The 144,179-nt window shown below is 39.3% G+C and overlaps 1 protein-coding gene and 1 long non-coding RNA gene across 4 annotated transcripts; one reads left to right on the top strand and one right to left on the bottom strand.

Moving 5' to 3' along the window:
- Positions 1-40,656: 40,656 nt before the first annotated feature.
- On the bottom strand, positions 40,657-113,976 carry NUP210 (nucleoporin 210). 2 transcript variants are annotated; one of them, XM_064454303.1, is made up of 40 exons: positions 113,720-113,976; positions 100,138-100,274; positions 98,809-98,940; positions 94,669-94,765; positions 92,386-92,536; positions 90,483-90,615; positions 89,504-89,662; positions 88,957-89,025; positions 88,547-88,653; positions 87,593-87,733; positions 86,199-86,336; positions 82,346-82,501; positions 79,108-79,306; positions 77,674-77,819; positions 75,230-75,451; positions 73,761-73,934; positions 72,337-72,529; positions 71,913-72,019; positions 69,506-69,610; positions 69,276-69,377; positions 66,337-66,465; positions 65,505-65,632; positions 64,577-64,712; positions 64,185-64,247; positions 63,267-63,446; positions 61,807-61,887; positions 60,771-60,902; positions 60,408-60,566; positions 59,421-59,512; positions 57,735-57,909; positions 54,115-54,290; positions 52,437-52,654; positions 51,763-51,899; positions 50,854-50,977; positions 49,785-49,931; positions 47,601-47,851; positions 46,823-47,042; positions 46,135-46,230; positions 45,915-45,998; positions 40,657-42,605 (listed from the first exon to the last, which is right to left on the bottom strand). In XM_064454303.1, exons 1-40 carry the CDS (start codon positions 113,875-113,877, stop codon positions 42,505-42,507), a joined length of 5,655 nt encoding a protein of 1,884 aa, XP_064310373.1. In that variant the 5' UTR covers positions 113,878-113,976; the 3' UTR covers positions 40,657-42,504. The 2 variants fall into 2 exon arrangements, with proteins under 2 accessions (XP_064310373.1, XP_064310372.1); XM_064454302.1 differs by lacking the exon at positions 69,506-69,610.
- Positions 113,977-114,094: 118 nt separating this feature from the next.
- On the top strand, positions 114,095-122,127 carry LOC135313882 (uncharacterized). Of its 2 annotated transcripts, XR_010373375.1 has the most exons (4): positions 114,095-114,197; positions 114,305-114,480; positions 114,760-114,899; positions 120,743-122,127. It is a non-coding gene; the product is annotated as an uncharacterized LOC135313882 (long non-coding RNA). The 2 variants fall into 2 exon arrangements; XR_010373374.1 differs by lacking the exon at positions 114,760-114,899.
- Positions 122,128-144,179: the final 22,052 nt, after the last annotated feature.

Genomic DNA, 144,179 nt, shown 5'->3' with positions numbered 1-144,179 from the left:
ACCATCGATGCATGGGAACTCATTGGCAGCGATGTCCTGGAAAGATGACGAGACACCAACGGTGGCAGAGTTGATTGATAAACTCCTGGAGTATGAAGCAAATCTCTCTTCCTTGCTCATTGCTGTTGAGAAACTGTCCTGGGAGTTCCAGCAACTCAAAGGAGATATGTCCTACTCCCCACCATTACAGACCAGTATCTCGGCCATTAGGAGTAAGCATCCCTTTGCTCAAGAGAAAGGATACACATGACAGGGCACCCTATGGTTTTACCTGTGTGACCATGGAGAGGACATGAAGAAGTGGGATGGAAAACCTACCTTGACCCTAGAGGCACAGGTATGTGAGCTGCAAGAGAAAACAACCACTCAGGGGAGTTTCACCAGGAGAGCTGCTGCTCCAGTTTCCAGTAAGCAGTTCCCCAGACAGAGGAGCAGAAGTGCTGATTTTCTTTCTGATCTTAATAGAGATACTTGTGATTCATATTTACAGGAAGTGAGTGACGAATACTGTGATCACGAATAGAGGGGCCCCGCCTCCAGTCAGGTGGAGGAAAGGGATAACCAGGTTTACTGGACTGTGTGGATCCGATGGCCTGGCACATCTGACCCACAGGAGTATAAAGCTTTAGTGGACACCGGTGCACAGTGCACCCTAATACCATTAAACTATATAGGGTAGGGGCAGAACCCATCAGCATTGCTGGAGTGACAGGGGGATCCCACGAGCTAACTGTACTGGAGGCCGAAGTGAGCCTAACTGAGAATGAGTGGCAAAAGCACCCCATTGTGACTGGCCCAGAGGCTCCATGCATCCTTGGCATAGACTGTCTCAGGAGAGGGTATTTTAAGGATCCGAAAGGGTACAAGTGGGCTTTTGGAGGAGCTGCCTTGGAGACGGAGGAAATTAAACAGCTGTCTACCGTGCCTGGCCTCTTGAAGGACTCTTCTGTTGTGGGGTTGATGAAGGTCAAAGATTTACAGGTGCTGATTGCCCACAACAGTGGCCCAGCGGCAATATTGTACCAACCAAGACTCTCTGATTCCCATTCATGATCTCATTCATTGACTGGAGAGCCAAGGAGTGATCAGTAAGACCCACTCACCCTTTAACAGTCCCATATGGCCAGCGTGGAAATCTAATGGAGAGTGGAGGCTAACAGTAGACTGTTGTGGCCTGAATGAAGTCACTCCACTGTTGAGTGCTGCTGTGCCAGACATGCTAGAACTTCAATACGAACTGGAGTCAAAGGCGGCCAAGTGGTATGACACAACTGATACTGCTAATGCATTCTTCTCAATCCCTTTGGCGGCAGAGTGCAGGCCACAGTTTGCTTTTACTTGGAGGGGCGCCCAGTATACCTGGAATCGACTGCCCCAGGGGTGGAAACACAGTCCTACCATTTGCCATGGACTGATACATAATGCTTTGGAACAGGGTGGAGCTCCCAAACACCTACAATACATTGATGACATCATCATGTGGGGCAATACAGCAGAAGAAATTTTTGAGAAAGGGAAGAAAATAGTCCAAATCCTTCTGAAGGCTGGTTTTGCCATAAAACAAAGTAAAGTTAAGGGACCTGCAGAAGAGATCCAGTTCTTAGGAACAAAATGGCAAGATGGTCGTCATCAGATTCCAATGGATGTGATCAACAAAATAACAGCCATGTCTCCACCAACTAGCAAAAAGGAAACACAAGCTTTCTTGGGCGTTGTGGGTTTTTGGAGAATGCATATTCCACACTACAGTCTGATCGTAAGCCCTCTCTATCAAGTCACCTGGAAGAAGAATGATTTCAAATGGGGCCCTGAGCAACAACAGGCGTTTGAACAAATTAAACAGGAGATAGTTCATGCCCTCGGGCCCTTGGGCCAGTTTGGGCAGGACAAGATGTAAAAAATGTGCTCTATACCGCCGCTGGGGAGAATGGCCCTACCTGGAGCCTCTGGCAGAAAGTGCCAGGGGAGACCCGAGGTCAACCCCTAGGGTTTTGGAGTCAGGGATACAAAGGGTCTGAAGCCTGCTATACTCCAACTGAAAAAGAGATATTGGCACCTATGAAGGGGTTTGAACTGCTTCACAAGTGGTTGGTACTGAAGCACAGCTGCTTCTGGCACCCTGACTGCCGATGCTGGGCTGGATGTTCAAAGGAAACATCCCATCTACTCACCATGCAACTGATGCTACTTGGAGTAAATGGGTTGCACTGATCACCCAGCGGGCTCGAGTAGGAAACCCCAGTCGCCCAGAAATCTTGGAAGTGATTATGGACTGGCCAGAAGGCAAAGGCTTTGTATTATCACCAGAGGAGGAGGTGACACGTGCTAAAGAAGCCCCACTGTATAACAAACTGCCAGAAAATGAGAAGCAATATGCCCCATTCACTGATGGATCCTGTTGTCTTGTGGGGAAGCAGCGGAGGTAGAAGGCTGCTGTATGAACTCCTATATGACAAGTCGCAGAAACTGCTGAAGGAGAAGGTGAATCGAGCCAGTTTGCAGAGGTGAAGGCCATCCAACATTTATTTATTACATTATTTAATGAATTACAGTAGAAAAGCAAGAAGATGGCTCAGAATACATTTTTACCACCAGTTACTTATGTTATCCAATCTTTATTCATGTAAGAATGCAAATAAAAAAATTCACTTAGTCAAATACATCATTCTTATTAGCCTCCACATAGGCTAATCTCCCTGCTTTTGCAGACAAGGAGAACCTCCTCAAGAACATATTGATTTAAAAAAAAAAGGTTTTAATTATCCAGTGTGCTTAGCCTGCTGTTAATGATTCTATTATGGTTTTTTAATTCATGATTCCTGACCACTTGTGGTACGAGTCCACTATAGTTTGCTTCAGATATTTTGAATTTTAATTCCTCTTGAACAGAATACAGTGAACAGTTAAATTAGGACTTGAAAATAAGCAATAGTGAAAGAAGTGGAAGTAAATAATATTATCATTGTATTGCAATGGGCTGAGGCAAGTATGGTATAAAACCTACTATCATTATACACTGGTTACAGTTTGTCATCAAACTGAATGCAAAGCAAAAAAATCACCCCACTCAAACTGGGGTCAGGAAGGGCAGAGCAAGTCTTCATATTTTGAGATTTACAGTGGTAAAACGATTCAACATGCCTCTCTTTAGAAAAATTTTTATAATGGATTATGACATTAACAAGCATGATCCATGCTAAAGGATGGATCCTAATAGTAGTACATCAGCCCATTTCCTTTGGTAAAAATGCCAGGTGTCACTATCTGCAACTTTTAGGACTGAAACTTTAATTCTTCATTCTTTGTGCACCAAACAATCATAGAACACTTATCAAAAGCTTTGCATATACAAGAATAGTGTAATATTTTTATCACAAAGGTAATGAAGAGCAAAATAACCTTGGCAGATCACAGTAAAAGTGATGATGCCCCATGGAGAACAGAAAACAGACTGGGAAAGGATGTGGTTTGATGAGGACATGAAGACCTTTTTTCTCATACCATTAATCTTTGCACTTTTTATGGCCTCTAGTGGCAAAATCCTGTTAAATTATTTTCTCTTTTAAATTCTAAATTCCCTTATATACCTGAAGTTATTAAATGCATTTCAGTTTAACATAAAACACTTGACTAGAAAGTCTGTGTAAAATCAAATCTGTGTAAAATCAAATCTGTATTTACACTGTTGTCCTCCCACCTCATGAAATAAAAACTCCAAAGAGAGGGGGGACTTTCTTTTTCCTCTTTTTAACAACATCCTGAATTTTAAAATAGTTAGGCTATCCTCCGTTTCCTATATAATCATTGATACTAAATTAATCTATGCTTATACATCCTGAACAGAACAGATTCCTATACTGTTATTAAAATAAAGACTTGAAGGTATTTTTCTATGGAATTGCAACAGCTATGACTTATTGTTGTATAAGTTGATTAATTGCTGATAGGACTTATGAGGGTTCTCTGTTCGCTGTTTCATAGTTGCATATTTAAGAACTGTGAAGCAGTTACCAGAGAAAAGAATAGGCAGAGCACTTTACATGGTAGTGTGAAGACTGTATTAAAGCTAGGTAAAAATTAGAAATTAACTAATTAGAATTGAACATTAACAAGTAGCCATAAGGCCACATGACAAGGTAGCTTGTTTTTCATTTGTAATATATTGTGTTAGACAACGCAAGCAGAGCTGCTACCCGATCAAAACTCAGTGTGGAAAAAGAGAACAGATATCAGTGCTCAAAGGTGTGCTTAAGGTCAACGTTGGAAGTGTCAGGCAAGGCTTTTTGGTCTCTCATTTCCATCCTGCTCTCTTTCTTTTTCCATGAGTCAAAACACAAGACAGCAGAGTTTCTGCCTATATTCTCTTAATACAGCTTAATTTTCTGTAGGCTCCACTAGGCAATATACAATTACACAGCTCCTATAGATCCAGATTCTCCACTGTAATTTCTTGTCAAGGTTCTGCTTTTTCTCCCATCCCTGGGAAAAGTCCAAGCAAATGACAGCTGCAGGAATAAAAAAACAAAACAAAACAAAACAAACAAAAAAAGACAAACAACAAAAAAAAAAGAGTTTAGGCTTCATTTAAATGCCTAATTCCAAGACCATGATTCTCAAACTTTGCCTTGCCCAGGCAACTATTCTTTCGCTTTTTGACAGTAACAGTCTGTCAAAATTCTTGCTTCCACTGCAGACCCAGGAATATCTTAATCTGACAGTACTGTAGAACTCAAATGTGTATTGGACAAGTCACAAAAACTGAGTATTGCATTATATCCAATAGCTGTTTAAATTGGTCCTTGAAGCAGAGACCAGAATCCAAGTCACTGGCCTGATCCTAACACCAGTGATTCAACATCATCCTCTTCTTCAGCTCATTGAACTTGTTGAGTTGCTTTATGGAAGAGTGATATTTCTATGAACAGATGATAGAGCAAAAAAACAAAGTTTGTCTCAAAATAGACTTCCTGCCTCTCAGAATCTCTCTAATCAAGTCCTAAGTGTGAGCTTTGTGGCAGTATTACTCATGCTATGGTTCATAATATTCTAAATTATCATCTTTGAAATTACTCCCTTTTTTTTTCTATTGACTTTCTCCCTTTCTTTGGTTGGTGCCCACTGACAAATGTAGCCAAAACCTGCTTGTCAGGAGCTGTCAGTGATTCATTGAAATATCTGTAATTACAAACAATAAAATTAAAATTCTGTAAAATCATTACCATTTTTTAATTTAATAAGTATTTAATGGACAAGAGAAGAACAGTAGATGTCATTTACCTTGACTTTAGCAAGGCTTTCCACACTGTCACCCACAATATTCTTGTTTCCAAGTTGGGATAACAAGGACCGGATGGGCAGACAACTAGGTGAATAAGAAACTGTTTGTATGATCAGGCTAAGACAGTGGTTAACCAGTCATATGCTACCTGGAGATGTATCACAAGTGGAGTTCCTCAGGGGTCTGTGTTAACATCTGTCATGTTTAACATTTTTATCAAGATGTGAGAGAATTGATGGGGTGCTTTCCCATCAGGTTTGCAGATGACACCAAATAGGGGAAAACCTACTGATATGCTCAAGGACAGGATTATCATTCATAAGAATCTAGACAGGCTGAAATAATGAGCTTTAGGAACTTTACAAAATTCATTCATTAAAAATATGAAGTCCTGCATCAGGGAAGGAAGAACCCCCTGAAAAATACAGGTTGGGGACCAACTGGCTGGGGAACAGCTCTGCAGAAAAGGCCCTAGATGTTCAGTTGAACAGCTGAATGGGGGGCAGCAACATGCCCTGGCAGCAGAGGACAGCATCCTGGGCTGTACTGACAGGAGCAAACCCAGTAGACAGAAGGAAGTGATTATTCACCTCTACTCATCATTCATTAGACCATATCTAGAACAATGCCTCCAGTCTGGGGCTTCACAATACAGAAAAGACATTCAAAATGGGAGTGAGTTAAGCAGGGGGCCAAATCAGGAGGGTGGGAGTTGAGGCACTTCCCCTTATAATGAGAGGCCGAGTGAAGTGGACTTGGTCAGCCTGAAGGAGATTGGATTTGGGGAATTTAAGAGCAGTTTTCCAATACCTGTGAGGAGGTTATCAAGAAGATGGAGCCAGACTCTTCACAGCAGTGCTCGGTGAGAAGACAACAGGCAACAGGCATGAGCTAAAGCAAGAGAGGCTCAGACTAGACATAAGAAAAAACCTCCTCACCATGAGGACAATCAAGGATTGGAAGAGGTTGTCCAGAAAGGTTATGTTTTCTCTATCTTCGACTAGATGGCCTGCTGAGGCCCTTTTCAGCCTGAATTTTCCTATCAATTTCCTAGCTCTCTACTGCCTATTGCATTATAATTAGGCCTATAATTATAATTTCTTTTTTGAGAGGGGAAGGCCTGTGAAACCTGGATAGACAGAAAATTTTGACACTAAATCCTAGTGATAGGCAGGATTTTACATCATTGCCATGTTCTGTTGTTTAGCTGAGACATCCCCCACTCACCATGCTATTTACTGAGGCACAGCTGTCCCCATACCAGAAAGAGAACTGCTAACATTTTGGTTTGTGAAGACGAATAGGAGTTTGACAGGGCAACACTGAGTATCACAATGCCTCGATCCATTTGTAGTTCCAGTTGTTATTTACAGCATTTTTTAAAAAAACATTTTTTCCCCTGACACCACTCTATCAAAACTAACAATCTCATCAGTGCAATGCAGACTGGTTATAGGCATTGTAGCCTCAGCAAAAACTAAATTTGAAAGATGAAGCAACATTGTTTGAAATCACTGTTTCATATCTTCCACTTCTACAATCACTTGATATAGTACTATATCAACAGTATGAACAGTTCTAAAAAATTCTTAAGGCTGTAGTGGTTGGAGAGGTAATTCTCAGTATAGCTCTGGAAAAATATTTCTGCAGTTTGACCCCCAAAATACTAAGTCTCTGTCTACCTTGCCACAACTTCCACAAAGGGCCAATACATAGCATATACATAGAATGTATATTTTCCTCTACAGCACTTCAATATTTGTCTCAAATCTGAACTAGTATCGGCATATGAATCACAGAATGGTAGGGATTGGAAGGGACCTCTGGAGAACATCTTGTCCAACCCCCCTGCTTGAGCAGGCACACCTAGAGCAGCGGGTACAGGACTGCATCCAGATGGGTTTTGAATGTCTCCAGGGAAGGAGACCACACAACGTCTGGACAGCCTGTTCCACTGCTCTGTCACCCTCACAGTAAAGAGGTTTTTTCTCATGTTTAGGTGGAACTTCCTCTGTTCCAACTTGTGCTCATTGCCTGTTGTCCTGTCATTGGGCACCACTGAAAAGAGTCTGGCCTCATCATCCTGACACCCATCCTTCAGATATTTGTAAGCATTGATGTAATCCCCCCTCAGTCTTGTCTTCTCCAGGCTGAACAAACCCAGGTGTCTCAGCCTTTCTCCATAAGCGAGATGCTCCAGTCCCCTGATCACCTTGGTAGCTCTCCGCTGGACTTGCTCAAGCAGTTCCCTGGCCTTCTTGAACTGGGGGTCCCAGAAGTGGATGCAGTGTACTCCTGATGTGGTCTCACTAGGGCAGAGGAGAGGGGGAGGATAACCTCCCTCGATCTGCTGGCCACACTCCTTTGAATGCACCCCAGGATACCGTTGGCCTTCTTGGCCACAAGGACACAGTGCTAGCTCAGGATTAGCTTGCTGTCCACCAGCACTCCCAGGTCCTTCTCAGCACAGCTGCTTTCCAGCAGGTCAACCCCCAACCTGTACTGGTGCATGGAGTTTTTCCTCCTCAGGGGCAGGAGCCTACACTTGCTCCTATTGAATTTCATGAGGTTCCCCTTGCCTAGATCTCCAGCCTATCCAGGTCTTGTTGGATGGCAGCACAGCCACTCCTCCCAGCTTAGTATCACCAGCAAACTTGCTGAGGTTACACTCTATCCCAACATCCAGGTCATTGATGAATATGTTGAACAGGACTGGACCCCTGGGGAACGCCACTAGTGACATGCCTCCATCCAGACTCTGCTGTGTTGATCACAACCCTCCGAGCTCTTCCATTCAGTGAGTTCTCAATGCACATCACTGTCCTTTCATCTAACCCATGCTTCCTTAGCTTGCTTATTGAGGATGTTATGGGAGACAGTGTCAAACGCCTTGCTGAAGTAGAGGTAGACAGCATCCACTGCTCTCCCTTTGTCGACCCAGCCAGTCACACTGCCATAGAAGGCTATCAGGTTGGTCAAGCATGATCTTCCCTTGCTGAATCTATGTTAACTACTGGTAACCTTCTTGTCCTCTACGTGTCTGGAGATGACCTCCAGGATGAACTGCTCCATCGCCTTTCTGGGGATGGAGGTGAGGCTGACTGGCCTATAGTTTCCCAGGTCCTCTTTCTTGCCCTTTTTGAATATTGGAGTGACGTTTGCTTTCCTCCAGTCCTCAGGCACCTCTCCTGTCCTCCATGACCTTTCAAAGATGATGGAGAGTGGCTTGGCAAGAACATCAGCTATCTCCCTCAACACTCTCGGGTGCATTCTGTCAGGCCCATGGATTTGCAAGGATCTAGTTTGCCTAAATGATCTCTAACCCAATCCTCCTCAACCAAGGGAAAGTCCTCCTTTCTCCAGATTTTCTCTCTCTCCTCTGGAGGCTGAGATTCCTGAAGGCCAGCCTTAGCAGTAAAGACTGAAGCAAAGAAGGCATTCAGTAAATCCACCACCTCTGCATCCTTTGTCACCAGGGCCCCCACCTCATTCAGCAGCAGGCCCACAGTTTCCCCAGTCTTCCTTTTACTGCTGATGTATTTGAAGAAGCCCTTCTTGTTATCCTTGACACCCCTTGCTAAACTTAGTTCCAAGTGGGTCTTGGCCTTCCTCGTTGCATCTCTACATACCCTGATAATGTTCCTATATTCCTCCCAAGTGGCCAGTCCCTTTTTCCACATACTGTAAGCCTCCCTTTTCTATCTGAGTTTCTCTAGAAGCTCTTTGCTCATCCTTGTGGGTCTCCTGGCTCCTTTGCTTGACTTCTTCCTCATAGGAATGCACCGATATGCAGCTGTTTGAAAGCAGAGCAGTGTTATTTGCACAGAAGCAGCATAAAAAACCAGGGGCAAACTCTCTGAAACTGACAGTTTTCTACTTGGCCCACAATAATAGGAAGGTACTGAATCATTCCGTGGTTGAAAATCTCACTCTGAGGCAAGCCAAGTAGCATAAAGATGGCATCTTTTAAATACAGTTTAATTTTCTTATAGGGTATAAGTACATCCTTCGTGAACACGTTTGTTCTCATTCAATACAAACAGAAACTTCAGCCCAACTTAATCTCCTTTCTCTGTCAAATCCACAGTCTCATGAATTAGCCTGCAGTGCAGCTGGCTTTCCTCTGTACTGTAGATAGTTTTTGTTAGGCATAGTGAAGGGATTCCTTTGAAGGAAGACGTGCCCTAGCAAGTGTGCCACACAGCGCAAGTCTCAGGGAATAGAGAAGAGCAGGTTCCACACCGAATGCTCATGTGATTGAGGATTTGGGGCCAGCTTCCCGGTTTGTAAAATGCTTTGGATCTTTTCTACATAAAACATGACTATACTGAATTCTGGTGCTCAGAAGCAGGTATTTAGGATAATCTCCATAATGCCGTCATATTTTTAATACAATACAAAAGATAGCTTAAAATGAGCTTAGTACAGCACTCGCAGGGGGGGAAAAAACTAACAGAAAACAAAAAGAGGAACTGGCATAATTTCATCTTTCAGTCTTGGCTTTTTACAATAACAGAGCAGCACGGCCAACTGTCAGTTGTATCAGCAGAGAACAACATATGAAAAATTCTGAACTCTTCCTCATTACAGGCAGACTTTTGTCATCATGGCAAAGTTCCTAAACTGCAAATCAGGTGTCATAGTCACAGACATGAAAAAACAGAGACAATGGTTGTTAATATTTAGGTCCCTGTTTTGTCTTCCTTTTACAATTTGCTTCTACCCTTTTCGGGATGTTTTTTGGCAAGTGACTGGTGTTTGCTACTGACTCCTATTTTCTGAAGCAACTAGCACTTGAGCAGCCCAGGACAGGAATTATAGTGTTAGAATACTCAGTGAAGCAGGTAGAATATTTATAGTTTATACTATCATTGTCAAGTGTCTTTGGACCTTCTGATGTTAGCAGGACTGCAGAGCAGGTCAGAAAGGCTATATGCTCTACTTCCCTCTAATATAGCCTTCTCTGTATTTTCTCCTTTTTAACACAAATCTTTTCTTCAATTTGCTCTTGAAGACTCAGTGCCTAAAGAACTAGAGTGTCTCACAGTAAACTTGTTTTGTTAAAACTTTTACAAAAACTCCCATTTGAAGGCAGAACAATTTAACCCTTCTTAGTTATTCTATTTCTGCTTACAGTAGTTTGAAAGAATCCTGCTTGCCACCTTGGTTTCAATGCCATGAACCTACACTCACTGATGGTTTCTCTTTGGGATTGGTTACTTCTGGTAGGAGTAAGTAATTTGAAAAAACTGACCATTGGCTCAAGATCCTGTTCGGTACTTTTGGAAAGCATATCTTCTATTCTTCTGTGCTATAGGGCTATATTAAAGGCCTCACTGAATTTAGGAAGGATGCAAAGCAAATATGGAAATTTCCTAGTACAGTTTGTTAATCAGCATGAACATTAAGCTCACTCTGTATGTGAAGTCAGTCTGCTGTGAAAGGAAACAGATTATGCGCTAGCAAGAGGCACAGCTTCATTGAAAGAGTTTGAAGACATTTGCAACACCTGTGGATTTTGGCCCTTGCTTTTGAAATACTACTTGACCATTTCCTTACCTTTTCTTCAGTGTATGACTGATTCTCATTTGAGATCCAATACTCAAAATGACCTTTTTTTTTGGTGGGTGTGGGATGGGGTGATGCCCTCTCTCTTTACTTCTGCTTCTAAAGAAAACTAAGAAATATGGAATTAAATAAAAAAGTAGTAAGTAAGAGTCTCCATGGAGTGCTGTGTTGAATTTTAAGCCCAAAATAAATTAAATAGCCAAAGAACACAGAAGCTCCCTTCTGGCATCCAGCATTGATTTTCAACTTATTTATAGCAAGGGTGGAAGTGAAAAATAATGTGCACTTGCCACTTGTGTGGCATCCCCAGCTCCCCATGGGAGTGAGGATGGCAGAACACCACCAGTCTTGGGGCTGCAGCCCCAGCCTCCCAGTTTAGACATAGTCACTTTCATTTAAAAAAAAAAGCCAATCCAGAAATCAGTTTTAACTGATATTGCTGCAACACTTTAAGGTACTACTGAGCCCTGCTCTTTTGCTAGTGCTGATTTCTCCCAACATATTAGAAGGCACACTCATCTACATACCAAATATTCATTCAACCACTGACAACAGTTAATCTGCTTGAAGAGTTCAACCTGCAAGTTTCTGAAGCCAAGGCACGTACTATATTTTGCCAGCCTTATCTACTCCACAGGCAATGAGTGCCAGCTGAAGGGTGATTAACAGCTGGTAAGATTTAATGTCTTAAATATTCGCAGCTGTCTACTTGCTGAATGTGAATTGGCAATTTTCATTAAGGAGGATTCTACCAGTCAGAATGGATTTCCCTTCCTCTCAATCCTTTCTGTCTTAACTGCTGTATTGAACAATTTTATTTAAATTACTTTTGGCTATTCATTTCATAGTAAGTTGTTTGATATGCAAAAGAACAGTGTGGTAATTTTTATATTCTTGACATTCTTTGACATACTGCTATTGAGGCAAGCCATACCTTTCAAAAGATATAGTGCTGTTTTGATTTCCTTCCAATGTTTATCATTAGGAAGGTGAGATCAGTAAGAAACTTCCACAGCTCTGACACCCACAAAAAATGTAATCAAAACCTAAGAATGCAACATTTACACCCAAAATCAAAACACAGGAAATATAAGACTCCACAGAGCTATGTTAAGGAAATGTCTGGGTAAACATCTGCAAATGAGCATGGACAGGATTATCCTTCCATTTAAAATAACTAGATCTGAATCAATGAAAGCATTTCTATTGATTTCTGTGAGAATGGAATTAGAAGTCCAGCAACTATGGACAGGACTACAGATAATTCAGGCCAATTGGTTAATGTTCTTTACTGAAACATACATAAGTATGGATTACAAAATATTTTTGTATGTATATGCAATATATATATTATTCTATATAAATATATATTCAATATCAGAGTGCATATCAGAACATGAAACCCACTTCTAGCTCAGAAAAACTGTTTTATTTTACTTACAGAGGGCACAGTGAGCAAGAAAGTATGGCTTTTTAATTTTGAAATCTCAACTATAAAAACAAATTCCAGGCCCTTGGTTACAAAGCTCACAAAAAGTCTGCTCTAAAAACAGAAAGGTAAGAGCCATGAAGGTTTAATAATTTATATGAAATGTCTCGGTATATGACCAGTGTTTATGCTTATTGTACCTGAAAGAAGGGGGCATCCAGGGTTTTCGGTCATTGTTTTTTTTATGTGACAAGTCAAGACGTTGCTGTTAAGAAAATGTCAGTAATACACTGTTATTAACTACAGTAAAATTATAATATAAAGGGAGATTTCTGAAGGGTGGAAGTTAGAACTGTGAACAAAGCGCTTCAGTGGCAACAGAAAACAGAAGGGATGCACTGCAAGAATAGAAAAAAAAAGAAATCCAACACAATGGAAATTCTGAGAAGGCAACAACATTAATAACAGGACATTAAAAGAAGCAATTCAGAACTCAGCTCTCCTTGGTTTTCTTACTGTTGAGACGATTCCTTTTACCTTTACCAAATCTCAGAAACAAAGAAGAAAAGGGAAAGGAAAAAAAAGGGAAGGGAGAAGAGAAAAAAGAAAAGGAATATGTAACTGAAAACTTTAATTCCTATTCTAAATACTGCCAAAATCTTAACCATTTTGCAGCTGGCCACATATCGTTCTGGAAGTTCATGGAAAAAAGGAGCAGATCTGGGATTTGGCTCTCAGTTCCATATTTAATATGTAAACATGTCTTCTTCTAGATCCCCCCAGAAATTTCATTTTCCTCCTCAAATAAGAGAAGAAAAATCAGATAGCATTGCTATCTTTGAGATTACATTATAAAACGTGTTTTTTTAAGCCTGTGGAAATAAAAGTCATCCAACAGACTGCTGATTACTTTAAGCACCCAAGCAATGTCACTTAGCTATTTTTCTTTTTCATATCAATAGAAGTAGACAGTATCTGTAGCCCTGTATTATCTTCTAGAGTTTTTCTATCCCAGAAAGATCCCTTAGCATTAACACTGTTGTTTCTAGACTTGCTATGATTTCATGACTTACGTGATTAGAGAACTTTAAAGAAATAAAAATATGTACATACATGCAGTAAGAATTATTACTGTTATTGTCTTGATATAAAGAAACACTCAAACCCTAAGAAGTAGTATTTTATAGTTAATTAAGTTACGGGAATAATATCTCTTTGTTACGACAACTGGCAATTCCTTTCTTACAGTCCTTACATTTGCTTTATGTTCCCTTCTGAAAAGGTACTATATGGAATATTGTTGGTTCAGTGACCCCAGGGGTACCTTCTAGCCCTAGACCACAAGAGATGTGACAAACATGTATATGTTTATACATATAATCATATATATGTATATACATTCATATCCTACATATATATTGTCTATTAATATTGAAAAACAGACATGGAAAACTTGTGTGTCACAGTTTTGGGCCAGGTTTGCAGTTGTTCTTCTCTTTGTTTCCCATCTTCCTGCAGCTTTTCTAACAAGGCCTTTAGCTCTCTTTGTTCTGTTTTTATTTGGTTGTTTGGTTGTTTGTTTTTTGCTTAGTTTTATTTTGATTATGCGTCCAAATACAAAGCAGAAAAGAATTCCTGTGTTTGGGTCTTGTATCTCAGAGCTGTAACTCCAGAGTTATAGTGCTATAAAGGAAGCAAATTACTCTGTGTTTCCAGGTCACACTGAAGAAATAGGCTGCTGAAATAACAGCAGAGTGTTATAAAGTAAGCATCTCCAGCTCTACTCATTAGCTTTGTTTCCAATCTATGGCTGTTTTAAACTGAACAAAAGGGAAACTACAGGGACAGATAAGAACAAACTGTTAGGAGACTGGCTCTCAGCTAAATAAATTTATTTCCTTCACTCTTTTCACTAATATAGCAGGGGACACATTCTGCAAGAATTTGAATATGTGGAGGGTTTATCATTGTTGTAGCGCTTTGAACTGCAGTCTGCAGGGAAAGAAGAAACTCACTGAAACAAACCCACAGTTCTGTTTTCTAATCAAAGCAGGTACTAGTTCCAGGTTAATAAATGTACTGCCATTTAATTAACAAAATTAGAGCAAAGAATGAGGGTGGTACACAGAAAGAAGAAGCAGCTCTTTAAGCCTCTACCTGAGCTGTGTGAGCATAGTGGTAGAACAGAGCACAGGAACAAGGCTCAGGGATTGGCAGTTCCACATTGCTGAGGAATTCTCCACAGAAGAATGGAAAATATTGCAAATGGGAAATACCAGATTATGAGTAAATGTTCACAGACTACTGTGGGGAAAAATATATATGGAGTTTCTGGCAGCTCAGAGTAAAGCATCTGATGGTAGACTGTGTTAAGAGAAGATCCATACAAAAGAAATAGGAAGTAATTATTCAGTGTTTACTTTGTGGAGGTAAGACATCATTTGGAGTGCTATATATGTTTTTTGGCTGCATGCTTTGAAAGTAAGTAAAGATTAGAGAGGGAGAGATAAATGTGGTAGAAAACATGCATTGCTTAGAATCTTAACCAAAGGAAATAAGTTTGTTTATGCTAGAAGAGAGAAGAACAAAAAAGTCAGTCTTCCAGGCATTGTAGTAAAGACAATATTGGTTGTTCTACATGACAAGAAGTCAGCTTTAAATCGTAGAAGAGAAAATGGAAGTGGAATACTAGGCAACCCACCCCTAAACCAGAAAACCCCACCACTCTTCCCCACCTGTCTAACCATGACATAAGCAGAGGTAGGGATACTTTAAGATTCAAGAGAATCTGGGACATATGTGCTACTACCTACTTGAGCTCATAGCATGCCCAGTGAATTCTGACTCACTGCATGCACTACATGGTGTCTTATGCCTGAGCAAGCAAGAGCACCACTTGTGAAGCAACATCTGGGAGTCACCCTTCAAACTAAAGGCTATGATTTAAGCCATTAGCAGCATCTAGATATGCTGCCTTCAGAGTTCTCTAGCAAATGGGTAAGCAACAGAGACTGCAGACACTCCTTCTCTGGAGATTTTAAGAATAAGTTGAAATAAAACATCTATCAAGAACAGTCTAACGTAGATTATCTAAAATTATCATTCTGGAACCCCTAGCAGAAATTCTTCGTTCATGAAAAGGAAGATAAATGCAAATCAACGCAGAAAAATAATGAAGGTTATATTAGTTTAAACCTAAATAAGCAGAGGAAAGGCCATTCAAAATAAGAACTTGATGTAGCAGCACTGTGAAGATCAGGGACTGCTGACACATACTTTGGCTTTAACATTCTGAAGAGGACTCAAATCCTTCCTCAAATGTAATGAAAAGATATCATATAAATAGAGCCCTTGATTCAGGGAATAAATAGTTAAATGTTACTAATGCAATCTAGTGTAGCTCAACAAATGTTGGGGCCTGAGCCAAAACTTAGCCAGGATAATGAGGTAGCCATGGGCTGTAAGATAACAGGAACAGCCTGCATGATGACTGAAACTTGTTGCTTTGGGGGAGTCAGAGGGGCTTCAGGACAAGAAGTGCCTAAACAAAGTTACAAGGACACTGCAGAACTACCAAACTCCTGTCTGGAAACCACCCCATGATCCCTGAGATTCTACTCAGAAGCACCCAGGACAAACAGGCAACAGCCTCAGACTGCCACTGTTGTAAGGGATCTCAGGCAAGAATGCACTCAAGGATGTAATCTTCCCAAGCCTGATGGGGAACATCCTGGGGGGATGCAAACAACCTAGCAGCAGGCACCAGTTGCTATTGAAACCAAGACCAAAGGAACTAAGGATATCTCCATCTAGATAAGGGTCAGAACACCAGCTGAAACCAACACATCTTGCAATACACTGGACAAGATTACTGGATGGGCCAACTCATGACCATATGTGGAAGAAGGGACTTAAATGCATGGGTAATTAAGATGCAAGTATTATAAATAGTTCCAGGAGATCTAATGCATCTGTATATAACTAAGCAATATAAGCTTTGTCCATCATGACTTGCAGTGTGCAAGTTAAGAGGAGCGATCCCCCTTGCACCCAGCACTGCAATAAACATACCTGCTTTATAACTCTCCATGAGTTATAGAGTTTGTTTCCGTGCCTCACCCTCATGCAATAAACACCACCTGGTTCTTTTATAGTGCTCTTCACTAGGCTTCAAAGCATTTAGTAGAGTACACCAAGTCTCACTAAGGGCGCTGGCACTATGTGGGCTAGGTATTGCACTTCAGATGCATCTGCAGAGTCTCAACTTTCTCTAACCTTAAAAAAGACACAATATACTGATTATCAGAATAATTCTAAAGTTCAAAAAACAACAAATACCAATCTTACTAGCTTTCTAAATACCTTGTAATTAGGATGATTTGTTTCTTGTGTGTTTATACAGCTGATCTGAACACTAATCAGGAAGAAGCAAGGGATACTTTCTGCGTAATATGCAAGGCTGATTAACACAAGCACCAGATTTTTGTTGTCATGGGTCACACCACAGCAACAATGAATGCTTCCTTACACTGGTGATTGTCATTGTGTGTTTGAATGGCATGCAGGGAAATGTCCTTATTACAAATAACTTGCCAAAAAGCTAAAGCAAGTTATCCCCATCGGGCTTGTAAATTTGCCAGCAGAGCAAAAAATGATGAAGTTAAATTACAGTTCAACAACTCTGCAGGTAATATTATTTACAAAATATTAATTTGGTTGCTATCTTGCTAACCTAACTGAAGAGGCAGGGAGGGGGCAGGAAATCTTCTTGTAGATTGCCAAAAGGTTGTGCCACCTAAAGAAAAGTTATCTCTAGCTATTATTCAGATGATGCCTGTGAATAAAGCTGGTTAACACCAGTGCTTCCCTCTTTCTAATGAGGACCCCAGCTACCCTATCACCATATGGGGGAACAGGGTAGAATCATCAGACATCTATGCTTTACAGTCTAAGATTTTGTTGCAATACCTCCATCAACACGTACAAGGATTCAGTTCTTTACTTGCTATGATGTAGTCTTACATCTCATCAATTTGCCAAATCCCATACACAGTAATACCATGCCTTCTAGAATAGAGGACATGGCCTATATTCCTACAGTCTAGGACTGACTTCTAAAAACACTTATAGAAATGGGATATTTAACTATTTCATATCTCAGGGTTCAGCATTTATTTTACAACACTTTTCATCAACTGCTCCAGAATTTTAAAAATATTTTTTGAACGTTTTCTTCATAATATAATTTCTACACAATGCTCTAAAGGCTTATTTTGTGAAATTCCAACCTGCAAGTTTTATCACTGACTTACAATAAGCCAGAATTTTACCCTTCATTTAAGGTTACTTTATCTGTGCACATGTATTTACAATGTCCATGTAGGAAGAAAATAATTTCTGCCAGGGTCTTTTTCAGCACCTCTCCCCACTGTCGGAATTATTTTCAAGGTTAACAATGGAAACAATTCCAGGTTAGAACTGTTCACAGTGTCTACAGGGAAAAATCCTACTTTAGAGCTCATAGTTTTACTCATATGTTTCCACAATGTTCTCTGCTGCCTGCAAATTGCTTTATATGACACAGATTTATATGTGAGTAGGATAATAAGAAATCGGATGTGTCACACTGTGTCACACTTGACGCATGTATGCTGCCCAATCAGACATCCAGATTTCTGTTAGGTATTTGTCATCAAGAATTACAAGAGTTCTAAGGATATAATTTTGTGTCACATTGGGTCAGATCCAGGTGTCCCACAGACATATATGTATCAGTTATTGGAACATAATACTGACACCCAAGTTGATAAATTCATGTAGGCCAGTGTGGGACAGTACAGATACACCTTTCCACAACATCACATCCAAGAAAGTAGCATGATGTGGAGGGGATGCTGCGTTTTGTAAGGGGAACATATAATCAAGCAGCTTTTACTTCTTTTACTTATTTGGCAGATAGTTCAGATGGAATATCAATAACCGATCTTGAATAATGCTACACGTTTGCCCTGTTCTGAGAAGAATGTCTTCATTTCCATTCAGATTAACCCCCACAAGAATTTTACTGAAGGATAACTAACATGGGATCATTGTCCGATAGTAAACACTGTCTTTGTCAGCAGTAAATTCACAGCCAAACTTCTGTAACCCTTCTTCCTACTCCTTCCTGCTGTCACCTTCACTCTGATGGGAAATCTGTGCACTTCCAGCACCAGCCTGCGCACTTAACTTGTGAAACAGGCTGGACATAGAGTCATCCTGACTACTTCATTTTAAATACCTAAATAAACATAGGAGTTTACCTATATCTCCTCTTTTTAATAAACTAAATTGGGGAAAACACTCCAATTACATCCTCATTAGATTTATTAATAGCATTAAATGTAACCGACCAGATAGTTTGGATTCATTTTAATTCCTTTTCTCCCCTCTGGGCAGACACTTTATTCTGCAGAAAGTGCAGCTGAAGTCTTTATGTTGTTACCATTCTTAGAAATTTTCTATCGCTTTTTACTGCTCTAGTGTTGTCCTTTCATCCAAAAGGGGAAAAAAAATCCACAGTGAAAACATAAAAATCCACACACCTCATCCTTTCTAGATCACTGCAACAATGAAACAATGTTAGGTCAAAAAACTCTTATGTAACTGTAAGTGCTTGTTTTGATTTTTTGGGCCATACAGTGGCCTGAAGTAATCTCCATCTGGAAGGCTCCCTCACTCTCCTGATGCATGTGTATACACAGACACACACGCACAACCTGAATGCATTATGGTACAAACAATAATATTAAACTGGGAGGGAATACTCTTGCAGAGTCTGCACTAGAATCTTTACTGTCTAGATGGCATATTCCAGGACCATTAGAGAGACAGCACTAGCGGCAAACTCTTGCATATACTGTGCAAGTCCAGGAAACTGCTACAGACCCACTTTGCAGATCACTGCCAACTTTAGGAACTTGACCACCACCTCATAACCAAGCAGTGCCACTTCATTGACTGCTTACAGTAAGAATAAAATGATAAAAAGACTACCATTTAAATAAATTTTTACTGCCTAAATCTAACAGAACAAATACTATGTTTTCGATAATGACATTAGTACTAGCTACACACCAAGCTTTGAGTAGGTCTGTTCCTCTCATTACTTAATTATATTGCTTTATTCCTGTCTAGTTATAATTGCCTACATTTCAAAAAATAACAATAGTAAAATTTCATCATGCTTTCCCCCTTTTGTCCACCAGATAGCAATTTTCCGCTCTTTTAAACATCTCAAAGTCCTTCAGGAATATGTACATACCAAGTAATTATTTGAAAAAAAGAAATTGTTGTTTGGGCTTTGAACATAGCAGGAGGCTTTTGAATTACAGGCTGAAATTTTATGCAGTTAAATAATTTCTATATGGATATATCTTTCTTCTCAAAGCCCCGATCTAATATATAACTGCAGTATGCTAAAAAGTTTATGCATTTGAGTAGAAAAACTTTAAATGGAGCTAATTAACTAGGCATAATTTTAGACACACATTTAAGTTCTTTGATGAATTGGGCACAAGATTTTCAGTTTCTCTTTTTTTTTTTTTCCCCTCCTCACTGGAAAAATCTAAGTAAATGGAGAAGAAGAAAGCAGAAAGTAAACACACATACAAGGAGTTTATCTCATATAACAAATTTTGATATTTAAATAGCTCAATATTTAAATATCATTGGGCAAGACTGTCATACATCAGATCAAGAAACATATTTTCATTTGAAATACATAATGCTGCTGATGCAATGTACACAGTGGAATCAGATTCCCATTTACGTGGGTAATGAACTGTATTATATTAAAAGTAAAATACTTCTAAATGCAATGCAAATAAGAACATCCTTTTGTATAAAGCACCAACTTCCACATTCAACTCCAAAAAGTCAGTTTCAGAAACACCAGCGTTGGACTTACGGCATTGCCCTACTAAGTGTGCCTGGCTGAGCCACGGTAAATAATTCTTGATCTGCAAGACTCTTAGCAGTGATACACTCACATGCTTGTCAGTGCAGATTTTCAAAACTCAGCATGTTTCTTCTCTTTCTGAGCCCTACATTGCTCATCTCACACACAACTAATCATTAGGAAAGGGGAATTTTGACTGATTCTTGGAAGTGTACTCAAATGTTCAGATGTTCTAGAAAGAAGCAGTCGTTATTTTAAAGTTTAAAACAGATGCTGGTTTATTGACCATTGACTTGCAACAAGTTTCCTTAATAACTTTAGTCTTTTAACATTGTAGGCAAACTATATTCTATGGAAAGCTAGCAATGTATCTCTGGGAGTTGAAAAGAGCTGTGCATCACAGACTACATCACGGTATGACTACTAACTCTATGTTAGTATTTTCCATTTACGCTCTTTCTCTTCAGTGTGGTAGTGTCGTAGACTGAGCAATGAACTCAGCTCAAACACAGGTTTTATTTTTAGCTCTGCCACTGGTCTGAAAGGATCCTTGGGAAAATCATTTCTCTGTGTACTTCAACCTTCCCAATGATGAGATGAGGTTAACAATTCTAATCACACATGAATTCTCAACAAGAGAGCTCAAAATACATTACAGTTCTATATTGAGCACTAAAATAGTGTTGTGGGCTCTGGAAACAACCACTCTTTCCCTCCTTTCTTCTTCTTTTTTCTCCATACAAAAATCCAAACAAAAGTCCTCAGCTGAAAAGTTTTATAGGTTTTAATGCTTCATACAATGTAATATACAGAATATAAAAATGTTAAAGTTTACATTATGGGGAGGGCAAATAATAATGTAAAAGAGTAGTGAAATGATGGTCTGTAAGGGTAACATACTGATAAAGAAGGGAAAAAGAATGAGTTCCATGATGGAACATGGGTTAAATCTAGTTGTTCCTCTTGGGGACACCGTTCTGCAAACTTCATCAAAGGAATACTTCAACATATACTCTTTTACAAGCTTGGTAAGCCAAGTGAAGACAAGTCAATAGCTCACAGAGGCAAACGAAACATGCTTAATGTCTAAGACATGGGTCTTAGCCTGCTTTGGACACTTGTTAAATGAGTTCTCATGGTTTCATGTTCAAATAATTTTCCATTAAATGGAAAATTAGAAACTATTTATGAACTTTGAAGAAATGCTTCTGCATTTTCACAAGTGACCACGATCCAAGGCACATGCAAATTCAGCAGCTGCAGGCAATCAAGGCACCACTCACTATGCCAGGAACGAACTTGTCTTTTTGCACATGTAAATCCATACAATGAAACTTTAGTCACCAAATGTATCCACAGATTTGCATAGTCATACTAATCAAGACATGCTGATTATAAAAAGATTAAAACTGTTATTCAGCAGTGTTTGTGTATGAGCAGTTGTAGAGTCGCAAAACCACAGGATCCAGTCTCTGTGGGAGCGGCATACTCCTTCTGTTGGAGCCACAAGTTTATCAGCTACTCTAGACATGACACTTCCCATAATTCCATCATTTACAAAGAAATTACACATTTCTAGATGTGGTTTGTTAGTTCTGGACTGTAACATTCAAATTCCAAAATGCAAAAGAAACACTGGAAAATTGCTGCTAAAAGTTTAGAAGTGTGACCAAAAAATACATGCCAAGAGCTTATCTGGAAGTACAGACATTAAGGCAACTGAAAAGTATGTTGAAATAGAAGCCTGAGCAACAGGCTAATCAAGATGACGAATGAATTAATATAAATAGCTGATTATTTAGTCACTCAGAAGAGATACAAGTACACCTTTACAATATTAACACAGAAGCTGAAGTATTCAAAGAACAGCGACTTAGAAATTATCTGTTTTCAGAGAACAACAAAATTCCTAAAGCTCATCGGCACTGAAAATATTTTAAATTAGCAATTCTTATTGCTTGAATTCAGCTGCATATACTGTGTTTCTGAGCAGCTGCAGGTGCTGGAAAAAAATTCACTTTAAATATTTTATTTATCTGGAATGAAACAACCTAAAAAATTAATAGCAGACTTAGTACACTCCTATCTATTCATGCAGATAGAATGAGAGAAATGTATAATGATAACTTAAGAGAACTCCTGAAGCACACCTAAATAGTGCCATACATGTGACTTTGTGTCAAAGAAACTTTATGGTCAAATTCCATCAGCAAAACAAATGCTCTTGGCTCACACAAAGATACACCATGTTCACCTGAATGGAAGATGACCCAGAATTTAAGACGAGTTCCAATTTTTATGTTAAACTACTTAGAGGAAACGTTCTTTTCCCTCTTTGCTGTATCATTCCAGAGTTTTATTCCACACATCCCGGCTCTCATAGAAATGGAAGATGAAGACTGTTAACATTATTTCCTTTGCTAGTCTCACTATGTTATGCAAACCTACTTATGAGGTAAAAGCTGTCTTCTACTTTTCTATATTTAATTTGAATGCATCGCTCAATACCTCCTCTACTGTGCCTATGAGGCTGTTTCTAAGAAGCTGTGAATTTATTTTAATTTCAAAGGTTTTTGCTTTCTTATATACTACTTTTACCTAAACAACAGTTCTTTAAGAACTCTCTTTAAGAGAATGTTTCTTCCCCCGCTCATCAAAGATTAATTCCAACCATTTCTAAATTTTGGCTTGTTAGTCTTTAACTGGAACTATTCCAAGTCTTCATATGGTAAGCAAAAAGCTTTGCTTTCTCTTGCTGAATTTCATTTGCAAAAATATGAACTGTACAACTAGACATTCAAGTTTTATATAAAGGTTTACCAAATCCTACAAAGAAACTGGTTTTTTTTCTGAGTGGTCTACCAATACCAAAACTTCAAAGTTGCGACTACTGTTTTTAAAAATGCCAAAACTGAAACTTATGTGAAAACACAGCAGGTGGTGCATTTGTAACACATCAAATAGAGCTACTTACTATGGAGTTTCCAAGTAGCCTGAAATAGTGGTTTATGCTGGTTGCCACTGGGATCACCACAAAGCTCATAACGGTAAGACACAGTTACATAATTCTGAACTCACGGTATTTTAATGACATTTTATTTAGATGAGTAACATTAATAGCTTACTTTCTGTTGCTGACTTCTGTTTCTAAAACCATGGCTGCCTGAAGACCTGGCCTTTACTGCTGGAATTATTTCATTAGAAGAAAAGCTTCACCTTGATGATTGTTTGGCAAGAAGAGTGGGAAACAAATATTTAAGGTCCTGTTCAACAGTGGGTTCTATATATAAACTGGTTTATTTTATTGCTGAAACCAAAGAGATTTTATTCACAATAGCAATTGCTAATCATAACAGCAGGATGCTATTCAAAGACAAGCCTACATGAAAAAGCAAGAATGAATTCTGACACATTTACAATAGTGTTCTCAAAAGGCATCCTGCTCTATAATTCTGTCTGCTTTGTCGCAGAGCACATTTAATGACTTTGAGATTATATTTGACAGATTCCATGAAAATATGTGTACTTTGCAGTACTCGGTCTAACTATATAAAAATAACTACACTTACACTCACTGGGTGAATCAGCAGAAAGACAACAGCTGAATCATACAGAAAGTTTCATTTAGCAAAATGTTAAGCTCATTTATTGGTATCTATATGACAAGATGTAGTTGTTGAACAAGGTTGCAGAGATATTTGAAAAAGTCTGAAGAATGTGAAGCCATCATTCTTGGTCTGTAAGAGTATTATTATGCAAATGAAATGTTATTTGCCAGGAAGTCCCGAACTTACACAATTGGGAATCAAGTGTTCGTATATCATTAGATCAGCTCACAGGCTAAGTTAGAGGGAAGAGTGCTGCTGACAGACATATTAAGAGCAATGCACAAATGGATGTGTATTTGCATATACAAAGATGTTGATTTCAGGTAGGAGGCCAGACACAGGTATAACAGGTAAAAAAACCCTGCACAGTTTAGTTTTGAAGGGAAATAATTCATGTTAAAGGTTTCCTGAAATAGCAAAATTTTTATCTAAGTTATATATCTAAAGTTCATAGATTCCAAATATACGATATTCCAAAGTTACATTCAAAATTCTGGCTTAGTGTATTTTCCAAATACCCAAACACACTGCCTCTCCTTGCCCCTCCACTTCCCACATGCCTGATTTAGGAGGAAAATTTATCTGTCCAGTGCTTTCTACACATACCTACTTCTGTGACTCACCACTGGAACTAGGATTCTTCTGCTTCTAATGCACCATGGGAAATACTAATTGGAAGACACGTGATATATTTTCACCGTATACTTTTAATGTGTCTTGAGGAACAATAGTTTCTCTTATGTCAACCCTATTTCTTGGTAAGTTGTTGCATTGCAGCTATATTTATACTTTCTGCCAGCTCAGGAAAAAAGGATCGCTCTAAGTACTGTGTTAAGGATGGCTGTTACCAGCACATACCCAAATGTGTATGTTGGGTAATTCACTGATTCAAGGACACAAATAAGGTAAGTAAGACCTGTTCCTAAATAGCAACTGAAAATAATTAGGCTGAAAGTGAAGAATATTATGAACCAGAGGGAGTGATTTACACCATCACTACCTAGAAAACGAAACCATGATTTGCCAAGTCAGATAATGAAAAAAAAGTGAGGAACAGCTACGCAACACTTGCACCACAGTTTGTGGTGACCATTGCCCAGAGTGGATATGGTCTGGAATGGTGACGACAGCAGTACCAGCTGAGTGAGGGTGAAGACCTCAGACTGACAGGGAACTCACCAGCTTTGTGCCAGGGAGACAAAGACTGATTTGTACAGATTGTACACTATTAACATTACTTGGAGAGGAACTGGAGACAACATACAGGATTTTATTCTACATAACTGGCAGGTGTAAGTAGTTTGAAATAATATTTTAGATAAAAGCAATGTAGTAGACAAGATGTACTTAACAATATAAATGAGAACACAGACATTTTAACTGATTTCAGAATGAAGGTGTAAACTTATTTTAATACCAGGAAGTAGCTTGTTTAATCTCATCTGACCTTATTAGTGGAGAATATATTCCTTCTTGGCACATGGTCTTTCCCTTGAACCCAGGAGAGAAACATTATCAGAGACTTCATTACATAGTAATAATCAACTCAGAATTATAACAAGCTTGGATAATTTTATGACAAAGTAAAATAGTTTTATGGCAATGTTATGGTAGGGTCTTCTTTTACCTGATGCATGAAATAAGATTAGATGACACAGAACATGAAATTCATCTTCTTGGCTAGGATTGTTATTTTAACAATGTTGAAAATCAAATTTAAGAAATTAAGGAAAATGTTGTACTTCAAATTATGTGCTATAAATTAATCTCATTTATTAGGGACCTAATTATGGCTCATATGAGCTATAATTACATATAAGCCATAAGCCTCAGCATTGATTTTAAGTATGTATATTGCTAACAATTGTTCCAAAAAACATTTAGCATTATACAACCTTAAAAAAAAAAAAAAAAAGAGGCTTTCTGTCTTTCTGTTTTCAATGCACAACTTTCACACTAAAATTGAAGGATTGATTTGCAGGAAAGGATTAAACCTCTATTACTAATGACATCTAATATAAATGTTTTGATATTAAAAAATAAAAACCCAGCAGCAAACCTCACTGCCCATTGCTGTTAGCATGAGACAGAACAGTTCTTTCGGAGAGGCTCACTGTGGAATGGTAAGAGGAAAGGCAAACTGTAGTGAAACACTTAATTCCAAGTAAGGCCAGAAAAAACCCACCTTACTTGTCTAATGTAATGTTTCAAAACAGATTGACTGATGCAGAATACCATGGGAAACAGGACCTTCAGTAAGAAGGGGCAGAAGATACGCCAAATTACTTCAGAGTAGATTGCATCTCCAAAGGAGTACTCCATGTGATTTCACACATATTTTTCACTGTTGTTTCCTTCACTGTTTTAATCACAATAATGCTATTGTGAAATACCTTCCTATGTTTTCACCATGCACCTCAACCATATAAACATTAAACAACATACCTGCCTTGGATGGTAAATCTCTAAGCCTTCTATTTCCCCTCCCCATCTCAAAACAGGTCTTATTCTTAACAGGGTTTAGTTGTGCTTAATTACTTCAGCAGGCATAAGAAATGAAACGCCTGTCTGTTTATTAGAACTTTTTCCTAGGTGCAAAATATATTGTATTAAGGAGGACTGAAAGTGCTGCGTGCTTTTCACAGGAATATTACTTGCAAATGCACGTTCCACTAAAAAATAAAGTGCTGAAAAAAATTCCAGAGAGACAATATTGGAAGGACAAATCTTAAGATGGAGATCATATTCCTACAATTACAAAAAGATCTGAATCTTAAAAAATGAGAACACACAATTCCAAGAAGATATTTTTTTAATAGTCAGTAAATGTAAGTCATCAATCATTTTCATACAGAAATGGCATTTCTGTTCATTTTAATATAGAGGATATTGTAATTTAATACCTATTTATTACCACCACCACCACTAACTTCTGGAGCCTACATAGATGCAATAAAGTGAGTGGTATTAAATTCCACTTCCTGCGTAACAACAGAATTGTTAACTACATTTGAACTATATAATACTTAAACATTATTTTTAAACATCAAGTAACCTTGTTAATTATAATGTTAATGTTCAATGTGATATCATTCTTTAGTCTTTGTCCTTAAACAATATATATATTCTGTATACATTCTGTATATTCTGTATATACATTCTGTAAGGAACTCAAACTAGGAAACATTTGATTTATAGTTATTTGATTTATAGTACCACTTACACATTACAAAAAAGCCCCAAGAAGATCAAGCAAGTTGCACAGGCCAGTTTTCCTATTTTCATGATCTAAGTTGGATTGCTACGTGTTACTCCTAAGAACCCACCATGCAGAAAAACAACTTCTTTTGGTGAGAAATCATGGAATTTGATCAGGGCAACACCAACACCATGCTACATGCTAATCTGGCTACAACCAAATAAAATAATTTCTATTGCAGAATATGCTGTACATGTGTAATGAATGACACTTTGGAATGGGAAGCAATCAAAAGTTCTTTGTACCCTGTCAGTAAGTTGATGACATTCAATCTGTTCCGTACAAACTGCTTAGTCAGGTTGCATGAGGTGCGTTGGTAATAGGGAAAGACCGATGCTATACCAAAATCTACTTAAAATGCTTGCCTCATACTAGTTTAACAAAAACTAGACGTAAAAATATCAGTAAACTGTCATTTCTCAGCCCACGAAGCAATGTAGTACTCTCAACAGAATGAGCACTAGGAGAGCACAGGCTCTTTTATGGACTCTGAACTTTGAGATTTGTACACCACATTTACTTATTGCTGTTCTCATAACCAAAATGAAAAGGCAGAGGAAGAATTTTATTTTTATATAGTTTGCACTTACTGAGATTTGCAGGTGCAAATGTGAGCAGCATTATTCCACAGGCTAAGTGTAGTTCCTTTGCCAGTGCTCCCATGAATGGATACTAGATTGACGTCTCTAGGTATATTACTAATTTGCTACTGAGAGGATTCTCTCCACATTAAGTTGTGCAGAAATAGACCAGCTAATAAATAAATCAATAAATGCAAGAAATTTGATCAAAAGAAAAGAAATTGCAAAATTTATGTTTGAAAACAGAAATAAATAAATCTTAATGCTTTTCAATTGTCAACATTTAAAAAAACCCACCAATTCTGCATGTGGCAGGCAAAGCGAAGTGCTGCAACATTTGCGGGCACAAGGAAACCAGTGGCTTAGGTGATGGGATTCCTGCACTCAGCAATAGAACCATTACTAAGACAAATAAAATGTGAGCTTTATGTCCATGGAACTCTGGTATTTTCTTGGAGGGGGAAAAAAAAAAAGAAAAATTTGCATTCATATATAGATCTTGGTGGCTTGTGATACAGGGGGAATATTTGAGCCTAGCAGAAAAAAAATCCTAAGTTTTGCATGACTATTTTCCGCTTTGAATAGTATCTGTATCTGCCACATTTTCAACTGAAGAATGTGAGGAAAATGTTTGGATATGCAAGGCATTGTTTTGCACAGTGGAGGGCACAAAGACTATTTGTTTTAATCTAGAGTGTTCTGCAACCTTAGAACTCAGCACCATGCATGATGCTACATTTACCTTGTTCTTAATGCTGGCATTTTGTACTATGCTACTGCAATCCTAAATTCAAAAATCAAACAAAAGCATGACCTATACCTGGCTGCTTTTAAGAGCATACTCAGTAAGGCTGGAAGAAAAATGAAATTGCTGTATCGTGTTTTATGCCTAAACTACATCTCCCTCCCACCACACCCCCAGCTCTGTGTAAATTATTAATAATACAATTAAGTCATTTTAGAGTGGTATCAACTACTATCTACTTCTTCAATATCTCCATTCGTCAATCTCTTCATGATGAAGAAGGAGGTGGAATCTCTTATCAGAGAAGCAAAAAAACCAAACAAACCACACATTCACATTTTTGTAGTAGGGGAGGAATATGGAAACTATAGTAATGATAATAACTGGTGTAACATACAGATTATGAGAGTTCCAGCATGTTATAGCGCGTGCTTTATGAAGGCGGCATGCCCAGAACTAAATATCAACCAAAAAACCCCCAACCCAAAACAAACAAACAAAAAAACAACCCACAAAACACTCTAGTTGACCTTTAAACATCTCCAGTAGACCAATATTTGTACAATGCTATCAAAATAATCCTTCAGTTCAGCTGCTTATTTGGAATCAAATCCTGGCATTCCAAGGAGGATATTTAGCCTTAAATGTTTGGGTGCTTGCTGAAAGTATTTCTTTGTTTGATAACTTTATTAATTTTCCTCTCATGCAAGAAACAGTGAGAATAAACTAGCTGGGTTATATAAATCAGATGCTCAGGACTGAGATTTCTTTTTTCTCCCTAAGAGATACTTACTGTGCTAGAATGGAAGGCTATTTATTTCTATTGGCCAATCTTAAACCAGCATAAAATAAAATATTAATCTAGCAAATGAACGAAACCCCAAATGACCACCAGGATCTGGCCATGAGCTTCAAATCCAAAGATGACCAGTAAAGTCACATCGAAAGACAGAGAGTTGTGAAGAGAAAATTATGTGGAGATAATAATGTACATTCAGTCCTTCACATCACTATATTATATAGTGATTATATATTATCACTATATTATAAATATCACTATATAGAATTCTAGTACTATACATAGATGGCGATCTTTTTTGCAGCTGAAAGGTAAGGAGGTTTGTACACATACCCATCTACAATGACAACAGTCAGTATTTGCTAGGGAACTTACCTAGTCAGTCACAGCTTAAACTGTTAACTTTTACCTCACTGTGGTCAGACGCACATCCTAGCTCCTTTGTTTATGGGGGCTGACAGCCATTTCCAAATTTTCTGCTGTCATCCAGAATGCAAAGAAAAGAAAAATCACACCTTGCCTGTGATAATTCCCCTGGTTCAGCCAAAATAGCTGGATCTAAAGCTCTTTAGAATGCATCATTAGTCATTTAGCTGGTACACAAGTGTTTTACACATTAAGGTCAACCTGCTGTTGCTGCACAGTATGTAATGATGAAAGAAAACCAATAGAACTGTACCATTTCCCTAATGTCTTTGACAAATAATTTTTCTATATACATGCAATATAAAGAGACACTGAATAACGAACCAAAACATAATCCAACTTAATTATTTCAAAACATTCTTCAGAAGAGAATACAAAATCAAATGTTTACAATCAAATGGAAGTTAGATGAATGTGTGAATTTTGAAGGACACTGAGAATATCAGAAGCAACCAATGAAATTATAAGGCCACTGGTATCATGAGAGCAAATGCAGGCCTTGTCAGGGACCAGCCCATTTGCCCTCCTTCCTTCTGCATTGCTAGGTAGTGTGCAAACACAGAAACAGGAAACATCCGTCAAGTGGTGGACTAAAAGAATAGCACGAAATTGAGCGATGGGATATGCTCTAGCCTGGAAATCTGTAATAAAGGTTGATATAGTACTCGAATCTCTTGGTTTCTTAAAAAGTTTATCGATCACAGCCATGCAGCTTCCACCATGCAAAATCCTTAGGAGAGAGCTTGCAAATGACTTTTCTTCAAGTGCAGCATGAGGGGAGTGTACTGATTTACTGTTTTAGTAATAGAAAACCAAAGAAATTTCATTGAATAAATGTGTGTGTATGAGAGGATATACAAAAACTATGGAGCTCAAAAGCTCACAAGTTCAGAAATGCAGGATAAGTGCTATCTTGTGTTATTCATTGCTAAGTAGCAAGACCAATTCAAAATATTTTTTCCGTGTAACGTCATGTTAGTTTCCACAAAGAATTGCTCTTTTTCTCCTCTAGCCTAAACTTGCTTTCAATTTACTTCATTCCTTTTTGTTCTCCAACTTCTTTTGTTCAAGTTGATTCTTTTCCACTTGATATTTGTTTTGTCCCTGCCATTCTTGCAGATTTCATTGTTAATAATCAGTAAACACTCCAAGTAACAATGAAGTCCATTCAGTGATGCAGAACAATTGTAAGATATAAATTACTGGCTTTATTCTTTACTTACTTAACTTGTACCATTTATGAAGCTTTGTCTCATTAAATCTCCAGTTTTCCACAACTGAGGCTATTTATAAGTTGCATGGTAGCCATTGCTACTAAGTTCCACTGTCTTTTTCTGTTCACAGGCTAGATTATAATCAAATCCTATCTTCTCTATTTGGGATGAAGAGAAACTCTGTTGGTACCTGCTTTCCTATAGATTTGGTCCTCATGGAGGACTGCAAACTCTCACTAAAGATTTTCATAGAAAACAGGCATTTGTACAGGCCTGTGTCTTTGTGGGTTATCTAGAAGCTAACAAAAGATGAGCTTACACAACACTAAAAATAGAACTGTAAAATTTTCTTTCCACAGGGATTAAGTTTTGCAAAACCCATGTCAACTTAATTATCTTTTAGATACCCATTCTATTATCTAAATTAGTTGGGATCAGGCTCAAAATTAAAACAGTGAGTGGAAGCACAGGCACAGGGACAGTGTAGCTGAGAATGCCTCTTCTACTTAGGGAACTGGGCTAGAAATATCACTACTGTTATTCTGAAGTTCCCTCAGATTCAATTTATCCCCACATCAGGGTAAAGATCAAATATGTGTAGGAACAATCACGAAGTAATGAGACTGAATTATCTTTAATAGCTATGTTTACACTCACAGTGACTTGAATCAAACTCTGCATGTGTCAGGGACTAGAAACTTGTCTCAACATTGTTGGCAGGCAAGTTTCGCTACTACTCACTTCACTACGTCAGCTGAATGGAACAGTTTAATCACCAAGGTCAACCCGGCAGGAATGTGTGCCCAGTTATCTCGGAGTACTCGTCCTCCACGCATACGCCTGGGCCCAAGGCCGACTGGCAACATATGGGGGGGCCCATGGACCCTCCAGAACTTTCAAGCACCTTCTAGCGACAGTACCGGGCATGCGCCCCACCGTCAAGTGGGAGGCAGGGGTATGTAGAACAGTTACTGACTATGCAAGAGAGCAACCTTATAAACGAGGAAACCAGCAGACGATGGGGGGCATGTTCTGGAACATCTCCCCCTCCACCGGCTTCAAAGATGCATTGGACACCCAGACTCCCCTCCCGGACCAGATGGATTGCCGCAGATCTGTGGTGATAGCTATTACAACGGTCCCACTCTCTCCCTCCTTCTCATTCCCTTTTTCATCTTTTTTTTTTTTTTTCTCTCTTCGCTTTTCTCTCCTATATCTATTTCTGGCCAAATAAAGAGAGTTGGCACTTGACTCCGTTTTGAATCTTAATTCTGTTTCTGAGAAGGTAAAAAGAACCTAGTCATGATAACACATTGGAGTTAATCAGAAGTTAAGCCCAGCCGCCCCCAACCTCCCAGAATTATCTGAGGTCGGTTGGAAAGCAAGGGGGTTTAATCTCTGCCAAACTGTTCAACCCAACAGTGGATCATGACAACACAGCAGAAAAGTTCAAGTGTGGATCTCTGTTAGTAGAAGCAGGATTGTAATACTGAAACTCAAGGCTTCTTAGTATTTTTCTGATTATAGGTTTGATCCAATGTCCAGCAGGCTAACTGGCTTTTACAGAAAAAAGATTGAAAACATCCTTTACCACCAATTTTTAAAATAGTAAATAAAGTTCATAAAAATAGCACTTCTAATGAGTAAATTTGTTAAATAACTCAAATAAACTTTGCCCCAGACTGTCCAATGGATTGTTGCCTTATTAGCAACATTTTGTGAGAGGTAGTTTCTTTGTCACCTTAATACGTTTCGAAAAATAACTGTTTTAGTGCCTTTCCTACTTATGATTCACTCATAAAAACACAAGTGACTCATGCTGTCAAATTACAGGCTACTACTTTAGAAAATGAGTTTTTCCCCTTCCTTTTGGGTAAACTATGACAATTTTCATTATTTTGTTACTAAGGGCAGTTTCTTACTACTTAACAGGTTCTCAGAATTCTATTTTTTAAGTAAAGCATATGCCACAAGAGATAAAAGCATCTCCCACCTCTTGTCTCTTTCAAAGATAAATACATTTGATACAGAACAATTATTTTAAATTCGTCCAGAACTTCAGAGGCTGTTTATCAGTAAAGTGTATTTCAGTCATCAGATTTTTATCTAGACAATTCTGCTTATTATTTTTTTAAAGGTGGTCACTGAAAGCTTTTAACAAGTGTTGGCCTAAAATTAATTACTAGGGATATTGTTACAGCCAAAGACTTAAGTCCTCTGTTTGCAGTGATTTCTGGTCTGCCTCTCCAGTAAGGTTATATGGTACTTTCACATCCAAAATGTGAAAGGATGTCCCTAGGTGGGAATTAGCTTCCACAACTGGGAACAGAATATTTCCTGGATCAGAGAACGCTGTGAAGCTTTTTGTTTCCTGATAGCTTAGGCAGTCCCTCTGGCCTTTCTCTTCCCTGCCCTCCTCCCCCCGTTTTTTCTTCCCCGTGATGAAAGCAGAACATTCCACACACAAAAAGATATAAATTTCTGTACTACTGTATATACTACAGCATTTAATTGTTTTGTTATTGCAGATATGCCTAGTGATTCTAGAAGTCCTGTAAGTACAGTTCCTGAAAGCCCAGCTGACTTGCTTTCATGTAAAGAAGCTGTTGCATCCTGATGATTTCCTCTGATTACTATCCCAGACAGGCCTCAGTGTTGTCTGGCTAGTGCCCATTTACCTTCAGTGCTGTCATCATCACTGGAGCATCCTTTTATTAAACGGTATTTCCCTCTGCTCAAAAATTCTATACTATTCTACCTCCCTTTTGCCTCCTCCCTTCCCCCTCAGTGGATCACTCTGGAGGACTAATTATCTGCTGTTAAGAGTCATTAAAGTTTCAAAAAACAAAAACCAACAAAACTCTCTGGAAGCTCTTTCTTATGTACCCTTGTCCTTATCTATCAGAACATCCATGATGACAAGATCCAAAAGATGCCGAAACAGGGGCTCCCTAACATTAGAGAAGAATGTTTGCAACTCAGGTTAATATTACCTGTTCCTAGAAGATTCTGACTCTGTACGTATCTCTTACAGATGAACAGCCATCATTCCCTAGGAGAGGCACATCACTTCTGAAGGATGAAAAAACACAAGTCAGCATCATCTTTATTCTTTGATCTTCAGGAATGCAGATGGAGTGATCCTGACCTTTCCTGGGTAAAGGGGAAAGATAGATCCTAGTAGGATTCATTGCCACATGTTTTCTAGGCATTGTCAGTTGATCCTATGTTGCCATTGATCAGAGGCTTTAGAAAGCAAATGAACTGCTCCTTGGCTCAAACATCTTCCACATTGTGATGTTCCTTGTGAAACTGCTGCAGTTCAGACCTCACCACTGAACTCTACATCGAGGCCACATGCTATGTTTTTTCATATGGATTCTCTACCAAAAGCAACATTCAGAGAATTATTTTCCTTCTTGCTGTACCCTTTTCTCCTTTAAATCCATCAAACTTATTGCTTCTGATCTATTCTTATGTTCAGGGAGAATAATTTCCTTAATTTGATAGTTCATTACATTTCCTCTTAATGTGTTTTAATGTTTCTTAACTCGCCCCTCCTTCCCTTCATAGGCCAAAATTCAGCCTTGAAGGAAAGAAATAACAGAATTCAAGCAGCTATGCTAACTTTATAGATTTTTTTTGTCTGTATTGTTTCTGCTACTTTCAACCCATTTGATATTTCCTTTATTCCTTCTGCCGCTTTCCCTAGAAAATCCAAAGCACTGTACAGTATCAGTGAAATTAAAAGTCATAGTGCTGTCCATAATCCCATTCCACACATGGATATTCCAGGTCAGGTTTCAAAACAGACTCAGTCCGAGTGCACTGTAGCAGAAGCTGAACACCAGCTGAACTACAAGGGTTGGGTGAGCTCCCTTGTACAAATGAAAACAAAATTTCCAGTGACTCTGTTGAGGTCTCTCTTTTCCTTTGTGAAGGACGGTGCAGAAGAAATGCATCTTACAATACCTGGCCTTTCTTTGGATTAATATCAAGATACCTGGTGTGTGCAAAGCAGCCACTTACTCGGAGGCTTGCCATGAAAAGACAACCGGCAAAAGCAAATCAGCCTCTCCCTCATTCAATATTGAAGTTTGCCATTAAAATGTTCTGAATGCAGAGATACATACAGGTACCGTGCAACTACTGTAGCCACTGGAACATCTGGATTGGTGCAGTTTATATTTAGAAATAAGGCTATGTAAAATTAAGATGCTTAAGATTTTTTTCGCTGTCTGCACTGGAAGATGGTTGTCAGAATGTGAATAAATCCTGGCAGTAATAGAGTTCTAACACAAAAGGTGAATGTTTGGGACTACAGCTTCACATTGCCTCATATTTGCTCACTAAGTAACCATTCCCTTATGAAAAATGGGATTAAAAATATGAATAAAAGGTCACAACAATGACACTGACATATCCATAAGCACAATGGCTTGAAAATAAACTTATTTATGCTAAATGCAAAAGTAAGAGGCATAAGAGAGTCCTTTGGACTAAGCAGAAGGGAAACAGCACTTTAAAACAACATGGCAACTAAGAAGAGAGAACTCAGGAAAAAAAAAAAAGATTGGCTGAATTACAAACATGTGCACAATGCCCGCTAAATGGAAAAAAGCAACTGCATCTTGCAATCTGTTTAGTAATTACGGCAAAACAGACCCCAAAGCTTTGGTATGGAGACAGCATGCCAAACAGAGAGACTAGATGCTGTGCTGAATTGTGAAGACATTATAAATTGCAGGAAATAGTTTATTAATACAAAATACTCTGGAGCAGGCCACCTGCAGTGGTAAACACAGTACCTGTGATAAAAATAGCTCTGAAGACAGAAAGGACAAGTGGTATGAAGGACAATATGGAACATGGCTTACTGTTGTTAAATTCACAGCCCAAATACAATTATGATAAATATGAATCAAGAAGAATAATTAGTTTCCCATTCTTGTTTTAATTTTGCAAGCTTCAAGAGAACTTGAGAAACTCTATCACTGAATCTTGTGCCTAATTTACACAGAAGTTGTTTCATTGAAGTTAACAGCTGAAAAGTGAACACAGATTCATTAAAACTAACAGCATAAGTTTTTTAATTTTACCAATAAAACAACATATAGAAGATTTAATGTCACCTGAAGACCTTAAATCAGATAACTATTACTTAAGCTGGAAAAAAAGGCATTTAGTAAAAGTTGATGCATTTCTTATGAGAGGAAATTAGAGGGCCTGTGTTGTAGAGATCAGACTGCATTTTAAGGCCAGCTATGACCTTAAGCTTGTAACTGAGACAACGAAGAAAGAGCTGAAAAGGAATGGTTTTAACCATATCACCAATACTATACAGATTAAGGTACATAAAGCTAAATACAGGAATAAAAATTCTACTTGCCTTACCAGGAAGAAACATTTTAAAAAAGGAATTAATTTCAGAGCACATACCTTGCCTGTCAACCAAACCCTATATCCGGGACTTCTTCAAGAGATTTCCTACATCAGGGTGTTTCATCACAATTACAGGGAAATGATGAGGCACGGCATAATGTAGGTGCAAGCAGCATGTTACAGAAATGGCCAGGAAAAATGTTGTTGAACAAAGTTTCAAAGTCTCTCTTGAATAGACAATTATACACAGAAGGTATACCGCTGGCAGCAGGTCTCTGGAGACATCCTGCAAGGAAAGGTGAAGGTGTTTAGGAAAAACAGAGGTACAAGTGCTCTGCTACACAGCCCTTCCTGTTTCTGTAGAAGTGAATTGTTGGGTGCCCTCTGGCAGCACAAGCTGCAGGCCATACCTATGTACTAGTGTCATGCAGATGTAAGCCAGCAGCCTAGACCCAGCGGGCAGGGGTTTACACGCAAGTATGTAGCAACAATTTATTCACTCAGAGACATAGTTCTCCAAACACTATATCAATGTGCAACCGGCTCACTTAATGTTACAGTTGACAATTAAACTTCTAGGGGTAAGTGCCTATGGGTAGCTACTAACACCTGGCTGTTGCACTGGTATTGTAGAAGGCAGCCTGTACTCCTGTGCTGTTACTGCTTCCTCAAAACAACACAAAGCAAGACTTTACCTTCAAGATTTACTTTCAATTTTTTTTTTCCCTGAAGACTCTTTCCCTGGTGTTCATTCGTGAACCCCATTTGTGCTGGGCTTCTTACAAATACAGTGGTAGGCCAGAGTTTTCTGATAAATGTGTATATATATTAACAAAACTGGCTATGGAAATTGCCAAAACATATCTGTATACGCTGATTTTACCTACGGCACTAAAGACAATTTCAGTGGATACTACCTGGCTGCTTTCTCTTACGAGACCCCCCTGCCTGAGACGAGAGCAACATGCCTTGACTGGACTTTTCTCTCCTCCAGCTCTAACTCTAACTAGGGAAACTGGAAGGAGAAGGCCCCATACTTCTTGGAAAGTCCTGTACTAAGAAATCCTCAGACAATGTTCATGAATGACTGCCATGTAGTTACCTTATGAATGCATATCTCAGCAACCAAATAGGGAAAAGAAGGATGCTTTATCTTGTAAATGCAGTGATTAGCAAAGAGGCTGGATTAACACATGTAAAATTTATATTCTTTGTATAAAGAACAAAAAAATCAGCAAACATGTCACAAGTAAAACCTCCTTAAGCACCACACAATAATCCTGGCTCCTAATCAGAAAGAACTCTTAACTGAAAAGGTTGGTTCAATGTTTTATTCATTATCTGCCTTGCTTTTTGAGGGGGAAGATGGGGAGATAATGATTATGCTGTTAGAGATGTTAGAGAGTAGTTTGCCTTGAAGACTAACATTAACCTAGTCTGGCTAATCTAATTAAATAATTCCTTGCAACGTGGCTGTTAAACAACTGTTGTGGATTTTTCTGGATGCAGCAAGACAACCTAGAACAGAAAACAGGCTCTTTAGCCCTTACCCCACAGAGGTACCATCCGTGCCTTGTGTTGTCGCAGCACTCAGCCCTTGTGCGTAGATCCGTGCACCCACACTCAGTTTCTGGAGACGGCTTCCACAAAACTTCTGTTCACACTTGTGGAAGACGCCACTTTCCCCCTTGCCCCCCCACCCCCAACAGTTCACAGTAACCACACCAGGGAACTAGGCAGGTTATAACTAATTCCATTTTCATGAGGACTTTATGTCCACTGCCACAAGTCAGCATCCTCCCATTAATTCTGATCTGATGACAGCAACTAGGGGAGCAATCTAAGCCACTTTACCAACAAGCATGAGATTGACACAGATTTTCATTCAATAGTTTTGCCTCAGAGACACACAGGAGACCTGGGGCTAACTTTAATTAGTAGAGAAAGTTATTTCAGAAACAGTAATAGGACCCTGTAGTTCTAATGAGTACTTTTATTTTTTCTGTTACATTTCAGATAATATATTGTTATTCGGTATTTTGTATGCTTCAGTTAATAATAAAAATAAAAATGTTTCCCTAATGCTTCCCTCCTTCCAAGTACCTGAACATCTGCCAGCCATATTCAGCCAACGCTGCCTGTTTTGTTAGCATGACACCTCCTTACCATTCAGGGATGAACCCCCTCCTTCCACGCAGGTGCCACAACTTGACTGGAATTTCACAATATTTTATTTTAAAGATAAAATTTCCTCCTCTTTACTAATCCTTGTGGATGCTTATTACTGAACACGACCATACCCTTTAGATGCGTTTCAAGTTTGCAACACTCCAAGTTCACATAGCTCACATGGATTAAAAAAAGTACATGGTAAGATTTCCACAGCACCCAAACTTTTAAAAAAAGAAACAGAAGTTAAAATGCAGTGGGGGAATGTTCTATACAACTAATATTATTTTGCCCTGTCAGCCCTGTTGCCACCCAGGCTCTGCGGCTGACTCTTCTCAGCGTAGGCCACGCCCCAGCAGGTCGTGACTAGCTGTAACCAGATGCAAATGACCCAGAGCCGCACCTTGGTGGGAGCGCACTCTGGTGGCAGCGAAAAGGCTCTCAGCGGCTTTTAAACCACTTAACTGAATAGACAATTTGCTGCTCAGGAGGAGGATGAGAGGATGCGGGGCTGAGTGCCTGGAGGCCCGCTACAGAGGGTGGCCTGGGCTGCCATGCTGCATCTGGCCCAGCCCTCGTCTTGACACAGCGGTGGCCCAATGCAAGCAACATATAAACTATTCTATTACAGAAAACCCATTTATACAGAAGTACATAAAATACAAAGTAAAGTCTAAACTTTGTTATAAATTACAGCAGTGATTATTTGATAAACTAAAGCAAAGCAATGCATGGAGTAAAGCTGTTATCCCCACAGCCATCCTTGGGGCCTACTGAGCTCCTGCCCTCTCTGCAGCAGGAGCAGCTGTGCCAAGTGACCACCTCATTTTCAGTGTTTGCTTCCATTTTGAGGGAAAAAAGTCTTGGAATTGGACTTCCCACATAAGTATTTGCAGTTGTGAAAGGGAAGCCTCTTTCCTCAGCAGATCCCACAGTATCTAACACAGGCACTTTAAGTAACATGCAGTTTCTGCTACAGAATCCTCTTGGCTGAGTATTTGGAGACAGGAAACCCAAGGCTGCAAGGACAGTCTAAGCCATTTGCTCAGTGATTTCACTACTCAGATTGGGTTTGCTTCTTTCATAGCTTATGAAACTCCAGTCAGCCCATTAAAAAGAAAACCTTTTTGTCCAAGAACCAACATGATGTGATGAACTTGCCACTGGTGGCATGCACTAAATCCTGCTTCTACCGAGGAGGAAAGGCAAAGCTCCTGCTGAATGTGAAGGGACCAAGGTTTGGGTCTGAGGGAAGCACTGATTGTTTTGTTACCTGATAAACTTAAAGACAATTCAACTCACAGAAGACACGTAACACACATACATTCCCAGCAGCCCTTCTCCCACTCAGGGGAGCAACCACTCAGGAACAAGTAGTAAGTGAACAGAGGAAAAACTCAGCGTTAAACGCAAAACCCCCAAACCTCATTTTAGTAATTTTTAAATAAATAAAAAACCCTGATCTTTACATTGGCAGCAACATGCTCAGAAAAGTGTATATCCCCAAATCCCACCCACACAGCAGTCACCCAACAGACCACTCAAGGTCCTAAAGGCAAAAGCCTCATTACTGCTTGCAGCAAGTTGGCACCTGAACCTTACTGGCTTCTTATTTCATACTTTTTTTTTTTTTTTCCCTTTTAACTCCCCTCTAGCTCTAGCTTGTGGCAAATCACAGTTCATGAAGATGCACGCCAGGAGACTGTAACTACTTGCCTAAAGAGGTGCAATAAACAGTGCGGACTTGCCAAAGTACTCCCACCACATGGAGCAGTTAATTTTTCAGGACATTCAGTGCCAGACTGCTAGGCTGAATAGAAAAGAAAAGGAATAAAAGAATAAAACCTTTCCTGTAAGTATTTCTGAAATGTTTATCACAGTGGCACTGAGATACTCCTAACCCTTTCATTTCTCTCTGAAAGGAAGTGGAGAAAGATGAAGTCTTTCCTTAAAAACCGAAATGAAGAAAGTGGGAAGTTTGAAAAAAACCCTGGAAAATAAAGAGCTGCTTCTTCAACCACCACTGACTTTAGCAGCAATTCAAGATGCTTTGTGAAAACTGGGAAAAGGCCCTGACAACAAATACTAGATGGAAAATTGTCAAAATATTAAAAAAACATTACATTGGCAACAAAAGTAAAAATTATGAGTGTAAAATCGTGACTGTAAATACTGAGGGGCTGTAGGAGAAGTACTAATAATATAGTCTAGTGCTAAATTCTGAATAGCCAAATACAAGAAAGTTCATCAACAGTGTAATAAAGGAATCTTACAAAGCTTTATTAAATAATACTGATACAAATGATTATTTACATCCAAATTATCAATTTTAAGTAGTACTAGTAAGGCACAACTTCTACAATTTATTGGCTAGTTTTGGAGAAGACTCAATGTAATAACATGTAACAATGTTGCTTTTTTGTAATACTGTGCGAAACCAAAAGTGTATGCCATAAACCTTGCCTGCATTCCATTCCTCTATTTGCCTGCATATTTCTGCACACAATATATTTTGCATTGAATATTTTGCTCTTTGAATTAAAACAATAGTGATCACTTTCATTATGGTCCTTAGGAGAGTTCAGACATCCAGAATATTATTCACAATTGTAACTGTGATACTTGTTATATTAAACAAAGCCCTTATTGGATAGCTATAAAACACTGCTTATGGATGATAAATTACTGTGCTTATGATTATAATCCTCAAAATAAAGGATTCCAACTGAGATACTTTTTTTTCTGTTCTCAGGGAAGTATTTTAGGACTAAGAATTGGAAACAAGTTTTTCTTCTCATCTGTTATTGTGGAAAAAAGTTAATGTCAGCTTACCTCACTGCCATCTTTTTTAGAAAGCAAAATACGTCTGAGCACACAGTAATCAACCACCTGGTTTAGCAGACTACTTTCTGATGTACCTGGAATTGTGCATTTTACATCTGTGTGTCTTAGCCAGTTAAGAGAAAAAAAAAAACAAAAAAAGTCAGCCAAAAAAACCCTACATTAATACTTATGGAATTAAATGCTAGATTGCATTTTACAGACTTAAAAATGAGCACTTACTATAGAATGTTATGGTACAAGTATTCTGAAGTCTGGTCATACCAGTAATATCTTACTGTATAGTTTAAATGAAGATTCTGGGTGTGGCTATATCAGTTTGTACATGAATACATCTGAAAAGGTCACTCACTGTAAGCGTGAAATGAGCCACTTACTTTCCAGTGCATCAGGTGCCTAGTGGTAATAAAAGGAGGCTCAGTTTCTATTGAGGTACTTCTATTTGTGAGATAATCTATGTAAATATTATTATATTTATATCAGAACACAGGTAAGAGAATTGCCTTCAATTAAAAATATTTACTACCAGAAGAAAGGTCCTCTTAGAAGGCACATGCTTTCACATTCCCAGTCCAAAAAAGGTGCTTACAGTAACAAGAAAGGAATACTGCATTTGTATCCAGAGGAAGCCACATGAAGATAGTTTTGTTTTTCTGGCTTTTTGTTGTAAAAAACCCTCAAATTATTCACAGTTGTTCCAGCATTCCTAATGTTAAAACAGCAAATTATGGTGATGAATCACATTGTAAGGCTAAATATAAGAACACTTATCAGTGCAGTACATTCCTGAGTCTTTGGAACTCAAAGTAAGAAATCTGTTCTTTGAAATATACAATCCTTCATATTTTTGGCTCATATTTGACCTGTTTTTTTTCTATTTCCCTTTTTAAAAAAAGTTATTTGAAAAGAAAGTTAATTTTTACAAAAAGTAAATAAAAAACTTTTATCACTATCACTTCGACATAACTTCTAGTTGCTTGAAGAGTGCAAGAAAGCTAGCTTAGCATAAACACTCCTGTTTGTCTAGTCATCCTTATCAAATAAGCATAAAACAGCAGATAAAATAAGTTTTAGAGAACTGAAGTACTGACATAAAAAAATTTCAGAGCTCTACATATATAAAAAAAATTGAAGCTAGTTATATTCAAGAGATGAATTGTACCAAAACTGTGAGAGTTCTTAAATTTGCTATTTTTAGAGGCACCAATTATTGGTTTTTAAAATTTATTTTCCAGCCCTAGGGCATGAAGATGAGTCCTGCTGTCTCTAACGTGAACCATAATCAGTGCTCCAGAGCATCGATGATGGGCTTGTTTTCCTGCTTGAGGACTGAGGAGTGAAGGAAAGTGCAGGTGATACAGAGAAACCTGAAACACAGGGGAAAAGGAGAAAAAAACTCAGTCATACTCAGGAATGGTAGGAGAAAAAAGAAACAAATAACTGCTCTTTATCATCTGCTGGAACACCTGGCAAGCAAATCTAATGATGCATTCAAAGTGAAATAACCCCTTTAGCTTATTGCCAGTTGAAAAGACGTAAGTATCAAAATTTTCCAGGTCTTCCTATTAAGGACTTTAATTAAAGAACTGATTACGTCTTCTGAGGGGGGCACAACACATTTAACCTCAGCCAATAACTTTCAGTTTGATTTTGCCTTATTTTATCTGAAGCATCAGGCATGTGTTTTTACAAACAGGACTGCAGCTCACCATAATTTAAATATGTCTATAATAATGTGAATTTTGTTTCAATAGCGACTGTTGATTACAAGTCCCCCAAGTGAATGAGTATTCTTTGCATATTTCTGAAAGAGTTTGATTCTGCAACACTGAAAATAGGTGAAGTAGGGAATAAGTATGATGTCAGAAAATACAGATAAAACACGACTGCGATATCAAAAGCCGTGAAGGAAAAAACTGTTCACTGTGCCACACAACTAAGTCTTCTATAGACTTGTGTGCTTTGCCCCCTAACAGTTGTCCTTCCCTGTCTCTTACAGTAGTCCCAGCTCACGTTACTCACAGCACGGGACAGCACAAGAGATGCAGCACAGGCTGCAGCTAAGCAATGTCGCATGAACTGACTAACCAGCCAGCTGGTGCCAAGCACATTGTATCAGCATCTGAGCTCTGCTTTACTTTCCCTCAGCAGGAGCAAAATTGTGCATCTCTCTCCTCTACCCTTCTGGTGATTTGCATGAATTCTTGCACTCTTAACCCATTCCCTGTGACCAATGTGGCTGAAGCTGGCCAAGAGTTTCAAAAGAACTAGCAATGGGTAAAGGGAAGGTTGGGGACTGGAGCAAGAGGATGGGCAACAAATTTCCTAGGAACTGGCACAATGCTTGTTGTAATGTAATTCAGTATGCAGGATCTCTCATAGTCATACCTCTCTACATTGAATTCAAACACAAGAAAACCTGCTTTGTAATATCTGGGTTAGTGATAGCCTTGGCTGCAGTGATCACAATTATTGTGGAGTTTGGGATCCTGCTGAGCATGCTGAAGCTTAGTATTAAGACAAAGGTTTTAGATTTTAGAAAACATCAGTTGGGAGGGATTCCGCGGGAAGATTACATGGAGGATAAAGGAGCTAGTGAGTGCTGGCAGTTTTTCAAGAACACCCTCCTGGAAACACAAAAACAGTTCATCCCCTTTAAAGTAAGGGAAGTAGGCTGGGCAAGAGACCCCCTTGGCTTAACTGCAAGCTTCTGAGTCTGCTCAAAACCAAAAGAGAAGCGTACCAGAGTAAAAGCAGACAAATACCCACTGAGAACTACAATGGCATTACCAGGATGTGCAGAGAGGATGCTAGAACAGCAAAAGCTCAGCTCAAATTGAAACTGGCCAGAGATGTCAAAAACTACAAGAAAGAATTCTTCAGGTATGTAAATAATAAGCAGAAACAGAAGGAAAATATTGGCCCACTGTTAAACAGGAGAGGTGAATTAGTCACCAACAATGTTGGAAAGGCAGAGGTTCTCAACACTTTCTTCACCTCTGTCTGTACCAGCACTGTTGGCCCCCAGGCCTTGGGAACAAAAATCCAGACTGATACAAACACAGACCCATTGTCAGTGAAGGAAGAGTTAGTATGTGAACTGTTACAGAAGCCTGACCCCTACAAATTGATGGGCCTTGACAATACCCACCTGAGGGTATTAAGAGAGCTCACTGACACCATTGGGAGGCCACTCCCCATAATCTTTAAGAAGTTGTAGAGACTGGGGGATGTCCCAGAAGACTGGAAGAAGGCTAACATCACCCCCATCTACAAGAAGGGCTTAAAGGAGGATCCAGGACATTATAGGCCCATCAGCCTTACTTCAGTCCCTGTGAAAGTTATGGAACAAATCCTCCTGGGAGCTTTCACAAGTCAAATAAAGCACATGATTGGGAAAAGCCAGCACAGATTCACCAAGGGTAAATTGTGCTTAACAAACCTGATCACTTTCTACAACAAAGTAGTAACCTAATCAGTTGATGTGGGGCAAGAGGTGGACAGTGTCTACCTGGATTTCTCCAAGGCTTTTCATACGCATTTCATTCCCACAGCCTCCTCCTAGAGAAACTGCTGCATTACGGTCTAGACAAGTGGTCTGTGTGGTGGGTGGGGAACTGTCTGATGGGCCACACCCAGAGACTGGTGGTAAATAGCTCCTTTTCAAATTGGCAGCCTGTCACAAATGCGCTCCCCAGGGATTGATACTGGGCCCAACACTGTTTAATACCTTCATAAGCTATCTGGATGATGGAATCAAGTGTACTCTGATGAAGGTTGCTGATGATAGCAATCTCAGTGGGGAAGTGGACACTTTGGAAGGGGGAGCCACTCTGCAGGAAAAGCTGGATAGGCTAGAATAGTGGGCTAACAAGAACCTTGTGAAATTCAACAAGGTCTATAAGGTCTTGCACCTGGGAAAACATAACCCAGGAGTGCAGCACAGGCTGGGATCTACCTGGCTGGGGAGCAGCTCTGTGGAAAGGGACCCAGGGGTCCTGGTGGACAACAAGCTCTGTATGAGTGAACAGCGTGCTGCGACAGTGAAGAAAGCCAACAGGATGCTCGGTTGCATCAACAAGGGCATCACCAACAGAGGTAAAGAAGTCATTATCCCACTCTACTCAGTGCTTGTCAGGCCACACCTGGAATGCTGTGTTCAGTTTTGGTCCCTGGAGAGGCCTGAGAGGGTCCAGAGAAGGGCCACCAAGATGATCAAAGAACTTGGAAGCCTGACGTATGAGGAAAGGCTGAGAGAACTGGGTTTGTTCAGCCTTGAGAAAAGTAGGCTTAGGGGAGACCTTATTGCTGTGTTCCAGTATTTAAAGGGTGGCTCCGAAGATGAAGACTCCCTTTTTACAAGGAGTCACATGGAAAATACGAGGGGTAAGAGATACAAGTTACCCTTGGGGAGATTCCAGTTGGACACAGAGGAGTATTTTTCACAATGAGAACAACCAGCCATTGGAATAATATCCCCAGGGAAGTGGTGGATTGCCCAACATGGGATGCTTTTAAGATGCAGCTGGAGAGGGTGCTGGCCCATCCTGTCTAGACCATGCTTTTGCCAAGAAAGGTTGGACCAGATGATCCTGAGGTCCCTTCAAACTTGGTATTCTATGGTTCTAGCTAGACTAATCAATTAATTCATCAATAACTGGGTAACAGCTGCTTACTGTTATGGCTGTGTTGAGGAGTTGTCCTTGGGGTAAATGCTGGATGACTGTGCTGTTCTTTTGGCGAGAAAACTGCATGATAGGCTGTAAGACAATGTAAAAAACAAACAAAACCAAAAAACATCACCATCATTTCACACGGAAATTATTCCTTTATATCTGACAGCTAATGTATTGTAAGAAGTTATGGAAAAAATACTGCAATCTTTCATTCTCTTACCTATAATCATAACAGCTGTCCCTGCTAATAGTGCAAAAAGCGTGAAGAACATCACTTGATAAGAATCAAGAAAGTGCTGGAATAGACTGGTTCCATCTGCAGAGTTGATTAAGAGGAGAGAATATTGAGTTAAAAGAGCATCTTCTCTGATCTCCTTTAAGAGTTAACAGTTCTTAACTCAAACTGAAATTGCTTAAGTGAAATGAACTGAGTTTTTTATTTATAGCAAATAAGTGTAATCCACTTAGATAATAGGACTTTGATTCTAATGACTATTTCCAATGCAGTCTTCAAAATTCGCCAATAACAGCTTAAGACATTGATATACATCTTAAGCAATGTTCTTTACTTTCTCAGCCCTAAAAATGCTAATCTGTTTTCAAAATAACAAAACAAACTTGAGAGTAAATAAAAGCAGAGCAAAAAAATTACTTTCAGACACTTTAGCACTGGGATATTTATGCTAACTTCAACAGAGTATCTTGGGCTGACCCAAAAGCAAAATACATTCAGCTTCAGTCATAATGAGCAGCTGTATTCAAATCTTCTGGTCACAGCGAGCAGCTTACATGTCACTGATAACATTAGCTGCCAGCTCAGATTTTAACACACCAAGTTTTATAACCTCATGAGCATTAATGGAAGTCTGAGGTTTATTCTGGCATATGAAGTCTAGAGATAAACTTACGTCTCACTGGTGCACTGGTTTTGTCAGTCAAGTAAATCACTGTCACTGGGATAGTGATAGACTGGTCAGTCATGGGACTAGAGATGGTTAGAGTGGTCGATACGATTCCCTGGCTTGAAACTCTTGGATCAGACAGACTAACGGTGTAGACTATGTAACTAGGCAGCCCATAGGATTTCTCTTTCTCAAACGCCTTCACTGTTGGTGACCCACATTTCACCTGCCGAGGGAAAAAACAACTTGAAATAGACTGTTAGAGAAAGCACAGCATATATCCATCTTCCAAACCATGTCAGAAATATGTTATTGCACAGAAAGAGAGAGCAATTCACCCCTCAGCAGGAGTTGGACTTGGTTTTAACTTTACAGTGACACCTGCCTCACTTCAGCCTTCTTAACTGTTAAGGTTCCCCTATTAACTGCTGTTTCTGTGAGTCTGGGCTAACCCCATGCAGGCAAGTCAAATCATTGACTGTGCTACATGAATCATGGGCAGTCAAACAAGTAAGTTAGCAATCAGGCAGATTCTCTGCTTCCCCACCTGTGAGCTGGTTAACTCATCCCAGCTAGCACACAGGTAAGCCTGACATATTTCTACTACCTCAAAACAAAAGCAAAAACTGAGGAGCAATACATTCCAAGATGAGTATTTCCAAATCATCTCAGGAACAATCTTGACATGGAAAAGGTGGCACAAAGTGCCTTTGGTTAGAAAGTTGCATGTAACAGTTCAAAATGCTTTCAACTGTGTTGTGATACTTTCTGGCAATAGACTTACCTCCAGGGTATCAAGAATTTCAGTGGCACCAAATATTTTCACATCAGAGCTTGTGTAATGGTTACTTAAAAGCATTTCCGTTTGGTCAGCATAAAAGCCAGGATTGAATGGCACCTCAGTGCTGATCTGCTCCCCAGAGAAGTGGCTGCCTTGGATTGAAGCTGTAACTCTGAGTGCAGTTTTACTCATACTGAGGTGCTTCAGCTGCTTGTCAGTAAGCCTGTGCATTGTGATGGAACAGGTGTAATGTCCTATAGAAACACAAGCAGTTTGTCTGTTAATTGCTTATCTTTATGTTTTTTTCCTCCATGCAGAGTGAGATTTCTGTGACATATTTAGAGAAGAAATATAAAAGGTGGTACAATTCAACAAACAGCAAGATTGGGAGTGTGTATGTGAATGGGATAGCGTGTCCGCTGGTCCAAGCATCACAATCCCAGTACTGAAACAACAAAAATATTTCTTGTCCCAAACTAAACATCGTGATAAAACCACTAACATGGCAGTTTCTAGTCACATTTTATTTTAATGTGCCAGTGAGACTCAATTCCACTTTGAATATAACATGCTAATATTGATAGACAGGTTTTACTGAAAACAAAATTTAACATCTTATTTCATATTCTCTTCACCTAATGTTAAATTTTAATCTATTACCATCATCACCATCAATTCTATGGAGATATGGTTTATTATTTATAAAAGCTTCTTTAAAGGTTAGATATTCACCGTGTTTCTAATCTCTTATGGGACCTATTTGTCTAATATTAGTGATAAAGGTAGTAAAAAATTCCCACAGTGTGGAAGACACAAAGCATAAGTAACAAGCAGAACTTGGTAGGTACATGTTTTCCCCTTATTTTCTTTCTCTAACAAAGTAACAGAGGCAGCCACTATTATGCAAGGTACGATAGTGATTTACACAATGGGTACAGGGACTAATCTAACAGATATTTTATTTCCATGGTCTTTTCGTTCCCTCCAAAGTAATGTTATAGTTATGAAACTAACACATGTTGTAGACTTTCACAATTTTATTTTCGTTTTCACAGTATCTAGTAATTTCCCCTCCTTTTAAGTCCCAATTCGTGTTTTTCTGGGAATACATATGAATTCTACCTTTCAAAAGAAATTACAGCACTCAGACTGTGGAAGAAAGTTTGAAAGCATGATAAATTCCAGAAATGCTTAAATTGCAGACTACAAAGAATACAAAATGTATTCCTTTCACCAGATTTTCACATTTACACTATTTTCCTCATTTTAATCACTGAGATTAGTTATCCTACAATAAATACAGTGGCAGGGCTTTTAAAAGGCCAACATCAAACACAAAGAATATTTGACTCTGTAGAACATAATCAGGTGAAATCTAAAGATCCTTAGTACACAGACATTAAAACTCATGATTGCTTCTCTTATCCCTAGTCTTAATTTCCACTGCATTTAAGTATACGTTAAAGGCACTGAGGTATGGCAAGTAAACACCTAAAAGAGCCACTGGATGTTTACAGCTGCAGATACACCCCATTTTGGAATATCTGTTACCTGAGTGCTCATTTGTAGCAGCTGAAGAAGGAAGTGTTTTGCTTCCATAGTTTAACAAATACAGGATCTGATATTCTTTTCTAAATGAAGTTACACACACGTCGATCTCCTTTTTGTACAGTTCAGCTGGAGTAAAAGATGGCAGCTATTACCTCTATAAAGTGTGTGACACCAGTGTATTATGCCTACATTTTGCAATACCATCACTTCTGTCTCAAGATACTGTTGGACCATCTACATACCTACAAATATATGAGTAGTAATTTGCAAAATTAGGACCTAAATTTGTGGTCAAAAAACATAACTAAAGTTTGGTTCCATACCCTCCCCTGCCCCAAGTAAAATAATGCTTCTGAGTTTCTTCCTGACTTAGTACTGCAATTCTGAAAACCACATGAAATGGGCTGCCACTGATTACTGGATTTCTCTGAAAACAAATAAATGTCTTTGTCACATGCAGAAAACCCTAGAGTTAAAACAAGGAGAGTATGTGTTAACAACTCACTGATGCCCGAGATCCTACACAGCCAAGCTCAGAGGCTTCGGAAGGAAATCTGCTAGGTCAAAGGGCTTTTGGACTAAACCACAGCAGAATTCAAAGTGTCACTTGGAGTGTGGCATCTTGTCTCATCTTACCTGAAACGGCATCAAATCCAGGTTCTGTTATAAAAATATCATGTGCTGGGAAGTCAAATGCATCATTGTTAAAATCTAGATGGCAATTGATAATGGACTGTGGTTGTAATTCAGCAATGGCTTCAATCTGAGCAGGCAAGCACTCCCCTAAGGGGAAGAAAAAAATTTAATCTCTAATTAATTAGAAAATTATAACTAATTAGTTTTTAATTAATTAAAAGAAAAACTATGGCGTGAAATATCAGGTTATTCTGCCACCTTCTGATATAGTTTCACAAGATTACGATGATCTTAAAATAGCTGGAGATCAGAGACAGCTGTCCTATCTCAGGTCTAATACTACAGCGATACCACATGAAAATTTTATATGTTTTGGGTTGTTTTTTTTTTTTACATGAATAATTTATTTATAGGAAAGAACGAACTAGAGAGAATTTTTAGCTCAGATGTGTCTGTTGAATAACTTCTAAATTGAGAGTCCCAGGACCATATATTTAGTATCTGGCAAGATGTTTTTTTGGTAGGCTAATCATTTACATAGGGCACAATAAAATTCTACTTGAACAAGTGCTAAGAGTTAAGCTAAAACCTAAAAGAAACCATAATCAAACAGAATACAGCTTATTAGGTAGAGGGCACAATATGATGCTTAATATTTGTATTGATTCTAATTGCTGATAATTTCTGTAAACTATTTAAGGATGTTTACTTTAAACATGCTCAGTAAGAAAAAATAGTACCCTCCAAGAGGCAGTAAGCAATCAACTAGCTGATTGCCTATGAACTGTTTTTTTGCTATGATAAAAAAATGACACTTCTATTATCTACTGATTTTATTAGTTTTGAAATCTTAATAGTGCCCCAGAACACCCTCCAAGTTCTGCAACATGGCCCTAAGATTCTTCTAGAGCTCCTGGGATTCCAGAAAGGCACTAGAGGTTCACAGAGATCTTGCTAAAACAGCTTCACAGACCCTTAAAAAAAACCAAAGACACACAAACCAAAACCACCTATCATGAATATACAAACATGCCATAAACAATTAGCATAAAGATTTTTTTCATCATACCTTTCAAATTTTTATTTTTTTCCCCAATTGAAACTATCACTTTGGAGGCTGCAACTCCTTGTAAGTTTGTTTTCACTCCACTTACATGCATTGCTGTAGTCCTCTGAGGTATATTAATCAATATCTGAAAAAAACATGAAGTACATTGTTACCAAAACCTGTTTATCAAATAAAAATGAAGATAAAACCAGACTGGATTGATTGTAAAATGCACATATCCTTGTGTGTGTAGCAGAAGATTCCAAGAGGTTGTGTTTTGCGTTGAGAAATCCTACATTTCTCTAATTTTAGGAACTGCTTTTCAAGGCAATTGAAGCTAGTAAAACCATTATTTCTTTCCACCCAACACCCATAAGTTAATAGGCATAAAATTCTATGTCTAAATTTAAATTTAAAAGAGTATCTAGTGCCTACGTTAGCTGATCCAGTGAATTGTGTCAACAGTACAACTGCACTGCAGATAAAGAAAATAATTTAATAGAATAGTTCTGATCAGTGATGCCTAGTAATATGGTACAACACTTCAGGAAGTTCTTGCTGGCATCTCATCCTGCAGTGAAACCTAATTCCTAAAAGCAGCCATACTCAAAAATTGCTTAGCATCTGGAAATAACTTAGCCAAGCAAAGCAATCAAAGTGTACAATATAAGAACAGTATAGGCTAAAAATAGAAATAGAAACTATTATGCTAAATTATTCTCCTTAACAGACATGATTAAGGAAAACCATGATGTGTTTGGACACATACCAAATATTTTCCAGCCATTTGCATTTCTAATAAGTTTTCCTTTAAAAAGAACATTCTAAATATTTATAACAACAAAAAAAATCTTAGAATGCATTTTGGGTGAAAAAGCACCCAAAGCAAACAAACTTCAGCAGTTCTTGTGGGATTTAACAGCGCCTCACCTCTCTGTAGGTTTTAAGTAAGCCGGGAATCTCATAATAGACAGTGACAACACCAGAATCCCTTGCCACTGCTACACCAGTCTTGGAGTCGACCTGAAGAACACTACTTAATGAGGAGCTCCATATGCCTGGCAGGCCTGAGAAGACATACCATTGGGACACTGTTTAACAAATTAGGCTAACTGAAGCATTTCATTATCACATTGGTGTCTGTAGGTATGTACCCCACTGCACAGGCAGCATGAGTATACACACTTCCCAATTCACAGAAACTAGATTCTAGGATCTCTTGCAGTGAAAAGCTGGCAGCCCAACACCAAACTGACTTGCAGTTACTCTGACAAAAGCCCATTAATACTAAGAATAAAATACAGCGAGTGAAGTTAGACAGTCCTGATTCTGCATGATTCCCATAAAGAACAAGCCTTACAAGTTAACAGAATGGAAATGTCTGAAGCCTGATACTCATGAATTCCATACAAATGACATATTGCATGGTACAATTAAAATTACATGAGTTGATCAAACCTATTTTTATCATTAACAAGAACAGTGACATTTGATTCTGAACAAACATAATAAATTATGCATTTAGTTTTCCCGAGAATAAGAAAGAGTCACACTGATGTCAAATTATATAGCTGCAGAAACACAGTGACTGAAGTGCCACTTACCTTCCTGGTTTATTGGTGAAGTACTCAAACAGAGGACATCACCTACCACCACATCTGTGAGCTCAGGAAAAATGGCATGTTGCACAGGAAGTGGGACATAGTCTGCAATTCCACTGTGTTCTGCATCCCAGACTTTAAGCAAGGTTAAACCTACATTTACAGTCCGGATTACAAATGTGCTGTTTGTGGCTCCTTTCCCAATCTGTACAAAGTCATCTCTACAGATAAAAAGAAATGCTTTTATGTTAAGGCAAGTTTGCCAATGTCATTATCTCTACAGCAGATAGTAGGTATTGAACTCTTTAGATGGTTGACTTCTTGTTTTCAGTGATGCTTATCTTCTAATGAAGTCTGACAAAATAAGGAAAATACAAAAAATTATTTAGGTGCTACTGAGGCAAATTTCAGTTCTCACATCGTTATGCTGAGGGAATATTGAGGTCATAATTATGTATGAGAACTACTTCCCAATTTTAAAATTTTAGAACTTTAGAATGAGGTAAGCTGTCTCTCCTCCCTTTTCTCAGGGAGTTAAGAACCAAAGAAATTTCAACACCAATATGCAGCTTTCCAGCCACAGCTTTACAAACCTAAATCCCATTTGATTCCAAGTTCTGATATTTACCAAAATTCAGCGTTCTAAAGTGAAGTGACATAACGCACACTTAGAAGTGCGCCTGGCACAAAGACTGCCACCCTGGCAGCACCACGCAGAGACAGTGAAGGTCTTGACAGGAGTAGAGCTGGGTCACCACAGGGCTGCACCTGAGGTTAACGAGCAGCACTTCTCTCTCTGGGGCTGATAACTAGTCCTGTGATGAAGCAGCTGTGTCACATCTATTTTGGAAGCTAAGGCAGTGTTAACTCAGGGATCTCTGTATGCTACAGAAATTTCTGGAGATCATTTAGGTAGGAGAAAGAGAAAAATCTTGAATTCAACCCCTCTTTTTTTTTTCCTCTTAAACACAATCACTGCGTCAAAACTGCAAGGTGCTCTGCAGAAAACAAGCTATGATATAGTATTGTTATCTCTAACAACAGACATCAAAGAGGTGAATGAAAGAGATCAATTGTCATTGATCAAGAGATCAAAAAAACAATCACTATATCCAAATAATTGGAATTAGTGATTTTTTACTGGTGACCAAAGAAGGCTGTTTTATAATATTTATTATGCTTCGAGGCAGAGAGCAAAAGGCCTTTTGAGGCCTGACTTTGCTGTGCAAAGGCTGTACAAGCATATCTGAAGACACAGTCCCTGATCCAGAATGTTCACCATCTTATGTGAGACTTAAGCGAGTCAGTGTAACAAAGCACTAGGAGAAAAGAGACAAGATGAGGCAAATGCTAGTAAGATCAATTGTTTATATAGGCCACTGATGTATACAATCTGATGATTCAGAGTCACTTAAAGCAGAAATGTACCCCAGCAGGCCCCACTAGGAATCATGCTTATCTGGGAAACTTTCCATTTGCTAGAGAATATGAATTGCTAACGAACTCTTCTTTTTGCTAAGGTGCCTCTAAAGACCACAGAGATTAAATCCTTTCTTTGCTAATCCCAGTTCAAGCTATATCTTCATTTGATATCTTTGGAACAATCTTTGTTCCTTGCTGTGGCTGGGCTATGTGTATTTGGCCTTTTTTGTTCTCTGTAATCAACACCCATGATACCCACCTGTTTGTTGCAAAGTTGAGCACAGAATTATGCGAATGAAAAGTATCTCCAGAGTTATCATGAAAATGGACTGTAAAAGTCAATGTCACACCCAGGGGGAGAGCCAATAATGCCTCTTTGTTTTGCGTGTGCAGAATAGGACTCATGGAGATTCTTAGATATGAGATGGGGTAGACCTGTAAAAACACAGGCAGTGAAAAGCAAAATCAAAATTTTTTCAGTGCCTCTATAAAAATAGTAATCTAAACCAGTTCTTATTATGCAAATATACAAAGAGAACAAGTTGCCCCTAGGCTTCCCTCCCAGTAATTCTTGAAATAAAAAGTGTAATTCATTCTCCAGTTACTAGAACAGGAATAACTTGCAAAGTATGTGTGAGTAAGGGGAAGAAATGGTCACTGCCTCCCCTGTTTCCTTGCACCAGGTAGAAAGGCAAGATGATACAGGCAGTTTCTAACAGTTTTTTTCAAACTTCAAACAGTTTCTCTGTTTGAGCCAAGGTTTACCCAGCAGAGGAAACATGAGCAATAGCTGCAGAGCTGTTCCCTAGTGACCCCTGTCAAATAACATCATAGATGCTACAAACTGCCGCCCCTCAGACAGGCTCACAGTGGTCTGACAACAGGGCTCCCAGAGGTGGGAAGGCACAACACCCACAGTCTTTCCTCTGGAGGTGTGCGTTGGTGTGGTTTTTCTGATCCATCATTGGGCACACTTGCCTTGTTACTGCTGCCAGGCCGTCCCTTGAGGCATTGGCTGATACAAGTGAAATGCAACAGACAAAAGCAGTCAAAACTGGCATCTGACAAATCCTAACTGGTCAGCAGGCTGCAGTTTGTTGCCTCATTGCCTTTCCTCAACCAAGACAGAAGTTAAGGACTTCTGCTCCAGATTCTTTAGAAAAGTCTGCTAGATTATCCATATGGGCACACTCCCACATTTTTGCAGTAACACTCCAACTTTGTCTGAAGACAAAGACTTTAAAACCATATTTTTTAAAACAACATATTACTATTCCCAATTAACTTATCCAGGTTAACTATCAAAATTACCCAACAAATTAACTCCATCTGTTCTTTCTGTTATTGGAAAATAAATAATGAAAGGATAGAGAAAGCAAAACCCCTCAAGTATATAAAGAAAACTATTTTAAAAGGAGCCCTCAAGCTTATCTTGTAGGAAAATCCCTTTTTTCTGACCTAAGAGGCTCAGCTAAAATGTAAAACTCTGCAATCTGAAAATGTACATGTCAGAACTTAGAAAGGAAAGGACAAATTTGGCCTCAAGCAAATAGCATCTCTGACTAGTCTGAAATGAAAAAAAAGTGGCTAGAATATCAGTATATACAACTGTCCACTCCACAGGCTAATATAATCAGTTAAAGTATCAGTGCATATAGTAATCTGCCCAACTAGCTGAGGTTATAAGCTAATAAAAATGCCATTTCCCTGACAGATTTTCAAGCTTGCTTTAATTTGAAATCTTAGAAACTGTCCCACAAAGGACAAATTGCTAAACTTAATATTGATGAAAATAGCTATTTACTATTAAAGCATCTCAGTTTTTAAAGTATTTTTTATTTAAAAAAACAATATTCCATTGAGTGCAGCCGGTACAGGCAAGTTCTTAGCTTGCTTCCATGCTAAGCATGCTGTCACTTCCACTGTCCTCCTTGGCTTATATAAGATAGTCTTTTTTCAAACAAAGTTGAAGGTCTGTTAAGTGATGCTACTGCAGCAGTTTGGTTCTTAATGGTGTACAGCTGTAAACAGGCAAAACAAGAAATTATGAAAGGAAGGATAGTGTGAAAGAGAGAACTCTGCCTTCGAATGACACAACAGAGTCAAGCTCACCTCCTGCTCTCTCACAAGTTTTTCTACATGACCTTCAGCAAAACCACTCAAACTCTCAGTTCTTGATCCATAAAATGAAGGCAGCACTGTAATACCCCACAGGGCCACTGTGAGGTTGAAAAATATTATTTCCATAGAAGTAGTACAGTCCCAATAAGCAGAGGAAAACAAATCAATTGTCCAAGAGGTTGAACTGAGATGGCTGCTACTACAAAGAGCTCACAAGCTTAATATCACAGTGCACTGACTCCACAGTTCTGTGATATCATAACTGTGTACGGAAAGAATGCACGAAGGGAGAATTTAACTTCAGTACCACTATATGCTGACTAAATGTCATTTGAGCCAACCCCAAACTCATTAGATGTCTTTCACTCGCCGGATCCAGCCGTGAAGGGAAGAAACGAGGTCATCTATAACAGAGCTGTAGAAATTCAGTGCCAACACCTAGCAGCAGGAGTGGTGTTAGTGAAACTAAGCTACTGTTTCTTTTTTCATTCTTCACCCGGGAGGACAGACCTACATGCTGTCCTACAGACAAAGCTGAACATTATGGTAAAAAACAAAATTCAAATAAAAAACCCCAAACCACTTCACAGTTATTATAATAAAACTTACAAATAATTTGCAGTCAGCACTCAATTGTATGTCTTTCTCCTTTAGCTGGGGCATAGGAAAGAGGCTGACAGAGTAAAAAGGGATGAGAAGAAGTGGAGCAGTGGGTATCTCAAGGCTCATGTCGCCGGATGTAGAAAGTTCTTGGCACAAGGACTTTTGACGAGAAATGAAGGACAGATGTTCCCTTATGTCCTAAGTGCCCAACCAGTAAGATACATCTGACTTCACGTAACAGCCTTCAATCAACAGATGAAGTTTTGATAAAGAAAAATGTTTCATTAGCCTGGAAACAAACTGCTGAGTTCTGCTACAGACTTGTCCTTCCCTGAAGCATCCACACCTCAGTGTGGCTCAGGCACATAGGGCAGCCTTGGACATGTTCCTTGCCAGCTCACCAAGTACAGGCAACAGCAGCTAAATTATTATGTTTGGTAAGATAGCCTCTCTCATGCAGGGATTCGCACAATATGTAAAAGCTGAACTGCTGGGAAACAGCAGAGAAAATTATATTTTTAAGCACTGTACAGTTACGTCTCTAATATCTTGAAAATCTAGGTATCACTTAGGTACCTTACAACCGATGCTGCATTTATATTAATTACTCCAGATGACATTTACCTTTTTCCACACACTGCAAAATGCATGTTTATGACATACCACCTTTTTTATTTGACCTTCTGTAATTATCAGCCTTCTATGAGGCCTTTAGGGTAAACTTTTTTTTAAAAAAAGTTTTTAGGGCACATGCACGCAAAAGTCTTTTTGTAAAATGTACCAAATTTAAGAATTTTCTAGGATTTAATGTCTATCCACCTAGTTTAGTATACTAAACTTTTTTCAAAGCTCAGAACTGACTATTAATTCCTATACTTCACATTTTTCAGAAGTGAATTTCAAAATGTGCAGTTAACCATCCCTGTTACAGCAGTTAAGACACACTTCTAACAGAAAACTGCAAGGAAAGATATATATATAGAGAGAATACTATATGTAGTTATATATTAAAAACCATATATTTATATATTATGAATATATTTATATAAATATATGAAAATATATGTAAATATATCTATATATTCTATATAGATATATAGAATAGATATATATATAGACTATATATAGAATATAGATATATATAGAGAATACTACCTTAACAGCAGCTACAATGGTCTGGTTGATCCCAAATGGTTCCTGTGAAATCACTTCAATTGTTGATGATCCTATCAAAGACCCAGAGTTAAGGAAACCTCTCTCATCAATTTTTACAACAGGAACTTTATCTGGTCCATCCAGGACACGGTAGCTCAGTGAAGCCACTTGGTCCCTTAAGAAAACAAAGAAACAAAACAGAGGGAAAAAAAAAAAACAAGGGACCCCCTTCAATGAGTAAAACTGTATTTACACCAATATATTATGCAAATCTAAAAGACTGCTATTTGGTGTGTGTTTTTTCCATGTGCCTGCAATAAAAGCTGAAAAGCTTGTGTTCTAATCTAAGAAAGAAAACTTCAAGTTCTGGTTCAAGCTCACTTGGAAGAAGTCTTATCTGGGTTTAGGCATGTATTGAAATCTAGTTTCCATCTACTGTCCCACAGAGTCATCATTCACTGATGTAAACTTGATTTCAAATAATAATGGCTAAGGCTACAACACACAGCTTCTGCCATAATTTTCTGTAAGCAATACTTAGAGGGAGATTAGTCTGCCAGGGCCAATGCCAGTGTTGGAGATAAAGCCAGAGGGGCTTGATTAAGTGGATCTTAGTTTCCTGGAAATGGTTTTGTACACAAGGTTAATTTTTGGAATAACTCTCACCATGGTATTTGCGTATTAGTAAAGTGAGCAAACACATAAACTGTAATTAGTAGGCATTCTGAGACATTAGCTACTTTGAAGTATCACCTATCACACATTCTAAAAGATCTGTAAATATTTTTTTTTCCTCTCAAGCTCCTCTGTTGAGATAGAAATACTCTACTTTACCCTAGGAAAAAAAAGTTATTAAAGCTGGATTTTAGTTGCCCTTTTCTTGGCAATAGCGTAGTTGGTTTTGGTGGTTGAGTTCAGGCATAAGGACTCCAACATTGGATAGTAAAGATAATGGGACAAAGAAATGTACGGCCTCATATCTAGCAACTTAATGACTAATTAATCAGAAAAACTGCTCAGAAGAGATAGTGAAACATTAGTAAATGACTACAAATGACAGGGCTCCTATATGACTGTTTCAAAAGCAGATGTTGAATGACCACGGTCACTGGAGCTCCAGTGAAATTTACAGTTCCGTCCCCTTAAAAAGTAAATGCATCTAAAGCTGTGCCCTCAGCATATGTCCTATTGTCCAAATCTGCACATTCTTATGCTAGGAAAACCAGATTTCAAGCCTGAAGAGAGTCTGAAATGTCAGTCTTTAAAAACAGATTATGAAAAAAAGGACTTCTCATTTGGAAAGGACATTTTAATCTCAAAATCTAGTCATAGCCTCTGTGTAAGAAATATAGAGAAATATATTCCATAAAGCCTTGATCGCCCATAAAAAAAACCAAACCAACTCTAGTGGAAGCAGGCTACTGCTTTAACTGGCCCAGTATCTTTTAAATTAAGAATCTAAAAGTTCCAAATATTTAATTAATTTTCTAGCTACAATCTAATACAAGATTTGAGAGAGCCCACGAGTACAGATAAGATACTATTAATCAGCAGGTAAGTCATGTATTATATGGATCTACTATGATATCCTTTTAAAAAGGTTGAAACAGCTTACTTCAAACAGAATTGCTTTATGGTTTTGATAAACTGTTGACACGTATCACAGTATGAAAACTGATCACTAACCTGTTCGTCTGAAGTTTAATAAAGGAATTTGGTGACATTAAAATCTGCTCTGCTTCTACTTCTGGAGTGACTAGATGAAGTTTTTCAAACACCTGGAAATAAAAGACATTTTAGCCTACCGTTGTGTGCAACAAGTGATTTACTTCCACTTATTCCACATTCAAAACAAAACAAAAATAAAAACAAATAGAACTATAACACACCTTTTTTTTTTTTTAACCTTGTATAATATAGATGGTAAAAAAAAAATTAAACATGAATATTTGAGGATGGGATAGGCAGGATCTTCTACAAATTACTCTGGAAGAGCATTAATTTCTATGGCTAGTGCTATCCTATGAAGCAGTATAAAAGAAGAAGCAGATTTGTTGAGTGAAATGGTGTTGGAGACCCCTCATTCACCCAAGTTACTTTAGACTACCCCAAGTCTGAGCCCATGAGCTGAATGCCCATGAGATGCACTCCTCAAGCACATTTTCCAGCTATGTTCCACCCAAAGGAATCCAGTTCACATATGTTGAAACTGCTCCCCAAAGCATGGTAAGTGGGAACAACTAGGACATTAATTTCAGAAGCCAATTCCTGATCCTAATGAACACACCTGAATAGACACGTATGATGAGCACTATAGATAAGAATTATTATTGTGCAGAGTGGAACTACAGCAGCAAAGCTTTTTTACAGCTCTAACACCACTTATCCACAAGACAAAAGTCACCTCGAATTTCAGGTGGCTTACAACAATAACTCCTGAATTTCATTCAGGCATCACATCAGTGTGTGACTGTTCAGTGTAAACCTCATCAACACTTGGGGACCTTGGAGGTTTCCAAACAGCAGAACATTTTACATACAAGATTAAGGGCTCAAAGATAAACCAAAGCTGGAACTACTCCTTTGCATTTAAAATTCCTGACTTCGAAAACAGACTTTATTTCAGCTCTGAAATAGATATTAAAATATTAACTGTGAGAAACATCATCATACCTGAATTTGGATTTCATCGGACAGTTCTCTTGCCATGTTGTAAAACTGGTTGGCTGCTGGATCAAGGACCTTAACAACAACTTTCAGGCCTGTTCTTCCTTTTACTCTGCCATAAGCATCCACTGCAAAGTTATATTTTGCAGGAAGCTGAAAAGAAGCCTTAGAGAGGAAAAAGTGATTAAAATATTACTCATGGAAAGAACTGACATTGATACAGAGGAAAGACCACACCCAGTGCTGACAATCGCTCTTTTGATTTTGAGTAAGCAGAAGCAACAATATTTTCTCAATTCTCATTATGTGGCAGTTTCCTCTTCCCAAGATACACGTACATGCAAGTACACATACACACACAAAATTTACCTCACTGTGTCTTGTCTTGATATCCAGAATATCCCTCTTTGTGACAGACCAGTGGAATGTTAACCCCGGTACTGCATTGCCAAATGAAAAAGGAGTCTGACTACTGGTGATGCCCATGACATAAACTGGCATCTAGAAAGAGAGCAACCAACTTTCTTAGGTAATTCTAGGATGTTAACCAAACCTGCACAGAGTAAATATAATTAAACTTAAAATTCATTGATCAAGAGATGGTATTTCTTATGAAGAAAATGGTTTGGCTGCTGTATGTGTTGCAAGGATGTATCACGCAGAAGACTCAAACACTAACTTGTAAAAAGTAAATTTTGGTTTATTCTCATTTGCTACATGCTCTATCAGTTTTCCATCAGAAAAGATGAGTTCATAAGTCGTTTGTCACATTTGTAGCATCAAACCACTTCATCTTAGTGAAGCCATACACTCTTCTTAAGTTTTCTAGATCTTTGTCTAGATGATCTCCCTGATTAACTCTGCTCCGAACATCAACCTTCCCATTCCAACTCTCCAAATTAAGACAACATACCATATGAAAACAAAACAGTTTTTCAGGTTTTTATTTTTAATCTTCAAAGCAACTCATTCATGTGGGACCAATGAGCTAGAATCACTAGCCATTTTGGAAAGAGTAACTAGGGAATACAGACTCTTAAAAAATAGACTTATGAAAATATAATTTGAATAATATCTGTTGTCCTGGATACAGCAGACATACTGTAGATTTTTAACATACAAAGGAAGAAAGTCTCCACTGCAAACAGAATGAAGATTAAAATATGCTTCTTCAGCAGGACCTGAATTTCTGAAAATCAGTCTGGTATACAAGGTAAACTTGTCCTGATTTCTGTTTTAATATGTTCAGCTCTGGAGCTTCTCCACTGACAGCACATTCATTTCTGCAGCAGCAGTGGTACCACTCTGAGAGCTGGAGAGGTATTACCAGATGACCTAATCAAAATGGTCACAGCTTGCATGTCAAAATTTTAAGGCAATAAAAGCTGATCACAAATCAACTAACCTGTGTACCAGTTTTCATTCGTGTAATAGGTGCACGAATTCTAACAGCTGTCAGCTGTACTACTTCAACTTCCACTTTGTCCTAAAAAGGAAGAAAGGAAGATATTGTAAGCACTTGACAAATATCAACTAGATTTCACTTTCAGGATCTATCTGCTATTTTGCCGTTATCTAATCATGATTGCCATGTAATTTGCATGTGACATCATAGAAAGTACAGATGGACATAATTCAGTAGGACTGTAAAAAAAATCTACAAAAGCATTAACTTTGTAAATTGATAGGCATTTAAAAATGCCGCCTAAACCAAAAAAAAAGAAAAGCCAACAAAAAAAAACCTCTGCACGAAATTACTGACAACATGAATGAAGGAGCTGAGAGGTCACTGATGGCAGGGGACTAGATCATCAGGGCCCCTAGGAGAAGAGGGATGAATAATCCCAGAAGGTAAAGTAAGCCATTGAGAGAATTAGAAGGAAATGAGAATGGTAAGCAGCAAATGGGACCATCAAGAATAAAAGGATGATATGGGTGATACTCTGATGTCTCCTCTTCACGTATCCTAACATTCTTGACAGATTTTATTCCTACCGTATAGTGGGGAGGAAAGGTCAGACCTGGACCTCAGTGGGCAGGAGATTTAGCTTTCAAGTTCATTCTGCTTCCTGCCACAGCATCAGGGAAGACTGTTGCCCCCGCATCGCAAAGCACAGAAATAGATTTTCTTTTTTTTAAATTGTCTCCTCTTGGCCTGGGGCAACATCTTTCAAGCAGCAGAGCTTTGTGGTGTGCAGCAGCTGTCCTGCCTTGACCTCAGATGAAGAGCTGTAAAATTTGACCCCAGTTCTGTTGTCCTGAATCTCATGCAAGTCCCAGGGACTTGCGTTCCCTTATAGGCCTGCTCATCAGCTCTCTCACGCTCAGCTGGTGGGAAATTATATGGACACAAATTCTGATGGAATATCAGGGATTCTTTGCTTGAACTTCATGGATGGGATTCAGACCACAGCACAGGATGATAGCTTTCTATACAGCCTGCCTACAGCTTAAGAGACAATGGGTTTCTTAGGCACCAGTTACCTTCTGACTTCTACTGACATAAGATGCTGCTAAACTGTAAGGTGATGCAAGCAAAGACAACCCTCTGCTCTTTTAGAAAGGCCTTTTCTAGATTCACTTACCAATTCTAAAGATATCAAACAGACTGTTCATAAAGCCTCCCTGTGTTACCAGTAGAGCTTTGTTTTAAGGTACAGCAAGATTTGGCTATCTGTTGAAAGTATCACCTCTGTCAGCAACTGCTTAAGTTCACAGGCCAGGGAGTAAGGAACACTGATTTTTCATCTCCTTAAGGAAACCAGGAAAGTACACAATATTACTAATGCAAAAAGACTATTTGCCCCTTTTGAGCCAAATCTATGAGAGCCTCTTTCAGTCCCAAACAGTACCATAAAACATTACCTGAGACACCACAACAAGCTTCCCTGTCTCTGCATCAACAGCTTGTACAACTCCTGTTACTGTTCCATTCCCAACTGCCACTCCTCTGACAAGTCCAGTGCTGTTCACTGATGCAATCTTCTCATCGCTGATGGAGAAAATTATGTTGGATTGAGGTTGAGGGCCTCCTTCTGACGTGATCTATAATTAACAGCACACAGAACAACTAAAATTTACTCATCAGATACTTGTTCTGGTTAATGTTACAGGGTGCACCCCTTCCCTGCTGAGCACCGAAATGTCTTCTGTAAGAAAAGGCTGTCTGAACCTTCCCAGGGCACCTCAGAGCACATCTCTCCTGCTCACTGCATGATGTCAGACTGGGAAATCCAGTGTGAGCTAAGCACAAAAGTGGATTGTGTGCTTTGTAGAATGTGACAGGCCGATGCTAGATCCAGCCAAGAAAGTTTCAGAAAAATTGACCTCACTTTCTCTTCACCACACATGGTACAGCTCTGCTCTGTGTTTCAGTTTGCCAGACTTGTCCGCTATCCTTAATTTCATGGAGATGACAGATTTATTAATGCTGTGCTGGTATTTAATATTGAAAAAACTGACACTCCCTTGAGTGTCAGTTACCTTTGATCTAGCAATACAGTAAAATGGAAGGTGGCTCAGGAATGAAACTATTCTTATTAGTGTAAATGTATTTTACTGCCATTTACATTACTGAAAACCAGCTGTCATTAATTTGATTATACCTTAAATGATAAGCTGTACAGGGAAAGGGCCATCTTTTATCCTATTCTTATTAGAAGTATTCAGTGTGAATGCAGCTAAATTGCTAAGTTGAATATCTATTCCTGAAAAATAAGTTACATGCATTTATTTTAAAACAGAAATTACAAAAGAAAGAAAATATATAAGAAGATACCGTACCTGAACCATGGCTCCAATAATTAAGGTCACTTTCCTTGGCAGTAGTCTAAATGGGGGAAAGACCTGAAAATAGAAATATGAATATTTGTGTTCATGCTATTTCAGATACATTATGCCACAAAGCAATACATTCAAGTGCAAAACTAGGTCTTCACTTGCTTAATTACAGTAAATTGAACATGCAGAAACTTAACTCATCACTTGCAGTTCAAAACCAGTATGAAATCTGAAACAGACTAGCATTTGGGTAACTTCTGGACAGAAAAAGTAGTTTTTCTCACTGAAGTGACATATCATTCTGCCAAATTAACTACTATACTATAAATTAACTATACTGTCCCTGTGCTATCATAGATTTTGTTTATGCATATATTTTACATGAAACTATTTACTTCAATCTGTTGTGGAGCAGAGTCAATTCTTTGTCCTCTTTTGTCAGCAACGGTTGCCATAAGACTAGTCTGACCAATGGCCACACCATGTACTAGAAAAGCAGCAGTATGGTCATCAAGAGCTTCACTGAGTGGGCTGTAGCAAAGAAACACATTAGAGAAATTCATTGAATAAATTACATGAGTAACAAATGCAAAGGATTTATGTAGCGCATAGCAGTTTTATCATAAGGATGACTAAGTGACTATGTCTTAAGCAAAATTAGCTATCACATTTCTACATGTAACATCATGAAAAGGCTCTTTGCAGCCTGTGTTTTATCTTAAAATGAAATATCTGAAATGAAAACGAAGCCAGAGTCTTAGTTGGTACAGACCAAGACTCTGCCAGGGAACCCACTAGCAACATGCTTCCCCATACAAAGAGGAATTAATTATACTGATTATCTCAACACTAAAAATCAACACTAAAAAAACTTTTTTTCTGTGATTTTAATCATTGCGTTTAGAGCTTGGAAGATAAGGAGCTTCAAGGCAATAGGATAATTTAGCCTACCTGTTTCTATAAGGTTAAGTAACAGACAGAATGAGTTTGATAAGATCAGATATTTCAAAAACAGATTTCTTCACCTGATGTTAATTGCCAAGCCACTGCTTCCAAGATGCATATGGGTCCATGAAATATTATAGTGTATGAATACAGTCTCATTCATCAGTCAACAAGATTTAGACAGTTAGTTTATGCAATTTTCCTGACAACTATTTTAAAAGGCATCTAACAGGCAATTAAAACTTTATAAAAATAAAATAAATAAAACCTCAGCTGTTGTACACCACCATGCCTCCAAGCCAATATCTTTACTCATTTTTTGCTTATTCTGCCCATAAACACTTTCAGATTAATAAAAAAGAATTTCCATTAACTTACACAAGTGAAACAATCTGAGATGCTGCCCTTAGTTTTAGGTCCATGACAGCAAAGTATTTAGCCAGAAAAGGATTCTTAGAGTTATCCAGAACTCTGACATAAGCTTTAACTGTTTTTCCAATCTCCACCTGAAACACAGTCACGTACAGTCATTTTTCATTTAAACTAGTCTTACTTATTAGCATAAATGTTTTCAGTTTAATTTATATTACACTTTAAGTAGGGATTCAAAGATAAAGCCCAAAGGTTAGATTAGCACTGATTTTAAAGAATAACCCTGCTAACTACGGTTAGCATCAGATTAAATAAATTAATTCAGGTCTTTCAGCTGGCAAGGGCATAATTAAAACATCCAGAAATATCAGTGCCTATTTTGTATAAGATGCACCCACGATGGCAAGTAAAATGAGTTGTACATTTTTTGTTGTTCATTTTTAAAATATGACATATGGAAAATGACCTTGGGGCAAAACCTACTCCTAAAAGAATTGCTCTCATGCACTTAGAACAACAGGAAATGTAAATTAGTATGTTCATATAAATTATGAATTAACATTGCTGTGTAAATGCAAAAGTTGAGATTGCTGCCACATAGAACATAAAGTAAGAGACACTTGATACTCTGAAAGGCTTATAACCTAAAAAGATAAAATTGGGAGAAACATGAACACAGGGAGATCAAACTGTTTCTCTAAGGTCATACAGCTGCAGCAGGGGGCCCTCACCACTATATCATATCATCTTGTATGTGTCTCATCTTTGTGTTCATGATCAGCACAAGGAATCAGGGCAACCTGGATCAGCTAATAATGCTGGTTTGAAAGCCACTAACCTTGTCAACAACTCGGGCATACAGTTCCTGTATATCAGATACATAAATTTCAGCTTTAGCTGGTGCAGGGAAAGCCAAACATAAGTCATGAATCATTACAGTCACTGATCCTGGAAGCAGAGGATGCACCTGCAATACCAAAAGAAAATTGTCTTTTCATTTTTCTCTCATTCATAGGATAAAATTTATATCACTTTCAGGGCAGAGGTAGTTGGATGCAGAAGTCTGCAAGCCTTTGACACAGATAATTCTTTCACTGAAGTAAAAATAAAGCTGTAAAATATATGTAAAATGGATCATACTACTGAGGTGGTGCAAATGGCCTCTGGGCAGCAACTGAATTAATGTACCTTCATCTAGAAGCAGTCTGGCATTCTGTTATTCTCCTTCTACCATCAGAAGGACAAAAAACCCACAACAAATCGTTCAGAGCAATTAAACTTTTCTCAGTGGAGTGAAAAAAAGGATAAGAAAAAAAAAAACAAGTACAGAGACTCTGCTTATAAAGCACTGGTATCGCTTCCTACAAGACTCATACTTTACAGTTATTGCTTTTAATCTGAATGAATAGTCAAAATCTGGTGGTAGATCTTTCCAAGTAAGAGGACAATTGCCAAATCAGGTATTTCTTTGATGCAACTATTATTATTATTTTATTAATTTTTTTAATACAAAGGACGTACATATTACACTTCTCAGTATACAGTGAGAATCAAACAATAAAGAAAAAGAGACTTCTGCTCACAAATACAAGCTCTAAGCATGAGACACCAATCCCAAAGTTGTCGCCACACACTTTCTCAAGGCCATGCATCCACACCTTGCATCACATCTTTGCAATTCTCTTGCAATTTGCCTGACCTTGTCACACACCTCAGGGGTGTTCCCAACTGTCCTCTTCACCTTCACAGGTGCCTTCACTTTGGCGAGAGACAGCACAGGTGGTTGGTGTCCTGGTTTGTGCTTATGAAAATGAACTCACTGAAACAAGGGGTGATGGACAGCCAGGCCTCCCAGTTCAAATGGATTTCATATAATTCATAAGCATTACTTACAGCACTACAGGAGTTTGTGGTAAGAGCAGTGGAAAGAGCTGACGTTTGTTCTTTGAGGGCACCACTCTTACTTTTGCCTCAAAATAGAAAGGAATATAAAGCTTTAATAATTGTCAGCTTTCAGAACAGCAGCAGTTCCCAAAGTGGCCAGGAGGAGACAGCCAGCACAGCCATGGGGAGGAAGATACAGCGGAGCTCAGTTTGGGCTGGGAGACCAGAGAAAAGAAGCTACCAGAGCAGAGAGGGCCAAAAGGGAAAGCAGGGCTGCTACAACTTACAAAAACTCTTCCTGTCCCAGCTACCTCTTCTGTTCTCATCTACTAGGTGTCCGGTAGCTCCCTAGTATACAGTGTATTTCACTGCTACCACTATCCATTCTTCTCCCATGTTACTACTCATGTCCAGAAAAGCTGCTGTGTCAAAGAGGGTAAGAGGTATAGAATTTATCCTTGGCAGTCCCAGTAAAAAGTCTGAGAATAACTGCTCTAGATAACTTGAATTTACTTTCTCATAACAGTTTACTATCAAACCATCCTGTATCAACTTGTCTGCACTGACACCTGCCATGGCATCATCCTGGCACGGACTAGGATTTGCTGATTTTCTACACAGACCATTCTTCTGGCTTCCATAGAGAGAAAAATCCACAGGCAATATTGGGATTTAACTCAATCAAAACATGCAGAACTAACAAACTTTTTAAAATGTGGGTTTTGTGGTTGGGTTTTTTTAAATGTTTTTAAAATGTGTTAAAAAGTGGAGTTTTCTCTCCTTTAATCTGACAGATAGTTAAAATAAATCTCTTTTTGTACTTCACAAAGTTTACCTTGCTGGCACAGCTCCACTACTTAAGTTCACTGCTCTCTTCTGAAATTACCTTGTGTACATCAGTTGAAGCACTGCTAAACCCATGAGGGAGAGCTGACTGTAAAAGTGTTAAGAGCTGAAACAGCATAGGATGTACAAAAATAAGATCATCTCTCCTAGTTTTTCCTCCACCTCTCTACCCAGCTGACTCAGTTGGAAAATATCCCTGCCTTACACTTTCACCAGTTAGAGACAATCAAAATATTTCACCAATACTTTCCATATTCTCAACAATGAAAATAAAAACATAATTATTTCACAACTTTACCACTATTATTTATTACAAGATAAACCTGTAAATTATAAATTTGTAAAGACTACTCTTTAAAACAATTTGTGTCACTTTGAATTCTTGCCTAATGAAAGCTACAACATAGATACATAGTTTATTGTTGTTCACCGCAGAATGTATCTCATACTCTGGGCCTGGACTTAGTCAAACATAACTCTTAGTTGCATCTTCTAGTGGAAAAGTGGAGTAAAAACTTAATAGGGAGATCAGAGATCAACTATTTAATACATATTTATTCACACAACCAGGATGAAATACTGTGATAGCAAAATATCCTGAAACAGCACTGGAAGAAGAATTTTAAGGTTTCAGAAGTACTGGCCAGCAACAAAAATATTCCAATATTATTCTAGAAACCAATTAATATTTTGTATAACACTTCTGAATAATTCTGTCACATTATTTTTCATTCTGTTTTTATGAAATCAGGAACATTTAACTGCAATATTGTAATGGATAAAGAATAACCTGGTACCAGCTTTTATCTTGTACAGGTTATACATACACATCACAACTATAGTGAAACAATTTCCTATACCTAAAACTATACCTGAAATTGCTAGTGCAAAATCCCCTGCCTGAAGCTTGACTGTGACAGGCAGACATCTCCAAGACTCAGTTATTGCCTCTCTATCCATGTGAACTGGAAAACGACCACCAGCGATGAAACTGCAGAATGGTATTCAGATTCAGAAAGGCTTAAAATAACAAAATACTTTACTCACCAAAGCAATACCCTGAGTTTCCTCATGAGCCACTCTTACAACATTTGCAACACTGGTATTAATGAAAAAATATCCAGAACCTTCTTTGATGAAAAGTTCTGCCTGCAAAATCAGAAAGCATCCAAATTAGATTGTATCTTTCTAGTACATTGCTAAAACTGGTATCTGTACATATATAATTTTTGATGTTTTCCTCCCTGCAGTTAAAAAGTAGAGGAATAATGCCTTGCCTGTACATCCGGGTGATTGTAAATGGAGACGTCAGAAGGGCTCACTTTTACATCTTCCACTAGTATCAGTTCAATACTGGCAGACACTGGTAGAAGAGGTTCATACTGAAAGATACAATTCTAGCTGTTAGAGGAAACACTAAGAGTCAGAAAAGAGTGCAAGCTTCTTGTATATGCAGGGAAGAACGCTTAAAGCAGATGAACAAAGAGCCAGAGCTGGAGAAGTTTAGGTTAATAGAATGTCCACAAGATCAGCTCAGTTGGCTCAGCTGCTAGATCTCTTCTACAGGTAAGGTAATATACAGGACATACCGTTGTATTCTGCATCTCTGACCAAGACAAAGGCCTACACATTAAAGATGTAGCAGGATCACTTAAGCAAGTCTGATATACACAGATAGCATATTAACTCAGAGACATGCTAAAAGTTCATGCAAAATGATAAAGCATAGCAACAGAATGTTTTCTTCTACTTCAAGATAATTTTTTTAGGATGTCCAGTACATAAACTGGACCAGATGCAAGTTTAATCATTCACTCATAATAACATTAGCTTAGACAGGGAAAATGTTTTTTTAGAGGAAGTTAGTACTATGTACCTATTTCACCTAATTAGTAGAATTATTTCCTTGATGTAGAAAGGATGTCATCTTTCCCTAATGACATAATAGGATGCTCCACTTAAACATGGAACAATGATCCAGACATCTTAATATATCACCTATTAAATTTTTGAGTTTTTGTTTGTAAGAAAGAAGTATAAGTATGGACAGGTCTGAAAGCAGAATATAGCAGTCAATTTCTAATGTATTTCAAAAAAGCAGACAAATTACCTAATTTAAAGAAACAACACACAAACGTATGTAACTGTAGCAGAAGTGGACTCTAAAACTACTCCTCAACTATCAAAAAGATTCCTTCCAAGCTTAAACACAGAGACTAGAACTTAAGAGAACTCCAGTGCCATTTTACGTGTGTGTATCCCACACTGATACACAATAAACTTCTCTCAAGTCGAGGCAAAGTTTACAGAACTCACTTTTCCAGTTATCTCTAAATGTAAGAAAGAATATTATATAATGGTTTAATAAAGCGGAGCACAGTGAATTAGAAAATGATTGCAGAACACCAAGTGTTCTTATGACAACTCAAATTTCTTGAGAAAAAAATTATACAGAACCAAATGGCTTGCCACCAAAAGATGGCAAAGTATCTGCGTCTCTAATCTAGTAATTTTGTCTAAGTTACAGTCAAATTATTCAGTTGGAATGCAGGTACACCATGCATCCAGACTAGAAACAGCAAACTAGAAACCTCACTGAAAAGACAAGAACCAACTGGCAATACAGATCATCTTCCAAAGAAATTTACTATCTAGATGCCAAACCTTGGACATACTGAAAGAAATCTGGGGCATAGGGTATTTCACATTACTAGTGCCCATCTGTTACCTGCTTTGAAGTAAAAATACTGTGACCTCTAGCTCCGTGTTTTACTCTTTGTCTCAACTCATGGTTGTACCATTCATGGTACATGATTCAGAACTGCATATAGTCAAAACCCACTTAAATCTTCCTTAACAAAATTAAACAGAATTTCAATTTAGCAAAGCAGGATATTTTAAGAGTTATTTACTACGCATGTCAGGTTGTTCCACAGGCTGAAACCTGCCTTTATATTCAGCAAAAAACCCAAAAGTGACACAAACAGAAAAACTGCCATCTGTTTACATCTTCCTCCTTTGTTCATCATGACTACTTTTTGCTGTTGTTCTTCCCTATGCTGAGTATCTACAAACTAAAGTATTTCAGGGAGTGGCTAATGACTTGTAAAATTAGAGCCTAGGCTTATGGCTGGCACTGTACAAATGAGTAGACCTTCCCTTCTGTAAGACCAATGTGAGACCAAAGGAAAAAAAAGTAGTATTAGTCAGAGCCTAGATTTTGCATCATATGAGGATATGAGCCAGCTTTTGCTTTGCTCATGCAGAACCTTTCTACCCATTTTTGTAGTGGAAATAACACATTTGCTTTCTTAAGTGACAGCTGTACTAAACACATCATTGCTTTAGTGAAGGACAAGCAGCAGAGATTTACCAATTCATTAAAAAAGCTAAATTGAAACAAAACCAACTGAAACAATTCTTTGTAATCCCCTTGCCCAGATGGTTTAAAAAAAAACAACAAACAGAATGGGATATATTGGATACAATAGCAGCATGCAGTGCAGTGGAAAGCAGGAAAAGCTATGAACATGATAAAAACATCGTGGTATGAATCTGTCTTCAGGATCAGCTGTGGAGGTGCCTTATTTTTACATTACCACGCACCAAGGAAATAAATACATAGGAACGCTATACATTAAGTATCACAGGAAAAGAGCAATAAAACCCCAGAAGCCTAAGTACCGGTATTTTTACTTTAGCTGCCTTGAGATGGGATTGCTGGTATCCTGTTGCAGTTGCAGAGATGGCAGTTGTACCAGACTCATGGTGAACTAGAACAGTTTGTAAGCCTAGAATCAAACAAAAAGTCAAATAAAACCTGATTATGGGGAATAAAAAGATGAAATGTAAACTGATAATCTCTTCCACTATCACTCTAAACAGACAAGGATTTTCTCTCTCAGAACAGGTTCTAGACATTGGGTTTGGTCCTATTTTTTTCTTTTTCTTTCTTTTTAAATAATGCACACCTAAAATGCATGTTGAGGGTAAACTGAAATGTGACTGCAGATTACAGTAATTTCTTTAATCAAGATCTGACATTACCAAATAGATTTAACCCTTACCTTGTTCAAATAATGACATGCTAATTTAAACTAATTCATACCATGCATTTTCTTTTGACCATTTCCGTCTTCTTTCAGAGTCAGCTCCATTGGCATATCAGGCTCAATATTAGCTAAGGACACTTTTGTTGATTCCCAGATAACACTAAGAGAACTGAAGTTATCAAATTTACTGCCCTGTTGGTCATATGCAGCCAAATCCAATACTGGATTGCGATAATTTGAAACAGGAACCTGAAAAAGAATGAATAGTTTAAACTTAACAGATGCAAGAGGATTTTTTTAATCATTAGAAGAAAAAAAAAAGTATGCCAAGTTCCATGAGATTTATTATAACACTCATTAAATGAGTAATGTTCATTAAAACGAGCCATTAATGCAAAGTCATTAAGTTGTACTTCAGCTGCAAAGGTTTTTTAGGGGGGTTTTAGCCTGAATTACCTTAGAACAAAAATCGAACTGCACAGCTCAACTATGTTGTCTTTGGAATTCAAATAATGAAAAATACTGCTATTTTTCAGAAGGCATAGCTCAAAATTCTAGCGTTCATCTTGCTAAATGCAATGTGACAGCAGTGTACTGATGTAGTCTGACACAACAGAGCTCGAAAAACAGGTGAACCCTGAAGAGACTTACAATATGCAAAAATCTCCTTCTCATCTTGTTATTACATAGAAGTTACATAAAATGATTCATCAACTCAATACACATGGCAGCTTTATCAAAGTAGGATGACTTTTATATCTGCCTGGTAATATTAACATGACAAAATAGGAGTTTACTCAGCAGAAAACATGTGACAGCGCTCATTAAGACATAGAAGAAAGAGTTCTTTATGCTTGATAATCTATAAATATGCATTGTCCATTTACTGTGACTCAGATTTGCAAAGCTGAATACATTTGATGTCACTGAACAATACTCACTGTATATACTTACATAGTACTTACTCATGTTGGCAGTGTGTGCCTTTACGAATAAAACACACAAAAATGTACACTCATGTAATAATACATGTATGCTAAAATATGTCTATATACTCAGTGCAATAGTTACTGGAATGAAGTGGCACAGGGAAAGAGCACTTTCCTTAGAAACAGCTGCTGGAAACATTTATTCCCCCTTTCCCCTGCCTTTTTTTTTTTTTTTAAATAAAAAGGAAGTTCATCTCAAGACAAGTCAGAAAGCTTCCTTCACAGTGACACTTTTGTGAGAAGCCACAACCTAAATGCTTTTACATATACTCCTATTTTCTAGTAGGTCCCTTTATAAACCCCTTTGAAAGATCATTGTAGGAAACACATTCAGACTGCTCTCTGCAGAAACAGATGATGGTACCACTGTTTCCCACAACACTAGAGTTACTGCTACTCTTGCAGCAAGTCAGATGCTTTATTTTGTATGTGGAAGTCCAAACACTGATTTTAAGAACATGTTCTTTTCCTGTCACTTTTCTCAGACTTACCACTTGCTTGTTTTGTTGCAGCAAAGGGCAGGAGAGATCAAGCTGAGGACTTCCATAAACAGGAGTCAAAGTGAGTCGTGAAGGGACAGCACAGATGAACTTCACAACAGCAGGCTCAACTGCTGGAAAAGGGTTGGTGATTGTGGGGTTGTTTCCAACTGTTAAAGCAATAACCTGTGCAATTATGAAAACAGGCAAGTGAGGAAAGGGACTACTGCATTCAGGCATATTCTATTTCACAGAGCTCAATTACACTCTGATGTCAGAATGAACAAGCAAAAATATAATTCTTGGGGGTTTACAGCACCATTAAGACACAGGAAGATGTAAAAGGAGGTGTGTATTTCAAGAACAGTTCTATACCATTATCAGAGTACTATTCTTGGGAACTTCTCTTATGTATTCGTGTTCATTACTATCAAACTCGATTCAAACAACAAATCTTTTGTAACTTAAAAAGGTAACAGGGCAGGTGTTTTTCTTGCAGAATGAGAAGGGAAAAGCCCAAAGGCAGTATTTATAGTCACTCCAGTGTGTTTAAAAACATCTTATGTTTTACTTTACATTCCTTTTTTAGCCCTCAACAAAATGAAGTGGATGTAAACACAGAGAAGGCTGTCGCAGCAAGCTGAGGTTATTTGCCTTATCCACCCATGCAATGATGCTAGCCAAAGCCATACAGACGCAATCTGTTCTGGACAACACTGAGGACAGCCAGCCAGTGCATGCACAGCCATAGACAACAACAACAACAAAAAATGTTTCTCCTTTCTGAATTTGCAGTTACAGAAATAGCTACATGTTGTACAGTGTCCACTGAGGAAATCAGTTAAACAATTTGGCAGCCACATCAAAATGCTTAGGCCTTGCAGAATTACAGGAGAAAAACATTAAACAAAGCTAAATGCTTTATAGACTGGCCAGGGTGAGTAAAGCAGGATAAATCACTTCTGCATGTTGGAAAAAAACAAGACCAGGTGGGAAATTACTACAGCCACTATCACAAAGACTGCACAAATATCAGAGCAGTAAATTCATACAGCTGTCATTTGTTTCAATAAACAAAATTACGCTGAAAGGTAACTTGGTTAAGAGGAGCAGGGCAGACAGAAGAGTCAGTTTACTGTAGTAACTTTCTGCAATGATCCTATTTATGCAAACTGAAGTTGTGCTTACTAGTATCTTTTAAATGCATTCTGCAACATAAGGTTTCTGTGACTTGGCTTTATACTGCAATAAACCCATCATAAACTACTTTATAACACAGTGTTATGAAATGCTTAGTCTAAAACCTGTACCAGCAACACAATGCGTAAACAATACACTTACTCAAGTTCTTTACTGGCTTATTATAAAAACTACTTGTTATATAAAAGGTATATGGTATCATAAATCTGTCTGAAGCCTGTTCTCAGTTACGTTAGCTCAGTGTTTGGCAGAGGGCCATACAAATACCTTCTGGCACTTACTTGCTCTCCCAGGCTTTTGCAAGACACTCTAACCCAATGCTGGATGTTATTTCGAGATGCGGGAGGTCCAAATAAAGACAGACCAATACTTTCTGCATCCTCAGCAGTGATGTTCCTGAAGAACTTTGAAGGTTCTTGTACCCACGGTCTAGGTCCTCCTTCAAATACCATATCTTTAGAGGAACCCAAAGTCACTAAAGCAACGGATGGAGGATCAATAGTCTGTAATGAATTAATTAATTACAAATTAATTATTCTATTTATACATAGTTTGGTTGTACTTTGAAAAAGAAAATTCCTTCTTAATAGAAAAGCTATCTTTGTTACTTTGATTAGGCTATGATTTTTCCCACACGATGCTTTGTAAGCATGGTTACTTAAGAACAGAGTTGTACCAAAATAATTAGCATCACCTACAAGAATTCTGGCCAGTTGGATTATATTCAATGGAACCCACAGATCCAAAGAGAAGTTTTAACTACACTCTAATCACATCTCTTTCATGAAGAATTACAGCAAGAGAAAGACCATTAATATACTCTTCAGAGAGATAATATTCTACATTTTTTAAATAGACAGTATGTTAAATGAATGAAATAATGTCAAATTTTACGTTCACTTGACAGTGCTCTCTACAGCACAGTTCTGTGCATGTAATTATTCTCCTACACAAGTTCTACTTCAAACCTCTAAAACAAATCCTACATTGATGTGCATCACTGGGACAGCCTGTGCTGTTTGTCATCACAGAAATTAACCTGACATTTTAATACGCAATAACCATTTGTAGCTTGTGTTCCACACCATCAAATTGCTTAGGTGTTTAGCAGGAAAGAAATAGCAGCTAACATAAAGAATGGTTCAACTCTTTCCATAGGTGCATTTTGGTTGGAAGAGAGAGAAGGCAAGGGTTGGCATGAATGTTCCTCCCATTTACTCCCTGGTTATATTTGTAGTATAAAGGTAAAAACCCATTGGACAACTGCAAGATTTAGCCTCAAGTGTCTGCCTGTCCTTTGACTCCTGTCTATCTTTCTCTTACTTTTTACGTGTGCGGGTTTTTTCTTGGGTTTTTTTTGTTTTTTTTTTTTTAAATAGATAACTGACAGAAAAATTCTGCCTTCTGCCTTCCATTTCTGGGTATCATAAATATTTCATTCTACAGAAAGGTGGGGAAAAATGTGGAAATCATTGTTCTGCACTTCAAAGAAAAAGTTCTTTCCTAAGATATCTAAGCACAGATATTTTTTTTTAAGTGCATTTAAACTATCCTCCTTGCCACCATGTATTGGCCCTGTTAAGTACCCTAGAATCATTCAACTTGATATTTGAAAAGCAGTATTACAACACCTCAAGGGGCTTTGCCAATATAAATGTGAATGATACCATACACAGGAAAAATTCTTAATTAAAGGGACTACGCCTCTCTCTTACATTGCTGCCAATAATAGAAAGCTTACAGTCTGCTTAGGATGTCCCAGCATCTTCAAATAATTATACTTAGCTATTTAAGATATTTGACAGAAAGTCATATTTAAAAAGTAGAATCATCATTACAGTCACGAATTTGTAAGATTTGCACAAACTTTTGTTACATATATGGGGGGGGGAAAGCTATGGTCAGCTTTTCAGATTCAGTACCAGGTCTCTGAAGATGAGGGTAACATAAGCATACTGCTTCGTATTTCCATGTATAGACCCTACACTCAGGTTTGCTCTTCCTGCTTTCTTTAGCAAACTGTTCAACAGTGGAATATGTTTCTCCCATTTGTAGGGAAAAAGAGCATATTTTCACTGCCATACAGGCAAGCCAGCTTTGCCTGCTTGCAAAAATCAGTTTAAGTACTGTGAAAGCAGAAATTATAAGCTAGGTCTACTCCCATCTGCCATTATGGACACAGAATTGTGACTGCCCCCTTATTAAGCTAACTGTTACTGAGTTATAATGGACAGCCAAGAAACAAAAATTTGACTCTCACAATTTCCCACCCATCTAGAGTCTGCTGAAAAGTAATTTACTAATTATTCAGGGGTGCTGTGCAAAGCAAGACAGACATCCTCACTCAGATGAGGGTTGACTCGTATTACTGTCCTGTGTATTTCTTCAGATGACAGCAGCTGTGATTCTTTTGCCAAAAGTGTAAAAAATGGGCAAATTCACTTCCCACTTTAGAAGCTGCAACAGTCTATTAGTTCACTAGTGCACTACTCACTCCTCTACAATTGGCTTGCAATGTCCATGTAGGCAAACTGTACTATATATATGCTCCACAGAGAAAGGGTTAAAGCACAATTCCCCAAAAGAGTCCATAAATTTTTTCCTGTGAATTAACCACCCACCCAATTTTTTTAAACATACTCATTACATAATATCAAATTGGTATTTATTATTTGAAGACATGTTAAGTGATGGATTGCTTCAGGAACAGTGAAAACAGACTTACTTTTAATGGTAGATAAGCAGCAATGGTGATGCTAGCACTGAGGTGGACATGACCATGGGTGTAACTAACAACAAGTGCTGTGTATCCTTGAGTTTCAGCTTTCACTCTCACTCCACTACAAAAATCAGCAGTTGGCTTAAGCCTTCCTGTCACATAAATTAAAAATATATAAATAAATATTTGGAGAGAAATGCCCAGGCATTTTAATTCAAGTTCAACACGGCTTTTCCTGACAAAAGCATTTCCATCAGAAGTAGATAGAGATGTGTTCTCCAAACAAACGGGTAAAAATGTTCACTACTGTCTTTCATCTCAAACCCAACACTTACCAAAGTATCCATGTCTCACAAACCTCTTTATTCTCATACTGTCCTAAATAGGATATGAGTCTTTACTCTGGTACATACCAATATAACTTCTAACTCTTATTGAATATTTAATCTTGCTGTTCTAAAATGAAACTGGCTTGTAATTAAGCACAAATGAGAAGCTTTCCTGCACAGACCAACCTGAACTGTAGGCAATACATCATTCCTCTAGCTAAAGGAAAGGTATTTTCATGAAATTTCTCTGCTTACTTAGATGACATTTTGGAGTTTGTTTCAAAAAAAGAAAAAACAGACCCCTCCCAAACAGTACAGCAGCATGCTACATAGTGACATTTAAAATAGCTGCCTCTCAGGCAAACAGATGGTACAATGCAGACTGGCTTTACTGGCTTAATAGCAAAGGAAAGAGCCTCCATACAAGAGATACTTGAAAAAAAATTCATGGCACATTTAAGTAACGTACTGAATTCATTAGAGACAGAAACAAGCATGTTGCTCAGCATCCACTTAGCCCAGCAACGTCAATGGCAATCTTTAAAAATGACATGCATACTCCGTACTCTTAATAAACCTGATACGAAGCATTTCTTAAAGCAACAAGCTTAACAGTGACAGAGCTTTGGCAAAATTTAAGCAGCTGATCCTATTAGCCCCTTGTGAACAAACAATGAACAGTGTCTTTATAGAACTGAAAGTACTGCCGGACAATTCGGGCAAAGCAGTTATTAATCTTAGTGTTCTTCCAAGTCTTCCAATGCTACCTCAAAACACAGTACATGTAGACCCCTCTTATGAGAAAACCCATCAGCTTTGTTACAGAAGCATATTAAAACTACTAAATCACTAGAAAGACATATGGGAGACTATACATTATCCACGAAAATATTTGCCAAAATGCTTTCAGAGTCCCCCAAAACATCAAAAATACCAAAAGAAAGTTCTGCACAAAAAAGTAAATACATCCTCAAAATAAAACTACTCTGATCCTCACCTCTGAAGTTAAGCACCTCTGTGGGAATACTGTACGCAGCAAGTGATACAGTCATTTAAAGATGTGTGACTTACTAACAATTTAATTTTCAAAACAGGGAGGGGGTCAAATCACCTTGAAGTGGCCTGAACACACCACGGTTTTCTACTTCCACAACTAGATCAAAGTGTGAGCAGTCACTCAGTGGGACTGTCTCGCCTGTTTCAACATTTGTTAGGCCATTAATCCTCAAGGGCAGCTCCAATATTTGGCCAACACGTGCTTCAACTTGACATGGTGTGAACTCCATCCCACTAGGTTCAGTTACGTACACCTGAAGGAGGAAAGAAACACAGGACAGAGGTGTATGAACATACCCCACAAAAAGGTACCAGGAAAAAAAAGAAGATAAAAGAAAAGAAAAATAGGCTTCAATAAGCTCTCATTTTAATTAGCCCTGCTGTATATTCTCCCAGCTGCTGACTTCCCTCTGATGGCTGGAAACAATTCTTCTCAGATTCTACATTGCTTTTGTGTTTCCCTGCAGCAGAAAGGTATCAGAAAGGGCCAGGAAAAGCTGGCTACTATTTTAGTGCTCTTTTCCTATAATAATCCAAGTTCACATTAGCTTGGTGATCCTTTTACTGCTACTTCTCTCTCCGGTTGTGTTGATTTTAAAGTGTGAATTAGGTTGCCCAATATCTCCAGGAGGTACTGTCACCAACTGGGACAGATTTAGTATCCAACCTTGATTTTCACAGCATAAATATTTGAGCTAGACCTGATATAGTTAGCAATGCTCCCCAGCCTCCATCACTCACAGCAGCAGGTGTGCAGAAGGTGAGGAAACTAATAACTGAAACGTTTCCTCAATGGCTTTTCCCCCCCTTTCTTTCTTTCTTGCATTTCCGTTGGCAAAACATCTTTAAAAGTGTCCAGGGCTCAACATTTCCCCACGCTAATATGTCAGAAATTTAAAATAAGCAAACAAATATCTACTGCCTAATCTAACAACCTCCTGCTTCAACAAGTAATCTTTCTGTGAGGGATACTTTTCAAATCAAAAGGATTACTTTCAGAAATAAGACTGGCAGAAATATATCTTGCATGCTATTACAGCTCATATGTTGATGAACAGGCTTTAACTGTGTTGTTATTCTGATTTGCTACTTTTTCCATTAATGTGAAAGAATCCACCACTGACTGACTACATATTTCATAACAATCTCTATGATCAAAGCTTTTCATTTGCAATATCTTAACTTCCTAAGCGTCTGCAAATGGCTTCAGGATAGAATATTGAACCATGTGGTACAGAGTTAAAACTGTAATCCTTGTGGAACATCGTTAACTATTCCTAAAACCTACTAAGTGAGGTCAGTAAATAGAAGACTTCAGAGTTATTTTATGAAGAATGCAATTCCTAACACAAGAACAAAGGCATTCAAAAATAACCTATTCAGATTGTGCAATACACTGCTCTGAAAGCTCACATGGACAGAAGTATTTTTTCTGTCTTCAGGCCTTGACTTGTGTTTGAGGATAAGAAGTTTTAACTGAAAACTCTTCATTCCTGTACCCCTTGCTGGTAACTCTTGTACTGCTAAAAAGCAGCATCCTGGATTGTCCAGAGAATAATTTCAGAGCAAGTCTGTAAACTAAATTCTGCACAAATCTTAATTTGTGTCATTATTTTAAGGATTTAAGTCATTATTTTAAGCATAAAGTTTAGTACTTCTTAAATCCATTTTGTAGAATTGACATAAATAATTTGAGCAAAATACCCAAGCTAATTTGCCCCTCAAAAAACCCCCAGCATTAGTAGATGCAGCTGTTCAAGTAAAATTTGGTTAGAAATCTTTCCCAAAACACAGGTATTTTGGAGGGAAAAAAAAAATATCTGCTCTCTCTTCATTATGGGACAGACTTGGCAGTCTTGACCAAACACATTTTTAACACTTTTGTCAAAAGGGACTTTGGTGCAACAGAAGTACAGTAGAGCAATTACGGCAGTGCTGTAAACGGGAATACTTAAAACTTACGATATAGCTAATATAGGCATATTTGATGCAATCAGCTTGTTCCCCACCAGCTGCTAAATTACTGGCATGTACCCTGGAAGGAAGGTGCACTGACCCAGGGCTTGTAAGACATGCTTCCTAAATCAACTTCTGTGCTCCCTCAGAAAAAAAGACCATCACCTTTATAAAGCCTTAGCCAGATGGAGGTTGTCTGTCAGCCTCAATAGCATCTGCTTGGCATAAACAAACCTATTTCATTTATGACCATACAGTTAGATAAACACAGCCTCTGGATTCCAGCTTAGTCACACGTGCTCAGCACACCATCTCTTAGTTTTTCTGAGATCAGGAGCAAGTTTCCTCTTCTCTGTCAGGTTTCCATTCCAATGCTTAGTTCTTTTCAAAAGGCAGAGAGTTAAAGCATAGATTAAAATGCTTGAATTTGTGAAGGTAGCAGAGTAGTACTACTTCACAGTAGAGAATATACACCACAGTACTACTTACTTTTAGCTTCTATTCTACCATGTTACAGGTCTGGCAGTTAACAGCTTGACAGACAGAGTAAGCACTGACACAGTTTCATTAAGGAAAATTATTTGTGTCCAGAGAACACAAGGAAATATTTCCAAATCAATAACATTCTAGAAAAAATATTTAGGATTGTAGATTTACAGTGTTAACCAGAGCAACTTCTTCACTTGTCTTTGCACACACTTTCCTGTGGGGCCATTACATATACTGTTCCTGTATTTTCTTGACTCAATACCACACACTGATCTTCCTGACCAAGGTACTTAAGAACAGGGTATCATTTGCACAAAGACCGCAAAATCCCTCTTGGGAAGTACATTTTTCATTGCCATTTTCTCCTAACTTTCCTAAAAGATTTTTTTTTTTGGTATCTGGATTCATTATGTGGCACTGCACTTATTTCAGCCCCTTCTCCAGACAGGAATTTCCTCGTGCATCTTGATCATATACGTCATCCTTTTATATTGAGGGAAAATACCCACCTCTTACCCTGCAGAATGCATTTTTAGCTTGGCTTGTCTGCTTAGGTGGCTAGGCCAGTAGTAGATTACTACTTCCTTCTTCTCAAAACTTTCAAAAAGGAAGAAGACTTGCCAAGGAAATCAGGAAGGGGTAAAAATGGGAGTAAAGTTAATGCGGTAAAGAGAGCTTGAATCTCCAGAAGCACAAACTCTGAAACAGATCACTTAACCTGCCACAGGGCAGGCAGGGAAACCTGTCTTGGGAACATCTTGGAAAGGGAAATGCCTGTGGCATTCTCAGCTTCTTTGTTGTTTCCGAAAGCTGTATTCAAGAGTGACCAGGGTAAAATAGAGTTTTACCTTCATTTCTCCATAATGCAATGGATTCTGAACATCAATTGCCTGAATAACACTGACGCCAATATCACTTCCAGTTGTCATTACTCCTTTGACTGTCACTGTAGCAACTGCCTGGTTAGAATAGGACCAGCTGAAATTTCCGCTTCCACCGTGTGCCTAGAATACAGAGAGAAAATCTTTCAAATACTTTATAAAGCATATAGCTTTCATGTTTCTTAACTGTCAAGCCTTTGAATATCGTGCATGAAAACCACAGACACACTGAGCAATGACAATGCTGTTATTGAGGAAATACAAAAATAAAATAACACCTCAGAACTTTCAAATAAGCAAGGTGAAGTAAGGGATGAGACGATTACTACCCTGCATTCATTTTAATTTCAGCTTTCTTCCTGCACATATTCTATGTGTTGACCAGTGCTGCTAATCCAAGTAACTCTCTCGCAGCTGCAGATGTCTGATGCTCACAACTCCCAGTGATTGATAGTGTGTAGAGTCAGCAGAGCATTTTACAAATCATCACACCAGAGGCCTGGCACAGGGGATTATCATACTTCTGAAAACTCCCACTGTTTCTCTGCTGTTGACAGCCAAACTGCTAATTTTGGGTCTCAGGGCTGCTAACCTGACACTGTACCTACTAGCTTCTTTCAATGGGAATTTTTAAGGGATCTAAAGGGAAGAGAAAAGAAGATGGGAGGCAGGGAGGGAATGAGGCAAGAGGGGAAAAAAAGAAAAAAATAGTCACTCTCTTCTTGGCATTACTTCTTTATTTTTATGCTGAAAATCAGCATATCTACCTGCAGCCATTGAGCAAACATGCTGCTCCAGCAACAGCTCAGTCATGGAATAAGCGATAGGCACCTATGGAAACTGCCCACTCTTGCCACAAGCACTGTGAGGGTCTGTGGAATGTACAGGCTACACTCCCACAATGGCTTTTAAAGAAGGAGTCAGTAACTGCCAAACTTATAACCTCAAGGTTTATGATGCAGATTCCCATTAAAAAAACAAAACAAACCAAAAACACCAAACAAACAAACAAAAAAACCCCCACCCTCTTCCTAGAGTTCCCAGCTCTTTAAGGACTGTTTCACAAAAGTGTGTGGAATTATTCTACAGAAGGGTAAGAACTAGTTACTTGATACTACTATCCACATCAATAGAGACAAATTATTATACCCACTGTATGAGCACCTGGCAGTCAGGGCAGGGTAGTAACTGCTGCAGGTTCTTACTTTATAAAGTGAAGCGCCAAAAAATATTTTGCCAACACAAGCGGAGTACTGTCCTCCTAGATGTGTAATACTGGTTACTGAAGAAAAATAATCATTACAATGCTGTTAAATGTATAGGTTTTAAACACGTTTATTGTGAGCTGTAAGAAGTGTCTGTTGAGACAAATACTGTGCAGAAAGGTAAACTGAGAGTAATGCATTACTAAAACAAGTAAAAAAAAACACCAAACAAACAAAAAAAAAGGACGTTTACACTCCAAAATAAATGTCAGAGTTCCAGAGTAAAACAAGTGTGAACACTGGAGCAATTTTTTTGTTTATGTGTATTTTAATTTCTTTAACTTCCTCAGCATTTCCTCTAATAGGTTTCATAATTAAAGGAAAAATGAACCAAGATGATAAATCCTGTCTAGAAGGACAGTGTGGAAAATAAACAAATCTAAATTATGCAGGAGCTTAGCTAATAAATTTTACCAGGGGGGTTGTGGAGGGAATAATCAAAAGAACAGTCATTTCCCTTTTCCCTTCCCACGGGCATATGCACAATCCGATTACAGAAAGGGCTCCGGACAAAAACAAATGGTTAAATAGGTAACAGTGTGTGACAGAAGGAGATGCACGGGATGTTGCAAGAAACATTTAAAGAATGTAAAAGTTCAGAATGTTCTGTAAAGATATTTTCAATTAAATCAGAGAAATGAGCAGAAAAACATAAAATAAAAATATCCAATTTTTAATAATTCTGTAGAGTCACATCTTGTTGCCATACAAACCAGATGCATTACTACATTTTTCTCTCTAACAATCAGTCTGCACTGAGGAGAGAAAAGGTGAAACAGCTTCTCTTTCAGTCTAATCATTATCCATAGACGGTTAGCTGACCTCCACAAACTGTTACCAGTGACAGTGATGCCCTCACTACGCAAAATAACCTCCACGTACTTAACTTCATGAAGATGGCACTTCTCTAATGCTTGGAAGGAAGAAAACATCCCTTTGTTTTTTTTTTTCTTTTTTTACTTGCAACAGAGACCATTTTATTAGCACAAATATGAACAAAGCATCCAACACAAAACCAGACAACTGACAAAGTAAAACTTAAAAGTCATTCCAATACCAGCTGGAAAGAGTTACTTGAGCTATAAATAGAACTTGGCTAGATCCAAAATTCCCTTTCAATTTACTTTCATAAGAAGCATATTCACCAATCTAAAACAGCCTGACTCAAAAACTACTGAGTAGGAGGCAAACACTAATCTACAGGCAGGAACAACAGTCAAGCTGTGTGCTATGGTAAACAACTAGCATTGTTGAATGGGCAGATTGGGAAAATGTTCTGTTACAACAAATGCAAACTGATGTACATGTTGGGAGAAAACAAGTTTTTATGTTTTTAATGAAAAATAAATCACAGTAAAGTACAAATACTGATGCAGATTATTGGAGTAACATAAAAGAATGTCCTCTAGTGAGATATTTGATGATATATGCAAGATAAGGTGAGACAAGTATAGAACTGTAAATGTGGTTTTCTGTTTCACACCTCTTTCACTTTCCCTTACTGGGAAAACTCTAGCAGAAGATATGATGAAGTACTGACAATGTGTATTTGTACTAAGAATTTTTACTACACTCTGCTGGTGTGGTTGGGTATAGCGTGAACTAAACCAAACTCTAATCCCGCAGAAATTAAAAGTACAGATGACAGCACTAAACTCAGTGGCATTAAATTCAGACTTACACTAGAAAATACAATTTTGTCACTATGAGATTGATTTGTTTACTTCAGACATGTGTCCTGCTGCGTCTTTTTGTACACTGTTTACCCAAAGACATACCCAAAACTTAGCACTACTTCATGTTAAAAGGGAGAGGTAGGAACTGTGCATAAAACACTTGAGTGCAGATTCTGGATGTTGTTGTACTGGGGTGAGAGTCTAGGCTGGGGATGCACAATGTTCTTTTCTCCAGTTTGACTATACTCCGGATACTGGAAGACAAGCCATTTGATTCATGAAGTGTATGGAAGCAGCATGGGAGTGAAGACACACATAAGAAATGTAAGAAAAAAGTCCCTCTAGAAGGGCATACTGTAAATTAGACTGTGGCCTTTCTCTCCCTATCATTTTTTACGCATGAGATGCGTGGGGAGTGAAGGATACTGATACCAAAGGTTGATAGGGTGCTGCTCATTGATCTTTTCACACCCTTTTTGCAGTCACCTCGCAGGCCAATTCATACTCCCATACTTCAACCTCTTTACAGTAAATTGCAGCAGCAAATTATTACTATTAAGCTTTGTACCTAGGATGTTTTATGTAATTTCAAACCACTCTGTGTGTACGTGTGCAGCGTATACATGAGGGAAAGAGGAAGTGAGTGAAAGCCAAGATGTAAAAGTCAGTAGGGTTTTTATGTTTGTTGAGGTTTTTTGTGCTTTTTTAAACTAACTACACATTAAGTCCTGCAACTAACATCCAACAAGATTCCTCCAAATAAAGTTTTGGATATCACTGTGCCCAAAGTATCCAAAGTCAATTCTATATAAGTTGTTACAGGCCTTTCTGTGCCCACTTGAGCAATAGTTCCTGTATTTAGATACTTCATTGGCGTACCTGTATGGTGTACTGGTAGACCCCTACTTTTGGCTGCCAAGGAAAAGTCAAAATGCTGGGTGAAAGAACTATGGGAACATATATTTCAACATCTTGCTGGTTTCGCACTGGAACTGGTAACGTATGAACACCTCCATCCTACAAAAAGCAACAGCACAGTATTATAAACGACACCATAGTACTTCCTAGGAATAATGTTTTGTCCTTATGTATAGACAAGTTGTTGAAAGTATCTCAGAGAGAAAGGAAAGCAACTATTTAGGGTCACTTATAAATAGTGTTACTTGTGAGCAAATAGTCAGCTCATCACAGCAAGGTGTGCTATTGTATTAAATAAGTAATATTACTATGGAGATACAGGTGCCCACATTAATTTAAAAGGCAAACAGCAATACGAAATACGCACCTTCACTACTCGTAGTTTTTGAAACCCCATCTAGAGAACTAATTCGGTAACTCCACACCTGCATTTACTCTTTGCTCATTCTACTCTGTAGCAGGTGAAGACGAAACTCAGCCTAAAAGACCCATTCCATGATTCATCCCGAAATACTGGCCTTTACAACTTTGCTGTAATTGTAATGCCATAAGCTTCTGGCACAATATCCTGCTTCTTACCGGAGTTCTGAAGGAAAACTTTAACAGCTCTCAGTTGCCATTTCATTGAAGAGTACCTCTCTGACACAAAGAATGAACATGGCTTACCATATACAAGGATCTACTAAATCCTACTCAAGGAAACACTAAACCAAGTTCACAGCAAATGGGTTGAAGTGTTGAAATTTTCCAAGTTTCAAGCAAAAGCAAATCACTTTCACACCACGTGCCCTAGTTAGCCATACATTCAGCAGCCTGCCCAACTAGCAGAAAGTTAATGAATATTAATTTGAAGAAATTTGCAGGCTGATATATTTGGCAGATTTTCATTCCAGCATTTAACATCACTTACCAAATGACAGAAAACTTTCCAAATGTAACTGAATGCAGAACAAGGCCAGGGTATGACACTGACGATCCTACCATAATAAATTGTAAAATTCACTCAGAGAATGTGAGAAGACCTTTGCACCAGCACAAGGATACGATATGTGCTCACATAAGTATCTGCCATGAAAAAAAAAATCAGTGCTGTGCACCACTAGTTTAACAGGTGTTTGCCACACACTCAGTAGCAAAGTCCCACAGTCTTTATTTTAAGCAAATCCTCTGTTTACTTAATTGACAGTTTTCCTGAAGGATTTTAGAATTTGGTTCTTAATCTGTTTAAACAAAGATGGCTTAGACACACATAATTCTTAGGTTTCCTTTTACTATGTCACTATTAAGTCACTATTGCACAAGCAGATAATTTTTAGGCCTAGCAATAAAGCAGAATAATTATTACAAAAACATACCTGATCTACTATTGATGTCAGTGCAGCATCAATAATGGTCTGACCCTTCTTTATTGCTTTCACATAATGATATGATCCATTCAGAGATGACTTCAGCACCTCAAAATATTCTTTGGAGAGCTTTGTATTAATTCTGATATTCTAAAATCAAAACATTAAATAGATATTGCCACAGGTAGCTTACATTAATACTGTACAGACAGACATAAACATATTAGCAAGAAATCAATGAGAAAACAATTGTTTAATAACAGTTCAAAGAAAATTATCTGCAACTGAGTAAGAACTTTTCCCTACAAAATTTTCAGTCTTTCAACAAGATCATATATCTTTTAGATACAGCATTAACTCCACAGAAAATATTTATTTTTTAAAATTATCAGCAACATGTAATTTAACATGAAAAGTACCAATATTTATACTACTACTACTACTACATTCATATTTTACAGTAATTTCTTGATTTTGTCATTCTTAAACACAAAAGGGGAAGAACATACAAATATACTGCCCCAATAGCACATTTCTTCTGAGATCTAGCTGAAACTCAGATCTATATCTCAGGAAGCAAGTAAGTGCAAATAAAGTAACACTCACAGAAACTCAATATTCTGAAAAGCAATATTATATTTTGGGGGAATTGATGAGATAAAGTACAGTATTAGTATTGCTCTCCAGGAGTTACACTGGTTTGCAATTTCCAGTGCAATGCGTATGCTACATATTTGAAGTGTGTTGTCCAACTTCTTCCAGTTTTTTACTACAGCACTTATACTCCAATGGGCAGAGAGCACTCACCCAGAGTGCTTTATTTAAAAAATAAACAAAACAACAAAATAAAGCGAAAAAATGAAATGTCCTAACTCAGGGTAAATATGAAACCGCTCAACTAATTTCAAAGAAAGGCAGGATTTAGGAGACAGACACTCAGAAGTATATCAACATTCCACTTACATCAGATAAATACACCTTATTGCTTGATTTATCATACACTTCAATTGTAATTTCATAAAGTCTGCCTGTTTCCAGGACCCATCTGTCACCTGGATGAACTGTAAACCCTACAAAACAGGAAATATTGAACAGCACAAATCAACGGCCTCTTTATATAACGGATATAAGCATTTTGCTTCTGGTGCCCACACTGAAGATGCACCTTCATTGTTGCTGAATAGAGAGATGAAAGAAAATAAATATTTACCACTAAACCTATTTCACATTGAGCTACTTTTATGAACAAAATTACTTTTCTATGAAAAGTAACATGAGAAATGGAAGCGTGTATATACACACAGAAAAACATCAACACAAAAACAAGACAAAAATTATATTAAGTGATCGGGAAAACTGCAGCCAGTACCAACCTAAATACCCAGGATTTACAACATAGATAGTGCTGTTTGGTAGTCTGGAAACCCCTTGCATGCGAATACCTGAAGTCTCAGTAAAGGAACAGAAAAGTTTCAACAGAAGTCAAGTAAAGATCAGCTTGTTCCTGGGGCTCCTTGTGCCTCTTTGAGTATTTAAAGCTAATTGCACATTGAAAATAAACGTCATCCTCACTATCCTGAAAGACAGCGAGCACTTTAGAGAAATTCCACTAGGGAATATAATGCTCTAAATATTGAAATTAAATAAAGCTCCGTCACATTTCCACATTGAGTGTGGGTACAGACATGATTTAATTGATCTTTTGACAACCTAATTTCTTAGAACGTTTCAAGGCATCAGGGAGCTCTGTTGAGACTGAATTCACAGCAATGCTACTTCTTACGGATCCATCAAATACTCCTGATTTTCAAGACTACTGATACAAATATGGGTAATTTTATCTTTTTGTGTTGCAGAGCGTGGAAAGTTTGTCTCCTGCCACAAAGATCCAGATGGAGAAGCATCACCTAAGAAGGATACTCTTGTGCCCAAGTATGAGGTTAGTCTGTCCCTGCTGCAGTGCTGTTACAACTGATGTTGCCTGGTCCAACTTGGCAACTGGCCAAGACAGATCTCCGTCAGGACCTAGTACGTTGTTCTGTAGCTGCAGTTCATACTGATCAGATGGCATCTTTAATTCTGTACAGAAAGCAAGACAACATATGAAACAATGATAGCAAATGTGTCAGTGTTTGGATGCTGCTGATTATTGCTGATTATTTTTTACAGATGCCTAGTACACACATTAAATCAGTATTTTTAATGTCTTGTAGAAATAGCGTACGTATGATTTTATCAACACACGCACAATATGAGCTTCTTGCCTAACTTTCATTTCTTTGAAGCTGCAATTTCCAACTAATATCATCCCACTGTTTAGACCTAACATCTAATCCTTTCCCAGCTTCAAAAGTGGTCAAATTACTTTCTAAGAGTTACTGACAGTTTCTGCCGCTCCATTCTGCACTACTAGCTGATGTAGTGAGACTAGTTTACTAGACAAGTAAAACATTTATCTAGTTTATAGGCTCCTTGCAAGCAACAGATGCAGTTACAAACTTCCACACCTTTAAATGGACGTAAACTCAGCTAACACACACTTGTAGAAGTGGAGCAAATCAATTTGTCAAGAAAGCGTTTTCTGTTTGAAAAATTGCTAATCTAAATTTGATTTAACTATGAAAGTCAGACATGGTTTCTTAGTCAATGTGAAATAAATGAGTATATCTGAAATGATAGTGTTAGCTCCCATTCTAAGTTACCCCTACCTTCATCAAATCTCAAAGATTATATCACGAGAGTATATCCTTTATAGACAAAATTTTTTTTGAGAGAAAAAACTAAACATCATGTAGTTTAGGAAAATAGTACTAAACATTAACAACACAGCTTAAAAACAATTTAAAACTTCTCAGCAGTTAGAAAGCCAAACCAAAACCCAAAACAATTCAGGACAAACCTGTAATCTTCCCTTGCCTTATTTTCTGAACTCTGTACTGAATTGATGTTCCTACCAGAAGATAAATGTCATATGCTGGATTTAAAAGGATATTTTCCAAAATAAGCAATCTGACTTCTGCAGGAGGTACATGCTATTGAGTGAGGGGAAAAAAAAGAAAAAGCAACCACAGTTAAAGCAGTTCATTTGTTTGAAACAGACCATGCAGTGATAACTTATAAGTGAAAAATATTATTTGCTTTAATTTGCTCTTTATTATCACCTCAAATTTTGTCACAACAGAAAAATGCAAAGGACAATGAATCAGAGAGAGATCTGCTCTGTTCTTACTGTGTAAGGCTGAAGAAAAAAAAAAAATCAAGTCTGTATGGACATAATTTTCATTCAATTTTCTGGAGAATACAGAAAAACTTGAGACAGATACACAGTGACTATTCAAACACCTAGAAATTTATTTCCCCTACTGTAAAACATGGTACCTCCAGACAACACTTCCTTTATAACTTTACTGAGGAATCTGTATCAAACTCATAGGTCTATTAAATTACGAATACAACAGATAATTGCGTAAGTTCTATTACAGTTGTTTGAGGGATGTTCACTGAAAATGTGCAGTCTGGCAGCAGTGAAAGATTTAAAGGAACTACTAACCAAAAAGCCATGAAAAACTGCAAACAGAACAATATTATTTCTACTTCACTTATAGTATCATCTCAAAACTAATTAGAAAAATAAATATTAAACCAGAAAATTAAAAAAGCTACAAGCATTCAAGAAAAATAAAAAGTCAGACTGCTATAATGTAGAGTAACTATATTGAGCACAATCAAACGTGGAACTGTAAAAAAATAGAATTCTTGACGTGCACTATTATTTGTGCCATGTTACTAGTATTATATAGTTACTAGTATTACATACACTTAGATAATATTTCAGGTATGGGTTAGATAGTTCAAGGCAATTCTGCTTTAAGCAAAAACATTAAGTACAACATGTAGTAATGCAAATCTGCAAAACCAGGCTACAGATATGAGATGAACTTCAGAAAAAAACCAATCATTTTATACAAGGATTTTTTTAAGATGCACTATTAAGTTGATACCAGCACAACGCCAAGTGTTCCTGTAAGCAATAACCCATTAAAAACTCTCTCACGTGCTTGTAAATTCTGTTAAGCGAGAAAACAACTCTGTTGCCAGAGTTAAACGAAGAACACTGTCACCACAATTTACAAAGAAAGAAACAGATCTACCTAACAGCTGGGAAGACCGCCAGTACTGTAGTTTAATACCCTTGTAGCATTAACATTCTGATCCCAAAGCCCTTTCCTTGGAGACCAGAACCTGATGAGGTAGAATTAGATAATACCAGAGTATTCATATGACACTCATTTCAAGCACAACAGGAAATAAAGGTGTATCCAATATGGCAATAATTTCCTAGCTATTTATTTATTGGAGAAAAAAAAGATACCTAAAGTGTTCTAGCTGGTTATTTTTAAAAAGAGCTAAAGGGCCAATGCCTTACCCAGCATGATTCTAGTTACATATATAATATTAATATCAGGAATAATAAAATCGCACAGAAGTATTTGAAATGTATTCCTCTGCCACAGAGCCTTTTGTCAGTTAAGCTTAGAAACAACCTCTGGCATGTGCACTGTCCCAGGTTAGGTAACTGCACCAAGGTAACTGCATCCAACTCCAGCCCTTTCAAAGTGACCAAAAGTAGCACTGTCATCTTTTATGATACAGGCTACAGAGTCAAACCAGAAAGACAGAGATGCAGGACTGTTATCCACAACGGGAAAAATACTGCAGTGCAAACTTATAGTACTCCTATCACATTGGACTATAAGACTAAATAATAATAACAGTAAAAAAAAATACTATAAGATTCTTACCTTATAGACGCTCTCCTGTATTCTTGCTTTTAATTTAGAACTGCCTGTTTTCATTCCAGACACCAAAATGGTATCTCCTTGCTTGGCAACTTTTTCCATCTCCGATATATAGGAAGGTGGAATATAAGTGGATTCTAAGAATTTGAGTATACTGAAAGGTGAACCGGCAAGTGAACAGAAAATTGTTAACCAATTTTTGTAAATCCACAGAAAAAGACCGCCACCATCTATTCCCAGCTATTTCTATGTTTTAAGAAAATTTAAGCTATCTGCCCGGGACAAGGTATCCAAATTTTACTCATTCTTGAAGATATCTGCAGCTAATTTCTGTGGCTGATATAAATTTGTTTGAAGTTTGTTTGTGGGCTCTAAAGAGATATCAGAAGACTGCACACATTGTCTGTAATGATCCCTCTGGTTTTTACATTAGGTGTAGACTGCAAAAACTCTCTAGATTATTGTGGAACAACTGATGTGAAAGACCCTAAGCTTATGTTAATAAAAGCAACTGCTTAACAAACCAGAACAGAACTTCGACCTATATGAAGAAGCTAGCATGCATATAATAAATGACTATGAAAAAAAAAATCTATGAGCAGAATACTTGTAGTAACTGGTAGAAATTTCAATGAGATGTGACAACAGCAAGGAAAGGAATTTGCCATGAATGGGTAAACAACAGGACAGAAATTGAAGGAGGACCATGTTTTAAAGGTTGCCAGCTTCTGTATGCACATGACCTGTTTGGCTTTATGTGCACTTTCACAGCAAAATCAATACAGCCATATTGAAAACAGTTATTAACATATTTATGACAGTTTATAATTTATTTTGCAAAGCTGTAACACTATTAGGACATTTTTATGTTATCATAGCTGTGCTAACAGCAGAGGATATATCAGTATTACTTTGGTTAAAATCACCTAACAAATACTTATACTGAAACAAAAAGCTCCGTATGGACTAGGACTTGGACCACGAGTCCCACAGAACAATGAGCACACTGTCTGGCTCTCACTGTAGTTAGGGGTCATGCACTCACAACTGCAGCTTCAAGTATATTATGGGCTTAACAGGCTTTCCTCAGGTAATGCTGAGTGTTTGTTTCTCTAAGGCTACAAAATTGGAGTTTGTGTTTACCTGGTAGCAGAGAGTCTTGTTTTCTGCTCCCAGCCCATTTCCAGTGTATATGGAATATAGGTTTTAGGATGGAAGTTAACTGTTAACCATTCTGCTATTTAAAAAAAACTTGTTTCGCCACATTCTAGTCATAGATTCATCATATGAATAAAGCCAGGTTTTTAAAACAAAGATATATTTTCCTACATTATTTTATGTCCCACAATCCACCTATGTTTTGCTGGAACCTGTTTTCTGAAGTAACTGAAGCATGAGTTTGAATATTTCATCTTACAAGCTTACTATATGTTTGGGAAGTTGACAAAAGCTACACTTGAGGAGTGTCTGTAAACTGTTATATGAGAAAAACCCATGCTTCATGTATTTGCAGTCTAGTCAAACTCACATATATCAGGGAGGCATTTTTTCTGCCAATGTTCGTGTTCAGCAACATCACGAATATGATGAATACTAGCATAATACTGCTAGGTAACAGGATCCTGGTGTGTTGACACCAGGTGGTGTCAGTGCAAAGATAAAACTCTTGGAGCCCAACTTGAAAAATATCCCATACAAGGTACTGCTAAATAGCCTTCAATTTGGGTTCAATAAGGATGGAAATTCAAATTTCTGTTTGAAGCCACTGAAGAACAGAACAATGAAGTCAACACTGTAAAACTACATAATGCACATGCTTAATAAAATTAAAAAAAACAAAACAAAAAACCCAAACAAAAAACTCCAAAACAATCAAAAAACCCACAAAAACCACCTCCAAAACAAAGGCCAAAGATGGTCTGGTAACAAATACAGGAGAAAAAAATAAAATTAAAAAAAAAAAAAATCTCTGCTGAAATCCCCAAATAATGGTCTTACTGATAAATCTTTCCTTTGCACAGGTGTTTCAAGAAGATCAACAATTCCATCTATTTCTGGTTGCTGGATTAGAACTACCTGGGACGCTCATTAATCCTGCCAGTTGTTAAACAGGGATGACAGTACCCAGGCTGTTGAGTAAGCACTTTAAAAAAAAAAACTGAAACAATTGATTCATAAGCATTATTTTAGGCATCAGTTCAGTAAACTGCCTAGATGTGGGGAAATACTTATACGCGTCAAATTTAATGTACACAAGGCTTCTGAGAACAAAGTAAGTGAACTTACCGTAATGCATTGTGGGAATCTGAGAAGCCATCACCCTCTGTGTCTTTTACTATTGTCCAGTCAAAGACTAACCCTGCCAGTGTGCTGAAAGTATTTCCTATAAATCAAACAATTAGATTAAAACAAGAACAAATAACAAGCATAGAGTCTTCCTGGAACACAAATATGACTTTTTCCTGTAGGAAATTTCTTTATAGAGCTAGAGCTTTATAGAGCTTTATAGAGCTAGAACTGTTATGACTAAAATCTGTTGCTTTGGGGGAGTCAGAAAGGCTTCAGGACAAGAAGTGCCTAAACAAAAATTTACAATTACAACATTTGACCTTAGAAAAGCAGATGTACAGAACCATAAAGATAAGGAACTGCAGAGCTAACACTAAACTAGAACAGACTACCCCTCAACGACAGCATATACATGATCTCAGAACTGAGCCTGCATGAAAGCAAAGGTTAACTAGTGGACACAGTGAGGAAGAGTAGATCCTTCATCCAGAGACCCCTGACGACCACCCAGAGACACCAACAGGCATGCACAAAGGACATCTGCATATGATAATGAGTTCTCAGAAAAGTAATGAATATGTATATCTTTTCTCTGGGAAACTAATATGTATGTAGAGCTTACATAAGTTATGCAACTAACCCTGTGCAGGCACACAGACTAGGAGGAGCGATCCCCTGTGCGTCCAGCGCTGCAATAAAGAATACCTGCTTAACAGTCATACAGACTACTGAGTCCTGATTTCGGCTTTTTACGGCATCAATCATATCCCTAAAAGAGGGATTTTTAAATAAACAGACTGAAAGCAAAGATTGTTACTACATTTAAGTGTAATGGTCTGCTAATCTGAAACATTTTGCAATCTTCAAGATGAGTCTTGCTGCGAATGGCAGTGTCCACTGAGACAAATAAATACGGAACCGAAAGCCCAGTATTTACTATATTTTGAAATAAGGTTTAATTTGTGTTCTTCCCTTTGACATCATGCCTATACTAATAAAGTAAGAATCAAAGCAAATTTATTCTCAAATTCTTATCCTTAAAGGTTTATGACATTTTTAAGCAATAAAAATATTTTAAGACAAGATAATGCAACTCACAGCCTATGTTGTTTCTCCCATTTCTATACAACTTACTGCAGTTAGTTCCAAATCCCAAATAAATAGGATTTTAAGCACAAAACTCTAAAACACAAGGCAATTTAATCAAAATTGATCAAGACTGGGTTATTTAACATGCATACAGTCTAACTTTCTTTAATGATGCATGCTCTAGCTTTGCAAAGCTGTATTACACTCTTTTGCTTTGCTCCAATGGAAAGTACCAGGGCCAGTAAAGAAACACACATTGTTGCACTGTGGAAAGCCTATGCCTGGACACAGCCAGTGCCACAGCAGACAGGTTACAAAAGCATGAAACCATCCTTGCAGCCTCTGAACCACCACCACACCTGGATGTCCTGGGTCCTGCTGGGGTCTCTCACTATGAGGGCAAGGTCAGGTTATCAAAGACAAACTATCATGGGCATTCCCCAGATGATGCAGGGTCTCTCTCATTCATGACAGGACCAGCTATCTCCACAGCATGGAGGGCAGCAGCTGTCTCCACGCTACACCTATCAGAGGCAGCACTCAGAGAGTCATGAACTGTATTATGTCTTTGTCGTTCCCTGCAGGATCACACAGCTGTGACAGGAGCTGCAGACCAGCTGCCCTGCCAGCTGTAACATTACACTCCTTGGCTCCTCTGATGTCAATGTAGGCAGTGACTTGTGCTCCTGCTCCACCACTGTAACCCAGCCCTGAGCTGCTCCTCTGTGATGCTTCAGCAGAAAAGCAGCTCTCACTGGCAAGGCTGGAGCAAACCCCAGTATACAAAGAGAGCTGTCTTGACATGCTCTGCTCCATGGCTGGGGCAAGAAGCCAGTGTTCCTTGCACACTCATAGCCAAAGAAATGCAAACTCCCATCTTAAGTCTTCCTCTTATTTAACTCACCTCTAGTTAAATCATAATAAAGTAACTTCAGCAAAGTTCAACAGATAAAACAATATATAGTATTACTTTTTTTCCCCCCCTCTACATTCTATACTTAATTTAGCAAAGATCTCCATGATGATCTTCCTCTCTTGCATTAGTAATCTTTGAAAAGTAATATTAGGGGATTGAGTTTATATTTGGAGTGGCTTATTAAAAATATGTACAAAAAGAAATCTGCATTAATAACTGATTACAAAATACAGCTTATGTAAAAAACCTGCATTATTTATAAATAATATATATATATATGGAAAAGAGTAAGGAAAGAAACTATTCCTGAAGATATATCGATACTCACAGGAGTAGAATAATCAATATTAATGAATGGTCTGACCAATACCAGAGGCAATAATCTGGCAATGTAAGATGCACTAATCGCCATCAGCCCAGAACAAATCACATGTGGTGCATCCCTGGGGCCTACTCAACAACTTTATGTTGTGACAGGCAAAAAGCTATGTCACTGCAATATTGTATAAATACAATGGCTGGTACAAAGCACCTACTCTCTCTCTCTCTCGCACAGGCTGCAATAACAGGCCTGACACACACGTTCTTTGTGCAAGTTTTCAGCAAACCTAAGCAGATTTTTCCCAATATTAAGTGAATTGGATAATTATTTTGGTTTTTTTTTTCACCTTCTGAATAGTAAAAAAAAGCATTCAGAAGTCCTTTATTCGATCATCTGACTTTTCCTGAGCCATTATGCCCTTCAGTAAACTTGCTGCTGCTCTTGAATTTTTTTTTTTTTTTTTTTAAAGTGTGCCAGGAAAGACCACTGAGAGTCCAGTATGTCCAAAGGTCTCGCCAGAATGGATCCCAAGGTTATTTGGGTCAAAGGAACCGTTTTTCAAAGCTTTTGAGTGTATCCTGATCCTCTAAACTTAGATTGGGAAGTTTAGTCCTACAGCTTCTAACACCTTGTTTCAGTCATGCAGATTACACATTCTTTTTGGGTTTTGAACCACTTCTCTTGTTCAGACTCTAACTTGGGTGGCTTCCAAGGCAAATTTGTCTATGGAGCATGCTTGAGAGTTTGTAGAAATGCCAAGCCAAGAGTCTGGTATTACACATAGTGTAAGAAAACAAAACTACTTTTCATTATTAACATATTGCCATATATAACCTGGCATTCATGGTTTACAAACAACTGTAGTATGGGCTCATTAACTACCCAAACCAAACAATTCAACCTTTTATAGCTGCTTAACATATCACTTCCTTTCAGCCCAGTAGCTGTCCTACAAATTACTTGGTTTGTATGAGTGTTGATACGTGCACAAAAATCAGTTATTGAAACCAAAGCATGAAATTCTTACCAGCATCATGGTTCTTTTTCTGATGCTACAGACAGTATGAAAAGCATAAGTTTTCTGCTCCTTTTAAATAATTATGCATTCAGTCCAAATGCACTGACTTTTATGAGCCTGAATGGTTCCTCCCAAAAGTGAGTGCTTCTATAATAATTAAGGGATATTAATCCAAGCAATAGGGATATCAATCCAAGCAATAGGTGGTTGGTCTTCAACATCATCTCTGAACATCCTGTTGGATGCCTGACTGGACTCAGTCTAAAGAATTTTGCAAAAGGACATTTTATCTATCTCAGCTTCAGCTCAAAAGAGGAAAAAAAAAATAGAAAAAGAAGAGACTACTACTCATTGCTGTGCAGCCTTGCTCAGCTTAGTTAAATTCTGATAGGCCATTTCAACTGGACAAGTGTTGGGACTTTTTGCATTACATTCTTACTCCCAATCTGGAGGTAGAATTGCTAAGAGCTGACACCTTTATTTTAATTATTTTAAATTCTTACTTTAAAAAATACCCTTAGCACTAGAGTTAAGTTTCCTGGGAAAATAAGGAAACAAAGCAAGCAAAAGTTGTTGGAAATCAAGCAGTGTTTGATTTTCCTATTCAGGTGGTATGCCAACTTTACACTTAAACAAAAACAACAGGTTACTAAATGTACTGTCCAGCAAACTCCCTTTAAATTACTCAGCTGGGCTTCTAACATTCAACTGTGTTGCAGACAAAACCAGTGTACATATCAGACAATTAAGAGTTTCAATATATATTTTCTCTCCTACTACTAAATCTCTTACCTTCAGAATCCAAAGCCTGAATTTTTAGCTCAAGTGGTGAGTCTTCAAGATAGAGTTCTCTTGTTGTGGACACAATTTGGATGTCGTGAATTATATCAACTATAGCATCACAACGAAGCACTTGTCCAGTCACTTGAAGAGACATCAGAAAGAGCACATGAAAACAGCAACAGTGGACATGCTCATGAAGAGCAACAAGACAAAATGCACCTCAAATTTAGTCAATGACACAAGACACTGAAGGAACTGAAACCAGGTCATGACCTTGACTAAGAAATTCTTGGTCAAATGGTGATTATGGCTAAGCAAGCAAGAAAAGCACTTCCCTTCCTCAGTGAACTTTAAATAAATCTTTAAAAATAAAAGTTATTTCCATCTACACTAACAGTTACAGACGTTTTCTCCAAGTACATATTAAGAGTTTCTACAGTGCAAATGTCAGACATGCTTCATGCCCTATAGAACTTAATGACTTTTACCCACAGATGATAAACCCTTATATACATCTTCATTTAGTGACTGCAAGAGATTTAATTGACCATCTGTTTTTGCCTGTCATTATAAATACTAAACAGGTATATTATATGACAGACACAAAGGCAATTTTCAGCTTTCTAAATGCAAAACATCTGAATTTGCATTATATAAAAAGTATGGACTGAAAATTATTTTAAGCCACTCCCCCCCATTTAAAAAAAAAAAAAATTACACATTTTCCTAGATGTATCATTAATAACATTAACACTTATTTGAGGCCTTTAACCAAGACAACTTAAAAACCATGCCCTTGGAAATTCTAAAATGACAAATGACTATGAATACAAACGGAAATTTCTTGTTTTGTGCACTTTTAAATCTCTACTTTGTTTCTTCTTTGTGGGAGTTGGGGTTTTTCATCCTGGAGAAGAGAAGGCTGCGGGGAGACCTCCTTGCAGCCTCTCGATACTTAAAGAGGGCTTGTAAGAAAGATGGGGAGAGAGTTTCTATAGGAAGGCCTGTTGCAACAGGGCAAGGGGTAGTGGTTTTAAACCAAAAGAGGGTAGATTCAGAGCAGATATAAGGAAGACATTTTTTTATGCTGAGGGTGGTGAAACACCGGCACAGGTTGCCCTGGGAGGTGGTAGCTGTCCCATCCCTGGAAACACTGACGGTCAGGTTGGACGGGGCTCTGAGCAACCTTATGTAGTTGTAGATGGCCCTGCTCATTGCAGGGAGGTTGGGCTAAATGGCCTTTAAAGGTCTCTTGCAACCCAAACCATTCTATGATTCTAGAGGATGCCAGGATGGCCATAAACAAGTAGTGGTGTGTTTACAAAAGTTAAAACTTACTTATATCTTCAGCAAAGATGATACTTGTCAGACGTGTGGGCTGTGAGGACCGTGCCTGGACAACAGCTTTCTGTGAACACTGGCGCTCATCCTGATCTGTCAGCTCTATGCTCGCAACCTCCGGCCTGGTGGAGGACCTACAGGGTTATTTATTTTTTTTTTTAGCAGTGTTTAAGTTACTGCTAGACAGAAATCAAAGGTCTGGTTTAAAAGCCACGAAAATAATTTACATGAGACATGCTACATGGTCAGGACCCAACTTTCTTAAGAGCTGGACTGTAACAGCCCTTCCACGACTTCAGCATAAGCAAGTGCGGGCCAAGGAAGGGGGAAAGCACAAACCAAAGGCCCACCAGAGCCCAAGCAGACAACCAGTATTCTCTCGACTCTGGCACGTTCACTGCTGAATGCAATTCAGTCAGTTCGGAGCTATACCCAGCTACTTAACAAAGTTACAAAGCCTTTGGCCTGACTATATATTAGCTTAGAGGTGTGGAACAAGGGAAAACACATACAGAAATACTGAAGTAAAAGGTAAAATAATTTTAGCTAATGCTGCATACACCACTTGTAACGGCATTTTCAAAGCAAGTTTGAAACAAAATTCTGGAAAAACTGGAACTATTCCCTGATGACAGAACATCACAATTATGTATGTTTGCTATGGCAGAGGCTCTGAACAAGGAAGACACAACATTTTTTAATCAAGAAATTTTAAAAAAGAATGGATTTAGTCTGTTTAGTTGAAGTATGTAACACTGCGTAAAACATGCAAAGTTGTATAACAACCTTTGGTGAAATGTAAGCCTACATGGAATTTTGACCTAAAATTGATGCATCTGTTACTTCCTGCTCTGACTTGTATGGCTTTTCTTAAGACAACTGCTCCAGGAATGAGCTTGTGGGAAGCTCACCATTGCCATCGAGCCCAGTTCTCACTCCTGTGTGCCAAAAATGTCAAGGTGAGGAAAAAAAAAAGTTTCAAAGTTATTGAAATTAGGTAAGATAGTAATAATATATATCTGAAGCCTGATGTAGAGTGCTCAAAGCAATGAAAATATTTCAGCAGGCCATACCTCTTGCAAACAATTAAAGAACATCACCCCTCCAAACTGGGATGAGCAGCTGACTAACCGTTTTGGAGAACTTAGCCACAGCTGCTCTAAACTCCTTGCTCACACTAAACCTGCAGGACTTACTGCAGAGTAAGCAGAAAGGCAGCCTGTTTGGACTCCAGCTCAGAGCCCAGCACCCTGCTTAAGCCACTAATGAATTAAGCGTCATCACTGTTTGCTCAAAGACCCTGAGTCAAAGTTCCTTCACAAGGGTCCTTTGAAGGATTAAAACAATGAAAGAAAGCACTGATGACAAAGCTGTGCAGGAATTGCTTCTCCCAGATGATGACAGCAGTTCTGATGAAAACACTACATCAGTCGGCGAGGAGCACAGCGGCAGCAAGGGCAAGTCCCATGGCTCAGCGCTAGATCGGGGCAGGCAAAGTGGTTCCTTGTACCCGAGAAGCCCGAGGGTGAGCAGAGGGACCCGTCAGGAGCTGGCAGCTCTCTCGAGCGAGGCTGACGTGCAGCTGACCCGGCGTGGGGCGTTGCCAGAAGCAACGGTGAGAGATTTAAACGGCCCCTAGGGAGCATGAGCGACGAGGGATGTGGCGCGTCAGAAGGGCGTGGCGCGTCAGTTCACGCAGGCAGGGCAAGCAGGAGGGATGCCGGAGCCCACTTGTAGGTCTACAGCTCAAGCAAGCGCTTTGGCCTTGGGCGAAATGGTGGGCACTCACCTCAGAGCTAAAACCACTGTTTGTTCAGCGAAAGCCTCTGAGATGTCAGACGCATCCACCCAGATGAGTCTGGTAAGAAAGGGCACACCAGTACAGCCAGTGGGCTGCGGCAACTGCCCCAACCCCTCTACTGACGAAAAGGTAAGTACCTGCATGGGGTGTGCACAGGTTGATGACTTGTTACGTCAGGTGGCCAAACTGCAGGAAACAGTTAAGAGGCTGCACAGTATTAGAGGAGCTGAGGCAGAGGTAGACAGGTGGTTTCAGAATCATGTTCCTGTGGCAGACACCACCAAGAATGAGGGACCGTGGACCCTGGTGACTCACAGGAGCAGGATTCCACATCAGCCTGCACCTTCCACCATCACAATCAGAAACAGATATGAAGCCTTAACGACTAAGGACACCCATAAGCAAGGTCTGCAAAGTCTCCTGCAAGGGGAAACTGTAGCAGCAACACACAGTGGACATCGTAAAAAGAAACGACGAGTGACTCTCTGTTGAAGGGTACTGAGGCACCGATCTGCCGACCTGACAGGGAGTCACGATAGGTATGCTGCCTCCCAGGAGCCAAGGTCTGAGACGTTGCTGAGAGGGTGCCACAACTCATCAGGAAAACAGACTACTATCCACTATTACTATTTACTTTAAACTGAAGGACTTGGTGGGTGGGATCCGTGGAGAAAACACTCACACCAGCACATCCAACGGGGGAGTAAGTCAGGCCAAGCAGTGTGGTGATAAAGCTTCCTTAGCTGTCTCTCAAGATGTGAAACAAAAGAGTAAACACTTCAAGTGTATGTACACGAATGCACACAGTCTAGGTAACAAACAGGAGGAACTAGAGCTCCGTACCCACTCAGAAGGGTATGACATCATAGGAGAGTAACTGAAACATGGTGGGACAACTCAAATGACTGGGGGATTGCAATGGACAGTTACAAGCTCTTTCGTAAAGACAGGCAACGTAGAAGAGGTGGAGGAGTCACACTCTACGTTAAGGAAAACCTCAAATGCATTGAAGTTAACTATGGTGATTACGACTGCTCTATCAAAAGCCTCTGGGTTAAAGTAAAAGGGGTCATCTCCAAGCAGGACCTCACAGTGGGCATCTGCTACCGACCTCCTAACCACAATGACAATGCCGATGAAGTGATACTTGGGGCACTAGAGCAAGCTTCTGGCTAACAGAACCTGGTCCTGATGGGTGACTTCAACTACCCAGACATGTCCTGGAAGAACAATACGGCAGCTCACATGTCATCCACAAAGTTTCTGGAATGTATAGAGGACAGTTTCCTAATACAAATGCTAGATGTGCCAACCAGGAAGGAGGCGCTGCTGGACTTGCTATTCACAAACTGAGAAAGCCTGCTTTGTGGTATCTCGGTTAGTGATAGCCTCGGCTGCAGTGATCACAATATTGTGGAGTTGGGGATCGTGCTGAGTGTGCTGAAGGTCAGCTCTAAGACAAGGGTTCTGGTTTTTAGAAGAGCAAACTTCAGTGCACTCAGGACTCAGTTGGGAGGGATTCGATGGGAAGCTTTCATGGAATACAAAGGAGCTAATGAGTGCTGGGAATTCTTCAAGAACTCTCTATTGGAAGCACAAAGCCAATTTATCCCCTACAAAGGAAAGGGAAGTAAGCGGAGCAAGAGGCCCCCATAGCTCAACCATGACCTCCTGGGTCTACTCAAATCCAAAAGGGAAGCACACCAGAAATGGAAAAGTGGAGGATTACCCGCCGAGAACTACAAGGACACAGCCAGAGAGTGCAGAGACACAGTTGGAAAAGCAAAAGCCCAATTTAAATTGAAACTGGCTGTAGACATAAAAAATAACAAGAAAGGGTTCTTCAGACATGTCAACCATAAGCAGAAAAAGAAGGAAAACATAGGCCCACTGTTAAACGGAAAAGGAGACTCAATCACCAGTGATGCAGAAAAGGCAGAGGCCCTCAACACCTTTTTCACCTCTTTCTTTACCAGCACTGTAGGGTCCCAGGTTTAGGGAACAAAATTACCGATTGAACCAAACACCGACCCACCATCAGTGAAGGAAGAGTTAGTATATGAACTACTACAGGAGCTTGATCCCTACAGATCAATGGACCCTGACACCATCCACCTGAGGGTGTTCAGAGAGCTGGATGACATCATCGCAAGGCCACTCTCCATAATCTTCGATAAGCCATTGAGAACGGGGGACGTCCCAGAGGACTGGAGGAAGGCAAATGTTACCCCTATCTACAAGAAAGGCTCGAGGGAGGACCTGGGTAACTATAGGCCCATCGGCCTTACTTCAGTCCCTGGGAAAGTTATGCAATGAATCCTCCTGGGGGCCATCACAAGCCAAATGAAGCACGTGACTGGGAAAAGCCAACATGGCTTCACTAAAGGCAGATCGTGCTTGACAAACCTGGTGGCCTTCTATGACAAAGTGACTTGCCTGGTTGACATGGGGTGGGCAGTAGACATTGTCTACCTGGACTTCTCCAAGGCCTTTGATACGGTCCCCCACAGTGTCCTCCTGGAGAAATTAATGCGTTATGGCCTAGACAAGTGGTCTGTGCAGTGGGTGGGGAACTGGCTGACAGGCAGCACCCAGAGGGTGGTGGTAAATGGCTCTTTCTCAGACTGGCAACCTGTCACAAGCGGAATCCCCCAGGGATCGATATCGGGCCCAATGTTATTCAACATCTTTATAAGTGATCTGGATAACGGCATCAAGTGTAGCCTGATGAAGCTTGCAGATGACACCAAGTTGAATGGGGAAGTAGACACTCCAGAAGGGAGAGCTGCTCTGCAGGGAGATCTGGATTGGCTGGAAGAGTGGACCAACAAGAACCTTATAAAGTTCAACAAGGAGAAGTATAAGGTCATGCACCTGGGAAAACATAATCTGGGAGAGCAGTACAGACTGGGATCCACCTGGCTGGAGAGCAGCTCTGTGGAAAGGGACCTGGGGGTCCTGGTGGACAGAAAGCTTAACATGAGTGTGCTGCTGGAGCCAAGGCGACCAACAGGATGCTGGATTGCATCAAAAAGGGCATCACCAGCAGAGATAAAGAAGTCATTATCCCACTCTGCACAGCGCTTGTCAGGCCACACCTGGAGCACTGTGTACAGTTCTGGTCCCCGCTATACAAAAGGATGTAGACAGGCTGGAAGGGGTCCAGAGAAGGGACACCAAGATGATCAGAGGACTGGGAAGCCTGCCATATGAGGACAGGCTGGGAGAACGGGGTTTGTTCAGCCTTGAGAAAAGGAGGCTTCGAGGGGATCTTGTCCCCATGTACCAGTACTTAAGGGGTAGCTACAAAGAAGATGGAGACTCCCTTTTTACAAGGAATCACATGGAGAGGACAAGAGGGAATGGAGATACAAGTTGCTCCTCGGAGATTCCGATTGGACATCAGAGGGAAATTTTTCACAGTGAGGACAGTCAACCATTGGAATAATCTCCCCAGGGAAGTGGTTGACTCAGCCACATTGGACACCTTCAAGAGTCGTCTGGACAGGGTGCTGGGTCATCTTGTCTAGACTGTGCTCTTCCCAGAAAGGTTGGACTAGATGATCCCCAAGGTCCCTTCCAACCTAAGATTCTGTGATTATCTGGTAAATGCAATCTAAACCGGGCACTAGATCCCAACCTGGTAAAGACGATGAAGCTGGATTGATTTAGACTTTTCTTCTGGAAGATGTTCAAAAATGCCTACCTGTGATATATGGGAAAAATCTTCTAACTGAGCAAGGCACTGGAGAGGAGTTTCAAATAAACAGCAATATCATACATCCCCTTCTCCCCATATGTAGGTTTTTGCCTACTTCTATTACTGTCAGAACCAACCGATCCAAAACAGTGAAAGTCAAATCTTGTTAACTAAAATTGTATCCATTAAAAAAAAAAATAATATCACAATATGTTCAGTTATCTTAGAGTTAACAGTTGCAGTCCACGTGAACATGGACCAATCTGGTTGTAGTCACTGGAATAAAACTGCAAATCCTGTTTTCAAGCCGAAGCAATGAAAAGCACAATTCTGAAGACATATCCAGTCGTGCAAGACACCAAGATCCCTTTGGTTCGAAGCAGCTGTAAGACAGCAAACACCGCATTTCTCACAGAAACTTCACAGGAAACAAAAATACATTTGTGTCAGCTCTCTGCTTCCCTACATGCAGGTCTGGATTTGATCATACTATACTGTCCAAACAATGAGGCCCCAAAAGCTTGCAATCTGAGGGCACAAAACCCTGGTCAGAACATCTTTAATTGTGTGTACTAAGGGCAGTGTACAGGTTCATTAGACACTGCAGAGCAGGATGATATTTTTGTCTTGGGTGAAATTCATTAATTCAATATATTATTTATATTGGTGTCCTCCCAAGAATATCTGGCTTACACAAAGATGAGTTTTAAAGGATTTTGAAACAACAGTAGCAACTGCTAACCCAGAAATTTCAAAGTATTTTATCTGATGAAGGAAAAAGCAGCCCACAGCAGTATGCAATGGACAATTTAAACACCAATTAGAAGTTTATTCTAAAAAGAAGCTGAAAATTCTTTGTTACGTTCTAGATACTGAAGAAATGTTCACAAATATGAGCTTTTTTTATATTAAGGTTTATACTGTTTCTAAAATAACATGATTTATTTATTAGTAGTACATTTAACTTGGCTATTCAGTGATTAACTTAAGAGTGAACAATTAGTTATTTTCCTGTTATTCTGTAGCTTCTTAGGCAACCATGAAACAGTTTCCCAACATTTAGCAAGTTTCTTTAAACAATGTTAGCATTCACAACCAGTAAGGCGCTTTCTGTACTTGGCTGGTAGGCTTTTTAAGCTGAGCATGCGGATCTGATTTAATATGCATGCAGGCATTTTAAAATAAGCATTATAGGTAGGGAATTGACTTTTACTTTTATTATCTAGTTCTTCACATTGTTTAATATTCTCTGCCATTATATATTTTTTAATTAATTTGAGGTTTTTGCATTCTCAGTCTGAAATTCATTGTGTTTACAACACAACAGGGTTTTCATTGTGTTTTGTGTTTGTTCTTTTAATATATGTATATATGTATATACATATATATGTATACACATATATGTATATAATATATGTATAGCAATACATAACCACTGCAGTTTGCACTAACAGCAGTATTGTAAAACGAAATCTAATTACAGGATGTTTTTCAGACTAGAAAAAGGAAGGAACAAAGATAGACTAAATGTCTGCATTAAATTTTAGCTGTAAGCTCATATACACTCCGCAATCATTAAGGAACTTTCAAGCTTTTACAGCTGAATGCTGGTTAGCTCTTTATTGTCACTGGAGTAGGAAACCTGAGATTAGATACTATTTGGCCTCTAACAGTAGTCAAAAATAGGAGGTAGAATACCAGCTGAATTTCTTACTTTTTTAAATACAAATACATTTTTAGTTTTATTACCAATAGGATATCTGGTAGGTGAAGTAGGGCATTTCTGAGGCTTGGTTTACTACTGATTTATATTAAAAAACAATCTATATGACTATTGCTTTTTTACACTCTAACATATGAAATATTTGATGACCCTTCAATATCATTCCGCAATATCAAAAGCACGTTCTGTTTACGGCTACACCCAATTCAGAGTCAAGTACAAAAAGGATAAGGCACTAATTAAATAGACCGTATACTACAGCGGCACTGCTATACTGTAATATACATAGGGATCACTACTGTGCCCCAAATGGTCAAGAAAAAGAAACTTTTGCTTTAAAACAACACCAAAGACTGCATTTTATATCATCTTCCAATTACAGCTGATCTTTGGCAGCACGTCAATGTGTGATATTGAGAGCTAGGCTTGTCAGATGTCAAAATTAGATCCTGAGAAGCAATGGGAAGCATTTCTGGCACTAGCTCTTGATCCCATAAGCATCTATAAGAAAGAACAAGGCAGGGGAGGAAGCACTAGAAAGACAAGTACGGAGGTGTGTAGGGGTGGAAGCCAACAGAAGTCCCAATATTTATTTCCCTCAGAATAAAATCCCACTTGGTGAGGAATTAATGACGCTTACAATAAAGACCTCCAGCCCTCTTGCTAATCTCCATTTCATTCATGACTTTCACCCCCGTTCCTGGACACAGAACCGTGTGCCAAGATTGTATCTACAGATCCACCCAAACCTATGCCTGCATTTTTTTTAATTAACTGTTCTGTAATACCACATGTGAATACTTCAACTTATTTATCAGCTTGTTTAAATATCAGGCAAATATTACTCTTTCCCTCACTCTAGCAATACTTTTTTTATTGCTTCAACATTTTATATTATTTTGTCAGCTCTTCATACTAAACTCAACTGACTAAATTAGCAAAAATCCACCTTTGTGGAGATGCACCATGACTATCAGCTGATTTAATCTTTTAGAATTTGTATCAGGCATATGGGCAGATAGATAGCCAGAGGGAAACTAGATGGTGAAGATTTTCAAGAGTTTGGTAAGATTGGATTAACCAGAACATCAGGTACCTTATTTCTAGTTACTCTTGGGTCTAACACTGTTGACATACAAAAATTAAGAGAGACACAAGAGCCAGAATAGCATCCAGGCAATTGTAGTTGTGTGATAAAAAATAGATTCCCAGACAACCAAGGATATGGGAACTGAATCCATTCCAAAGAAAACACAGAGGGAGCCTGGCAGAGTTCCCTGAACTCTTAAGGATTTTTAATGACACAGTGGCAGATTATCTCTCTATTGTTCAGTCATTCCTCTTTAGGATTATTCTTATTGTACTGGGAAAACAAAAAGCAGGAAGAAAATCTTCCATCCAGTTCTGCTTTAAAAACAAATGGAAACATCACACACCACAGAAGGAGCCAAGGATGAAGCTTTTGCTCCTGCGTTTTTCCAATAGTTATCAGATGACATGCCCAAGAACTTCAAAGCATGCAGAGTTACACCAGTGATGATTGTTCTCAAAATCCAACCCAGACACCCAATTGTAACTTGGATATTTTGTCAAATCAACTGGTGGCCAAAAGCATTTTACCAAAAGTGCTTATCTTTGCACCTTTCCTAGCTGCATGGAGGAAAATGGTGTGCCACACTAGTGACCTTCACCTTCCAACTAAGAGAATGCCATAAAGGTTGGTCTACACAAGCTGTTCTGAAATTAGCTTAGCCTGATTTCAAATTAGAAAATAAAACTAAAAAATGGCAGTTTATTTCCAAAACACAAGTGTTACATTTTGCATTGTTTCAAATTATCCACCTTCTCACATGTGAAGACCCTTAAAGCTTCGGTTACTAAGGTGAGACCCACACCCAAGGACAGTAAAAGTCATAAAACATGTCGTGGGTGTTCAGCAATAAAAGCTACCAAAAATTAGCAACAGTCCCTACTCTTTCTCTCCTCCTTCCCAGGCAGGTTATGCTCAGATTCAGAAAAAGTCTTTTCAACAGCAAACCTGCACTGCAGGTTGACACATCAGCTAAGAGAAAAAACACCATTATTTCTTCTGCCTCTTCAACTCTGGCAGAACATCTATGCTGCAGACTCACACTACCCACTCTGGTTTTGAGCCAACAGATTCAGGTAATGCAGACCTGAGCAACAGCGGCACAGCCTGTCTCACTTTACCGCAAGGATATATATCTCAATGCAATTCTGAGCTCATTCTGGTATCTACAAGGCTTGAAGCCACACTGGGAAAGCACACGCTGCAGTTCAGCCAGTCTACCTAGCAGTCGGCAGTGCAGGCACCTCCCAGAGAGAGGGATTACATTTTGCTGCCTGCTATAACAGCCTTATAAGTAGGAAATGCAAAGCAGATGAGAACCAAAGGGGTAAAGGGTAGCCGGGGATAACAACCATCCTTTGTCATTTCATAATATGGAAATTAACAGTCAGTATCTCACACAAAACATTTTTCAGTGAGAGTCAAAGACAGGAGTTTTTAGACCCCTGGTAAAACAGGTAATCCATGAAACAGCAACAACAAACCCCTCAGGTCATCAGAGATGAGACTGTCAGTCTTATAGCAAAGTAACATACCTTGATCAGCAACACTCTATTTAATATACATTTTTAAAACAAGTAAGCCACCACATATATCCCATAGAGGAATACTACCAGTTTAGAACTCAGTATCAGAAACATGACAAGATAAGGAGCTGGAAAATGAGCCTTGCCAGCCAACTACTGCAACAGCAGCTCTGTTTCAGGTTCTCTGGAAGTACCTGTGCATTACGCAGCAGAAGCACCATGGAACCACTAGATCTCTCACTCCAGCACTGCCACCTGCTCCTTTTGCAATGGCAATTAGCTTTCTGTAACCTCCTCAGGGACAGCTTCAGTAGCACACATAAACCCTTTTATTTAAAGTGGCAATAAACTCTCCTTCATTAGATTTGCAAAAAACAACACTGTACAGGGCCATTATCACCTTTGAACAGGTTCCTATAGCTGTAACCTTTCCATAGCAAAACTTCTGACTTCAGTGGTCAACGATTCAAATTCAATCAGTTTATTTCTCAAAGCTAATTCCTGAAGCTTAAACCTTCCACTACTTCTCACCATGTATCTCAATTCTGCAAGATATGAAATAACATTAGACATGTAGGCATATTTGTATGCTACAGATAATTTCTGATATAAATACCCTGCACTGTGTTGTATACCCTGGGGGAAAATTTTTTGTTTGTTTTATGTGTTCCCCCCGCCCCCTGCAATGTTATTACGATAAGGCAGATTTCAAGGAGAGAATTCTGCTTCTGAATGCTTTCGTTCTTCCAGGTGTAATTTCTGGATTACGGTAATTAAAAGATGAATACAGATGTAATTTAAATGCTAAATATATCTGCACAGACTCTGTTTTATCCCTTACACAATATTTACAGATGGGAACACTGTATGCTTTGAAAACAAAGCTTTTACAAAAAAATAATTTTAACCTAAAGGTAACCCAGACTCCAGAAGGCAAGTGCATCTTGAAGATCAGAAAATACTTTAAAGCCACGCTTGTAGCTTTATCGTTGCTCCCAATCCGCTGGGATGATAATAAAATTTGACCTTTTCCCTTTGAATCACTGGAATTCTCAGACACCACTACAACCGCTTTGAAAATCTCCTGCTTTCAGAAGTAAACTTGAAACCCCAAAGGGAATCTGGAAAGAAATAAGGTCACAACATGCCATAGACTGTTTTTTTTGTGAAATTGAACACTCAAGTATAAATTCTGAATGTTTGAGATGAGTAATGCAGTCCTTCGAATACTAAAAGGATGTCCTTTGAAGGCAGATGCTGCTGTAAGACAAGAACAGCTTTCATACACTACCTCCAAACTTGCACTCACCCGTATTACACAACCTCAGTCCCTGCTCCAGACACAAAGGACCTGAATCTTATCATTTCCATTCCAAATCCCTGCTTTTGTGCATGCAAACTCACCCATCATTTTACAAATCCTGGGTGAGGAACAGTCACTACTTCTGAAGTCACTACATTTGGTACCTCCTAACTTCTTCAGTTTAACAGCCTCCTTCCAGTAATAGCTATTACTGATGGCTTTAGCAGTAAAGTATAGGAAGCTTGTCAGCAAGTAACTGTGGCATTACCTGCCCTTCCAAAGTATATATTTTTCTAATTCCCTACAGTTCAAGGGGGCAAGGATGTAGAGGGAAAAAGAGACGAAGATGCAATCTACCAAACAAGCTCTGAGCACTGCAACGAGCATTACTGCTTCTGCTCAGTCACACACAGCTACTGCTTCCTTCTGACGGTTTTGTAAGCACAGTTGAGTTCTGCCACCCACATCCTGCCAGTTTCTGCAAAGCAGAAGTGAATAAGTACACATTTACAACTCCGGTACAGAAAATTATGAACACTGTGTATGAGGTTGGTATAGTTTCCTTAATTCTCAACCAAAATTGATCCCTGAAGGGCAGAAGGAGAAGATGGAAAAGCATGTTGAAGCCTACATGCCTGAGGTATACAACCCATTGCTGGCAACTGGCACCAATACAACATGCTCTGAAGTGCCTACAAATCACCCTCATTAGAAATACATTTGTGGACCAACTTTGGTATTTCCCTAGAGTACAATCTTATCTCTTCTCATCTGTAGATTGCAGTGAGATTTGCAAAGATCTACATACTTCTGACAATTGAGTGTCGCCTGGAACATGCAGCATGTAGCCAGCCCAGCACCTCCTAGCAGTTCACTGGCAAAATAGGAAAGACAACCGACATCTCCTAGATTTTACTAGTGCTTTGATGAGTTTGTTTTTTGGCTTTGTACTATGTACTTTACCACATAAACTAAACCCTTTTAAAGACTCAGTTGCCTTTAAAGATTAGGGTAAGGAAAAAGCCCATACTTGCAAGATTTTCACTAAAATGGTCCATATAAAAATTAAATTACACAACCACAAGCACCTCATCTAGTAACTTCCATTCAGTCAACTTTTGGAGAAACTCTGATTACTGCTCTTGTGTGCAAACCCCCTCAAATGTGTAAGTTGTCACAGATAAAGGCTTGTAACCAGCCCAGGGATGAGAAGTGTAGAATCACCAGGCAAATAAATTGTTATAGAGTGAAAACGTACCCCCACAAGATGTATTTCAGTAACTGTAAGCCACAAAATAACAACAGAAAACTGCTACATGCAACTGCCTGGCACATATGGAAGTATCATCCTAAATGTATCTTAACTGCCACTTTTTTTTCAGGTGGGTACCTCCTGCTCATCACTGATCCAAATTATAATTCTGGTATATTAAAGGAAGAAAAAGCAGTTGGTAACACTAATTTACTGGGACATGGTTTCTAAATCTGCACACACCATGGTGTTTGCATTGAGCCCCTGGTGCTCAACAGAACTCGGCTTGCAGGCACCCCCCCTTGTCCCTTGTGGGACGGGGACTCCCAGTCAGAAGTCTATTGAGTATATCCCACATGTTCAGCACCAAGGCCTCCAAAAGAAAACTAGAAAAGCTTTAATCTTTTAAACCTTGACTTCATTGTCCCCAGGCGATGGGCGTAGGGTGTTCCCTATGCTTACAGCAGCGCTGAGAGGCTCTCAACTTAGCTATGTGCTATGACTCCTTTATGTCCATACCCCAAACTCAAAGCTGTCAGACCTTCATTACTGACCACAGGGAGGGAAGGGGTATTTCTACAACAGCAGCATAAGCATGAGTTATAAGCAGACACCTGGGGCTGCGGGCCAAGCACGTGGGGTAGCACTGTGCCTGTGTAGAGCAGCAGGGCAAGCACACAAGGCATGTCTGGAGGCATGGTGGGCATGCGTGGAGTGAGTGGAGAGGCAGGGTGGGCATGCGTGGGCGCGTGGAGTGCAAGGCGCATGCGGGGCGCCCAGCCATGGCGGGAAGGTCCCCCCACAGCAGGAACCTGCCCCTCAGAGCCTTCTCAACCCTGGCTTCCAGACTGAGTCCCTCTCCAGCGGGTTTAACACCCACTGCAGGAAAAAAAAAAACAACAGTGATAATTTGGAAAGCCCAGCCTTTCACCTCAGGAATTATCTCAATTTCTGCTCCCACACTTCTGGGCCACCCCAAAAAAAAAGCCCGAAGAGTAATGTAAAACCAGCAAGGGGAGGCCTGGTGCTCCTGGCTCCCTCAGAATGGCTCCGGGGGTAGCTATCAGGCCCCGCTGGATCGCGTCTTCCCGCCGAGGGCTGAGGAAAGGCCGCAGGTGCATCCGGGTGGCGGCGGCGCGGGGGGAGAGAAGCGGCGGACAAAGGGCGGCGGCACCTCCACTCACCATCGGTAGCAACCGTCGTTGGCCTCCAGCGTGAAGTTGACGCGGGTGCCGCGGGTGAAGGGTAGCAGCACCTTGGGGATGTTAAGTTTGGAGGAGGCGATGAGGTGGAGGGAAAGGAGGAGGAGGAGAGACAGCGCCTGAGGCGCGGGGGGAGCCATGCTCCGCTAACGGGCAACCGCCGCCGGTGGGGGCAGGAAAGGGCGGCAGTGCGCCGCAGGCGGAGGGACGGCAATGGCGGGGCAGGGCGCCCCGGGGGGCGGAGGGGGCGAGGAGAGGGGCCGGGCCTTCCCCAAACGGGCAGGCCCGGCCCCTCTCCTCGCCCCCTCCGCCCCCCGGGGACGCAGTGCCACGGCGCCGCCTTCCCGGAGGTAGTGTATAGTGGCGCCAACAGCGGGGAACGACCGCAGTGGTCGGGGCGAGGGACATCTGCCAAGTCAAACTACCGCAGGATTTGCCGGCTAAACAAACCTCTATCGGGGTACATAGTACTGGAGACAGCTCGAGTGGCTGGGGAGGGAGGTGGGTTTTCTTCAGTTGGCGCGGCAGACGCCAGCCGAAGGGATAAACCTGATGGTTGTGGCCTAGATGGTCCTTGTTGCCGACCGGAGCCGCCTCAGCAGCTGGCCTCGAGTCGTTCGCGAGTGGAGCATGTGCCGTTTCCACCCCACTGAGGACGTGGAGTGAAGACCGTGGCGTGTAAGACTGCCTTCACCTTGTCCTGGACAGCACCTTCCACAAGCCCTGCTTGAAGGCAGAGTGAGGTGAGGTGTTGTTTTATTAAAATAGGACCTATGGATTAAAAAAAGCCCATACTTAAATGGATTAAATCCTATGGATTAGAAAACCCTAAAAAAATATTCATCGAGGATATGGGCGTTACATTTCATACTATACTCTTTCAGTGTGTATGTCAGAGTACTTACAGTGATGCTAACAGCTAAGCCAAGCACCAGTTCTTTTGTTATAAAAAATACCAATTTTCGGTATCCTTATATCCTTCAAGTAAGAAGACTTACTTTCCTGTACTCATTTTGTCCTAGAGAACAAAAATTGTAAGCAAAGTGCAGAAAAAGGTGAAGAAGCTGGGACAAGGAACTTGGTGGTACTTGAACTCTGCAATCCAGGTGAATACCACAAGCAGCCTTGGTCTGAGCTGCTTGGAGCTCCTCCAAAGAGCACAGTAAGTTGCTAGATTTAGTCAGCAAGCTTGACCTTTTCCTGCATATTGCTTAAAAGCATGGTGGAAGAGCGTGGGAAGTAGGACAATGTAGGAAGAAGAAGAAAAAGGAGGGAAGTTTTAACCAGCCCTGACAGATCTGTAATCATTTAACTGTTCAGAGCCTGAAGTGGAATTCAGGAGTCACAAGTCTCAATTCTATTTTTTTTTTAACCGTATATTTTGTGAATGTATTGCAAAATGCATATTTTACATCCTGGTGGTGATTAGACTTTGTAGTCGATTAGTTTGCTTTGTTACAAATGTTTTTGCTGAAGACTTGAATTACCTGGTGATTTATGTAGGGTTGAACATGATTCTGCATGATGGAACTTCTGTATATTTAATAATTTGCTTTTTTAGAAACTTTGAACAGACTTTAAAGTACTCTGAAAGACAGTTATATATTGTAAGTCAAAAGCCAGGCTGGTATTGCAATCTTAATTTGTCCTTTCTGTCAGTATGCATTCATATGTATAATTATTTCAACATATGTTTAGTGGTAGGATCTCTATTTATGGTGCATGGGAAAGGTCATGCTCCTGGGATTAATCAAAGCTTTTTAGTGAATGATGTTATTGTGTGGAGGATCTGTCTGTCATTACCTATGACAAAGGGATGGTACCTATTCAGTGAGACAATGGATTTTAAGAAAGGGATAATCATCTTTGAATTAAGCTATTTGAATGCTGCCCAGGAAGACCAAATGCTGTCCAGGGACACCACCTGAGAGTTTAATCAGTTCTAATTTAGGTAGTACAGAAGTTAACCAACTTTTATCTATTCTAAGCAAGTAAACTTATACAGGACTTTTTATTTACCTAGGAGTGTTTTCTTTCAGTATTTACTCACCTAATGTTTTATTTATCAGTACCTCAGCAGGGTTATTCCATTTTCTCTCCCAGAGAACTGCGTGCTGCTGGACAGTTCACTTCTCACTGCAGCTTATCTTTGTATATTACTCGTTTTCTGAATGCACATCTTGAAGTTATGTGGTCTGATTTAGAGAAGAGCTGAGCTTTACAGCTGCAACTTAAGTCACTGGTAGCTGGGTCCAGAAAGATATATGGTATTAAAAGCTCTGGCAAATCAAGCCACTACACCTTAAACTGCTCCCAAAAATACAAAGGTTTTTTTTTTCTTTACTCTCTCTGTCAGTCAATCCGTAACCTTCCTTCATAGGCATGCTGTGAAGATAAGTTCAGTAAAGACTCAGATATTAGGGAGGGATATGATAAAATAGCCCATGATTAAATCAATGCAATGTGTTTACAGTGAGTATAATTACAACTGAGTAGATAAGTAGGCAGTGAGTACCTTGTGTTCTGTGCTGTTGATGAGGTGAGAAAATGTCTGTATCCCAGTACTTCCTAGCTTTTAAAAGTAAGTTTTGCAGTCTCAGTACGTCTTTACTTCTTTCATCAGCAGTGTATGGGGGTGAGTATTCAGCATGTAACTGGAAAATTACTATTGTTCTCAAATACTACTTAGACTTGAGTGATTTTCATAAGGAACAGAAAAGTGCACTTAAGACCTTAAAGCTTTTTTGATGAAACGTGACAGTGAAGTACAGCGATTATATGTCCGACATCTTTCATTCCAAACTCAAAAGCATGCTAGGAAATTTTAAGAGTAGAATAAGGCAGCAGATGTTGATGGGCAACTCAGCAGTTTCCATTACACAGTAAAATTAAGAAGTGAATTTTCTGCTTCCTTAAATTGAAAGTCATGCATTGCAGCACTGTGTTAGCATTAGGGACTATTTTGGATAGAGAAGAGTAGGCTAGAGGCAGGCAGTATAGCTGCATGCTCTGTGAGAAGTTACTAAAATCATGGTTTGGCTTAGCATAGATGCTGCAGTGCTCTACTTTCTTTTTCCATACTGCAGTGATGAGATGAGTATAGAGTCAGCACATCCTTCTCAGACTAAAATGACAGTGCAAAGAACATAAAAATACCTCCAGTCAGTGGGGTGGTTAGCTGGCATGGTGGAGAACTGGAGCAGGATAGATGTATTAGGAACATGAGACAATTTTACGTGCGTATCAGTGTACATCTGAATAAGTCTGATACTAAGAAATTTCAATTTTTGTTCTGTCACAAAGAATGCAATTATAGAACGATAGAGGGAGTGCTTTAATCGGCTGCTTAACTGTGAGAGGGATAAAGGCAAAAAATAAATGGTTATTCTCCAAGCAGCTGAGCCATTTGTGGAAGAATTATGTTTTAAAGAGATTTAAGAGGCAATCAAAATACACACAGTAAATAACAAAACACCAGGTGCTGATAATGTTTCTACTTAAATATGAAAATAAAAGGGGAAGAATTACTGAAAGATGTTACAAACTCACTTGGTTGATCTGAAGGTCTGAGAATACTCCCAAGGAAGGAAGGAGACATACTTAGATTAAATCTTTTAAATAAATCAATTTCTGGTTGAAACATATTTTTTATAAAGCTAGGGAAAAATCTATATCAGTATATCATGAGGTGATCTTCTGTTTGCAGTGAAATAATTTTAAACCCTTGTTCAAAAAAAATAAAGTATTTGAATGGCGCAGTGATGATGATGCCAGTTTGCCTGTCTTCCTTTGAATCGCCTCAACGCTTCCCCAGCCCTGAGATCTCAGGAGTGTACAAGATGTGTGTCTCCTGTCTTTTGGCAGTAAAAGGACTTGCAGGACTCATCATGTTCAGGAAGGCTAAACCAACTTGATAAGAGTACTAAGCATGTCTCTAATATTCGTGTTATACATACGTACTTTCCTGGATTGAGGCCTGAGTCTCTGACAAATTTTGAACTCCTCATGTTCTGGAGTTCATTCAGGAAGAAAAAGGTTACTAAAAAAACATCTGGCCAAGGAACACATTACTTTCTTTCCAGGCATTTCGTATTTTAAAATGTCTGAAAAATTTAAAATTTTTAAAAACGTTCCTTTAAAGAAAAAAAGACAAACAAAAAACCCAAACAAACCAACCCCCCCCCAAAACCCAACTCTGAGTAATTGCAACTCAGAAGGTGAAATTCCAGCAAAATGATATGGCAGTGAGATGCAGAAGATTATTTTAAAGTGTACTGGGTCAAGCTAATTGGAAACAGTTCCAACCATAACCCTTGCAGGTATGTCTGTACTTGTGTTAACAGCGTACGGCCACCTCTGTAGCATCAGCAGCTCAATGCATTGTGTGCAATTTAATTGTAAAAACAGTTTCATTAAACTGGAAGAATCGGGACTCACATGGTAGAACAATGAAGAATATTCTGCTCTATCACACTCGTGAATCTCTCAAATAATATTTGATTGAAGGCTAAAGAGTGACTGACAAATAATAGTAACACATCTAATAAAAAGACTGTCCCTCTAGGGATGAAGCTCTGGTTCAGAAGAGGTGGGGAGCTGCATACTCCATGTTGAGTAGGAGATGAAAAGGGCAGGTTATTAGACTTGGAGAAAGAAAGTGGTCTGGAATAGTAACTTAAGATGAGAGTAACAGTGATGGGTGTTTTTTTGTCTGATGCTGACTGTGTTTAAGCTGAAGAATAAAACAGTATCTGGCAAAAATCCCTGGGAAAGATGGTCAGTTTCCTTCCTCCTTATCAGGCTTCATCTTACAATACTTCAGCTGTCCTCTTTGTGTCTGTCTTACCCATTGTGGATCTCAAAGTACAGTGCTTTACGTGTATAAGTGTTCTATGTGGCTTTCATTGCTCTGCTTTTTTCCTGCCTAGGCTGCTGTCTGGTTCCGTCCTCAGAGATGCGGAGCCTTGCCAAATATCTCCACCAAAGACACATCAGTCAAAGTAGTATTTAAAGTAGTCCAATATATGAAAATGTACTTAAAAACCAGTCAACAGCGGAACAAGATTATGACTGGTGTCCCTCCGCACTAGCAAAAGGCTCATGGGAATTAGTAGTTCACAGATCATTGTATTTGAGCATGTGGTTGTAACCATCTGTTATTTAAAAATCAAAAGGAAGATCTTACATGCACACAAATGTACACAGCTGTTAAGCTTGACTGGCAAAACTCATTAATTAGGCACTGATCCTGCAGCCAGAAGCACATGGGGTAGGTTCCTTCCTCTGCATTATGCCTCTGTTCAGCTGCTCCAGTCTACCTATAGAAATCAAATTGTAAGAGGGGGCATTACACTTCATTACTTTAAAATAGTTATTGTAGACTTACAGAGCACATAAAACAACGTTACTTTTTCAAGTATTTCTTTATCACTTTCTCTACTATTATAGTTATGTTCCATTTACTGTATTAGACTTTCTGTATTTTCATACACTTGTTGAGAACATCCTCTCAGCCTTACAAAAGTTTTCTACAGAGATAATGATGAATTGATAGCATCTATACAACTGATCACTTTGATTACGCCTGCCAGTATTTTCCTTCCAAGAGAAGATGTTTAGCGAAAAGAAGGCATAAATTTACTAGATTTTAAAATTAAGGCAGCCAATTAATGGTAGTAAAGAAGGAAAATTCAAAATTCCATCAAGGTTGATTTCCTTTAAATAATTCAGAAAGGAGCACTTGTGTTTAGAAAATCAGTAAAATAAGGGCCAAACCTGCCATTCTTTGCATATTCTAATCTGCCAGGGATGTCGCTGGGAGTTTTTGAATGTGTACCAGGTAATTAAGATGTAGTCCCAAAAGAGAAATGTAGCTTTTTTAAAAGTCTCAGTTCCTATCATATAAATCCATTTGGTATGCAAGAGTTTCCCAGATCGTGTAGGACCCCAAGACCTTACTAAATTATTCAGGATGAGTCTGATTACACTGAGATTATGAAACAGTAATATCAGATAAAAATAAGTGTTTTTAATTTCAGAGTTTATCTACCTTTCTAATGTAAATTTGTGGTTATTAAATTATTTATAGCTGTCTTTTCAAACTGTAACATAGTAGTGCTTTTGCCACATGCCCTTATACACAGATAGAAATCGTATTAGTGAGCTATTCATCAAACAACTGAATGATGCATGAGTGATGAGATTCTGCAAGAAAGAGACAAGTGACAAACAAAAATCCCAACCTTTGTTTCCATTTTAAATACATCAGGGAAATTTAGGAAAACACAGTAGTCTTAAATCTTGAAAATAATTACTGCAACTTATAAATAGTCACGTGAATATGTTTAATGACTTAGTTTAAGGAAAGTGAATTATCTTTTCAAGGTTACTGGGTTTCAAATTATGGTATGTACACCTCAGAAATTTTAAGTGGGCAATCAAGTACAATAATTCTGAGTCTTTTTAAACGTTAACGCTGTTCTGAATTGGTTTGTTATTTTCTATGCTTTAAACACCAACATGGGACAATTTATAAAATTTGATCTTTTCTATTTTTCCCATTCTCTTCCTGTGGTAGTCTTCTGACCTCACTTATCTCAGCACTGGCAATGATCTAGAGGACTTCTGTACCTACACAGCAAGACTGTCAGGCTTCTGTGTTTCTCCATGTATACTGGCAGTATATAGTGTGCATTTCAACTGTAAAATCACAAATTTTCTTCAAAAAATTCTATTTTTTCTATTCTAATATATATACAGGTACAACAAATTCAGCACCTCTTGCTGACCTTAAAGAAACGTAATACAAATTCTATTACATGTACAATGAGACCTTCCAAAGGATATAACATATGTTGCCGTGATTTTAGCTGGGATAGAATTAATTTTCTTCACTATAGCTGGTATAGTGCTGCATTTTGGATTTAGTATGAAAATACTAAAGTGCATGTACACATTGCACTAAAGTGAACTGATTTCTGTTTTGTCTCCTTAATTCCTTTCAAGGTCACTTTTCCAGATGGGCACCTACTGATCAAGTTACCGTGGGGAATGGAATATCAACATTGAATACAGATATCATTTGTAAAGCAAAAGAGTTACCTTCATTATGAATTTGCAACTGCAGATTTGTAACAAAGTTAAATACAGTGTCACTGAGACAAATTCACTGCAGATAGTGAGGACCTGGACAGAGATTTTAAAGGTCTCTTGTTTTTAAAAAATACTTTCAGAATATTGGCAAATCGAGGTCTAGTCCCAGCAACACAGGCACAGCTTGCGTGAGTAAAATTGTGCCCAGGCAAGTAAAGTATGGCATAGCAAGCTAAACCCCATGGCCTTGAAACTGAGGTCTGAATTTGGCTGCTTGTGGCCATGTCTACATGCGTACATATTTCTCCTTTTTTGATTTTTGTTTCTCTGTTGACTCAGACTCATGCTAGTTACATGCAAGCCTCGTTTTCACTTTTGCCCTTTCTTTCCTGCATCTTCCACTGCCACTTTACCACTGGTACAGTGTGCTTCACAGGTATTTAATTAACGTGTTTTCACAGCTGCCCATTATTCCTATTTTGCAGACATGCAACTAAAACCCATGAAAGAAGTCAGATTATGCTAGAAATTCCATTCTTAACAGGCAATATCCCTGCCTAACATACCAAGCACCTTCCCAGTTTACTCTATGTTTGGGGTTCGCAGGTGGCCTATATCATGTCTGGAAATGTGATTTGGGTAAAATTTGGAGGTTGACTAGGACTTTGTTCAGGCAGGACAGTAGCATTAGCATTTGCTGGGCCCCTGAAAATACTGCACACAGCCACAGCGCATGCTAAAATCTCCTGTACAAATCTAAGTACAGTAAATCTGTCTGTACCATCTGGCCCAATGTCCCACTGAACAACAAACATCTAAATTGCCATGGTGGATATATGGAGAAAGAATTAGGATACACTGAACGCTGCCCTAATTTGGCATGACTGCTGGAAGTATATGACGTTCACTTAGGTGTAGGCCCCTGATTTATCTTTGAGATTGGGTCTTGGTTTCTAAAGTCAGCTATCTAGATGATTAAATGTGAGTGTGTACCTAATGATGCAGATAGCATCCAATAGGACTTAAAAGGCATTTTTTTTCAACTTTAGCAGAATTTTCTCAGCATCACACATAAGGAACCTGTATCTGCCTGCATTCTAAGTAAAGAAATCTGCTAGAACCCATATTGAAAACTTTAGTAAGACAAGGCACATTTCCCAAAGAACTATATGGCTCCCTATGAAAAGGCCCATTAGCTCAGTAATATGGGTTATTAAAATGTTGATAATGTAACTGCATATTGCACCTGTGTGCTTTCTGTGAACATTTGTGTTAATAAAATTTGATCTCAAAATGTTCATGAATGGAGGTTCATTTCAAGAGCATGTGAATATTTATTAGCATTTTTTGTATTATTCGTCTAGCTCTTTGGTACAAACTTCAAACAACAGGATTTGTACTTGGAAGACACTAATTAGAGTATTATAAAGCTGCTGTATAAATTACATACTTTTTTATATGTTGAAGTATAATAGTTTCAGACATTCTGCTGATGTTTATAACACATCTAAGTTTTAATACATTAGTTTTTATAACAGTGGCAGAACACTAAGAAACTGCCCTTCTTTGTGTGGCTTCATGATGTTTGTTCCAAATATATTTTTTGCTTACAGAAATGTCTGCTACAGATACTGTATCAAAGTGACAGAGAAATGTGAGAAATCTTCTGATACCTAGAAAAAGCTAAATTACTTTGACAAGGAGGCATGTACTGCCAACGTGATTATAGTTATAGTAGTCATGAGTTTAGTTCATTTTGTTCACCTTTTACTTCAGGCTTGATTAGCTATAAATTCTGTACCTTGTCCTCTCTGGATCAAATACCTACACAAGTTTTGACGTTCTAAGGATATTCTAGCCAAGGCACTTTTAACAATTTCATGGGGTACTGTTTGGTGGCTCAATGATTCTGTAAACAGCAAATGAAATTATTATATAGAGGTGATATTTCCTCTGTTTTTTTTAATTGGTTTTGGTTTTCCCTTAAGCAGCCTGGTTTTTCGCCAGTCCCATAAAAGTCAGTGGAAACCGCAGGTGCTTGTACTTGCAGAGTTTGGGGTGTTTTCTTTTTTCCTTTCACAAGTCATCCTGATTTTCACTGTCAACACTGTTGTTCTTATGGAGAGAATTTAATCTATTAGGCTGTCAGTTTTCAATTCAGTAGGAGGTTAGTGTTAGTTTTAGTATGTCCCAAGGATCTGTACTGTAGTTAGTATTTAATACATGCATTAATTATCCAGAAAGGCAGAAATGAGTAGTAGAACAAAAAAATGAGGTCAGCAGGATTTGCAGATGACAAGATTATTTAGTGTAAGTCTTTGTAAGAGAAGGCTGTGATGAACTTCATGGGAACAGGACTAGACAAATTGGCAGCATAATGGTTGATGAAATTCAGATGTTGGCAAATGCAGGGTAGGGCACTTTAGAATGAAAAATCTGAACTGCTTGTATGCACACTCCTGTTCTAACTTATCACTTACTGCTAAGGGCAAGAGAGTACCCAGCACACTTAAAAACTTCTCAATGTCCAGCAGCAGTCAAAATCTAAATAAGGTGTTGTAATTTAAAAAAAAAAAGTGTAGAAAAGACCCACAATACAGTGGAGAAATATTAGTTCCAGTTTTAAACCTTAAAATAAGCCAGGGTCATTCCATCTCACATGAGATACGATAAGACAGGGCCATGTCTCTAATAATTCCTAAATCCATCTTTAGGGCTATTTTGTTTCTGACACAAGCTGTAAACCCATTGTTATAATACATGCTGGGTTGTGCAGGAGTCTGTGAAGGCAGCTTGCCTCCCTTTGCTTTTCATAATCAAGCTCAGTGCCATTTGGTAATATTCTCTTGAATGCACTTGTCAATTTATCAAGAGAAGATCTGCCCTCTACAAGATATCATCAATATACTTTTATTTGTTTATGATCACCCTGAGCAAATCAACACCAATCTTCCATTTTATTTCTCCTAACTAGCTGGCATCTTTGATGACACCACTTTTTTGTGTTCTTCATAAATGTTTCCTCTTGGGATCCTGGAGACACATTTGCATTCTTTTTTATCCCATTTGCTTTCTTATTGGTTTTGCTTCTTTTCAAGTAAGTTCTCAATATCTCAGATCAGTTCTCTGCATAACAAGTGTGCTGGTTTTGAGTGGGACAGAGGTAATTATTTTCACAGTCACTACTATGGAGCTAGGTTTTGGATTTGTGCTAAAACAGCATTGATAATACAGGGATGTTTTCATTATTGCTGAGCAGTGCTGACACAGAGCCAAGGCCTTTTCTGCTCCTCACCCCACCCCACCAGCAAGCAGGCTCGGGGCACAAGGCATTGCGAGGGGACACAGCCAGGACAGCTGACCCCAACTGACCCAAGGGATGTCCCATACCATATGACGTCATGCTCAACATATAAAGCTGGGGGAAGAAGGAAGGGGGGGACGGACGTTCAGAGCGATAGCATTTGTCTTCCCAAGTAATGGTTATGTGTGATGGAGCCCTGCTTTCCTGGAGATGGCTGAACACCTGCCTGCCGATGGGAAGGAGTAAATGAATTCCTTGTTTTGTTTTGCTTTGCTTGCGTGCGTGGCTTTTGCTTTAACCTACTAAACTGTCTTTGTCTTAACCCATGAGTTTTCTGACTTTTACTCCTCTGATTCTCTCCCCGTCCCACTGAGAGGAATGAGCGAGTGGCTGTGTGGGGCTTGGTTGCCAGCTGGGGTTAAGCAACAAGCATACTAATTGGGCGATAAAGAGACAGGAGGATCAATTTATCAGGTAATTAACATTACACATACTGAGGTTAGAACCAAGGTTAGTTACACTCTAAGCAACAGTAATCCTACAAGGCTAAATACTTTTGTTAGATGAACTCTGCTCCAGCATGAAATGTCAATCTTTAACTTTTTCTCCAGTAGAATTGCCAAACAGTCCTTTGTAGTTACGGTAGTAACCCAGAACTGAAGCCACAGACAGGTATTTGTCAACAGGTTTTGATGCAATTTTAAAAATTTTGCTCACTTCAGTAACAGCGAACCAACATTTTTTATTGCTTTTCTCACAAACTGTGTGAAACACGTGAATAAAATTATAAAAATCTCCATATAGCCCAATATTGGCTTCTTTTACAGTCACAGAGTTCTACTTGAAATTTGTAAAATTCTTTAAGCGTTTCAGATTATAAGAGCCCGCAAAAGTGCCATGCTGTTTTATATAACTAGGTATCTGACATAATTTATGGGAGGAGGAAAAAAGAAAAAAGGGATTTAAGGCAATTCTGCAGCATGTCAGTTCCCTTTGTGAATTATTCTCCCCATATTTTTATGCAATAGCGTAAATTAATTACAAGGATGCCAATTTTAGCTCTGTGTTTATCAAATGAAATTACACAGAGATTTCCAGTAGCCTGTTGTATGAAGGCCTACATTTTTGTAAATATTTAAGTTGATGAAAAATTAATTTTTCACTTATTAGTTCTCATTTCACAAACAGAATCTCCTTGTTCATAACTGACTGCTGTAAAAGCTTTGAGTCTTTGATTATTACCAATTATTTGAATAAAGATTTGTTATTATTTGAAAGTTTGAGCCTTTTGGCTCTAACTCATTAATAGGACAGGATGAAGGGAAAAGATAGTGAATTATTCACTAACATTTGGCTTAATTACAATCAAATGACCCTTTGAAAATGAAAAGCACTTGGTGAAAAGCAGAAGACAAATGAGATTTTTCTGTATAAATAATGAATAGCCTGTCGTGGTTTAGCAGCAGCTCAGCCCCACACAGTCGCTCGCTCACTGCCCCACTGGTAGATGCGGGGAGAGAATCAGAAGGGTAACGCTCGTGGGTTGGGATAAGAACAGTTTAATAATTAAAATTAAAAGAAAACAACAGTAGAAATGCAATGTAAAGGAGAACAACGAGAGGCGCAAAGCCCCGGGGGAGGGGGGGGAAGGGAGGGGAGAGGGGGAACGAACCGCCGGAACAAACTGCCCGCGCCGCAGCCGCGCGCCGCCCACCGACCCGACGCCGCGCCGCCTCCGCGCTGGCGCTGCAGCTGCCCCCACCTCAATATATTGGTCATGGTGTCACATGGTATGGAATGAACCTGCCATTGGCCAGTCGGGGTCAGCCGTCCCCACCATGGCCCTGCCCCTCCCAGTCCTCCCCGCCACGCGGCAGAGCGCGGGAAGCTGGAAAGGTAGCTGACCCCCACAGTGAGGAGAATTAACCCCTTCTCAGCCAAAACCAGCACATTCTCCACCCCTTATTCCATACCATTTACACCATGCCCAGGTCCCATATAATGCAATACAACCATACCAACCACCACCCCTCCCCTTCCCATCCTTTAACATAATACACAGACATCATTCCCTTAGTTCATGGACCTTCCCTGTACAATGTCCATTAAAAATGTCCACTGAGTTCATCCAGTCCATGACTCTGGGCTCCATCTGTTGTATCAGTCTTTCCGGGTGGGAGAGATGGTGTGTGGCGTTGGGTCGCTGCATACCGAGTCAGTCATCGTTCCATCACTGCTGCACGGCATGTTTCATAGTTGATCTTCCATGGGTTGGGAGGCTCGTACTCTGATATCATTGGTACAACACAGAGGTGACACACAGTATTATATAGCAGTTCACATTGTGCCATGCAGTTCATTGACTGTTTTCACCCAAAATCAAATCCCCTTGAGGCACACATCGGATTTCTCCATCCTCCCGCATCACCCACCAAGTGCACCCAGGTCCTCGAGCAAAAGCAATCCCACGAATGGGTTTGCCTTTGCCGGAGGCAGGAAGAACCCAGACTGTTTTGCCCAGCATACTTTTTGTGTGCACTACAGGGACTCTATCCCCTTCCACAGTACGTAAGGATTCTGACTGGGCAGGGCCAGCTCGGTTGGCAGATCCCCTCGTGTTGACTAACCACGTGGCTTTTGCTAAATGTGTATCCCAGTGCTTGAATGTTCCACCCCCCATTGCTCTCAGTGTAGTTTTTAACAGTCCATTGTACCGTTCAATTTTCCCAGAGGCTGGTGCGTGATAGGGGATGTGATACACCCACTCAATGCCATGCTCTTTGGCCCAGGTGTCTATGAGGCTATTTCGGAAATGAGTCCCGTTGTCTGACTCAATTCTCTCTGGGGTGCCATGTCGCCACAGGACTTGTTTCTCAAGACCCAGGATAGTGTTCCGGGCAGTGGCGTGGGGGACAGGATATGTTTCCAGCCAGCCAGTCGTTGTTTCTACCATTGTAAGCACATGGCGCTTGCCTTGGCGGGTCTGTGGGAGTGTGATATAGTCAATTTGCCAGGCCTCCCCATATTTATATTTCAGCCATCGTCCCCCATACCACAGAGGCTTTACCCGCTTCGCTTGCTTGATTGCAGCACATGTGTCACATTCGTGGATAACCTGTGCAATAATATCCATGGTCAAGTCCACCCCTCGATCACGAGCCCACCTGTATGTTGCATCTCTCCCTTGATGACCTGAGGTGTCATGGGCCCACCGAGCTAGAAATAGTTCACCCTTATGCTGCCAGTCCAGATCCACCTCAGCCACTTCAATCTTGGCAGCCTGATCTACCTGCTGGTTGTTCCGATGTTCTTCAGTGGCCCGACTCTTGGGGACGTGAGCATCCACATGACGTACCTTTACAGCCAGGTTCTCTACCCGGGCAGCAATATCTTGCCACAGTTCGGCAGCCCAGATGGGTTTGCCTCTGCGCTGCCAGTTGCTTTGCTTCCATTGCTGCAGCCAGCCCCACAAGGCATTTGCCACCATCCAGGAGTCAGTACAGAGATAGAGCACTGGCCACTTTTCCCGTTCAGCGATGTCTAAGGCCAGCTGGATGGCCTTTACCTCTGCAAACTGGCTCGATTCACCTTCTCCTTCAGCAGTTTCTGCTACTTGTCGTGTAGGACTCCATACAGCAGCCTTCCATCTCCGGTGCTTTCCCACAAGGCGACAGGACCCATCAGTGAACAGGGCGTATTGCTTCTCATTTTCTGGCAGTTGGTTATACAGTGGGGCTTCTTCAGCACGTGTCACCTCCTCCTCTGGTGATAATCCAAAATCTTTGCCTTCTGGCCAGTCCATAATTACTTCCAAGATTCCTGGGCGACTGGGGTTTCCTACTCGAGCCCGCTGGGTAATCAGTGCAACCCATTTACTCCACGTAGCATCAGTTGCATGGTGTGTAGAGGGGATGTTTCCTTTGAACATCCAGCCCAGCACTGGCAGTCGGGGTGCCAGGAGCAACTGTGCTTCAGTACCAACCACTTCTGAAGCAGCTCGAACCCCTTCATATGCTGCCAATATCTCTTTTTCAGTTGGAGTATAGCGGGCTTCGGACCCTTTGTATCCCCGACTCCAAAACCCTAGGGGTCGACCCCGGGTCTCCCCTGGTGCTTTCTGCCAGAGGCTCCAGGTAGGGCCATTCTCCCCGGCTGCAGTGTAGAGCACATTTTTTACATCTTGTCCTGCCCGGACTGGCCCAAGAGCTACTGCATGGACTATTTCTCGTTTAATCTGTTCAAAGGCTTGTCGTTGCTCAGGGCCCCATTTGAAATCATTCTTTTTCCGGGTCACTTGATAGAGAGGGCTTACGATCAGACTGTAATTTGGAATATGCATTCTCCAAAAACCCACAACGCCCAAGAAAGCTTGTGTTTCCTTTTTGCTAGTTGGTGGAGACATGGCTGCTATTTTGTTGATCACATCCATTGGAATATGACGACGACCATCTTGCCATTTGATTCCTAAGAACTGGATTTCTCGTGCAGGTCCCTTCACCTTACTTTGTTTTATGGCAAAACCAGCTTTCAGAAGGATTTGGACTATTTTCTCTCCTTTCTGAAAAACTTCTTCCGCTGTGCTGCCCCACACAATGATGTCATCAATGTACTGAAGGTGTTCTGGAGCTTCTCCCTGTTCTAGTACAGTCTGAATCAGTCCATGGCAAATGGTAGGACTGTGTTTCCACCCCTGGGGCAGTCGATTCCAGGTATACTGGACGCCCCTCCATGTGAAAGCAAACTGTGGCCTGCACTCTGCTGCCAGAGGGATTGAGAAGAATGCATTAGCAATATCAATTGTGGCATACCACTTGGCCGCCTTTGACTCCAGTTCGTATTGAAGTTCTAGCATGTCTGGCACAGCAGCACTCAACGGTGGAGTGACTTCATTCAGGCCACGATAGTCTACTGTTAGTCTCCACTCTCCATTAGACTTCCGGACTGGCCATATGGGGCTGTTAAAGGGTGAGTGGGTCTTACTGATGACTCCTTGGCTCCTCAGTTGGTGAATGAGTTTATGATGGGGATCAGAGAGTCTCTGTTGGTGCGATATTGCCGCCGGTGCACTGTTGTGGTGGTGATTGGCACCTGTTGTTCTTTGACCTTCAGCAACCCCACCACAGAAGGGTCCTTTGAGAGACCGGGCAAGGTAGACAGCTGTTCAGTTTCCTCCGTCTCCAAGGCAGCTACACCAAAAGCCCACTTGTAACCTTTTGGGTCCTTGAAATACCCTTTCCTGAGGTAGTCTATGCCAAGGATGCACGGAGCCTCTGGGCCAGTCACAATGGGGTGCTTCTGCCACTCATTGCCAGTTAGGCTCACTTCGGCCTCCAATACAGTTAGCTCTTGGGATCCCCCTGTCACTCCAGCAATGCTGATGGGTTCTGCCCCTATATAGTTCGATGGCATTAAGGTGCACTGTGCGCCAGTGTCCACTAAAGCTTTATACTCCTGTGGGTCAGACGTGCCAGGCCATCAGATCCACACAGTCCAGTAAGCCCGGTTATCCCTTTCCTCCACCCGGCTGGAGGCAGGGCCCCTCTAGTCCTGATCATGGCAGTCACAACTCACTTCCTGCAAATGTGAATCAGGAGTCCTTCTATTACACTTAGAAATAAAATCTGCACTTCTACTCCTCTGTCTGGGGACTTGTTCACTGGAAATTGGAGCAGCGGCTTTCCTGGAAGAGCCCCCCTGAGTGACTGTTCTTCCTTGCCGTTCATGCACTCGTGCCTGTAGGGTCAAGGTAGGCTTGCCATCCCACCTCATCATGTCCTCTCCGTGGTCACGCAGGTAGAACCATAGGGTGGCCCGTGGTGTGTATCCCCTTCTTTGAGCCAAAGGACGCTTATTCCTAACAGCTGAGACACTGCTCTGTTGAGGTGGGGAGTAGGACAGATCTTCTTTGAGTTGCTGGACCTCTCGGGATAGTTTCTCCACAGCAGAGACAAGCGAGGAAGAGATATTTGTGTCGTAATCTCGGAGTTTATCTATCACCTCTGCCACCGTTGGTGTCTTGTCATCTTTCCAGGACATCACTGCCAATGAGTTTGCATGCGAAGATGGTGCGCTCCGTACAAACTTCCGCCACATGGGTCGTGTGCACTCGGCTTCATCTGGATCTTTGGATGACCGTTGATCGTCCAGGTCACCATAAATCACCTCAAACACAGCTAATTCCCTTAGATACTGGATGCCTTTCTCCATAGTTGTCCATTTTCCTGGGCGATATGTAACATCTTCTTTAAAGGGATACCTTTCCTTCACTCCGGACAGGAGTCGCCTCCAGAGGCTGAGGGCTTGTGGCTTTTTTCCTATTGCTTTGTCAACGCCCCCTTCCCCAGAAAGGGATCCCAATTGTTTGGCTTCTTTTCCCTCTAGTTCCAGGCTACTGGCCCCATTATCCCAGCATCGGAGCAGCCAGGTGACAATGTGCTCACCTGAACAACGGCTATAATCTTTTCGCATATCTCGCAACTCGCTTAAGGACAGGGATCGGGTGGTCTCTATTTCATTTATTACTTCTCCCTCCTCTCCCCGCGATGGCCCTGGTTCTTCATCATCCCGTTCTAAACGAGTTGATGTCCGCTTCCAATATTTTGTCTTGTGTATGGGGGCAACTGATACTGGTACGGGTTTATTTTCTGAGCTAGCTCCGGTACTTGTTGTGGGGGTTTGAGTGGCTGCAGTGCCTGTCGTCCGGGCTGGATTGTCTACAGTGCCAGTCACTTTGCATTTCAATCCAGAGACATTCTCTTCCCCCTGGGGGCATTGAATGCTGTTGAGCAGGGCTCGGTATGCATGGGCCAGACCCCAGCATGTTGCAGTTATCTGTGTCTCTCTGGAGTTCCCAGCGTAACAACATACTTTCTCCAAATATTCTACTAGTTTTTTAGGATTCTGCACTTGTTCGGGGGTGACACTCCAAAACACTGGGGGTGCCCACCGCCCTAGGTATTTGCCCATGCTATCCCACATGCCCTGCCACTCGTAACTATCAAGCCTCGGGGCAGATTTCTGGGTGATATTCTTAAGTTGCTTAGTCAAAACCAAAACAACCTGCCCAAAAACTAACAATAAGTGCACCTTAACCACCCAAGGATGTTCAAGATACAAAGACGTTGTTGTAACAAAGGCACAGACATCATAGAACAAAGTTGCAAAGGTATTATTCTGTATTTCCTCCATATAAAATCTCTCAGAGGAGGAGGTATAATTGCTAATTGCCTCAACAAGGTGGTATCCGAAGTACAGTAACGGTTTCAGCAAAAACCCCAAATACCAGATAAAGCTGAAAACGAGTGTTTGTATAACAAATCTTGTAGGCAAAACATTACTAATCACAGCAGAACACAGCAGACTCAACAAATCAACGCCAATCTGTAACACCAACTGCAAAAAAAGACAACATGGTGCTGTGACCAGCAGCTGTTGTTATCTCCAACCCTTGAGCCCCACGTTGGGCGCCAAAAAGACTGTCGTGGTTTAGCGGCAGCTCAGCCCCACACAGTCGCTCGCTCACTCCCCACCGGTAGATGGGGGAGAGAATCAGAAGGGTAACGCTCGTGGGTTGGGATAAGAACAGTTTAATAATTAAAATTAAAAGAAAACAACAGTAGAAATGCAATGTAAAGGAGAACAACGAGAGGCGCAAAGCCCCGGGGGAGGGGGGGGAAGGGAGGGGAGAGGGGGAACGAACCGCCGAAACAAACCGCACGCGCCGCAGCCGCGCGCCGCCCACCGACCCGACGCCGCGCCGCCCCCGCGCTGCCACTGCCCCCCCTCAATATACTGGTCATGGTGTCACATGGTATGGAATGAACCTGCCATTGGCCAGTCGGGGTCAGCCGTCCCCACCATGGCCCTGCCCCTCCCAGTCCCCCCCGCCACGCGGCAGAGCGCGGGAAGCTGGAAAGGTAGCCGACCCCCACAGTGAGGAGAATTAACCCCTTCTCAGCCAAAACCAGCACATAGCCCTAATTTTTGAATTTGATCCCCAATTTTAAAATTAAAAATACCATATGCTATCTATTCTATAGCTGTGTAATAAGATGTACTTTGTGAGTTCCGAACACATTCTGTTTGACCTTCATGGAGTTTTGTTTCAGATCCAATCCTGCATCTGCTTACCCTTAGGGACTGTAATTCTATTCCACAAAAAAAAATGCTGAAAGCTCCATAAAGACTTTTTTCCTTTCAACTTATGCCTGATTTTCATGTTTGCAAGGAACTAAACAGATGAGTTATATTGCAGGTCTATGCGCGTGCGCAAGTACTATATTTGCAAAAACCATTTGCTTGAGAATTCAAATATTAAGCAATATCTCAGTCACTTAACTGTGCTCTTTTTTTAATCCTAGATCTTCTTGTAAAAGACATAATTTAATTTTAAAAAATCAGTAGAACACAAGATACTCCTTCAGTGCAAAAACTATCTGTAAAGGATCAAATTATTTTACTGACTTTCCAAATTATTTTTTAAAATGCATCATTATAATTACAGGTGCTCGGCCCCTCAGCAGATTTATGCATATACTTATCCTTGTACACTGCATGCCCTCTGAATTATTATATTTAAATTGCATCTTTCACTATAAATTGACCTAGATTTGTAAGATGAGTGTACCTGAAGTGGATATATTGCCTGGAGTTCATATTTGCATGCATTTTGCAACATCAAAATGTTGGCATTTTGGAAATGTTATCCTGGATCCTGCTATAGACTCTAGGTTCCTTTCCACTGGCACTAGGTTGGTGTGGGTAGAGACCAAAGTTAAAGAAAAACTTTGATGACTTAGAAGGCCAAGCAAGATATCTTCGGAACCCATTAAATCTACTTTTCTTTCAGAGGAGATTGTAATGAATTGGCAAGCAGAAAATAGATGTTTTAAAATGTTTTCTCTACTGTAGGGGAATAGACAGGGATCGGCGACCGGAAGATCACGGGATGTGATGGAAAGATAGACTCCTCCCCATAGGAGTGGCAGGAACAGGAAACGCAAGAGCTATATAAGCGTGTGATGCAGCTAAATAAACGGACATTTTGTATCCATCATATTGATGTCTGTGCATCACTGTCCCCAGGGTGGGTAGGACCCTGTGTCCCGGAGATATGCGGCCTAAGATAAGTTCTCCCACAGAAGCGTACAGCAACACTCTACTTAGAAGAAAAATTTTTAAAAGTCTGTCTTTTAACACATTACAGACAATCGGAGCCAACACATCATTCCCAAAACAGTCCTTATCTGCCCTGCAAGCCAGGAATTCTATTTCAGGCAGATGATCTGAATTTATAGCTGACTCTTGATTATAGCCAGTTATGTACTTACATATGTGTTTGCATTTTGCTGCAGTTCATAATTTACTTTTCATCTGTGTTGCCTTTTTGCCTGATAACAGAGCAAATCCCCAGTGCACTAGCTTACATTGATAATGAATGAATAAGGTTAATTTCATTTCAACTATGGTATTACAAATGGGTATTACATACTTCGCTTAGTAACACAGTTGAAATAAACAGATATACTTTGCAAACTGCTGAAATTTAGCTTTCTGTAAAGGGTAAGGATTTATTTTTTATTCATGAACGAACCGCTTATGTATCTGATACTAAAATACAGAAGGTACCCAAAGTTTTGTGTTTACATGGAACTATCCTTCACCCCTTTTCCTTCTTCCCTTTCTCCCAGATATCCATTGCATCCTGGTTTATAGAAAGAGCAGAAAAATGTGTTTGTCTAATAATTAACAAAGTGGCTAAACTGCTCAGCATTCCAAGGCAGACACCAGGAAGGAGGAACAGTCTCTAGAGAGGCCAAATGCTGCCAAAATTAGAAAAGGATAAACAGTACCTATCCTTGACTGCTAGTCAATCAGCTCTGTACAAGTACTCCAGGAAGAGGGGAAGATGAAGCATAGTGAAACCCAAAGCCTATTGCACTGACAGGAGACAGCATCCATCTGTGTAAATATTATGTGTAGCTTATTTCAAACCCAGCCCGAGTAACTCACAATATTATGCTTCTGGAGCTATGTATTTACTGGGTAATTTGTTTGTAATTATCTGTAACTTGACATATCTGTCAGCTCACCTCAAGTCCAAATATGCTGTGAGGTTTTGTGGTCTTCTCAGTAGGACCCTGGCATCATATGAAATGAATGGAGCGTTTACAGTGGAATAGAAGTAATTTGTGATGACTGATCTCATGACTCTGGCCTTCAGCTTGAACACATTTGACAGTATGAAGAAGGTGCCTCCCCAAAAGTTTAGTTGTCTGGACAATTTAAATGAATAAAATGTACTGTAGCTATTCAGCTGGGCTTATATGTAAGGTGGCTTCCAATCTGAGTTAGTTTTGCACTGTGAAGAGAGCAATATTGGATTTTATATGGAGGGTAATCCATTAAGGGAAAAAAGAGTAGTTTGTCTTCTTTTTCACCAATTGCCACTGTTATTCATGCAAATATTCAAATAAACCAATAATAGCTTGCTAGAAGACAGGCTGTTACAAAATGTACAGACAAGTTCAGATAAAAATATGCTAAAAATTATAAAAAAAACCCCAAACCACTGAAAAGTTAGAAAATACCAGAATAATACTACTTGGACAAACTTAATACACCTCCTATTGCACATAAAAGATTTTGTAATCTTTAATTACCTGTTTAAACAGTGCTGGTATATAGACAGGGACCTTTCAGAGGAACCCCTGCTCTACTCAAGGGCACAGAAAAGATGATACTTAGCTATTTTGTTTTCTCCTCATTAACCAAGTATGGTGCCTGCAACCTTATTTACTGCACATGGTTTAAACCATGCTCTGGAGAATTTCCTTTTCTGTCACATCCACCCATCCCAGAGCCACCACTACTGAACAGATCTCCTCAACATCTCTGCAAGCCAGAATAGTTGTATTATTCATAATTACAGAAGTAGTGGTATTAATAATACTAAATACACTGGTGGACAACTGAGCCACAGATAGACAATTCACAACTACTCATTCAAAATACCCTAGTTTAGGGGCATCCTCAAGGATTCCTGACATTGATACATTTAAATTTTACTTTCATTAATTTTACATATAAACCAATCTGTAATGCCAACCACAGAGCACCAGCCTCAGGCACCCCTAAACAGCATATTATTAGTGAGCATTTGATAAAAAGCTTTGGTCCTCATTTTTAAGAGCTCAGTTTCGGAGGCAAGGTTGATACTGCTCTCAGTTGGGGAGGGCCCAGAAAGAATAAACTTCATTGCATATTTTGTTTCACCCTACTCAGCCAGAAGAGTTTTTGTCTGTAGATGTGAAGTTGCAAACTCCTGGGGCCCTGCCAAATCCCAAATAGGAGATTTTGTCTCCCTCATAGTAGTCATATAACCCAAGGATGTACAGATTTTACAAAAGTAAATAATTTTAACTGAAGAAAACTAGAAAAGACCAGGCTGACCCAGCAGAGCTTACTCACCTTGTAGTTAATCCCTTATTTAATAAGAAAAAAATAATAGTTAAATTTGAGAGAGCAGCAAATACTCTCATGAGTTTCACTGATAAGTGAGAAGGACTTACTGGGAAGAAGAAATGGACGTCTGCAACACACAGCAGGTCACCAGACAGGGAGATGAATTGCCTTACTGTGCTGGTTTTGGCTGAGAAGGGGTTAATTCTCCTCACTGTGGGGGTCGGCTACCTTTCCAGCTTCCCGCGCTCTGCCGCGGGGCGGGGCGGGGGCTGGGAGGGGCAGGGCCATGGTGGGGACGGCTGACCCCGACTGGCCAATGGCAGGTTCATTCCATACCATGTGACACCATGACCAATATATTGAGGGGGGGCAGTGGCAGCGCGGGGGTGGTGCGGCGTCGGGTCGGTGGGCGGCGCGCGGCTGCGGCGCGTGCGGTTTGTTCCGGCGGTTCGTTCCCCCCTCCCCCGGGGCTTTGCGCCTCTCATTGTTCTCCTTTACATTGCATTTCTACTGTTGTTTCTTTTAATTTTAATTATTAAACTGTTCTTATCCCAACCCACGAGCGTTACCCTTCTGATTCTCTCCCCCATCTACCGGTGGGGAGTGAGCGAGCGACTGTGTGGGGCTGAGCTGCTGCTAAACCACGACACTTACCCATTGCTTTCATGATTTTTCCCAGCTTTTCTAGTACTGAGAGAGGTAAGAAAAGACTCCAAACCCGCTGCTGCTTTAAATCACCACACACCCTGCATCAAGATCATATAAGCTGCAATTAATGCAGCACTAATACAAAAATTGGTGTGATCACAGTAGCTAAATGAGAAGGCTGCCAATTGCTGGTCATTGACATACTGATGAGCAACCTATTAGCCTTGGAAATGAGGGAGGTTTATTACTATCATGTTGTGTGCTCAGCACGTCTTTGTCAAAATAACCTCCTGTGGAATAAAAATAAGAAATGAGCTGCTCCTTACACATTATGAGGAGTTTTGCTGAGGTAGTTGAAAAACATGTTTTTGGTTTGCTCTGATTGTGTTAGTCATATGGAAGATGGTGAGGAAAACAGGAGGGGTTGTCTTTTTCTGAAATTCTCTTGTTCTGTGTGGACATAATGAAGGAACACACTGATTTGTGTTCAGTTTTGGGCCCCTCAGTACAAGAAGGACATTGAGTTGCTGGAGTGTGTCCAAAGAAGGGCAACAAAGCTGGTGAAGAGTCTGGAGAGCAGGTTTTATGAGGCGCGGCTGAGGGAACTGGGGTTGTTTAGCCTGGAGGAGGCTGAGGGGAGACCTTATCACTCTTTACAACTACCTGAAAGGAGTTTGTAGTGAGGTGGGTGTCGGTCTCTTCTCCCAGGTCACTAGTGATAGGAAATGGCCTCAGGCTGCATCAGGGGAGGTTTAGATTAGATACTAGGAAAAATATCTTTACTGATAGTGGTCAGGCATTGGAACAGGCTGCGCAGGGAGGTGGTTGAGTCTCCATCCCTGGAGGTATTTAAAAGAAGGGTAGATGTGGTGCTTGAGGATATGGTTTAGGAGACACAGTGATGTTGGGTTGACAGTTGGACTTGATGATCCTAGAGGTCTTTCCCAACCTCAATAGTTCTATGATTCTATGATCTCTGGCTTCGATACTTTCTAAAAAACAAGTATTTCTTAAACTGGGATTGCATCACGGTACACTGAGCCTATCTTTGTTCCTATATTATAGATTTTTATATATAAATAGATGCATATATATCTCTTACAGTTCTTTAGCAGTAGGAATTTTTATTGCAATACAACTGAGAAATGTTATTTTGTTCTAAAGAAGATAAATACAGATCACATCCCAGATGTGGGAAAGTGATGTGGCAATGTTTGTCACAGCTAGATTTTTGGTAGATTCTGGCTGACAGCTCCTCTGGCCACCCACGAGAGCACCCCAGACTCATGCTGTAGCTACACAGAGCCAATGCAGGCTCTCCTTTGGCACTTTATTTTCTTGGTCATAGGTGTATCTTCGCCTTATAAATTTCTGACTTCCTTAAGAGTTTCCTGGGTACAAAGAGGGTATAAAGCAGAGCGAGCACTATTGCAGAGTCCTGTTTACTCCTTTTGATTTCCATGAGCAGTATATCCAATTCCAGATCAATAGTAATTAAGTCAATTTTTTTAAAATGTTGTTTAAAGTGACTGAAAAATGGATTTAAAAATACCATTGGGAAGTTCCTTAAGGAATTTGGTCATCACGACTTGAAGGAGTTTTCTTCACTCTTTAAAAATAAACACTGAATATACCCTAGCATCCCCCCACATATGCCACTTTTCTTCTGAAATGCTTCATGTAATAGTTCAGTTCTTTCCTTCAATAACCACAGTTTGGCTGAACGCAGTGGTGTAGGGTGATGATCTCAGAAGCTGTGTGGCCTTTTCAACTACGTTTTACCATGTATGGTGTCTTGTGATCATTACATCATTGTCATTCAGCAACTGAAACATCTCTTTAGTCATACCAGACATAAGGAGCCAGATTGTACTAGCTGCCTGTTTGCTAAAACAATTGATTCAGAATGTTGATATTAATTCATGATGCTTAATGTAGTTTCAGTGCAAATTACCTGATAATTCACCTCTAAATTGTACCATGGTATCTGAGAACAAATAAAATGTCCAATCTAGTTATCACAAGGCATCCCTCTCTAAACATTGTAAACATCTCATGGTGTCAGTGAGGAATTTCATCTGAAGGCCTTTGACTCCAAAGGACTGTTTCTGAATAGTTCTGGACTTATCAAACCTACAAAGCCTGGAATAAAGCCAGGTTGTTTGGTAATGGTTCACATCGCTGTAGTTCCTTTGCTTTTCTGTACTGTGCTCTGGTGAACAGTGATATTGAAATTCCTTCAGGGTATCTCTTGAGGCACTATTACATTGCAATTTACTAATCTAAAACTAGTACAGAAATATGAAAATATTGAAAAGAGGTGATGGATTTGGAAATGTTCCAAGTATGTTTTGTGATGATGATTTTTCTCCCAAGCCACACCTCACTTCCTTTGCTGGACCCTTGAATTTTCTTGGGACAGCAGAAGTGTTCCTGGTCATTGCAAATGCTAATTGTGCTGCTGGTAGCAGAAAATTAACGCTCCTAGTTATGCTTTATGTGCTTGGCTTTAACCTGTAACAAAGTAACAGTCAAATATAATTGTCCTGTATATTTAAACCAGATTTCTATATTAACATACCTTTTTAGAGAAGATTCTTTTAAGGAACTTGAACTTTCGTGGGTATTTGTTTTCCAGCATAAACTTGAATGTTCTTACTTATTGTGCAGTACCTTTTGTAAAGGATGTTGTAATGCCAAGAAGTGTGTAATGCGTATATAAAGGACATGTCAATGACTCTGATTAATCTTTTCTCATGAGACTGTTGGACTGGACATTTTAGTCCCTTCCTAGACTTTATTCCAGTGGGAATTCTCCTTTCTACTAACGGATATCTTTAGAAATATTCTGAAAAACTGCATTTTCTTCCTCTCTCCTCCACCCCCAAGTTTGATTAAGTACTGATACTAATTACTAGGAAACTGTTACAGTGAAAATTGTAGCAACTGTTACCTTGTTGATGGGAAGGTGCATGAGGTCATCAGAAACAAAAAAAATGTCCTGAAATCTGAGATTTAATCTTTTCCTGGTAGTATAAGGAATAGGTTTAAGCATTTTGTCAATGCTTATTACACTTGCACCACCAGCTGACTACCAGATGTTTGAATGTACTTCTATTGAATGTACTTGGAAAATGCAGGACAGAAATTTGTGCTTTACTTTGCCGCTTTCTTGAGTATTATAAATAGACTAAATATTGCTCATATTATCAAAGCACTTAAAAATCAGAACAGAGCAAATATGAACTAAATGTGCTCAGCTGATCATGCTGATTTTTAGACAAAAACGGTTTTTGTTTATCTGGTTGTTCATAGGACTGAATATTATGAAAACTGTACATGTTATACACAACCCTGTTTATTTTGATAGATAACACAGTACTAGACCTCAGGTTGTCTCTGTAATTGGCCATGAAATTACAAAATTGCATCCCATGCATACGTTTATAAATATGCTCTGGGAAAACGGATACAAATTAATTTGGAGACAAATCTGAGGTAATAGAATGTGTTATTAATTAACTTCATTTTGTTTCTCTCCTGTGCTCACGTTCAGTCAGTTAAGTAGCTAGCTGCACCTCTGAAGAGACCTGCAAATGAATCACTTGTTTAAAAACATTTTTTGCTTCTGAAAGCACCTCATTGTACTGAATACAACTTTCCTCCATTTTGATATTCACTTGCAGATGTTTACAGTGTATGAGAGTAAGTCAAGTCTCATGGCTTCCTTCACTGGTTGTCGGCTCAAGGTGTTAAGCTGAGTCCTTCTAGTGATTTGAAAAGGCTGTTTAAAGTCTGTTTTGGATAAACCCTTGCTGGGATTTGTATAATCTGAATTCTCTTGCGATAGCCTATGTCTCTCATTTTGAAAATTGCATGACGCTGAAGGCACAAAGTGGTGGTTAGTGGTATCATGCTCTATTGTTTTAAAAACTGAGGATTTTGATTAGATGTAATTCAGCGAGGGAGGATTTAGGCTAATAAGAGTGAAGAGAAGACTGTGAGGAGAATAATGATATCTTCAAGGAATATTCAGGCCTTGCATTTCCAGCTGCTCTGAGCAACAGCAAGGGAAGAAAACTATCAGTTTCTGAGGTATAGAAAGCACAGACCTTTTTCTGCTCTGTTGGATTACAGGAATCAATAATTTCACATTTTCTACACACCACGGAAGTAAATGCCTGGTCTCAGTCATGTCACCACATGGCAGATCAAAGCCCTCAGGATCAAAGAGATTAAAGTAGCACAGGCTCTCAAAATACTATTTTCTGATTGAAAAACATTAATTATAGTTTCTGTAGAAATTAATATAATGAGTTACTATTAAGTTTTTTTTACAGGAAAAGTCAGTCCCAATGACAGTAAAAAATCCTTATTCTGTGTGTCCTTTTAAAAGAGTTTCATCCCTGATTTTATCAGTAGCACATTTCTTCATGTTACCTGTTTCAAAAGCCTCAAAGCAAAGTAGTTTGAAAGCAAACTATTTGTGACATGGCCCTTATTTCAGTCCTGAGTGTGTCTCGCACTTTAAGGAAGGATATTTTGCATCTCACACCTGAAACAAAATGCGATGATTTGCACACTGCTTTTTTTTTTTCTACAGAGGACAGGCTGTCATGGCAAGAGATGGGGTGAGACTCTGGAGGTAGCTATGCTGCCTCCGTATAGAGGAGGAGAATAGCTGTACAAGTCAGACCCAATCAAACATACTGGAATTATTCCAACTCTTGCATTATTCCAGCTCCAGACAGTAACTGGAAAGTTTCTAGGAGCTTGAAATAACACTGGAAGTTGCAACAACTCTTAATTTGGCATTATACTGCTTGTCCTGTGAGGCAGGTAACCTGAAGGTTACATCACTGATATAGATCACGGATGGCTGGATCCATAGTCACAATTTTCATAGTATCTTGAATTTTCTACCATTGACTTTTGTCTCTGACTACACTGTTTCTTGATATGGAAGAAACATTATCATGTTTCACCACTCGTTATGTTTAAGTAATTCCACCATCATGGAACATCAGCACTAAGAAGTCATTTTCTATTCTGTGAGGTTGAGAAGCTGATGAAGGGCTTTTGCCAAATTCCCTTATTCTACTAAAGGATATATGTGGAACGAATTACCTGAACAATTTAATAAACTGGCACAACTACTGGCAGGCCTGACTGGCCAGTCTATTTCATATCAGACTTTGGTCAGACTTATTCTTCTGTTTGCTAAAAGGCTCTGGGACCCATCTTCAAAGGGATCTGCAAAAGTGGATCCCTGCACTTTAAAGAGATCAATCATGTGAACAGCCTGAATAGAGTTCCCCAGAGGACAGGCCCATTATCTGAATCAATTTCAAACTGGAGCCCCATTATAAAAAAGTATTTCTCTGTGGAAGACAGTCTGTCCTCCCCAAGGTGCTTTTTATGATTTTCAACACGAGATGAATGATTTCCTGGATGATGAAGAGCATGTTAAACAGGCCAAACCTTGGGAGTTAATAGGTTGATGGTTATTTGTTATAACAATGATATGCCTGTGCTTTCAAGTATGCAGCAATTAATAAACTCCCTTACCACAGGACCCCAGCATTATCTATAATATTGTCAAAACCATTCAAGTTGCACTTTGTCTCAATGGAAGCAAAATGGTATGAGGATAAAACATTTCCTTTGTCTTGGGAAAACAGCAATTGGTTGAGAAACAGCATCAGTACACTGCACGAGCTGGATTGTAATGAATCTGTTTTCTCACTTTTCTGGTGCATTTGGGGACTAGTTTTGAAGGATTCAAAGAAATTTAGGGAAGGCTGGGTTCTGTATGGTTTGTAACTATTTTCTGCTTGTTATGAGTATGTGCTTTTTATTCTATGAGACTTAGGTAATTTTCTCATATTTTGCTGCGCTCTTATGTTTGTTGTCCTGCTTTTTGAATTTGTAAAGAGAAGATTAGAACTCGGCAGAACTTTTAAAGGAAATATCTTTCAGCCCAAAGTATGGATTCAGCTATTCCAGTACATTTTATGAATTTATATTATTTTAAAAGTTTATTATTTGAGTCTGATTTTATTTTTTTCTTAATCAAAGTATTTCACTTATATGTATTTAAAATACAATTTAAGGACATACTGACTGTTTGAAATTTCACTTTGTTTTAAATATTTCAATGTTGTAAAAGATAATGTGAACCCCAAATTTTCTTCAAAAAGGTTTTTTTCAGAGTGACTAGTGAACCAAAAATGTCATTATTTGCTCAGCTCTGTTTCTTCTACCATGCTGTAAGGTTTCCTAATCCATTTGCCTTGAAAAGTCTGCTGGCAGAAAACTGGAGCTCGGAGCTGGTCCAAAATCCAGCATGGGTCATTGTCTTGTGTATCTTGGGCCTAATTCCTGAGGAAATAATTACCTTCCTACACAAAAAGATAAGACTGAACAACAATGTTAAGCCTCAAATGGTTCAACTTAACAACTGTTAGAAACTCATTGCAGTAATGAAACTAACTGTAAATGCTTCCGCAGTAGGGCTGTACCTCCTCTGGGGTGAGGACTGTCCATGTGCCAACAGCTTGTCAGGTGTTCTACATCCACAGCTACAGTCACTTGGCACCATGGCAGTACCAAGAGCAACAACCACAGAATGCCCAAATGGTAAATACATACTATAAACAGTATTTTCTGATTCATAATATCTTAACTAGTGTGTCCTACACAGAAATAGGTACGTGTCTTGATGGTATTTCTTTTCCTGCTGGAGACAGAAAGAATCGTACCCCAGCAAGAGTGAACAGGCATTTGTCTAAATATGCGCAGCATTTCCTTAGGGTGCCTCCAAGAGAGCACACCTCTGCCACTGACACAGAAAGGAGGAGATATTACTGGGAATCAGCCCGCAGGTAAGAATCCAACTGAGTGTGGCACAAGAGGAGGAAAATGAAAGCAGCAAACATCATGGCTAGCCAGAACAGAGGAGTAGGTATCTTAATTTCATTTTTGGTGGTGAAAAAACAGAATGACTAAGCAAACTGCCCATTTGGAAAAGTGCGGGCGTCATATTTTAGATGTGAATGATGAGTGGGAAAGCACACAGGAAAAACAATTTATAATATCCAAGAAATATGGAAACTAGTCTGCAAGTTTATCTTTAAGTTTAAAAGTTAATTTAAATGAAAATAAAATGTTATATTTGTATCTAGTTAACCAGACAATGCTCAAAGTCTAATTAAGCACCAAGTGTTAAGCAGTCAGTAACAAGGAATATAAGTTAGATGTGCCAAACTAATACCGAGGCAAGTGCACAAGGGGCCAGAACAAAAAGAAATGTTAATTAAAAGACGTCAAAGGGATAGAATGTTTTCTTTGGATAACTGACTCCCGCTGCTAAATAAATACCAAGGTGAAGTCCAGGCATCCAACAAAACTGAATGCCAAGCCAAAGCCGGTGTATTTTAAGAATAAAGGCATTTATCTGGAACTCTCATACAGGGACATTACTCCTCATCAGAAAAGAGTGCTTCAGTACATTTATCCTTGGTTTGATAGATATTGCTGCTATTGATGGACATTTTTTTTTGTGGTGGTATTATTGGTTTACCTGTACAACTGCTTAAGAATTTTTTTTTTATATATTCAAGCAGGATTAGTAAAATACATGTAGAAATTATCTTTTGACTTGAAACTAGCTTATTCTTGTGTGCCTGAATTTAGGGACGGTGCTCCTAGGGTGAATCTTGACCTTACAAAATCAGTAGGAGTTCTGCTGCTCAGTTAGATAATAGCACTATTTCACCTTTGTTTTCCTCATTCTGCTGCTGACCTGCTATGTCTCTTCACCTACTGCTATCTTGTTAATTTTATTTTAGAATGAGAATCGTATTTTCCTTTCCAAAGATACCGTTTGTGTGGAATCACTTTGAGGCCCTTGATATAAAATCACGGCAGTTGCTG

The sequence above is a fragment of the Phalacrocorax carbo genome, chromosome 6 (assembly GCF_963921805.1).
Source record: "Phalacrocorax carbo chromosome 6, bPhaCar2.1, whole genome shotgun sequence".
Classification (NCBI taxonomy): domain Eukaryota; kingdom Metazoa; phylum Chordata; class Aves; order Suliformes; family Phalacrocoracidae; genus Phalacrocorax; species Phalacrocorax carbo.
This window is presented reverse-complemented; position numbering and strand designations above follow the sequence as displayed.

Excerpts from the sequence above, each read along its gene's own strand:
- NUP210 (XM_064454303.1), bottom strand. The coding sequence starts at position 113,877 with ATGGCTCCCCCCGCGCCTCAGGCGCTGTCTCTCCTCCTCCTCCTTTCC. Across the intron at positions 69,378-69,505 it reads ACAATCACCCGGATGTACAG|GCAGAACTTTTCATCAAAGA; the intron begins GCAAGGCATTAT and ends CTGATTTTGCAG. Across the intron at positions 64,248-64,576 it reads CTGCTCCACAACAGATTGAA|GTCTTTCCCCCATTTAGACT; the intron begins GTAAATAGTTTC and ends TTCTATTTTCAG.